This window comes from Pseudonaja textilis, chromosome 3, assembly GCF_049901715.1.
Source record: "Pseudonaja textilis isolate UNSWEBS1 chromosome 3, rPseTex1.2, whole genome shotgun sequence".
NCBI classification, from domain to species: domain Eukaryota; kingdom Metazoa; phylum Chordata; class Lepidosauria; order Squamata; family Elapidae; genus Pseudonaja; species Pseudonaja textilis.
The window spans coordinates 186194727-186316622 of record NC_141992.1 but is presented as its reverse complement, the minus strand read 5'-3'; the positions used below and the strand labels follow the sequence as shown (position 1 = coordinate 186316622).

Sequence of the window (121896 nt, the reverse complement as noted above, 5' to 3'; positions counted from 1 at the left end):
AGGTTTGATAGATAAGCATCCTGGAATTTTCCGGCAAGGCTTTTGGGTTGGTTTGCATCTACCTCAGCTATTAACTTGTAACTTTCACATTATTATTATTATTATTATTATTATTATTATTATTATTATTATTATTATTATATTTGCTTTGCATCTCATTTTGGATGAGTGGACTGGTAAGTTAATTGCCCAGAAGGTTGATAGATGTTAAGGCTGATACCCCCTTGGTGGACTGTAATTAAAGACTCCTTATTGCTGTATTTTAACAGGAAGTATCTTTCCTTTGATCTAACCTCTAGGAACTGGCAAACTGGATGTGGTTTTAGTCATTTTCTGGTATTTTGGTTATTTATTGAAAAGGCTGCATGCAATATAAATTTCAAAGAACCTTAATATTTTACTTCATTTTTCTTGTATGTACCCTGCCTTCTGTTTATTAATTCAAGAAGGCATTTTTCTCTGACTTTTGGAACAGTTATCTAGGTCATTTTTAAGTGGTTAGTTATATTTATATGGTTGCCCATGTAACATGCCAATGAAGCTTGTTTAGATAGCATGGCACCTTATATCACTGCTTCTCTACGATCTCAGATAGGTGGACTTCAACTATGCTGAATGGGGAATTCTGGGAGTTGAAGTCCATACATAATAAAATTGCCAAGGTAGAGAAATACTGTCTTGCATATGTAATGCATCATTCTTCTGCCCAGAAAGATTGAGATAATGAACTGCAATCCAATGAAAACCCCAAAGGAGCATTAATTCAAGCAAGGAGTTAAATATATATAATTGTATGTTGCTAAGTGAGAAATTTGCGAAGTGATTTTTGCCCCATTTTACAACTTTTCTAGCCATGTTTGTTAAGTGAATCAGGGTAACTCTTAAATTAGTAACATGGTTGTTCAATGAATCTGGCTTCCCATTGACTTTGCATGTAAGCAGGTCGCAAAAGGACTCCAGGACACTGAAACCATCATAAATGCGAGTCAGTTGTCAAGTATCCTAATGTAAATGACATGTCCATGGGGATGCTGCAACTGCCATAAGTGTGAAAAATGGTCACAAGTCACTTTTTTTCAGTGCCCTTGTAACTTTGAACAATTAGAATTAGAATAGAGCTGGAAGGGACCTTGGAGGTCTTCTAGTCCAGCCCCCAGCTCAAGCAGGAGAACCTATACAATCTCAGTTCAAGTGACTGTCCGGTCTCTCCTTAAAAACCTCCAGTGATGGAGCGCCCACGATTTCTGAACGCAAGCTGAACGGTCACTAAAGGAACTATTGTAAATCGAAGACCGCCTGTATTTATAGAGAACGAGGGAGCGAAAAGTGCCCGGTCCCTTTAAGAGTGAAACTTCCGGCGACGCTACTTTTCCTTCCCCCGCCTTTATTTTTGTTCCGTTGCTTAGCAAAAGGAAGGCGGAAACCGGAAGTAGCCGTTTGGCCGAATTCGGTGTGGCCACGTCGGAAGAAGGCGGGCTCCACCCACCGGCCAGGTCTCAGCCCCTTCTCGACGCTCGGCTCTTTGGCTGAGAAAAGAAGCACCGGCGGGAAAGAGGAGCGCGAGGCCCGGCGTCCAGGCCTCACCCGTGGCGAAGGGGAGATGTCGGACCTCGGGGACTGGTTCCGGACCATCCCGCTTATTACCCGCTACTGGTTTGCAGCTGCCATCGCGGTGCCCCTCTTCGGCAAGCTAGGCCTGATCAGCCCCGTTTACCTCTTCCTGTGGCCGGACGCCTTCATCAACCGCTTCCAGGTGGGCGAGCTGGACTACGGCTCCCGGCATGCACGGCGCGCTTCGTGCCGATAGCCCTTAGAAGCAAATGCTGCGCTGGGTGTGTTGGGAATTGTAGTCGGTGGTGGAAAGTTACGGAGAATGCCAGTCCAGACTTGTGTACTTTTTAAAGCTATGGTGGAAGTGCCCTTATTGGTTTGGGTGGGAGGCACCGTAACTTGACATTTATAAAGCAAACACTTTTTTTCTTCTTCTTCTTGGAAATTGAATGGTGCTTACCTAAGCAAGGGATGCTTACTTGTGTGATAAAGAAATATCTTTCAGAAAAATGATTAATTGACTGATCAGGGCCATCAAGTCATTCTGATGACTTCTGATGACCACACAGATCTTGTCCATGATGATCTGTCCCTAACCTAACCAGGTCTTCTGATGGTGTAGTAACTAAGTCGATCCACTGTGCTGCTGGTCACCCTCTTCTTCCCTACTACTACTTTCCCCAGGATTCTCCAGAGAGCTAGGCCTTTGTTTAATATATCCAAGCCTAAGATTCTGGTTAGAGTTAATTTCAGCCAATATGGCTGAATAGGGCAGGGGTCTCCAACCTTGGCAACTTTAAGCCTGGAAACCTTCAACTCCCAGAATTCCCTAGCTGAAGTCCGCCAGGCTTAAAGTTGCCAAGCTTGGGGATCCCTGATCTAGGCTACACCAGTGGGATTCAGTTTCCGGTTTATTTATTGTGAAAAAAATATGTATATATGCCTGTATGGATGTATGAATGGGGGGTTTCCATTGTGGCTTCCCATCCAAATACTGACCAACCCCAATGTGCTTTGCTATGTATGGATGCCATTCTGGTCAGAAGGCTTAGTCATGTGAAACTAGGGGTCATTCCAAGCCTTAGCTGTTTACTTGCATGCTGTTGGCTGAACGTGGTATACAAACTTTTAATCATAACTTATTTATGGTACCATCACGTCACTGAGCTTTGCATAAGAGTTGAAAACTGATCAAAAGTGAAGTGCTTTGTAAATTAGCTCAGAAACTGAAAGTGGGGAAATTTGCATACTGCCTGGTCTCAGCAGGAAGAGGCAGATAGCAGAGGACTGAGAAAAATTGTAACTAGCGCTGGGCAAATACTAAACTACACAAGCTCATACAATTGTTATTTTGTATTGGCTGCTGAGAGCCATTTTCTTGAGAGGTTCAGTTTTCTTTTTCATCATCCCTGATTCGCTTGGTAAGAAGTGTGAAAAAGTATGTGTCATGTCACTCGTGGAACAAAATAAGGCCTTTTTTTTGAGAGTGGACGTGTGGGAGGTATTTCCTTTTTCAGTAATCATGGAAACAGTTGAGCTGCTTTAATTTATGGCCATTGCTAGCAAAACACAAATAACCAGAAATAGGAGGAATACAGAATAAATAAATAGCATGAGAGATCACCTGGATTGTTTGCTTTAGTCACAGACTTCATTTTTGCCCTTTTGTCTTGTTGCAGGGCTATATTTTTAGTGCCAAGAACATAAACGATCATTAACATACAGAGGGGTCTCTGGAATTTTGATAGGTACCAATATAGTGAAAAAAAATGGAGTAATTTAAGTTGGAAATGGTTGGTTAGTCTTTTTTTTTTTTTGAAGAAGCTAGAGTTATTTAAATCACTATTGTGGAAAATTTGATTCTTTTGTTCAATATTTGCTTTAGCTGAACAAAATGAGTTTCTAAGGAAGATTTTTAATGTGCTTAGCTATAAGGAATTGCTTTCCCCTCATTGTTCCTTACAATTAGACATGGATCGCAGGGTTTAGGAAAAGAGATAATAAACATATTAGGTTATAAGAATTCTCTAAACTTGGTTTTTCATTTACATACATTTCATTAGCTGAATAATTTACAGCCCACTGCTTCAATCTTGAACTACGTATGTTCTCTGCAGGAAAATATGAAGGAATGTTCCATTTTATGAAGAAAGGGAAAATATGATAGGGATTAAAGTTGTGTGATAAATCAGTTTTTTTATCTGATTTTCTATCTTTTCCCATTGCCACCTGGGTTGGTATGCTAAGAAAAGCAGAGGCTGGAGCAGAGAAGGCAGATTTCAGCATTTTGGTATGCCAATTCCTTTGCATTTGGGTGCAACCTGAGAGGATTGCAAAGTGGAATATAGTGATAAGATGGGTTGTTTGATGCAAGACTATATTTCTCAAAATTGGAGGAGAAATGGGCTTCTTTGTAGATGTTTTATTTTGAGAGACATGCAGTAACTTAGACACCCAGATTGCGGGTTTATTTCCTTCCCTGTTCTTTGCTTTGAGAATACCAACACGTGGAATTGAGGTAGATATATCATTCTTTTACCACAGAGATGCAGCAATTATCTAGATAGGAAACTAAATGCTTTATGACATGCTCTTACTTGATAGGATGCCTTCTAAACATATTTGACTGTAGCTCAACCTCTGCTGGTGCAGCCATTGTCCATATTGGCTTTGGATAAGGAACATTATCCTCCAGTGCATCCAAGGGTTGTGCTGTTAGGGGATTCCTAGTCCAAATGAAACATGGCTTGCCTCTTGCAGGAAGGCTATTCATGTAGTGGCTGCCATTTGCTTGGTTAGCTGGGCTATTTTTAACAGGTGACAGACAGGGAAGTCCCTATAACAGGTGGAGGATTGCTAAAGTTCACATGTGACAGGCAGTTAATGGCAATCATAGTAAACAGCATGCAGAAAGCAATCATCCAGTTATAAAATCTATGGACTCTGAGTGAAGCCTCAGGTGGTGCTTGTGCTCCTGTGTTATCTTACAGTACAGTGTATATCGATCTGCTTTCTTCCCTAAATCCACAGCCAATCATCCAGAACCAATACAAGGGTGCCCAAATCACTTGTAATAGTGTTAGCCTGTTGAATGTTTGGGATGTCCTCTGTGCTGTCAACCATCCATTGTCTTTTCCAAGAGTGTCCTTTTCTGTCTTCCATCATTTTATGACCAGACAGCATGTCCAAATCTTATTAAATCACTTTAAAGATATTTTTTTTCTTAAAGCCTCCCCGCCCCCCAATTGTGACCCTTATTGAAGCTTGATGGTATTTTCTTGTAGAGCTTCCACTCTCTCCATCTTTGTGTGTTCCATGAGGGATGAGTTTATTGTTGGTGGAGAAAACACTTATTAACAGAAAAAGAAAAGTGTCTGAAATTGTTTTTACAACTATACCAGAAGATAGAAGAGAGTTTATGAATCAAAAGTTTTTTTAGACCTTTCCCAGTCAAGCAAGGATGTCCAAGCTTGGCAACTTTAAGACTTGTGGACTTCAACTCCCAGGATTCCTCAGCAGGATTCTCCAGAATCCTGAGAATTGGAGTCCACAAGTCTTAAAGTTGCCAAGATCTCTGCTGGAAAGCATTGAATTTTGGCTCAATAGTTTCTGGTCAGCACTGTTGAATCCTGGCATCTATGACCCATCAGACTGACACTGATGTGGGCTCAATATTCTCACGGGATGATGGGGTGGGAGCTTTCCACCTCCAATAATCCATCAGATAATTAGAGATCTAACCTTGCTAGTATGTAGTACAATACTATCTTACCAATCCTGATGCTACCCGATACAAATAACTTTGGTATTGTTTAAACAAGTTCTCAAATAATACTAGTTTACATATCTGCTGTTTTTGTCTGAACAGATCTGGAGGCCAATAACTGCCACATTTTATTTCCCTGTTGGCCCAGGGACAGGCTTTCTATACCTGGTGAATCTCTATTTTTTGTATCAGTATTCATCACGTCTGGAAGAAGGTAAATATACAACCACACCGTTCAAATGTTCATTTATTTTTTTTTACCTTTGAGGAAAGGTAGAAAAAAACGGTCAGCTTAAATATTTTAAGTCGGGCGTATTCAATTCACAACCTGTATGGATCTATAGAAATGTATATAAATGTCTAATACTGTCTTTGGACAGTTGAGTGTATTAGGAAAAAATGCATATATAAGAACGAAGTAGATTAAATATAGAAAGTTTTGCAAGGCGAGGCAGAAAGCTAGCAGCTGTAATCTGTGACCTTGGCTTCGGAATCACTTGAATATTTAGATTTCCCTCTACAAGGCTAGGAAGACCTCAGGGAAACTAGCCAAAAGATTAAAACATCTGTCATGTAAGTAGCCAGAGGCAAATTTCCCCCCTTATCAGTGAAAATGGAACTCTTCCCTCCAGCACTCAGTAAGGCTGTGAATAAATTCTTTTTAAAAAATCTCTGCTGTATTGTAGACATTGATGTATATTTCAAATTAGTTCACTTGCTGGCATTCTTATGCTAGTGTGTTCATTCATTTTAATAAGTCTTGGTAAAGAAAATTTTGCGGATTTGTTCTTGGAGAAACAAGTATTCTAGTCTCAGACAATTGCTAAAGATTTGGCAGAAGTGAAAGGGTTTGAAAGATTTAAAAATCTTGTTAATTGTGTTTTTAATTTGTCAAGTATCTTAATTGCTTATTTCCCATCATTGAGAATTAGTAAATTAAAAGTGCATGCAGGCCATTTTCCTTGGATATAATACAGTAATTTATGACATGCTTGATTATTACTAAGTGTAAGTACCTTTTAAATACAAGGAACACAAAATTGCTTTCTGTTCTCCTTATAATAAATCAAATCTACCAAGCCAAACAGCTAACAGTTAAGAGTTGCCTTTTAAATACTCTGGGACTGTTCTTATGTAGTTTATTTAGAAAAAAGTTCTAGCATAACCAGTTATTACCAATTGCAGTAATTGTGTAAGAATTGCAGCCTTAAATGATGGAACTTTGCAAACAAAGAATTGTATAATACATTTCTCAAACTCGATTATGCTGCAGGAGCTGTAGAGTTTATAATGTTGACTATATTGTGAACCTTGTATAGTACAGTTAGCTCTTGACCTACAACAGTTCATTTAGTGACTGAAGTTACAACAGCACTGAAAAAAGTGACTTACGACTTGATTTTTCACACTTAACAACCATTGAAGCAACTCCATGATCACGTGATCAAAATGTAGACATTTGGCAACTGGTATCTCGAGTTGTGTGTGATCACCTTTTGCGACCGTCTCTGACAAGTAAAAGTCAAAGAAGCCAGATTCTCTTACTATGCCAACTCTGAAGCAAACCTGGCTGAAGCCATCTTGTGTTTATAGTTTATTTTTATTTATTTATTTGATTTGTCAATCGCTTACAAGAGAATAGGTATAACTATATACATAGTTATGAATACATGAAATGGGTACATATAAGAAAAATAAAAAGAAACAATAGGACAGGGACGGTAGGCACGTTGTTGCGCTTATGCACGCCCCCTACAGATCACTTAAGAAAGGGATGAGGTCAATAGTACACAGTCTGAGGTTAAAGTTTTGGGGGTTTGGGGAAGAAACCACAGAGTCAGGTAGAGGATTCCAGACATTGACCACTCTGTTGCTGAAGTCGTATTTCCTGCAATCAAGTTTGGTACGATTAACCTTGAGTTTGTATCTGTTGTGTGCTCGTCTTGTTATGGTTGAAGCTGAAGTATTCATTGACAGTTAAGTCATTGCAATGTATGATTTTATATACCATACTTAGATCAGACTGAAGATGTCGTAATTCAAGGTTTTCTAGGTCTACAATTTCGAGTCTGGTGGCATAAGGTATTCTACAATGGGTAGAGGAGTGGAGAACTCTTGTGAAATATTTCTGGATTTTCTCAATTCTGCTAATATCAGATACGTAATGTGGGTTTCAGACTGAGGAGCTGTATTCGAGTATTAGTCTAGCAAATGTTTTGTATGCTCTAGTTAGTAGTGTGATGTTACCAGAGAAAAAGCTACGTAGGTTAACAACTATTAATGCCTTTTTGGCTATGTAGTTACAGTGGGCTCTAGCACTTAGATCATTAGAGATGAATATTCCAAGATCCTTTACAGAGCTTGGATCATCAACAAGGTCTTGACTATTCAGCTTGTATTTTATTTTCTGATTTTTTTTCCAATATGTAAGACAGAGCATTTATTTGTTGAGATTTGAAGTTGCCATTTGCTTGACCGTTCTGATACATAGTCAAAATCTTTTTGAAAGGTAGCAGTATTGTCTGTGGTATTGAACAGCTTTACATCATCAGCGAAGACAAGGCAGTTGCTCTTAATATGATCACAAAGGTCATTGATGTAGCGTATGAAGAGAGTTGGTCCTAGAACACTGCCTTGGGGGACACCACTATTGACAGGTACAGAATTTGATAGGACACTCCCAATTTTGACCATTTGTTGTCTGTTTGACAGGAATGCTTCTACCCAGTTATCCAGAGATACCATAAGATTTTAGTTTTAGGAGTAGTTTGTCATGTACCACTGAATCAAAGGCTTTACAGAAGTCTATGTAGATTGTGTCTATTGCTTTGCCCTGATCGAGTTGTGTAGTCCATATGTGTTTGCAGTGCAAGAGTTGCAGATTACAGGATAGGTTTTTTTCTGAAACCAAATTGTTTATTAGAGAGTGGGTTGTTTGTTTCTAAGTGGAGGATGATGGATTGGTTAATAATTGATTCCATGACTTTACAGGTGACGCAGCATAAGGAGATTGGTCTGTAATTTTCAACTAGGCTGGGGTCTTCCTTTTTGAAGATGGGGATGACTGTGGCTTGTGACCATAGTTTTGGCAAGGAGCTGGTCCTGAAAGATTTTTCAAAGATTATGCTTAGAGGTTCTGCTATGGCAGTGGATAGCTTTTTTAAGAAGTAGGCACATATTCTGTCTGGTCCAATAGATAGAGATGGTTTTAGATTGCGCTGTGCTTTTTCAGCATTGTCTTCTGTAAAATCGATATGAATTAGATCATTGTAGTTTTCTGTGGTTCGGCTAGGAAATACTGGGCATGATCCATTGCTGTTTACAAATACTGAGCCAAAGAATGTGTTAAAGATGTTGGCTTTAATGGTGTCATCGTTGCAGTCTTTACCATTAGGTCCTATCAGGGGTGGGATGGACCTTGAGTCTTTTAGTTTCTAATTTACAAAATTGTAAAAATTGCGGGTGGAATTGGTGCGTAGAAGGTTGACATAGTCTTGTTTAATATGATAATTGGTGCATTCAGTTGACATGAAGCCTGGGAGAGGGAAGGGAAGGGGGAAGAAGATACTCCAGCCAACAGTCAAAACAAAAAGTTTTCCTGTGGGAACCAAGGTCATTATAACAAGTGGCTGGTGAAGGAAGAGAGGAGCCTGCCAGCCATAGTCATTGGACTATGTGACTGCTGGCACCATGAAGGTGGGGGAAGTTTTACTCTTTTAATTAGGTGAATGCAGGAACTTTCAGAATTGGTTTTCACCGGCTGTGCCGATATGATGTATCCAATAAACACCTTCTTTGTGGAATCTACAGTGGAGCCTTGAGTCACGGCCATAATCCATTCAAAAATTTCGGCCACAACCCAATTTGGTTGTGACCGAAAGTATGATTGTGCAGACAAAAAAAATTGCACCGAAGGGGAAATCAGCGCTGAAAGGGAATCTTTCTGCACTGATTTTGTTCGTTACCTGATTTTTGAATTGTGAGCCAATTCAAAAATCAGGTGGATTTTTTCTTCTCCACCCGATTTGGTCACGAACAGAAGCGTTCAAGACCCGAGGTTCCACTGTACCTGCCTCAGAGTTCTGCTTTCAGTGGGTGATACAGCAACCATGTTACTAACTTAACAACTAACACTTAACAACTGTGGCAAGAAAGGACATAAAACTGGGTAAAATAATTAACAACTTTCTCGCTTAGCAATGGAAATTTTGGGCCATAAGTCAAGGACTACCTGTAGTATGTTAATTTTGGGCAGTATTTGTGGGACAACAAAAAAATGAGTTTGATGCCAGAATTTTGTATAATATTTGTTTGGAAAAACCCCCCTTCAAAGCTAGAATTCATGCTGTGTACAGAGACTCTCCATATATACAGGTAGTAATTTAGATTTTCCTACAAAAACTGGATAACGCTTTCCCATAAAATACCCTCACTGAACAGAGCAGCCTCTTGTTAGCTTCTCAGAACAAAAGTTGAAGTTGCATCCCGCGATTTAATCACAGCCTTCTGGAGGCTCCCACAGCCTCTTGGGGAAAAGGGAGGGAAAAACAAGTGCCAGGGATTACGTTCACTGCAATGTCGTTCTTTGTTCACAGGTGCTTTCAATGGAAGGCCTGCCGACTACATGTTCATGCTGCTGTTTAACTGGATTTGCATAGTTGTATCCTTTCTCGAATCTGCTGCCAACGTTTGGACAGGTTTGGGTCTTGGAAAAGCATCCCCCTCACCAGGAATGCTTCCGTGGCCTTAGGGAAATCATTCTAGGCACCCCCATTTCTCTTCTGATAATTCTAAATTCACATGTTTGGTTTTTTCCCCTCAGGTGGAAAAAGGGGATCAATTCAGGAACAGCCACTGTATAACTCAGGGGTCTTCAGACTTGACGGCTTTAAGACTTGTGGACTTCAACTCCCAGACTTCCTCCTCCAGTCATGTTAGCTCAGGAATTCTGGGAGTTGAAGTCCACAAGTTTTAAACTTGTGGACTTCACAAGTTTGAAGACCCTTGGTATAACTGAATGAGAGCGTAAGGTTTGCTCGAGACTCAATGGCTGCCTTCACACCCAAAATCTGGGTTATCAAAGCTTGATGAGTGTTGCAATGTGCCAAATGAACAAACCATATTATGGCCTAACGTCATAGCCTAGTTCACACAATGTGCTGGGTTCCTATACTCTGAATCTCACAGTATCCGAGTCTGCTGTTAATGTATTGTTTGAGCCCAACTTGGTTGGGCCTGAGGGAGATTTTATAGACTTCATTAAAACCACGTGGAGCAGGTAGGCAGAGATCCAAATGTATTCATCCGTATCAAAGGGGCTTCAATATGATAACAAATATCAGCATTCATTATTCTACGTGTCTAAAATGGAATCATTATAAATTTAAGTATTAACGTTTACTTAATTTGGATTTCCTTAATTAAAATGAAAAGATTACTGGCTTAGCAATGAATATGCAAGTAAGTATATCCTTTTTTTGAATGTCTTGCAAATCAGGCTTATTAGGACTTTTGGTGCGCATCCTTCCAAATCAAAGTTACAGATGACATTAAGGAACAGCCATTGGAGAATATGGCCACTTTGAAACATAGCGGTAGCCTCTGGTTCTTGTCCTTGGCGCTTTCCTCTATATGACTCCAAAGATGGGTGGGATTCTACCGGTTCGGCCCAGTTCTATAGAACCGGTAGCTCTGAAGAGCAGCTGACAACTGAACCAGTTCTCTCCAAAGATGATCTTTTCTTCAGATGGGCCCATCCACCTGCCTGGGCTCTAGGCTGTCCTTTCTCTTGCCTTAGTAAGAAAACCAGTTTGGTTTTGGTGGTAAAGGCATCCGGCCAGAAGCCAGGGGATGGTGAGTTCTAGTCCTGCCTTAGGCATGAAGGATGGCTGAATGACTTTGAGCCAAATTACCAGGGAACTGTGAGCTCTAATCCCACTTTAGGCATGAAGGACAGCAGGGTGGCTTTCGGCCAAACATTCAGCCAACCCAACCTGCAAAGCACGCGCTCACCGAACTGGTTGTTATGCCAGTAGGATCCCACCCTTATCCAAAGAGACAGATGGAAGCTTTTCCCATGTTTTAATGAGTAATGTTTAAGTTTATGTTTAAACCCAGACATGCTCTAGTTTTACTATGAGTTACTGAAACAAGTCAGTCTCGAATCTTGATTTATACACGTGTTTACAGTAAATGAAAGTTAACATTAATCACAACTGAAGGTTCAAATACAGTGCTAAACTGCAGTTAGTTGATAAAAGAAAAGTTTTTGCAGGATCCAATCTGAGTTTATTCTTTCCAATTTTTGGACTCTTGCTGTAGCCCAAGGGTCTTCAGATTTGGCAAGTTTAAGACTTGTGGACTTCAACTCCCAGAATTCCTGAGCTAACATGACTGGAGGAGGAATTCTGGGAGTTGAAGTCCACAAGTCTTAAAGGTGTCAAGTTTGAAGGCCCCTGCTGTAGCCGATCCCCAGGGAACTTCTCTCTCTTTCTTCCCTGAGGGGCTCCAACATGAGCCTGAAAGCTTGGAAGAACTTTGGTCCTGGTGACTGACTCAGATTGGATCCTACAAAATTGTCCTGGGAGACCTATATTTACCTTCATTCAAGAAAAGTTTTTAAATGTACTCTGTTAGAAACTAGTACTGTTCCAAATCTGATTAGGTTTTAGTATTTACTTTTTGGGACTGATACCTCCTGCAGTGGCTGATTCCCACAGAGCTATCAACTTTATGTGGCTTTATGTGGTTATTGGTTTCATTAGATTTAACGGATCATGGATTATGGAGAAATCTACAAAATATATTCCCGCCCCCCTCCAAAAAATATTCTTGTTCCAAATTCATTCCCCTTCCCCCGCCTTCCCTCAGAAAAGAAGATCAAATGGGACAGAGACGTATCTAAATTGAACATGAATTTGTAAGATTTTTTACTTCAGTTTGAGAGTCGACAAAGCTGATTTTAAACCATGTTGGATCCTTTGTTCTCTTATAGTTGCTGATGATCCCCCTGATCATGTCTGTACTTTATGTTTGGGCCCAGCTGAACAGAGACATGATTGTGTCGTTTTGGTTTGGGACTCGGTTTAAGGTGAGTGGTCTGAAGAGATGTAGCTTCTGTCTTTTGGAAGCCTTGCCCAAATCAGTGGAATTTCAACATCCGATTGAATCACGGCATCCATTCCTTGATTCCTTCCAGATTTTTTGAGAGAAGTTTGGGATTTACATTATCTGACGTCTGTGTGATCGTTTCCTTCTTGACAGTGCTCCATATACAGTTCTTTAAGGGAAGGGAAATTACAGAAATAGCTGTAGGACAGCTCAACAAGTAGGAAAGAGATTTCATAAAACAGAAGGTTGTCTCAAGTGTAAAAATAGTGAATGAATTTTTGAACAAAATTATTAAGGGCGTCGTGGCTGCATTCTGCAGATAAGGAGACTACAGCGCATGTAATTTAAATGTTAAAAGGGTCATAATTGGCTAGAAAGAAGACGTAAAGGAGCCATATGAAAAGTAGGTAGGAAATATAGTAAAGTAAGAAATATTGTATATATATTTGTAAATACTGTTACAGGCTATCTTTAGAGATAAGTATATAATTGTATAGAAATAGTAATGGATATATTTATAGACTGTGTTAATATAAGTGAACACCGTAACAGGAACACTGTAAAGAGTAGAAGTGTGTTTTTATGGTGAAATATGACGAATAAAAATGTATTTAAATAGAAGAAATAAATGTTAAAAAGGTCTGCATTTTGCAACATCTAAGGAAAATTTTAAAGACCCAGAAGTTAACACCGGAGGCCACTTCACTGTATTTTTACTCCACTTAGTGTAGTGATGGGCTCTGCGTTTTGGGCTCTGCGTATCAATAATTCAGAAAATGCTTACTTTAAGCTCCTGAATTTCTTCCTTCCAGCCTGGTATTTTGTAGGCTCATCTATCCAGCTCCTATTCTCAATATCTGAGAAAATATGGTATAGTCTGGGATGAAATAACATTAAAGCATGTTTATTCAACATGGCAAGCATGGCTTGGTGTTAATCACAGGAAATGAAATGTAGCAAACTGATGCAAACACAATTTGGATAATAGGATAGTCTACAATCCTAGTCCAGCCAATATCCCAACCACCATTTTATTTTCAATGGCAGCTCAACAGGCATTTCCTTGTTAGACATATGGCCCAACCAGGTTCAGGATCGCAGCACATGAGATGAAAGGATAATTTTGCCCTTCAAGTTCGTTACGCTAAACATATGCTGTAGTTTTCCAACGTGTGCTGTTGTTTTCCTAGGCATGCTATCTGCCATGGGTTATCCTGGGATTCAACTATATCATTGGAGGCTCGTAAGTATCTCTGAATACTTTTTTCTGTGCCTGATTAATTGGGCAGCTAACAGCATTCAAAATAAAAATTCAGGAAACAAAAAAACCACAATACTGTAATAGTGACCAAGGAAGAATTTGCAACCTGATGGGCTCCAATCAACAATCTAGCCACTGTGTCAGGAAGAGACCCAAAGCTTCAAGGTTTTGTGAAAGCTGACAGGGTTAGGGCCAATCTAATTTTGGAGGGAAGTGTGTTCCAAAAAATCAGGCACTGTGACTGAAAATACATGTTTTCTGATCTGGGAAGAACGCACTTCTTAACCATTGGGGCCCAGAGCACGCTCCTCCTGTCAAACCAAATGGGATGCGGAGAGAGACTGAGGACTTCATAATTCTGTAAATCACTGTTTCTTAACCTTGGTCACTTTTAGATACGTGGACTGAACTCTCAGAATTTAAAATTTAAAGCCCATCAAATGGCTCATGTGATCTGCTGTCATCTGGGCAGGCAGTAGGAGTTGGGAATGATTTATTTATTTATTTATTTCCAGATTATTTTCCAGATTGTACTCTATTAATTTATTTGATTCTTTTTGTTAGTTTTTATTGTTTTTTTTAATTTTAAATATGGTTTTACATTCTGTAAGCTGCCGTGAGTCGCCATGGGCAAATAGGCAGCAATATATAAATTCAATAAATAAATAGATTTCCAAGTCAGCTGAGTGTGCCGAAGAATGGATCTTAAAGCTGGCAAAAAAATGTTAGTGAACACCAACATTATTGTGAGGAGGGAGTCTCAGGCTCCTGGATGTGATAGGAGGCCCTCTTCCTATCCTATGCTTGGGAGTCCTGGGCCTTACTCTCCAATGGTCTGCTTAATGACTGCAACTGGGAGAGCTGGGATTGTGGTCATTGAGCAAAGCAGTCACGTGGTGGCTCACTTCATCGCTTTGCTCAACAACAGAGATTCTGGACACTCAATTGTGGCTGTAGCAACAGGGCTACTTGTATTGCCTTAGTGCTGATTTAACTGATTAATAAAGAAGCACATACTATCTATTATTATATTACACACAGGTAGTTTGTAACGTTTCGATAATTGCACTTGAGCATATCTGCTTTCCTTTGTCAAACAAGTTATGCCTGTATTTTCCTTCGGCATTTAAATTCTTTTTCTAAGGTGGGGTCTGAAGCATGAAGTTTAAGAAGCTTTGCTGTAGGTGTTCTGAGAAGAACTAGGTACTGTAGTACAGGGGTCCCCAACGCCCCGGGCTGCAGCCCGTTTAAAACCGGGCTGCAGAAGCGACAGGCGAGTGCTCACATGCATTTTCACTTGCACATGCAGTGGGCGATCACGCGCATGACGCTCCATTTGTGCAAGTGGCAAGTACGCGTGCCCACCACTTGCACAAATGAAGCTGTGTGCGCTCGCCCGCCTGCTGTGCGCAGAGCCATCCCCTTTGCCCCCCCCTCGCTGGTCTGCCAAGGCCGAAAAGGTTGGAGACCATTGCTGTAGTAGCAATGTAATAACAGCATCTGAGGAGGTGGGGGCAAAAATTTCAGCCGTTTTTTGTTTGTTTGTTTGTTTGTTTAGGGGCAGCAAACTTTGTATCAAGGCTAATGCAGTCTGGCTGCCTCTTATTTTAATATATTTTTTAAAAAAATAATGCTGCCAGAATGGGCTGTTTGCTAGAGCTGTGCAAACCTGTGCTGATTTAATTTGAAGTAGGCTGAAAATTAGATTGGGGATGCAAGATTTGCGTTGATGAAAGGTCTTTAGGCCAGGGGTATCAAACTCTTTATTGCATTGAGGGCCACATCAGGGTTGTGTTTGATCTTGGGGGCCAGGGTGGGCGTGGCCAGCCTGACATCACTCGTGTTGGGGGCGCCTGTGGTGGCCCAAGCGCTCTGCCAGCGAAAATGGGCTCCAAAATTCACACTTGAAAGGTTGATGGACTCAGGCCTCCATTGACTTGTCTCTCTGCGTCCAGGTTGTGCACAGCACTGGCTACTTAATTTTGACAGCTCAATTCTGGAGGCCTTATGAAATTGAAAAAAACTGCTTAGGAGGTAGCGTGAAACTGATCAGTTGCTGTCCTGCTTAATTTCCACCTTGCCTAGTTGTGTCTTTATAAATTGAGTAACTCTAGTAAGAATCTCAGGGGACTAACAGGGGATGTAGTGGCTCAGTGGCTAAGATGCTGAGCTTGTCGATCAGAAAGGTCGGCAGTTTGGCAGTTCGAATCCCCAGCGCTGCGTAACCAGTGAGCTCCCATTACTTGTCCCAGCTCCAGCTTCTGCCAACCTAGCAGTTCGAAAGCCTGTAATAATGCAAGTAGAAAATTAGGGACCACTTTGGTAGGAAGGTAACAGCATTCCGTGCACCTTTGGCATTCAGTCATGCCGGCCACATGACCACAGAGACAGTGCCAGCTCTTCAGCTTTGTAATGGAGATTAGCACCGCCTCCTAGAACCAGTAACGACTAGTATGTATGTGTGAGGGGAACCTTTACCTTTTACTAAGAGTCTCGGGTTTCAATTCCCAACAATGAAGTTTCCCAAGGAAAGCCAGCTTAACTACCTTCTGAAATTATAGCCCAATATTAAAAATTCTTCTGGAATCTAATTTTCAATGATTTCAGTTATTACTGTTTTTCCAATGGCACTCAACTTTCTGTGTACGTAGCTAGAAGAAGGATTAATACAAGTGGCCATCAATACTTGGAATATATTGGGATTGTAACGGTCTTCCCTAATCATGAATTGTACTGTCTCAAGGCCTTCTGAAGTATGCAGTTCAGATAGATGCAGTCGATGATGGAGATTGTGACTTTTATCATTTCTAAGTTCTATTTTGATGGCATTCACTTTTTAAATTCAGTGTTTAGTCCATTAGCACTGTCTTCCCCACAGATTTGCCAAAATACATTTTTCAAAAATGTTTGCAGACAATATGCAACCCTTGGGGTAGCTTGTCTGGGTTATTTTCAGTCATAGCAGCTCTCAAGCTCTTCAGCAGTGCAAACCCATTAGAAATTGGCCCCATTGATTAAGATGCGTTCACATTATTAGTAGAAAATGCTTCAATTGCTCATTTTTAACGCTGTAAAATGCTGTTTCCTAATATCCTACAGCATCATCAATGAATTGATCGGCAACTTGGTTGGTCATCTGTATTTTTTCTTAATGTTTAAATACCCAATGGATTTGGGAGGAAGAAATTTTCTGTCAACACCTCAGTTTCTGTAAGTTGGTTTTATCTTCTTTTTTTAATCAGATTCGAATACTTTGGAATGTTGAAATGTTATTCTAATTAGAACTGAAAACAAAAGTACAATGGCAGTAATGAGACCCGTGCACATTTTTCCAGATGGATAGATAGGTAATTAGGTCAATTGCTGCATTTCATTCATATTTTGTCTCTGACATAGACAAATGGGAAACGTTGATTCAAGTTACCTCAAATTATTACAAGCTCCCAAATATGATTCGTTCACTTCCTCCTTTATTTTCCTGAAATGTTGCTGCATAATGATAATGGCAGCAAGTTCCAGAGTTGGCCTTTTTCTTTTTGACCTCTGCTTAAAAATGTTTTCTTTCTTGCTTTCTCTCTCTCTCTCTCTTTCTTTGCCTATCATGTCTGTCTGTCTGTCTATCTATTCTAATCTCTAATCTTAATCTAATCTGCCTTCCATATTATTGTCAGGTTAAATCTATTCACATGGTCATGTAAGTCTTGACTCCAGGAAGATTTTACCTTTAAAACTAATTGGTGTCTTTCCAATTTTAAATTGAAGGAGCACTGCAAGTAGAAGAATACTTGCAGAGGTCTGTCTTCCAATTCTCCTTCCAGAGGAGCTAAAATGACTGGTTTTTGTTTATTTATTTTTTATCCCACCATTATTATTTATAAATAACATACCTAATATTATTTCCTCCTCCTTTTTTCCCTACCACAATCCTGGGTTGGGTTGGGTTGGCTGAGTGATTTGGCCGAAAGCCACCCCACTGTCCTTCATGCCTAAGGTGGGACTAGAACTCACAGTCCCCCGGTAATTTGACTCAAAGTCACTCAGCCACCCTTCATGCTTAAGGCAGGACTAGAACTCACTGTCCCCTGGCTTCTGGCCTGATGCCTTTACCACCTAAACCAAACTGGCTTTCTTACGAAGACAAAAGAAAGGACCCTAAGGATGAGGCTTAGCTCAGATGTTGAGGTTTTCTGTCCACGAAGCTGTTGGACACCTGGCTCAGTATTCAGAGTGAATTACAGCTTCTATGTTCTCTGCCACAGATATTAAAGAAAGCAAAGAATACATCTGTAGCAAAATTATTGGTGTCCTTGTGACGAGTGGGAGCTGGTACATCTGATTCTGTGACATAGGGCTAGGCAACTAGGTGCTTTTTAAAAATTATTTTAGAGATAGATACGATGTCACACCTGTGTGCTTTTGTGGTAATTAGTAATCTCAGCCTTGACACACAAGAGTCATCTGACTCCTGGGTAAGAACACTCTCACAGGTTGAGCAGAAAAGCCAAATCCACTCATTTCCTGTCTGACTCAATAAGGGAAAAGAGAATTGGAGATGGTATTTAAAATAAAATTAAGTTTAATGAGGTAAGAATGCAAGGAAAATGTGTGACCTGTTTGGTAAGCTTCCTGGGAGTGAAAACCAGGTTGAGGCTATATTTTTTCAATAGGCTATAATTTTTTAGTTCAAAATAGAAAGCTGAGAGAGAATTCAAGACTTACATTAACGGGAAATTGCAGGGAAGACCAGGGAGAGTTAGATATAAATCCAAAAGTAAGATAACATCCCTGTCCAGTGACAGAGGCTGAAATTTAGCCACACCCCATTTTCCAGGTAGTCTGTGACTTATGACCACAATTAAGCCCAAAATATCTTTTGCTAAGCAAGACCATTAAGTGGGTTTTGCCCCATTTTACAAACCTTTCTTGCCATAATCGTTAAATGAATCACTGCAGTTGTTAAGCTAGTAACATGGTCATTAAATGAGCCTAGTCTCCCCATTGACTTTGTCAGAAGGTCGCAAAAGGTGACCACATAACCCTGGGACACTGCAACCATCATAAATATGAGTCCCTTGACAAAGCATTGGAATTTTGATCACGTGACTACAGGGGTGTTGCAACAGTTGGTCGTATGTGTGAAAAATGGTCATATGTCACTTTTTTAGTGTTGCTGTCACTTGGAATGGTCATTAAACAAATGGTTGTAAGTGAAGGACAATGTGATGACCCGGGGTGTGACACAAAAGCAACACAGATAATCAGTAGGAGTCCCTTTATTAGCTCCAAGTTTGCCCTCAATGTCCTGGTTACCTTCTGGCTGGAGAAAAACTCTCCCAGGAACAGCCTTTGGCTGCAGAGAATCAAGTCCAAAACGTGGTCAACAAAAACTTTATAAGTCCAATCAAGGCAAAATGAGGTAATTAATCTGGCAGGGCAAGAGAAGGAATTCCAGACGTGAAGGATGTTTGAGAAGACACTAGGAGCACAGATAATCAAAGTCAACACAAGATAAACTCCATTTGCTCCCAGCAGCAGCTGCACTCAGCATGCATTTCTTTTAAACTCTCATTCCCGAGTGTGGCTAATGAAGAGAATTTCCTTCCCCATAAGCCACGCAACCCGCGTTGCTCCCTTCTCCGTTCTCTCCCTGCGTGCCCTAGGATGAAGAAGTGATGGGCCTGGGTCTTCCTCTGAACTCTTCTCCCTTGTTCTACCTCTCCCCTGCTCTGCCCAGCCGGACTTTGCCCTTCCCCAGTTTCATCCACAGCCGATGGAGCCACACTCCCATTCCCTGTCAGTTGTTCGTCTTCCTCCTTGGATTCAGACTCCGACAGGGGCATGACAGACTACCTGTATACTTCATTTACAAAATACTGCCCCTGCTTTCTGGTGCTTTAACCAGGCTGAAAAAGCAGTTTTAATGACCTTCACTTGATCCTCCTATTAAGCTGGGAAGCTTCTTAATTTTCAGTAAGACACAGAGAGCAGCTTTTCTTTGGCTATTTCTCAGAATTTTTGGTTAAGAGTCTAAACTGGTTAAAAAAGAAAGCCAAAGCATTCCAGCTGCTTTGTACAGGTAAGTCTTCAATTTATGACAACTCAGCCCCAAATTTAGGTTGCTGAGAAATGTGTTAAATGAGTTTTTCCCCATTTTAATGACTTTTCTTGCCACGTTTGTTAAGTGAATTGCGGTTGTTAATAACATGGTCATTAAGTGAATCTGGTTTCCCTGTTAACTTTGCTTGTCAGAAAGTCACAAAAGGGGATCATGTGACCCTGGGATGCTGCAACTGTCATAAATATGAGCCAGTTATCAAGCATCTGAATATTATAAATCACATGTCCCTGGGGATGCTGCAACGGTCATCGGTGTGAAAAATGGTCATACAGTAGTCTCGGGTCGTGACCATAATCCGTTCAGGATTTCGGCCGCAACCCAATTTGGTCGTGACCAAAAGTATGACCCTCTGCACATGCGCGGACAAAAATAATGGTGCCGAAGGGGAAATCTGTGTGGAAAGAGAATCTTTCTGCGCCGATTTTGTTCACCACCCGATTTTTGAATCGTGACCTGATTCAAAAATCGGGTGGATTTTTTGTTCATGAACAGGAGCGTTTGCGACCCGAGGTTGCACTGTATGTCGCTTTTTTCAGTGCCATTGTAACTTGGAATGGTCACTAAGCGAAGTGTTGCAAGTCGAGGACTACCTGTATTGAAACTGCAGCCTAAGCCTTTGTTGCTTCCTCAATTTCAATCTCTGCTGAAGTCTCGTTTTGCTGCTTACCATCCTGCTCGCAATCTTTTGGGACTGTTACCTTCTGGCAGAAGATACAGAACAATTAAAACTCAGACCACACGTTTTCTGAATAGTTTTTGTCCCAGAGTTATAATTGCACTTAACAATGAACTGAAGGACCACCATCAGTGAGCTGTTGGGCAGTATTACTTGGTCTGTGTTGTGGTTAGCCGGCAGCAGGTGCGGATGGCTGAGGAGAGCGAGGATTCAGATGAGGGGCCAGGACTATTGGGGAGTGGCCTTCAGAGATTGTGGGGGCTGGCAGCAATGATGAGGTTCCTGAGGAGCCTGTGCCAAGCGCATGTAGGATTGCTAGGAAAGCAGGAAAGAGCAACTGCAACAGCACGGGCGACTCAGAAGTAAGGCTGCCAGGTAATGGCCCCTCCTTCAAGAAGATAAAAGCCAGCTGTAAAGCGAACGTTCTTTGCAGGAAGCAAAGACGTTTTGAAACTCAGCCTCATGGACATTACAGTATCTTAAGTTAGTATTTTAAGACTGTTGTGTTGTGAAATATTTCTTATCTGTGATTCTTGGTAATCTCGCAGTTTTGGTGAGGCTCATGCTTATCAAAGTTAATTAGCTTGCTGCAGCCTTTTAACCGGGGATTTGTAAGAATCATTAAAAGGTTTCTGTTCCCTTTGGTTCGTGTTTGTTTTATTGGAAAAGGGTTTGGGTCAGTCTGTTGTGTGGATGCTTGTGTGTTTTTAGGAGGCGGGGAATTTTGGCGGGTGGGGAGGTGTTTGGGGATTGTCGTGTGTGCATGTTGGGTCTGGTCTCTGTTATGTGAATTTCATTATATGTATACTGTATATATACGTACAATGACAATAAAGAATTCAATTCAATAAAGCCGAATTGGGGGCTAGGATGACCGTCTGAATTGCTTTTTCTCTTTACCCACAGGTACAAATGGCTGCCCAACAGAAGGGGAGGGGTATCTGGATTCGGGGTTCCTCCTGCCAGTATGCGAAGACCCGCAGATAATCGCCAGGGAGACACACGACACAACTGGGGCCAGGGCTTCCGGCTGGGTGATCAATGAAACAAACCAACAAAAACTTTTCTGCTTTTTTTTTCCCCTTTTTTTCTGTGAGGAACATCTTCGACAACACATGGGAATGTTTCTTGCTGTGGAGGGTATCCTGAGGAGCAGGTTTGCTCTAGTGTTGTTGGTTCTTCTGACCCATTACGAATTCTTGTTTGTTCCTGGTGGAAGACAACACGACTGAAGAGACAATTTAAGATTTTATTCCAGGCCATTAACTTCTTTAATTCACTGCTGCCATTAAAAGAAAAAAGAATGATACATTTTTTTAAAGGGTGTACTTTCTATAACCCCTCTCTCACGGGAGTTCATGTTCCTCAGTTGATCTTGTAGGCCTCATTTCATGTAAGACTCCTACAAAAAAACTCCCTGAATCCAATTTGTGGTAAAAAAAACCAAAAAACAGTCATTGAAGTCTTTTCTTGCTCCAGTTTGAGTTAAATTAAATGTTCCAAGTGTACAGTAATGCTAAGAAAAACACTTCAGGTATCTACAGTTGCATTTCTCTTTTATTTAGTTGGAAGCCACTTTTATTTTTAAAATTCCCCTTTTGAGTGACAAGTACTTATTTAGCTAAATCAGATTCGAATGGTAATGAATTCTACCTGGAGCCATTAAACAAAGGAAGAAAGGTTTGGCTAAATAATGCTAGCTTTTAAATTTGCAAGCTTACTGTAGCCTCTGTATTCCCAGCATAGCAAATGTGGCGCATTTTAAATGTCCAGTTCTGTCTGCACTGACTTTGGAATAAGTACTGTTGATCCTGATTTTGATGATGGGGTTTAATCCTATGCATATTTAATTGGAAATGAGAAAAAAAATAACCTCTGTTGCCTTGAATGTATAATGGTGGCTTTCGCATGTGTATCCTGGATTGAAGGACTAGGCAATGCTTCTCTTGCACACGAGTGTAAGAAGACAGAATGCAGAAAAAACTGCTGAATGGCTAATGTAGAAATACCTCTTTGTACAACCATAAAAGCAACAGGAATCAGATAGCTGAGCTTAATAAAACAAATACTAACTTCCTCCAGCATTTTTCATTTTTGAATGAAACACAAGCACATAAATAGTATGGGGGAATCGCTGATGGAAGATGGTGATTAGTTTTCATTTTAAGAGCCCGATGTCATAATTTGGAGCTGCTAACAGGTGATGTTGGAAAACATTGCCAGGTGTGCTGTGAAAAGGGGGAGTCAACCTTCCCTTTGTCTTTCAAATCTGTGTTTCCCAACTGTGGTGATTACCAATTGGGTGGACTTCCAACTCCCAACTATTACCAGTTGGGTGGACTTCAACTCCCAGAATTCTCCTCTCCTCAATGGCCATGCTGACTGTGGAATTCTGGGAGTTGAAGTCCACACAGCTGGTAATTGTAATAGTTGGGAAAGACTGCTTAAAATGATTGGCCTTCTCTAGAGTTTGTCTGAATTAACTAGACAAGACCCACTATGAAAATCCAAGAAGCATCACAGCAATCCTAGTCTTGTCCACTTCCCCTAATTACATTAGCCCAGGGGTGGGAAATGATGGCCCCTTTGCGACTTGTGGGCTTTAACTCCCAGAATTCCTCAGCCAGGATGGCTCAGTAATTCTGGGAGTTGAAGTCTACAAGTCATACAGGGCCCATCATTTCCCACCTCTGCATTAGCCGAACTGCCTACTATTCTAAAATAGGGATACAAATGAACAATACAAATATGGATACACACAGAGATACACATTCAGCTCTGCTAGGAAATGATGCTTCTCCAAAATGGGAAGTGCTGTACTCATAATTATGCTTTGTTTTTCCCTTCACAATTTCTTCATGCCGGGCCGATGCTCCTTCGAGTCAGTGACTGGTTTGATAAACTGGGAGTGATTTCACTGTTGTCCGCAACTAGTTTGTAATCCCTTTATGGACTCCAAGGAAAGTCAATGATGTTTCCAATAGTGCAGTAGTATATATGTAGACAAAGAATTCAGTTAGCATCAATTTCTTGATTCTTTTATCAATCTGCCCTTGGTTTTTATTTATATATGATAAACTGACAAAAGACCCAGATTATGTTACTTGTAAAATAGGAACCTACTTTTTAAAATGTAGTTGGATACTCTTGTGTTTCTATGAGTTACCCCAGAGGAAAAAAATGACAAAAGAAGACAGAATGGTGTGCAAACTTCAGCCTTAGGTTGCTCAGATTCTTCTGCCAAAAAAACCAAGCAACCATTTTAAATTAACTTTTGGGGCGTTGTTATGCAAATTAGAAAGCAGCTGTATAGCTCAATGCTTTTTTTCCTTGCAGATGTGTGCTGTGCTTTAGATGTTAAGTGAAGAAACATATTGCAAACATTATTTTGGCCAAAGCTAGCCTGTTTGTAAAGCAAGAAGTCAGCTATTAAGATCTAGATTAGAATATACAGTAGGTTAAAATCCAGGACAAAACCATTGCTGAATTTTGAGAAAAAATATCGGTGGACTTGCAGATGGCTAACATTTCTTATGCAGGCTGCATTTTTTTCAGTCTTCAGAATGCACACTTAAAAGGCCAGATTGCTTCCTTATATACACAATTAATAGGATTGTACATGTCATATTTTTAGATTAAATTAAAAAATAATAAAAGGAGGAATCAAGATTAGGAGAGTTATCCCAGTCATGCTGCTTTTTTATTGATATGAATTCCTTGACTTGGGAGAAAGAAGGGAAAAAAATCTCCAAATGCAATTCTCCCATTGTTGGAAACTATTCCGGTATATTCCAGTAGTTCTTCAGAAAGGTATTACTGGGGGATCCTTCACTTGGACCTTTCTGTTGGATTTGTATGAAGACATGCTTCTAAATTTCCTCTGTGGAGCATGGCACTCAAATAAATAATGAAAAAAATGTTTCTGTTACCTTCCCAGCATTTTTCACTGTGAAAGAGGTGTTCTGGTCAACAGAACGGTAACTTAAGCTCTTCAATTGTGGGAACTGATAATGACAATTCACCTCCCATGTTTGCAGAAACATAATTGCTAATGTGTTCCACACCTTTACTAGCATAAAATAGGAAGAAAACGGAGATTAGGTTTGCTTGCTTATCTCTGAGTAACTTCAGATAATCAGGAAGGACACCTAGATAACCAGGTTACACTGTATGTGGGAATGCCTTGATAGTGACTTGTGGTTTAGGTACACCTTGTAGTAGTTCAGATAGGCGAGGACAGGTGAGGGAAGACATTTCTATCCTCAAAATTGGGTTTGGTTCTTTGCATCTCCACATCAGCAGATCTCTGCACATGGAAATCCTATTTATTAAAGAGACAGCCTCTATCTCCATTTTTTCTTGATATGCTGATTTTTCAGAAGCAATGATTTCATTCAAAAATTGGTCTGCAAGAGTAACACCAGACTGCTTTCCTAAATGTAATTCACTCTCATAACTCTTCAGCCTTGCTTTGTTCCCCTGAAGCACTTTATACCCAATTTTAAGTTGATAATGTCAAGGGCAGATTCTGTTGTGAAACAGGTACCTCTATTCTTTTGTATAGACAACTTCTCTTTTTGTAACTAAATTCTTTTTTTTTTTTGTTCTTTTCATTGGTAAAGTTTTAAATTAAAGCTGTAAAACTGTAACCAGTTGTTTATTTTGGTTCTGTTATCTCTTTTATATTACCGTGTTGTAACTTCAAGAGAATTTTGAACCCACCAAAGGGTGGTGAAAAAAGGCATTTTCCCTGGCTTGGAAAAAAATCAGCACTCTACTTTTCCACTAAACCATATAGTGATTCCCTAGAGCCCATCATATTTTGGTTGTCTTCAGGTGAGAAACCTGTGCCTCTCCAGAAGTAGCTGAAGTACAGGTAGTCCTTGACTTGTGACAATTGAATCCAAAATTTATGTTGTTAAGTGAGAACTTAAGAAATTTTTTTCCCCATTTTGCAACATTTCTTGCCACAGCTGTTAAAGCATTGATAAGTTAAGTAACCTGGTTGTTAAGTGAATCTGGCTTCCCCACTGATTATCAGAAAAGGATCACATAACCAAGGGATGCTGCAACAGTCATATGTATGAGTCAGTTGCCAAGTAGCTGAATTTTAATCACATGACCATGGGGATACTGCAAAGGTGGTAACTGTGAAAACAGTCAAAGGTCACTTTTTTCAGTGCCATTGTAACTTTGAAGGGATAATAAATGAACTTGAGGACTACCTGTATAACCAATTTATTTTCCAGTCTTCTGGAAAGAGTTTGAAAAATTCTGCCCCATCTTCGACAAAAACCTCAGGTATTTCATGACAGATTTATATCTCTGCAATTTCCCCGCACTCCCAACCATTTCTCGTAAGCCTTTCCTTCCAGGCCCTTTAGTCTCATAGATGTTCTCCTTAGGATATGCATCAGTTTGCATGGAATGGGATGACTTGCTGCTGCCAACTCACTGTGGGATAATTCCACAATTCAATTTAAATATTTAGAATAATTAATTTAAAAAAATTATGATTTTCATTTCATCTTGTCCCTCTCTCTGCATCCTTTCCTTAATGTTTCTATTCCACAGTATCTTCGGTATGTTTAACTTTTATCCCATGGCGAGTTGGCTGTGGTGAGTTGTCTTGTGGCAAGTTAGCCGTGGCAAGTTGTCCTAGAACCTAGTTGGCCAAGGGTTTTTCTAACACGTAGTGCTCAGAAGATATATTCTAGATGTCTAATTCAGACTAAAAAGGAACAATGACTTAAACCATAGCACCTGTCTCTTCCTCTGATAAATTTATCTTACATTATCAGGATTGTTTTGTTTCTACCCAAATTCTCAGGTGGTTAATGCTGGATAATTGAGTTGTCCAGGTTATACAGAAGACTTCGCATCCCTTCTAGATGAGTTGGATTGACTCTGAAATACAAGTTACTGCTTAAAAAAAATAGAGGCAAGAGGAAAAACTTATCAAAAACATTGTTTTACTGAATCACGACAAACAAACAATTGTTAGAAAAATGTCTCTTTAATTAAAATCTCTAGCATTGTTAAGTAGGGTGTATTGGAGGGAAATGGAACATTCTCTCCAAACCATGCAAAAGTCATCTAAACTTTTTATCAAAGATAGGCAGTAATTCAATATTTCTCCCTCTCTTCTCAGCAGTCACCGAAGAATAAAAGTGCTAGAATCTAGCTCAAAACTCACAAACAAACAAAAAAAATCATAAACACGTTAAGGTATAAAGTTAAGCCCTCTGTTGCAAAGTTTCTTTTGTGTTTCAGATTGTACTACCGGTAGTAGAAAAGCACTTGGATCAAGCAATAGCATTTGACATCTCTAGTGTGCTGGGTCCAACTGTTTGGCAAACGGTGAATTACTGGGTGCATTAACAGATGTTTTTTTCTCCTAATTTGATGAAGATTACCTTCCATGCAAAGAGAAGAATGCCCACCAGCCAATGTGTAAAATGTGTGGAAAAAGCAAACATGTAAAACACGAACAAAATGAATGCAAACAAATGTTTTGAGAAGAGCAAAAGTACAAAACGAGATGATTACAACATCCACTGAAACAACTGTCGTAAATCCATCAAGTCACCCCGATTCCCGATAACTGTAGGAGCCAGTCCCTGCAGTTTTCTTGGCAACATTGTTGGAAGTAGCTTTGCAGTATCTTTCTTCCTAGAGAGAGAGTTTGACCCAAAGTCACCCAGTTGGCTTTGTGCCTAGGGCAGAACTAGAACTCCCCATCCCGTGGCTTCAAATCCAATTAATCACTGCACCAAGCTTATAATAGTATATTTTTAGGGGTAGAAATTAATGCAGTAGGCCAAAACGTTTCCAAATTACCACAAGGAGAGATACAGGGATTACCAATTTGTAGGAAAGGGATTAGATGGAGTATTGTTTTCAGACAGCAATGATCGATTAACAAAAACGATAGCAAAAAATATAACACTGCAGTGTAAGTATACAAAACGTCCTCAAGAAACCGGGAAAACAACACACTACAGGGGAAACTTATATACAAGGACCTCATTTTTTTTTATTTTTTAGAAAAAATCCACCAAGTGGGACTTTGGCACATAAAACTTCTCCAAATAAGCCAGAAAGGATCTCTTCTTCCACCTTGACCCGTGGTTTCTGGAGTCCAAATGTGACTATCCTACTTTCGAAGACCTTATGTGATCCCAGGATTAGTAACCATGTGCTCTCACAAGAGTGAAAAGATAAGGACTAGAATGCTGAATGAAATGCCTATAAATGAGAAAAAGCAAATGCTTATCCAGAAGTTACAGCAAGTTGGTTTTTTCCAGCCTAATATTAATATGCAAGGTGAGCAGTCTACAGACATGTTCTATTATTCCAGGTGCTTTATGAAATGGAACAGACCTACTGTAGGCAGTTCACTAAGGAGACCTAGAACGGCCTCTGCTATTGGGATGCAAATTGGCCAAATTCCATCTATGCAAACAATTAACAACACTTCTTATTGCACTCTCACTGCCATATAATGGGACGTGCGGAAAAAAAGAACAAGAAATCGCAAGTCAAAAGATTTGAAGATGTGAAGAAGAAATTCCGAAAGCTTTATCTGGTACAGAATACAGCAGCGCTGGCAGTTATACGTGTTTGTTGAAGAACACGTTATACCTCCACTCAGTCAGTTGCATTGGATATCAGTCTGTTTCCACAGGGTCAATTCAAGGTGATAAGTTTTGATCTTAAAGCCCTACATGGCATGGGACTGACTGGGTTACTTGAGGGACTTCCTCTCCCCAATTATATCTGCCCAAGTCTCGCCAAACCCAGCAAAGAAGGGATGCTGCAGGTCCCGTCAACTAGGGCAGGTGTCTCCAAACTTGGCAAATTTGGACTTGTGGACTTCAACTCCCAGAATTCCTCAGCTTCGCTGGCTGAAGAATTCTGGGAGTCGAAGTCCACAAGTCTTAAAGTTGCCAAGGTTGGAGACTCCTGAACTAGGGAGCTACACTTGGCGGCTCCTAGGCAGTGGGTTAGGGTTTTTCAGGTGTGATGCCCACATTATGGAGACTACTCCCTGAAATGAGACCGGCGTCCATTTTGTCTCTCTGGGAGTCCATCAAGGCCCTGTTGTGCCATTAGGCATGGGGACCTCAGGGAAATGCTGAAATATTGAGATTTCTTCACTGTTATTAGCACCTGCTTGCCACCCAATGGGATTTTTTTCCCTTTTAGTTTTTTGTTTTTTTTATTATCTTAAAGCTTTTAATAATGATATTCACAATTATTTTGTATTATTTGTTTTAGTTTTGCCATATGCTGCCCACCAGTTTGTAATAAATGTGATGAAAAATGAATATATATATATATAAATACATACATACAAACGAGGTAGGAAAAAAGAAATGTGATGAAATGTAGTTCACACCATTCAGTAAACCACTCAAAATCTTTTATTCTTGCAAATCATCCTTGCTTCCATCACACCCAGATTAGGTTTCCTACGTTGTCTTGGGACTAATTAAACTCCCCATCTCCTTCATTCTGAGGAGAATCAGTTTCATCCAATCATGATGATGTCCTCCAACCCTGACTTTCAATTCCATCCAATCATGACTTTCTCTTCCTTCATAAGGTGATTTTGCATTTCAAACCTCATTCGTTCTTTCAACGGACTTCTGTTCAATGGACTTCTGGTGGCCCGTCACTTATTTTTTTGTGTTGAATCCACTTTCCTTCAGAACTCTTTCAGAATCTGAAAGTTCAGTCAGAATGATAAGTTGAGCGTTGCTAACTAAGCTCCACCTCTTATGACATGATGTGTGCAATGTCATAACACACGTACAAAAACAAGTGTGGACAAGCAAGAGGGTGTGTGAAGGAGCACAATTTTCCTTGAAACTCAGCTCCAATTCTTTCAGTATTATTGTCCCTTGGAGCCTAAACTGGAATTATTAGCAACGATGAAATCCTACTTGGATATGATATGGATACAGATTAATAGTTGGAAGGGACCTTGCAGGTCAACTAGTCCAACCCTCCGCTCCAGCAAACCTTGCATCATTTCTGACAGATGGCAATCCAGTCTCTTCTTGAAAGCTTCCAGTGATGAAGCTCCCACAAGTTCTGAAGGCAAGCTGTTCTACAGATTGATTGCCCCCACTGTCAGAAAATTTCTCCTTATGTACCCACAACTATTTACATGAAACCAATTCATTGTTTCAGGGGCAGGTTCACCTATATCTTCAGAAGTCATCTGCTCCACCCCTCTTCCTGGGGCTAAGAGAGAGGGGTGGCCTACAGTCATTCAGTTGCCTTCAAGTCCAACACGGGCCTAGAACTCCACTGTAAGTCTTCAGGTTTGGGTGCCTTTAATGACTACACCACAACTGGCTCTTGGCCATCCATCTAGATTAGATTAGAGATTACAACCTCTGGTTTTATTGGCAGTCAATAACATTTTATGACTTTTCTCCAATTATTGTTGCCCATTTAGTAAGATCTAGGAGGCTTCATATTCTCCAGTTCCTATCTCTTGTATAGCCACTCTTTTGGTAAATGGCTCAGGATGGCATACAGTTAACCCAGCTATAAAAATATACAAGCAATAATGAAAAGGAATAAAGCATGAAACAAATTATGCTGGAGGCATTCAGCAAGTGAAATGCTCACTCCAGATGGGTTTACCAATCTTCCTGACTCAGAGCCTGGGGGAAAAAAAAAACAGGGCCTCAAGGCTTTGCAAAAGACAGGCAGGATTGGTAGTGTCTGAATCATGAGAAAATACTCTTCCTTAAGGCAGATGCAGCAGCAGACAAAGCATGCATCCTGGGCCTCATAAGATGTCATGATTTAAACCACAGCTTTCCAAATTTGGCAACTTGTGGACTTCAGCTTCCAGAATTCCCCAGCCAACTCTCAGATTTCTGAGTGTTGAAGTCCACAAGTCTTAAAGTTGCCAAATTTGGAGAGCCCTGGCTTAGAGATTAGATCTGGAACATACCACTCCTGCCAGATCTTCCTGAAGGGGCCACAATAATCGAAGACAGGACATTCAGCAAGTAACAAGGCTTTGGTCCACATAGGACTTTAAAAGTGATAACTTTTAGTGTAATTTTGAATTACATCCAGAAGCCATCTACCTTGTACTTATCAAATACTGGCATTATATATGGATGTACTGAGGTTCATCCATAACTATTCGCACTATAGCATTCTGACCAGCTGTAGCTTCTGAGTGATCTTCAATGGCAGCTCCATAGAGCTTGCATTGCATTAATCCAGAAATAAAATATTTTCTGAAAGGTGGATGCACCCACTCTCATGGCCACTCACAATTTTAATTTTCTAACGGGTGGCTCTGGAGCATATGTGAAGCTCACGGGGATTTTTGAAAGTGAAAATAATGCTGGAGGCAACATACTTTTTAGTCTGCAGACAGCTTTCATTTTATCAGCAGACAGTAGTATTAGATATAACTAATGCACTTTGAAAGGTCTGTTTGACATTAAGGTACCCTTCTTCAAGTCTTTTTAAAAAGTGAAATGTATCATCGTTCTGATATATGTTACAGGATAATCATGCACCCCTCTGACCCATTAATCTGAGTGAGCTCAGTAAGTTGTTTATTCTATACTGGAATGGGTTTAAAACATATGTTCAGACAATTGTAAGAATACTGATTTTTCCCCCACTAGAGGGCACATTTTTGGATCTTCAATTGGAAGGTTAAAATATGAATGAAAGAGCAGAGTTATGCAAACAGGAAGAAAAGGAACAGCAAGTGGGTGGAATACAAAAAAAAACCAACCTTCTTGGATTTCTAACACTGTTTTTGTGTTTAATCAATTAATATAAATTGATCTTAAACATTAATGGCTCCCGTTGCCCTTTCTCCTGAATATAATTAGTCCTCAACTTATGGCTGGCGTTGTGCCTGCAATCTCGGCTGTAAGTTGTAATGGTCACTTTATCATCTTTTTTGCAGTGGTCATTAAGTGAAAAAGGCAATTGTAAGGCAAGTGTCACGGTTCTTCAGCGAACTCATTGTTTACTCTGGAATGGTTTGAAATCGCGAATGGAATAACATTAAAGGAGGCTATGGTTGAAGGATCTCCCCCCCGCCGCATATTATTATTTTGAGGACCTTCAATAGGTTGAGAGTTAAAGGGCCTAAATGTAAATCCATTATGCTCAAGTGGAGGCTCTTAGTGGATAACAACATGCTATGTGAATGTGGAGACACACAGAGCCCAGCCCATCTGCTGGTACATTATCTATTACCAGAAACATGTATAGATAATGATTTATTTTGGGCCAATAAAGCCAAGAAGGTGGCTTCATTCCGGTGGTTTAAAGTTTAATCTGGATACGGAAGGAGGAAAAAAATCAGGACAGCTTTTGAGAGCAACTGGAAGTAAATGGGAGTTTCTGACAAAAATAGCCTAAATCATGGTCACATGACCAGGAAGTCTTGCAAATGGCCGTAAACGCAGGCCAGTTGTGTAGTGTCCCAAATGCAGTCACGTTTTAGTTTATTGGGCTGTAAATGGCATGGGAAGGGGTGGTGGAGAGATACATACTTTCAGCCTTGCCAGTTAGATGAGACAGGAAACATGGCCAGATGAGCTAATTCTATTTTACTGTAAAGTTACACTAGCAGAATCTTGTAGATCTAAAAGTATATAACTGGTCCTTGTCCCTTTTACAGCCCAAGAAATCAGGAAGAGTCCGGTCTGAGGCTGCAAACTCACCCATATTCCTGCCGTGAGGTAAATCTGCCTCTTGCTTTAGCTGCATTTCTTTCCCCGGTCTCCCAAAGACCTCCTCACATGCCATTACGCATTCTTTCCTCCTATTTTCCTCACTACAACCCTGTGAGTTAGGCTGGACTGAGCAAGAGTGACCAACCCAAAGTTCTTCAGTGAGCTTCCCGGCTGAGGGTTATAGGGTCTTGGTCTCCCCAATTCTACCCCAATATCCCAATCACTACTTCACTCCATCGTTTTGAAGTTTAGACTTGATCTTGTCTTCATGTTGCTTGGAAGTGACTTCTCGGGACAATTAGTGTTGACATCAGATTATATTTTGATAATCCAAAACAGTGTTTCATGTGTTGCAAATGGGCTTTGTTTTTAACTGCCATTTCGGGATAGTTGTTGAGGTGATGGACTAAAAGCCAGGAAATTATGATTGAGGATTGAAGTTCAACCAGGAAATTTTTGCTGGTCACAATCTTTCATCATTCACTTTCAATCAACCTTGCAGGATTGACGCTATAGAAGCAGAAAGGCAAAATATAAAAGGGATCAATAACAAAATCTAAGAAAATCTCTCCTGGATCAGGTTTCTGTTGTCCAGCTTTCAAGTAGCCAGTCAGATGCATTTAGGAAACTCATAAGCATGTCAGAAGGGTAAGAGCTCAGTTCCACTGATGCTCCCTTCCTGTGGGGCTATGTAGGGTACATTTTGTAAGGAATAATTTTGGAAGCAATCTACAGCTACCAAGACTACTAACACTGATTGTCCATGCATTAATTCAGTCCATATTTAATATGTGACCCATCATCATATTTGATAGCACCAAACTCCACATGTTCAAGCCATACGTTACATAATCAGTTGTATCTTTTTATCTGTTCTAAACTCAATGTAGTTAATGAATATTATATGGGAGAAGAAGGAAACCAGTTTGGTCTTAGTGATTAAGGAACCAGGCTGGAAAGCAGGCGTATGGGAGTTCTAGTCTTGCCTTAACCATGAAAGCCACCTGGGGCACCTTGAGCCAAACACTTTCACTCAGCCCTACTCACTTCACAGGGTTGCTGTTGTTGGGAAAATAGGAGGAGAAAGGTGTGTTGGATATGTTTGCCACCTCGACTTATTTGTACAAATAATAAAGACAGGATGCAAACAAAACCTCCAAACGTGGCATGATATGACATCGTGTATAATCGTAACAATAATAATACTAACAATTACGCACAGAACATACTTTTACATGTCTGGAGCAAAAAGCAGAATACATATAACCAATTTTGTGTGACAGTCATGTACCTTACAGGTTCTACTGAGATAGCTAGCTAGTCTTTTGTGGACAAACAACACTGTTGTGGCACTTGAATACTAAGCCTGGTTGTTGCAGAAACAAAATGAAAAAGTTAAAGTGCTTTTTTTTAAAAAAAAAGACTGAAATCGTATAACCTCTGCAAATATGTTTCAGGGAACATCTCTTAACTTAAAATGTAAAGGAAATACATTTCTTAATGCAAGAGAGGTCTGTCTTTGAAGATGTAATCCAGTCTTGAATTGCTAATTCCATACTTTGGGAAAACTACTCAGAGTTACAACATAAGATGCAATCCATGGCTCTGTACCAGGTAAGGTTTTCAATGTCAACTGCAGCAAATTAAATTATGCTCACAGGAAACTGACAACCAATGCAGATCTTTCAGTACAGCCATTGTATATCATCCCTATGCCATGCGTTGGTTAACAACCTAACCACCATATTTTTTTTTTCATCAGTTGCTTTCCAAGGACAATCCCAAGTAAAGCTTACTGCAATAGTTCAGACAGGATGTAAAATCTGGAGGGTTCAGGAAGGGTCATAGCTGGCTCACTAGTTGTTGTGCAAATATGCTTCTTGCCACAGCTGTCATCGGCATGTCCAGTGAACTTTCTGAGGGAGTGCAACTCATCCGAAGTCCATGTCCATCTTTCTCCTAACAGTATTTTGTCTGGATTTAGTATCGGCGTGTTCAGCTCCTCCAAGGAGATTATCAAATTTAAGCAACATTTAAGGGTGCAAACTGCTAATGGTAAGGAGCAACAGAGCTTCATGAACACATTGGTGACACTCCATCCCAGAGCTGCTGGTGATTATACCCAGTGATTTCGTGTAGATGTTAAATAGTTTAGGGACAAGACAGAACACAATGAGATAATGCAGGTCAATAACTTAGGGGCTGACATTAATTTCTCAACAGCATCTATTGGGTACATCTAAGCATATAAATTAGTCTCAGAAGATATGAAAGTTGGGATTGAACATATTAGAACCAACCATGTTGCACTGCCTCCATTTAGTTTCTGACTTAGGTCATCCACCTGGGTGACCAAAGGAAGCCTCAAAATCGTATCTGGGGTGAAATGGAAATGAGTACAGATAATCACTTTCTCCCAGATGCATCTGGAGCAATGAGGTCTTCACTTTTCAATCTCATTACTCACCACTGGAAGATTAGAGACTATCTTGTAATTATAAAGATCTTCTGTGTCCAGGAACAACTGTTTTACCATAAAGACTGTATTAATATCTCTTTCAAAGAAGTATAATCTCCACTACACAATGGAAAAAAAATTTTTTATTTTTATTTTTTTATGCTTATAACTCATTTCTTCTCTGAAAGCTCAGGAAGATTGACAGGAGAGTCCCTCCTCAATTTATCCCCACAAAACCCTTGTGACATAAGCTCTGTTGAGAGATGACAACTAGCCCAAAGCCACCTCCTGAACTTCAAGGACATGTAGGACTTTGAACTTAGGATTCACCTCCCCACACATACACACACACCAGTGACACATACACACATTCATATCTACACTCTTCTTCCTTGTAACGATAACCACAACAACAGATGGAGAAAGTGGGATCCAGGAATGAACAATAGGAGACGAAGGAAGAAGGATGAAGGTCGAGGTTGTTGAGAAAGTGTCAGAGAACACAAAACTGATCACAGGCAGAAAATAGAAACGTGCAAGACCATACAAAACCAAAAAGGAGCACGGACATAGAGAAGAGGAAGCAGAGCATGACAGAGAACTCACCTGTTGATAGGTAATAAAATGTAGGGTGAACTACAGAAAGAGTGGTATACAGATACAGAAAGAAGAAGGTGGGTGTTTGGGACTTGGCTCCAAACTCTTTTAAGAACGACAGAGGTAACCTGGACTTTTAACCTTTTATATATATATATATATATACAAATATATGTATATATATATATCAAATTAACACAGACACCCTGATAACTTTGTCAGAATTCAGCAGTGCCATGGGACTGATCTAGAGTCCACGCTAGGTACGACACAAGAACAATACCCAAGAAGAAACCAATTTTTGAGCAGCCTTGTGACAAACTGGATTATTTTGCAGGATTACCCATGCAACCATCTTTCTTCCCCTCCCTACCTAAAGGGCATCGGAGGACTTCGATATCTCGATGGGCTACTTTATCTTATAGCCCCTCTTTCCATCATCATGAAATACATAAACAATAATAGATTTACCTACCCCACAGTGGCAGGGTCACTTATTTTTGAACCAAGAAAGCAAAATCAATCTTAGAAGGATTACCAACTCTTATCATCTCTCCCATTTTTTTGTTTTTCAGCTAATACATTACTACATAACTGTATTTATACCACAAGCTTCAATTTCAGAATCAAGGGTCTTTTTTGAGGTGCTGAAAATTGTGTCGCACCAAGGAAGATCAAAACAAAACAAAACCTTCCCCAGGCTGTATCCGTACCAATTATTAACACTGCTTGTTCAAGGGCTAAAAACACTGCAAAACAGAAAGAGGCTTGTTTTATATAAGAGGCAGAAAGGTGACTGCAGATTTTGCTTTATAACTCTGTTTCCACAAGGGCTACAGGCCTTTTTTTTTTTAAATGAAAACTGGGGATTTTGGCAATTATTGCTTATCTTGGAAGGCAAGTTCATAACAAATTCCCCAACTATTTTTTGACCTAATGTCAGGAGAGGTTCTATGGTTCCAAATTCATTTCCTTCTACCACAGGGATCTCCAAACTTGGCAACTTTTCAGATCTCTGGACTTCAACTCCCAGAATTCCTCAGCCAGACATAGGGAACTCTGGGGGAAGTGGGTTCAAGTCCACAGATCTTAAAATTACCAAGTTTGGAGAGTCCTGTTTCTAGACCATCGTTGTGTACATCCTTAAAAAAAGCACTCTGCTCAAAATACGCTGGCACTGAGAAAAACATAAATCAAGAGGAAGGATGAGGCAGGGCTAAAAGTTAGACTGACAAAAGCATCCGTGTTATTACCTGTCTAGGTGTGAGTGTTATCACCAGATATACTTTCAGAGTCAAAATCTGTTTTGCTTTTAGGTCCCGTTTCGTTCCAGCTCTCTATGCAGTCTGAAGGAGCATCGTCACCTAGAGTCAGCCGCACCAAATTTACATTGCTAGCAATTGGTTTTTCTTCACCATCCTGACTAATTTGGCTAATTGGAACGTCAGGCTGTTCTGGATTTTCTACGCTTAGTTTCCCAACTTTCTGGACCTCCTTGTTGGATAGCTGAACATCCTCATGGTTGTTCTTTGGCCCAGGTGGCTTTGGACCCTTAGTTTCTGCACATTCATCTATGACACTCCGCTGTTGATAATGGTCTAGCCATTTTAAGGTCCCCATTCTTAGTGAGCTTCTGTTCTCCTTGAACCAACGGACTATTTCTGTTCTGGTGAGTCCCGTCTGAGCTGCCAATTCATCATACTCCTGTGGAGAAGGCCACTGAGTTCTAACAAACGTATTTTTCAGTAAGCGGACCTGCTCTTGGCTGCTTGGAGCAGAGGCCGTGGAGCACTGAAGCAAAGACGTTGGAGGTTGGGAGATGGGGACCTGCTCTGTTTGATTTGTTGCACCATTGGAAGCAACTGGGTCCTTATTCTTTAGGCTTGATCCCATTGAGTCTAAGACGGCTTGTTCCATGTTATCCCTAAGTTTTCTTCGCTCGGCAAACCAGCATTCAACCTCTCTTCTGGTCATCCTGGCATCGGTCCTAAGTCTTTCCAACTCAATATGTGTAGGAAAAGAGTTTTTAAGGAAACTTTCCTCAAGGATCGCAATTTGTTTTTGAGTTTTTCCTTTGAACTGCTGGAAAATGAAATCCGGATAAGGGTGATAGGGGGGATCCTGTCGCGCGCTACCTAGAGCAAGATGGTCCTTGGCTACAGATTCACTCGTGATATGGCTGATTCCCCGTTGATTCCGGTAACGATAGTCACTGAACCACTTCTTGATTTCACTCCTTGAGAGCCCAGTGACTTCAATTAGTCTGTAAACTTCCGCATCGTCAGGGAACTGGGTGACAATGAAGCTTGCCTTCAGAGCCGCAATCTGTTCCTTGGTTTTTTTGCGGTCGCTGGTTGACGTTGGCAGTACAGTAGAGGGTGGCGTTGTTGTTGCTACGCTTACTGGAGCAGCAGACATGTTCTGCTTGGCCAAGGCTTCTGTTGGGTTGACATGCTGACGTTTGGCTTCTGGGACAGCCAGCTGGTTCTGCACACCCCGTTTCTGACCGTGGTTCGCAGCCACAGCAAGGGTAATTGGGGGAACGTTTGATCCATTCGAGACTTGGGTCAAAACTAGGCCAGTCTGACTGAGTATCTGACAAGGCACAGCTGTCTGAATCAGTGGCTGGGGCATCTTGGCTGTGGCAACATGGGCTGGAAGAACAGTAATGGTCTGGTGTGTTGGCTGGATGGTGCCATTGAACATCTTCTTCCTTGCCTCTTCCACCTCTTCGGGAGACCAGCTGATGCCGTGCTTCAAACGTTGAGTGGCAAACCAAATTCGAATCTGCTCTTCAGGGTGTTTGGAGGCAGCCGTCAGCCATGACAATTCTGCTTGTGTAGGATATGGAAACTTGTTGAAGGAGCCGATCATCGTAGAGTTAGTGTCTAGTGCAGAATTGTATTTGGTACTATTCAGGGGAACGGGGACTTTGGGAACTAAGTTGATATTTGGCGGGAGCTGTACGGAGGGCATCACGTGGGCCAGAATGTCTTGAAGGACTTCTGCTCCATTAATACAAGTAATTGGCTCAGTGATATCTGGAAAAAGTTGAGGAATCCCATCAAGATGGCTGTCAACAGCTTTCTTGGCCTCACCTTTAGGCTTTCCTAGGTTAATGATCTGAGCTACTTTGTTTGTATCGCCTACCCCTTCATAGTCAGGGGTTTCAACCACACTGCCTGTCACCTCAATGGATTGTTCTAAGACCGTCTGATTGTTGAGCTTGATTAACTTAAGCTTGAAATTGTTTTCTCCCGGATGGAGCTTTGCGTTGTGCTCAGATAAGGAATCATACTTTTTGGTTGTAAAATTACATTCGGAGCATACGTAGAGAGGGTTGAGAATCACATTGGGGTGTTGCGTGTCTATATGCTCTGTGAATTCATTCAGGTTCTGGGTGGAGAATGGGCAGTACTTACATTCGTAACCACCGACGGGTTTCCTCGTTGGGTTGGCTGGAGAAGATTTCCCCTCGATCACTTCACAGTCATTCTCAAAGACATCCTTGCTGGCCACCAAATTATTTTCTAAGTCCTGCTCGGGAGCACCAGGTGCTTTTCCTACACTGTAGTCCATGGGGTTACTGGGCTCCGGTGCTTCAGATGCTCGTACCATACATGGAGTTGACGACTTCCTTTTGCTTGCCATGACTGCTGTAGAAGCGCCCCTGGAAGCAACAGTCCCAAAGGTGTCCTCTTAAATGCTTTTAGCACTTCCAGGAATAATCCCAGGGTGGACTCTAAAGGAGTCTAGTGCCATCCGTAGCTTTTGGCCATGACCCACCACACAAAGACGTCTGCATTACACCTGCATTATAAAACAAGATACACATTGTTAAAATGTGCACATCTTCCTTCTCTCTGAAGGAAAAAAGGCCAATTATAACTCTTACTTTTGACTCTACCTTTGGAAAGGCCAAACCGTTACACGTTATGGGTGGCCCTCAACCTACGGCCACAACTGAGCCAAACATTTCTGTTGCTAAGGGAATCTGGGCTTTCTCATTGTCTTTGCTTGTCAGAGAAAGGATCTCGTGACCCCGGGACACTGCAAACATCATAAATACATGCCAGTTGCCAAAGGTCTGAATTTTGATGGCATGCTACAATGGTTGTAAATGTGAAAAATGTCACAAGTCACCATTTTCAGGGCCATCGTAACTTCAAATAATTACTAAATGAACTGTTGTAAGTCGGGGAACACCTGCATCCAGTTAATAATAGTGTCAAGAAAGCTAATAAGCGTCTGCCCCATTAGTAATTAGATGGTGATTATTTGAGAAGGCCAGGTGTTGTGGTCTGTCGGCTGCCGGCCCCTCCAGCAGCCGAATCAGAGGAGGCAGCAAAGTGGGAGTCGGAGCCGGCATCAAGGCAGTTGGAGAGCTCCCACGGGGAAGAAGAAATGAAGAGACAGAGGCGGAGCCTGGGCCGTTCATCAGCTCCCAGATGGAGAGGAAACAGACCCCAGGTCCAGAGGTGGCTGAGGAGGAACAGCTGGGTCCTTTGCCTGACGTGCGGATGCACAGAAGGCAGAGGAGAGGAGAGCAGTGGGACGCTATGGGCTGGTCATGGGGACGGAAGAGCCACCGCTGCAAGCTAAGCCCCACCTTAACTCTGAGGATAAAATGCAGGGAGGGCGGGGAGACAAATAAGTGTGGCAGATAATTATTCGTGTCCGTGTCGGTCAGCCTCCTTACTTCTGAATCCTGTCTGGAACTTTACTGGAATTCTTTCCTGGTACCTGCAGCACTGAGAGTTGGCATGCCTTCTGAGCAGGTGTTGTGTGTGTGTGATGCTGGAAACGAGCAGGCCCACCTTCCAGGACTTTCTTTATGAGAGTGGGGGAGAGAGAGAGAGACTCCTGGTGTGTTGGGCCATTTCAGAGGGAAAGGGAGTGAGCTTTGCTTTCAACAGGCACTTAAGAGACTCAGCCGTGTGTGTGTGTGTGTGTATGTGTGTGTGTGTGTGTGTGTGAGAGAGAGAGAGAGAGAGAGAGACAGAGAGAGACAGAGAGAGACAGACAGACAGACAGACAGACAGACAGACAGACTCTGGGCTGGGGCTGCTGATGCTCCTAACAAAAGGGACATTTAGTTACAAACAGTGGTTGTCATGTTTGGGAGCCGGGTCAGAACACCAGGGTGATGTAGGATAGAGTCAAAAAATATGCTGGGAAAAAAAGCAGAAGTAAAACCATTTTTATTAGGCTGCCAAGAAAATGCATGGAAGGTATCCCATGTATTTCATCTGGTCTCATGAATGACCCAACAACAGGGTGGATTTGATTTAAATCACTAGTAAAAGGGCTTGATTTAAATCAAGTCGATTTAAACCATAATTTTTAAAAAGCAACTGTCATTTCTGACACACTGTTGACTAACCCAACAGTCCCATTCAGATGTGGTATTCAGCAGGTTCTGACCAGTTCTGGAGAACCAGTAGCGGAAATTTTGAGTAGTTCGGAGAACCGGCAAATGCCACCTCTGACTGGCCTCGCCCCCATCTCTTCTCTGCCTCCCGAGTCCCAGCTGATCGGATGGGTCTTCTTTGGTTGCCCTGCACAGGAGAACGGAGCTGGAAAGCAGGTTAATGGGGTGGGGAGGGAATGGAGATTTTACAGTATCCTTCCCTGCCACGCCCACCAAGCCACGCCATGCCCACCAACCCGCACAATGCCCACAGAATCGGTAGTAAAAAAAAAATGAATCCCACCACTGGCCCATTCACTTTAATAGGATGGCTGGTGATGTGGCATGACACAACAAGGTGAGGGATTTGGCAGGCAGCAGGTGAATGGATGCCCACTAACAGGTGCTGCCATGATGGATCTGAAACGACAGGTGCTCTTTAATATTATTATATTTATAAGCTGCTTAGAAGGTTTCACTTTCATTTTACTGCTTGCCCTTCCGCCTCAGAGCCTGGTGGTACAGATGCATTTCTCTTCAAACAATCATAGAGTTTGTAATGTACATAGATTTGCGGGATAAATGGGATAAAGGAATTTTCCTGAACTTTGTTTTATGATTTATCTCATGGTTCCTGTGAAATTGTGTGAATGCATCAATGCAGCACATGTTATCTCAGCTTGCAGAGCTTGGCTTCACTGAATGAGTTTACTAAAAATGTAAATATTGCAGAATATACAGCTTCAAACTACCTAACTAAGCTCAACTTCATGCTGAATAAACTAAATTTTTAATGTATCTTAAATAGAAAACTATCTTTAGATAGATTTTTACTCCAAAAGTATTTTATTAAAATAAATTTGATAAAAATCAAAAATATCCGATTTAAATTTTTAAGAAAATCTGATTTTTGTAAAAAAAATTAAAAAAAAAAACACATCAATTTTTATTCATCTTGCCCAACAATGACTTGGCTTATTAAAAAGAAATCTATAAGAACTGAGTCTCATTGAAATTCATACCCTGGAATATTTTTCATTTATAACAAGCATCCTAAAGGTTTTTAACCCAACCCAAATGCATGGAATATATCTGCCAGATGAGCTCCAATTCCCCAATCACTCTGTCTCCAGCTGCTTTTATTTATTTCCAATGAAAAGGAGCGTGTTCAAGATTTGTTCTACCTCCCCACAATATGGCTGGTGACCATTTAACTATTAATAAATCAATAAAGAAACAGGACTGTCAAGAGGATGTTTTAACATGTTTCCCTTAATGTGCTCTCAATGAGACAGAACTGCTGCATAAGACAGAAAACTCTGCAGGAGGGAACACCCGGATTACCAAGATACTACTGGTAGTATGTTTTGTGGGGGATGGGTGTGGGGGTGTGGAGAATGCACTGGAAAATTTAACAGTCCCAAAAGTTTTGCATAATTGCGATTTTGGCTTCATAAACAAGGCATGTTAAATCACCAAGATAATATCCAACCCCTGGATAGGACTGAAGACAGATAGTCCCTCGACTTGCAACAGTTCATTTAGTGACCTACAATGGCACTGGAAAAAGTGTCTATATATAAAATACACACATGGTTGGAAAAAACGATTAAACAACATATAGATTTGAAGCCTGAAATATTTCTACTAGGAATAGTACCAGAAGGTTATAGTACAGAAAAGACTTACTTAATTATACATGTTTTAACAGCAGCTAGAATTGTGTTTGTCCAAAATTGGAAGAGTGATAAGATACCAATAAGAGGGAAAAGTAACTGAGAAAATATTTGAATGTGCAGAAATGAATAGATTAACATTGGAAATTAAAGAAAAAGAAGAATCTGAACATTATATGTTATGGGATTTGTTTTATCAATGGATAGAAAATAGAACAAATTAAAAGGGGTTAGACGTATTTATAGAGCAATAAAAGAAACTAATATAGTAGACATATTGGATCCCATCTATACTATGTATATGGGAATGTGATTATTGTTGTATTGTTAAGTTGATAAGAATATTAATAATTGTTAAGTAATTGAAATATGTACATAACCAACGGCACGATTGAAATGGATTTATTGTATATAAAAATTAAAAAATTTTTTTTAAAAAAAGCGTCTACATGACCATTTTTCACACTTATGACCGTTTCAGCATCCCCATGGTCATGTGATTTACATTCAGATGCTTGACAACTGGTTCATGTTTATGATGGTTGAAATTGTCCCGGGGTTACATGATCCCCTTTTGCAACCTTCAGACAAGCAGAGTCATCTGGGAAAGCCAAGATTCGCTTAACAACCGTGTTACTAATTTAACTACCACAGTGATCCACTTAGCAAGTGTGGCAAGAAAGGTTGTAAAATGAGGCAAAACTCACTTAACCCATTTCTCACTTAACAACATAAATTCTGGGGCTCAATTGTGGCCGTAAATCGGGGACTACTTGTATTTAAATTGATTGTGGATACTGAACGTGTAGACCAGGGGTGTTAAAACTCAATGGTGCTTAGATTTGGCCCGCGAGGCTGCCTGGAAACAGTGAAGGACCAGCCAGCGGTGCCTCTGCCAGTGAAAATGGAGCTTGGAGAGGGTTCTAGGAGGCCACCGCAGCCCAAAACGGAGCTTGCGCAGGCCTCGCATGGCCCTCCCAAGTTCCGTTGTCACTGGCAGAGTGTTAGAGGAGGCTGTTGCAACCGAAAAAGGAGCTTAGGAGCTCTTTTTCACTGGCAGAGTTCTCAGGCCACCACAGGCGTCCTCGACACGAGTGACATTGAGCTGGCCACGCCCCACCCCGGTCACCTGAGGTCAAACACAACCCTGATGTGGCCCTCAATGAAATTGAGTTTGACACTCCTGGTGTAGTCTGTTGTGTATCACGGCAGCCATTTTTCAAATGCCTATATTTTCTATTGATGGGGGAAACAATTCGGAATTATTAAACTCAGAAATTCTAAATGGCTCATAAAGCAGCTTCTTGTAGTGGTTTTCAAGGATTGTCAAATACAGGCAGTCCTTGATGTCAACTCATAAAATATGTCTATGGTCTTTTTAGAATTGCCAACAGAAAGGAAGTGGGGGGAGCAGTGTGGCAGCTTGCATTCCATAAATGTTTTCAAAGATGGTTTCTAGGTGACTGAAGATTCTGCCACGAAAAAGTCTAACTGGACAGCATGATTGATGACTCCTGGCTATGGATGTATCCCATTGGAGAACATGAATTATGATAAACCCAGGGGGTGGGGGAAAACCAGAGTCAAGGGTGACAATGAATGATGTGTCTCAGAGTCAGCTACACTCAGGCAACGCCGGACATGTTAACTCCCAATAAACCTTCTTTTAAGTTTTGAAAATTCGGCTACAGACTCATGATTTAAATGGGTGTGTGTGTGTGTGTGTGTGTGTGTGTCATTTGGGTAGTTTCTGTTGACATTATGATTGAAAAAGAATAAACACAGTTGATTGATAATAAATGGTTCCAGCCAACCACTAACCATGAGTGAAAGAAAAGTTTCTTTGTTATCATTCATATTCTCTGAAAAATAGCCAAGAAATCATAAATTCTGCCAGGCTCCTTCTCCTCGTGTGTTTTTATTTCAAAATTCATCTTAGGGAGATGATATGGGATGCTGAGATTTGCACACATCTTGGGGCTTCAACCCTGGGGAGACTCATTCAGTCATTCCTGGTTCTAAGAGATCTGAAACATCTTTTCTTAAAGGCAGAGGTGGTATTCAGCAGGTTAACCGGGAGTAAAAAAAAATTGAATCCCACCACTGCTTAAAGGGCATGGACTTTTGATGCCTCCAGATATGCCAGGTCTTGCATGCCACAAAGTGGGTAGGATCTGGGCAAAGAAAGAAGAAGTGGACTAAAAGTTATCTTTTAAATGTTATTAAATTTGAATGCAATTGAATTAATAACATTTCTCCCTTCTCACACCTTAAAAACGACCACAGAAAAGAAGTTTAAAGCATTAAAGGAAGCCTCGGTGGCACAGTGGTTAGAGTGCAGTACTGCAAGCTACTCCTACTGCAATTTGGCAGATCAAATCCCACCAGGCTGATTTAGCCGTCCATCTTTCCAAGGTGGGTAAAATGAGGACCTAAATTATTGGGGGCAATATGCTGACTCTGTAAACTGCTTTGAGAGGGCTGTAAAGCACTATAAAGTGGTATATAAGTCTAAGTGCTATTGCTATTGCTATACCAGGGGGCAGACCGGTCTTGTTGTTGTTGGAAGTTATCTGATGCTTCTGTTTTCTTTGTGCCTGGGCCATCTTCTCACAAAACTTTTCTCTGATAGCAAAGACTATATTACATATTCTACTGATCAAAGCAGAAGAACATCTTTCTTCAACCTGAACCTGATATCTTTGTCAAGGCATCGAAGTCTATCAATGGTGGCTTGAAAGCCCCATCATGCTTCTTGATCAAAACTCTCTGTTCCTCTTAGCAAAACTTAAGATTTTGCTAAGAGGGAAGCCCCCTGCTTCTTCGTTTCACGTGAGGTCAAACAATAAAGGAGACTGGCATATCCGAAGGCATTAAAAAATCCATGCGCTTTAAAGAAAGACATTTCAGATCTCTTAGAAGCAGGAATGACCAAATGAGTGTCCCTGATCTTGAAGCCCCGAGATCTGTGCAACTCTTAGCATCCCTGAACACCTCCCAAATATGAATTTTGAATGAAGAATGCATGAGAAGAAAGGGGGGATAGATAACTCCCAGGATCACTTGCCTAGTTATTGAGGAAAGATATATAACTTTGCAGGCAATTAAATCTTTGGACTATGCCATGTCTTGTCATATTCAGGTTTTCTTGGAAAGAGACCGTGGATATCCCTTTTCTAAATGATGTTTTAGGGTTTGTTGTTCTGGAATTGCTGAAAAGTAGGATAATGGTCCAGCAATCCACTTGCTTCTTGATCAAATCTCTGAGTTTTTGCTAAGAGGAAAGCCCCTCCTTCTTCATTTTACATTAACTCACACAATAAGGGAGACTAGCTTATTAACAGTAGGTGCACTACTTCCCTGGCTCCTTGCTCGAACAAGTTCTAAAATAAAAATGTAAAAAACAAAACAAAAGTAAAAAACCTCTGTGTGACTTTGAGAAATGGAACTTGGGTGTTAGAGCAGAGACAGAAATCATCTGATCTGAAATAAACCATCAATTAAACTGCTACCAGCAACAGTGATTTGGCATATTTCCCAAGCTGCACTTAATTAAATTTTTGATCCAGAAGATCCATGGATAGAATTAGTGATATGTCTCATTATCATTCAAAACTTAGCCTTCCACTGAGTGGAGCTAAGAATGAGCTGGAAGCCATATATAGGATTAGAAGGTTGGACTAAGGTAGAAGAATCCTGAGCTCACATTCACATTCATCCATGAAACTATCTCTTAAGAGTAAAGTGGAATCCATTAGTCAATAAACATCATGGTTCTTTAACTCAGAAATTATAGGATGAGAATTTTCTTAGGCATGGCTTTTAAACATATATAATTAGCTCTATACCTGTGCCTTGCTACGAAACTATGTGGTCAGGCTTATTTTGGGGGGGAGGAAAATAAGGGGAAAAAAATTCTGCCTACCAGCATCCATCAGTATTCGTCTTGCTAGCGTCCTGTCAGTGTGTGAGAGTTGAGGGCTGTTTGGAAACTTTAAGAGTATTTGCTGTGTGAGCAAGGAGACAGCAAGGAGCCTGGGCATGGCTTAGTTCAACTGTTCTGTACTAAAGCTACTTGGTGTTATGAAACTAAAACTGAAACTCCTGTCCTCTGTTTGTTTTGCATTTGGAACAGATTTCTTTTCAGATGGGGACGGGGAGTAGATCTCCTTAGCATCAGAGCATGTTAATAATAATACAAGAAATACTACTGATCTGATGGTCATTTCGAAAAATCCTTTCTTGGTGAGCACCTAGAAGCCAAAAAGAACATATGTGCCAAATGTCAAGTTTGTAGGCTTTACGGTTCTGGAGATTTTGTGATGATGCGTGAGTGGCATTTCACTTTTATATAGAGAGATTAAAAGAAATACGGGACCTCCATCTCCAGGAACCAATCAATCAAGGCCAATCAAGTTGCTTCTTGAGGTGAAGACAAAGGTCTCTTTCCTGGTTCCATGTTTGGAAGCTGAGTCTTATTTCACTGCTGGTATCAAGAACGTTTAGTAAGTTTAGGGCATCCAAAGTACTCTGCCAAACCAACACATCTTTACCACTTGCTGGTCCTCAGCTTTTGCTACATGGTTTCGTGCCTCTGCCATACAGAAGGGTCTATCTCTAAGTGCCATATGTTGGAGATTTCCTAAGATTATGCCTCCACAAGTAGGAGACACAGGAGAATGACTTTTTGCTGGCTTCGACTGGATACAGAATGCTGAGTTATCTTCAGCAGGAATTTTCTTGTGTTCTGAAGACATGACAGAAGCAGTGCTTCTCAATCTTGGCAACTTTTGTGTGGACCTCATCTCCCAGAATTTTCCAGCCAGCATGGGGAACCCAAAGCCACCTGGGAGTTGAAGTCCACACATATTAATGTGGCCAAGGTTGAGAAGCACTGCTATAGAGGAATAGCTTCCAGCACTGAGATAGTCATTATTAACCGGTCCAAGTTCTGTCTATTTTGTCCCTTCTATCTGTCGTTTAAGTTAGATACAGATAATCAGAGTTGGAAGGGACCTTGGAGGTCATCTAATCCAACCCCCCCCTCAACCAAGCGGGAGACCCTACACCATTTCTGACAAATGGCGGTCCAATCTCTTCTTGAAGGTCTCAACTGATGGCGCTCCCACAACTTCCGAGGGCAACTTCTGTTCCATGGGTTGATTGTTCTCACTGTCAGAAAGTTTCTCCTTGTTTCCAGGTTAAATCTCTCCTTGTTCAGTTTCCATCCATTATTCCTTGTCTGGCCTATAGGAGCTTTAGAAAATAGCTTGACCCCTTCCTCTCTGTGGGATTGCCTCAAATATTGGGAGACCGCTATCATGTTTCCCCTGGTCCTTCTCTTTACTAGACTAGCCAAGCCCAGTTCTTGCAACCGTTCGTTGTATGTTTTAGCCTCCAGTCCCTTAATTATCCTGGTTGCTCTTCTCTGTACTGTTTCTAGAATCTCAACATCTTTTTTATAATGTGGTGACCAAAACTGGATGCAGTACTCTAGGTGTGGTCTTACTAAGGCTTTATAGAGTGGTATTAGTACCTCCCTTGATCTTGATTGTATCCCTCTGCTAATACAATTGCATTAGCTTTTTTGGTTGCTGCTGTACACTGCTGGCTCATATTTAGCTGGTTTTCCACTAAGATTCCAAGATCCCTGTCACATTTACTGCTATTGAGCCTGTTTTCACCCAGTCTTTATGTGTCCTTTTGGTTTTTTTTGCCTAAGTGTAGGACTTTACTTTTCTCTATATTGAATTTCATTTTATTAGATATGGCCCAGTGTTCTAGTCTGTCAAGATCCATCTGGATCTTGAGCCTATCTTCTTGGGTGTTAGCTATTCCTGCCAGCTTAGTATCATCTGCAAATTTGGTAAGTTCCCCTTCTATTCCCTCATCTAAGTCGTTAATGAAGATATTGAAGAGTACTGGCCGTAAGACCGAACCTCGTGACACCCCACTGCTTACTTCCCTCCATGTAGACTTAGACCCAGTAAGGACTACTCATTGAGTACGGTTTGCCAGCCAGTTGCGAATCCATCTAGTGGTGGTGCTATCTATTCCACTTTTTTCTAGCTTACTAAGAAGTAGGTTGCAGCCTACTTTATCAAATGCCTTGCTGAAATCTAAATATATTATGTCCACAGTATTTTGCTGGTCTACTAATTAAGTCACTGTGTTGAAGAATTCTTCCTAAGTAGAATCATGTGAGATCTTGGAAATAAGACGAATGACTCCCTTTTTCCCTGATTAAAATATAGCTTGCAGTTTCTTTCTTTCTTTTTTAAAATCCTAAACAGCTCTGAGTCACTACCAGCACAGCAAAATCACAACTATTTATAGTCGAGCATTCTTTCACAAACGTTTTCCTGTCTGAAAGTGAGCACATCTCTATCCAAGTGTAAAGGTGAATGAAGTTGGGTCATTCAAATGTTTACTTTGATCCAGTCAATGGGGAATAAAGGAAGGTTTCAGTGGTGGAAAAAGTAAGAAAATTTAGGCAAGAAAAACCAAATGCAAGTGATAGTATAGGTAGTACCTGGCTCAACAGTGGTAACTGTGAGAAGGATCTAGGAATCCTAGTGGACAATCACTTAAATATGAGCCAGCAGTGTCCTGCAGCTGCCAAAAACCCCAGCACAGTTCTAGACTGCATTAACAGAAGGATAGTATCAGGATCATGTGAAGTGTTAATACCATTTTATAATGCCTTGGTAAGGCCACGCTTGGAATACTGCATCCAATTTTGGTCTCCACAATGTAAAAAAAAGATGTTGAGACTCTAGAAACAGCGTAGAGAAGAGCGACCAGGATGATTAGGGGACTGGAGGCTAAAACATTATGAAGAACGGTTGCTGGAACTGGGGATGTCGAGTCTGATGAAAAGAAGGACTAGTGGTGATGTGATAGTGGTATTCTGATACCTCAGAGGCTGCCACAAAAAAGAGGGAGTCAAGCTATTCTGGAAAGCACCTGAAGGCAGGACAAGTAGAAATGGATGGGAACTAATCAAGGAGAGAAGCAATGTAGAATTAATGAGAAAAGTGTTGGGAGAGGACAAAAACAATAAATTTAAACAATAACTATTGATTTAAATGATTTGCCAAAAAAATACTGTGTTGCCTTAAAATTGGCCATTTATAAAATTAACTGGTTTGTTATTTGCATATACCAATCATTGTCTTTCACAATTACAAACTAGGAGGGGGCATTGGAAAGAGAAGAGGGGGGAGAGAGAGAGGGGGAGGGAGGGAGAGGGAGAGAGATTGAGAGAGGGAGGGAGAAAAGCTTTGTCTAGGTGCTGAGGAGTTAAATATGTACCCTTAAAAAAAACACTGTTGTTTTTCATAGCTTAGAGCAGTGTTCTTCAACCTTGGCAACTCTTAAAATGTGTGGACTTCAACTCCCAGAAATCCCCAGCCAGCATGTAAACTACACTCAGGAAAATCTTTTACAGCCTCTGGAAGCGTTTTAACACATTTTTAAGTTGAGAAATACTGCTTTAAAGTATGCATTTCTTATTTTGTTGAAAAAGACCTGCTTCACCAGCATAAACAACTTTGCTACCTGATTTCACCTCTATGGCTATGCTTCTCTCTCTCTCCGGTTGAATGCAAACGAAGTTCTCTCACATCTAAGCCAACATGTAAAGGTGAGGATGAAGAGAGAAGCATAACCACAATGGGTGAAATGCATAACATAAGGTGTTCCTCAACCTTATCAGCTTCAGGAGATATCAACTTCCAGAACTTCCTGGCCAGGATGCTGGGAGATGATGTCCACACATCTTAAAGTTGCAAAGGTTGAGAAACGTTGGCTTAGAATATCAACGTTCTCACCTCAAACAGGTGATTGCTCCTTGCTCTCTGGAAAATTAAGAAGTGATACATTTTGAGTCCTTCTAACTTTGATACAAGAGGCTATTGTGTCATGTTGTGTATTTGTGGGATGATCTACAAGGCTTACATATTCTCTACTGAGCATAGCGATAACCTAATTGCATATTGTGCTCTAGAGCAGTGGTCCCCAACCTTTTTTGTACCAGGGACCAGTTTCACGATTATTCATTCTTTGCGGCCCGGTACAAAATGATCCATGGACCGGTACCGGTATCAGCACGCACGACCAAGGCAAGGTGAGTGACCGGCCAGCCAGCCGTTCCCCGCTTCTCCCCGCCACCTTCAACTCCTCCTTTGTACCTTCTTGCGGTCGATGGGCTTTTCGGGCTCTTTCTTAATCTCCTCCTGAGTAACGCGAGACTCCACCGTCATCGGGACGGCTCTTTGTTTGAAGCCGCTCCCCCCCCCACTTCGACGAAACTAAGGCGCGAGGATTCCTTCAGCACCCAAATGCCGCTTTCCAACCAACGACCGACAAGCTCACCCGGAAGCACTTTCTCAAGCGCCGTCAAAACAAGATGGCGGCGCCTAAGCAAAGTAGGCCCTACTTTCATTCTTTGTGGCCCGGTAAAAAAATGATCCACGGACCGGTACCGGTCCGGGGCCCGGTGGTTGGGGACCCTTGCTCTAGAGGCAAAAAATAAATAAATCTCAAATTCAGTTCACTGGGAATCTTTGGCTGAATTTTCTCCAATGGAAAAACAAATGGAAATAAGGACAAGAATACAGGTAGCCCTCAACTTATAAGAGTTTGTTTAGTGACCGTCTGAAGTTAGAATGGAACTGGAAGAAGTGACTTATGACCGTTTTTCATACTTACAACTGTGGCAGCATTCCCATGGTCACACGATCAAAATTCAGAGGCTTGGCAACTGACTCATATTTATGACAGTTCCAGGGTCCCGGAGTTACCTTTTGCCACTTTCTGACTAGCAAAAAAGTCAATGGGGAAGCCAGATTCACTTAATAACCATGTGATTGACTTAACAACTGCAGTGATTCACTTAAGATCGGTGGCAAGAAAAGTCGTAAAATGGGACTTAACAAATGTCTCACTTAAGCAATAGAAAGGCTGGGCTCAATCGTGGTTGTAAGTCAAGGACTACCTGCACTGCTTTTGAAGCCTTGGAAATCTTCAGTCCAAATGCAGAATATTGTGTTGTAGGACCAACAACTTCACTTACTGCCTTTCATACAATATGGGTACTCATTTTTCCAACCGGCTATTTTTTTTCTTGGTATGAAAAAAAAAATCAAGCTATTCTATTCTGGCAACTGAGCTGCACGATTCACAATTCAATAAACAGATAACAGATAACCAGATTTGGAAGGGACCATGTAGGTCATCTAGTCCAACCCCCTGCCCAAGCAGGAGACCCTGCACCATTTCTGACAGATGGGAGCCCAATCTCTTCTTGAAAGTCTCAAGTGATGGCGCTCCCACAACTTCTGAGGGCAACTTCTGTTCCATTGGTTGATAGTTCTCACTGTCAGAAAGTTTCTCCTTATTTCCAGGTTAAATCTCTCCAGTTTCCATCCCTTGTTCCTTGTCTGGCCTTCAGGTGCTTTAGAAAACAGCTTGACCCCTTCCTCTCTGTGGCAGCCCCTCAAATATTGGAACACTGCTATCATGTCTCCCCTGGTCCTTCTCTTCCCTAGACTAGCCAAGCCCAGTTCCTGTAACCGTTCTTCCTATGTTTTAGTCTCCTAATCATCCTGGTTGCTCTTCTCTGTACTTTTACTAGAGTCTCAACATCTTTTTTTATAAACACTTTGACTGCACCAATGAATGATGTTTCAAGTGGTTGAGCGTCAAGCAGAAATCCAGATGTTTCTCCTTTGGCTAACCCTGCATCTGCCCACTGAATCCTGCCTTCACTTTTTGTTCATGCCATAGTTGTTAAACTCTGTTTTGGACACAAAGTGAACCTCCTTTCCCTGCCCCCTCTCCCCCCAATCTCTGGCAAGCCTTCTGCACAACCCTTGTAACAGTCGATCTCAGCTGTTTGTCCACAAGTTTGGCTGCCAATGGAAACCAAGAAATCTGACCATCTCTCTCAAGCTGTTTCTGAACTTCTCCATCCATGGGGAAGAGCCAAGCACTGGGAAATCTATTACTGTAAAAGCAGAGAAAAAGGGACTAGGAAATAGCACCGGCTATTGAGTCAGACCTGGTAGATATGATTCATCTGGACTGGAAGCCGAATGCAACGACACACAGCCCAAAGTGTCTCCAGCTTGCCAATAGCCACATAGTCTATTCCTCTGCCGATAATAACCAGAAATCAAAATCTGCATAGCTAGAAGAAAATACACACACAAAAAAAAACTTGTTTCTTGTTTGGACAGTATCAAAGCTGAGGCTAAACAACCCTGCTGCCCTTTTAGTCTTTTCCATAGGGCAGTGGTGGGATTCAAATGTTTTTACTACTGGTTCTGTGGGCGTGGCTTGGTAGGTATGGCGTGGCAGGGGAAGGATACTGTAAAATCTCCATTTCCCCCATCCCACCCCACTAACCTGCTTTCCAGCTCCGTTCTCCTGTGCAGGGCACCAAAGAAGACCCTGATGATCAGCTGGGACTCAGGAGGCAGAGAGTAGATGGAGGCGGAGCCAGTCAGAGGTGGTATTTGCCAGTTCTCCAAACTATTCAAAATTTCCACAACCGGTTCCCCAGAATTGGTCAGAACCTGCTGAATACTACCTCTGCCATAGTGCTCATAAATTTTTGCAAAGAAAAACGTAAAAGGAACAGAAATGGGTACATTTGTGGGATAAACCCAGTCATGTGTGTGTGTGTGTGTGTGTGTATGTATGTATGGTATTCAGCTTTGTTCGGGTATTTTCCCATGTCATTATAGTTGTGCTTTTAAAGTTGTAGCAACGTTTCAGCAGAATCTCATCTGCCATCATCAGGCTTCTGTATTGTGTTCGTCTATAACTATAACAAACAACTATAATGACGTGGGAAAATACCCGAACAAAACTGAATACCATACATATAAATCCCCGCGAAAACTTAAGAAATATATATATATATATATATATATATATATATATATATATCAGGATAGAAGGCAGAATCTGATAAACAACAATTTAGATAATCGAACTAATAGAAATAGATAACAACTACTTCTGATTATATTCTGTGAACATGATGAATGCCACCATTCTTTATTAACAACATTCTATAGGGTTGAAAGTATTTTATAGCCACAAACTGGGACATAAATAACTGCATTCATACGTAACAACTTAGCGAGTTGTCTTTAGAACAAGGTTTGATGAACACATGTAATGCTAAGTTATAATGGGTGAATTCCCATTTAAGCCAAACTGAAAAATTATTTAATGTACAAATTAAAATACAGCCTTTCTTAGTAAAGCGAAGAACAAGAACAATAAAGAATTTTGGGATGATCAAATTAACTAAGAAAAAAAGAGAAATCTGCTACATTTGGATTCAAGGGGAAGAGAATGGATGTGAAATAAAAATTCAGCAAAGGGGTTCCTGAAACTCCGATACACGAATTTCTGATTTTGAATGCACCTTCCATTACTTTTAACACCTACCAAGAATGTTATGGGGAGAAACTATTGCATAGCAAAGCCACGCTGAATTAATAAACAAATGTATTCATACAATGTACATGACTTATGACCATTTTTGCGGTGGTTTTTAATTGAACACAGTGGTCATTAAGTGAACCCACTGTACACAATGCATTTTTTGGCGGAATTCTGAACTAAATACTGGTTTCCATTAAAAAAAACTTGTAAATCATGGCCATGTGATCACAGGGCTTAGCAAATGACCGTAAAGGTGGGCCAGCTGTTGAGTGCCCAAAATACGATCACGTGACCATGGACAGTGGGGTGGCCATTGGAACTTGGAAACTGGATTGTAAGTAGCTCTGGGGAGGTCCGTTGTAACTCTGAATGATCACTAAGCAACCTGCCATAAGTCAAGGACAACCAGGTTCACAGCTGGTTGTTGATGGCATGCTTTTCTAGCAGAAATCCAAACAGGCAGATTTGCAACTTCACTCAAGCCAGCATTCAGAGTTAGTTTTGGAAAGGCTCAGTGGTTTTTGTCAACCTACCAAAAGCCATAATGGAATGCATGAAGGACAACTCTCGTTTCTTTTACTTTTCTGAAAGCAACAGCTTTCTAACTCAGCATGACTTTAGGGATGAAATAATCGAAGCTAGTTAGCATCTGTTTTGATAAGATGGTGCAGCCCTGAACTGGACTCGACAAAAACTAAGCTGAATTGAAACATGAAGCCAAATCTTCCATTGGGGCCACTATGAAGAGAAAGCAAATTATGGCCCATTTATTTATGCATCCAACATCTACTCTGTCCAAGCCTCGTTCCTCAGCTGAGCCTACCAATCAAGTGACTTTCTCCAAAACGACATCGTGGAATGCCTGCTTAAACGTCTACTTGTATATTTATGAAGATGCGCAGGAAAAAATGTCTGGCAGGTCCAGAAATACATGTGGGAATATCTCATGTGCATAAAAATTATCCTATCACAAATCAAATGCCCAATGGAACACTTCAAAATCCCTCGCCTTGGGCACAATGGAATTTGTTCTGATAGTCCACAGTGCCAAATATAACTTATTGATGATGTGCTCTTCAATAAGAAAGAGTCCAGAAATCACTATATCTTTCTCTTTTAAAATAGTAAAAGAATTGTGGTGGCACAGTGATTAGAATGCAGTACTGCAGGCTTAACTCACTGCTCACTCCTGGAGTTTGATCCTGACCAATTCTAGATTGATTCAGCCTTCCATCCTTCCAAGGTCAGTAAAAGGAGGACCCAGATTGTTGTGGGCAAGAGGCTGATTCTGTAAACTGCTTAGAGAGAGCTGTAAAAGCCCTGTTGAAGCGGTACATAAGTCCAAGTGCAATTGCTAAAAAAATCTTCCCTATTTCTTCTTTTTCCATACGTCCCCTTAGAATAGAATAGAATAGAATAGAATAGAATAGAATAGAATAGAATAGAATAGAATAGAATAGAACAGAATTCTTTATTGGCCAAGTGTGATTGGACACCCAAGGAATTTGTCTTGGTGCAAATGCCCTCAGTGTACATAAAAGAAAAATTACATTCATCAAGAGTCAAGAATCATCAGGTACAACACTTCATAATAGTCATAGGGTACGATAAGCAATCAAATCATACTAGGAAACAGTCCATATAAATCGTAAGGATACAAGCGACAAAGTTACAGTCACACAATCACAAGTGGGAGGGGATGGGTGATAAGGAGTGAAAAGAAGTGTACAGGTAGTCCTCAACTTACGACCACAATTGAGCCCAAAATTTATGTTGTTAAGTGAGACATTTGTTAAGGGAGTTTTGCCCCATTTTACGACCTTAATTGCCTCAGTTGTTAAGTGAATCACTGCAGTTGGTAAGTTAGTAATCCGGTTGTTTTGTGAAGGTCGCAAAAGGTGATCACATGACCTCGGGACACAGCAATGGTAGTAAGTATGAACCAGTTGCCAAGCATCTGAATTTTGATCACAATCCTTAAGGGGGTCATCTCTAATCCTGGCCAAAACACCACAGAATTCATTGGTGAGAATGAAACACGAACATATGAATACGAAAGTATATAACAGGCCTTGTCATGCATGACCGTCATCACTGGTTCACGGATAGCTCTTCCAGACCTCTCCAGAACCGATGCGTTCTTGACATCAAAAAAACCCAAACTCTCCTCTCTTTTTTCCCCTTCCTTTTTCGCAATCATGCCTGATTCTTGGAGAATGCCTGGATAAATCCGTGCAGTCTTCTTGGCAAGGCTGTTTAAGAATGGTTTGTCACTGTCTCCTTCCTAGGGCTGAGAGAGAGAGACAGTGACTGATCTAAGGTCACCCAGCTGGCTTTGGGCCTCAAGTGGGACTAGAACTCACAGTCTCCTGGTTTCTAGCTTGACGCCTTAACCCGGAGGTCTCCAAACTTGGCAACTTTAAGACTTGGCAACTTTAAGCATAGCTGGCTGGAGAATTCTGGGAGTTGAAGTCCACAAGTCTTAAAGTTTGCCAAGTTTGGGGACCCCTGCCTTAACCCTTATACCAGGGATCTGCAACCTGCGGCTCTGGAGCCCCATGCGGCTCCTTTGGCCCTGTGCTGCAGCTCCATGTCAGCTGATCCTATACTGACTGGCCCCTCCCCTCCCCATCACTACTCGCCTGGCCTGAGAAAGTAAGGGTAATGCCAAGGGATGGAGACTCGCTCCATATTCCAGAGCAGGAAGTGACTGGGTGGGAGTTAGTGACTTCGAGTTGGCCACACTCACCCAGTCGCACTGGTTGTTAAATTATTGGATCCCAGGGTTTTCTTTTCTGTGGGAAACGGATCCAAATGGTTCCTTGAGTGTTTAAGGCTGCAGACCCCTACCTTATAGTGAACTGCCTCTCAAACTCTCCTTTCGTGCTTTTGAACCCAGAAGATCCAGAAATGTTTCTGTGATCTACTCTTGGAAATATTACTCGGGATCCAAGAGACCTTGACTGCAACCAGAAGAAGTTTTGATAGTATCCAATGTAAAAGTAAGCACAGCTTGCTTATTCTACTGACGGACCCTTGTTTTAAAGCTGAGAAAAATATTATAGCCTCACAAAACATGGAAATGTTTTATTTTCCCAGCTTCTCATTTCCACTGTACTTAAATGGATTCCTGCGTTTTCAGATATTATTGCCTCCAAGCGCCTCTTGTTTATGAAATGCAGCATTGATCTGATGTCCCTATCTGGTGGCTGAGGTCCCAATTATCTTTTCAGAACACTCCTCTAAGTACAATGTCAAAAAATGTCATTCATCCTACAAGGAAGAGAAAAATATGAGGGGAGAATGAGAGTCAGGGATGTCAAACTTGCGTCGTCAAAGTGTTGTCACATGATGTATTGCAACTTCCCCCCCTTTGTTAATGGGGCGTGGCCAATGTGTGACACATCCGTCCCATGGGCCGTGAGTTTGGCAGCCCTGATCTAAGTGGTGCACAGATCCCAAAATCTATCAATAGAAGAGAATATAACTCAGGGTTGAAATGTAGATGCTTGGGGGTCTTTGAGGTTGGTTGTTTTTTTTGCAGACATTTCATTACCTGATTAGGTAGCATCATCAGTGCTGCAAGGGAGTGGGATTTGCTCTCTGTTTAGGTGTAAATGGCTTGCCTTGCGAATGGGAATGTTTTTCATGGTTCCTCAATTAAATTGTTGTTTACTGTTTGATCATTTGATAGTTCCTTGATTGGAGTATTGTTTGTTGCTTGATGTCACCCAGTCGGGTAATGAAACGACTACAAGAAAACAACCAAATCCCAGAGAGCACCAAGGACCCCACAATCCCAAAACCTTTGAGTTAGTCATATCTGGAACTTTAAGAACATAGACACTCTTTCCTAGTAAAAGTGCAGAGAAGAGCAGCCAAGATGATTGAAGGGCTGGAGGCTAAACCATGTGATGAACAGTTATGGGAACTAGGTATGTCTAGTCCAGTGTTGGCTAACCTTTTCGGCACCGAGTAACCAAAGCACACATACGTGCACCACCAAAATGCTACAAGTACGCACCCCCCCCATGCACCCCCTGCACATGCAGCCACCCTTGCGCATGTGCCCCACGCATGTGCCCTGCCCCCACTGTGGATGCTCCCCACGTCCCCTGTGCATGCACTCTGACCCCCATGCATGCATAGCAGAGACCCAAAAACCAGCTGGCCACTGGGAGGCGTGCACACATGCGTGGCGGAGCTGAGCTGGGGCGACGGCCCGCTTTCCCAGAGGGAGGGCTCTGTGTTCCACTTCTGGCACGCGTCCCATAGGTTCGCCATCACGGGTCTAACCTAACAAACAGGATTAGGGAAGACATACTAGCTGTCTTCCACTACTTGAGGGGCTGTCACAGAGAAGATGGGGTACACTTCTTTTCCAAAGGACTAAAGGGCAGGACAAGAAGGAATGGGTGGAAGTTCATTATATTACATGATGACCTGGGACGTGGCACAAAGGCAACACAGTCAAATAAGCAAGAAGAGTCCCTTTATTATCTCCAACTTTGCCCCCAATGTCCAGGTTACCTTCGGCTGGAGAAAAGCTCCCTCAGAAACAGCTTTTAGCTATAGAAAATTCAATCCAAAATAAGGTACATATAGACTGTAACAAAAAAGCCAAATAAACCAAGCTGCAGTAATTAACTTGACAGGGCAGGAGAAAGACTTTCAGACTTGAAAGCACAGCAACACTCACACAGTTGGGAAGACGCCAGGAACACAGATAAGCCACGACGATACCAGATAAATTCACGATTTGCTCCCAACAACTTGCTGTGGGCAGCATCCTCTTTTATACACTGTGTTCCCAGCTGCAGCTAATGAGGGGAATCAGGGCCCTTTCCTCCCCCGTAAGCCATGCAACTCACGTTGCTCCCTTCTCCGTTCCTCCCTGCATGCCCTAGGAGAAGAGGGGGCGGGCCTGGGTCTTCCTCTGAATTCCCTCTCCCTTGCTCTACCTCTCCCCTGCTCTACCCAGCTGGACTGTGCCCTTCCCCAGTTTCCTCCACAGCCAATGGAGCCACACTCCCATTCCCTGTCAGCTGTTCGGCCTCCCCCTCCGAATCAGATTCCGACAGGGGCATGACATATATACAGATCCAAGCTGGAAATAAGGAAGAATTTCCTGACAGTGGAACAATCAGCGGAATCACTTGCTTCTAGAGGTTGTGCATGCTCCGTCACTGGAGGTCTTCAAGAAAAGATCGGAGAGCCATTTGTTGGGAATGGAATAAGGTCTCCTGCCTTGGGCATGAGGTTAGACTAGAAGGCCTCCAAGGTTCCTTCCAGCCTTATGACTTTATGAGTTAAGAACTCCTCACACGACTGTCAGAGAAGAGTTGCCACTTTATAAAACAGGTGCGGCCATTCACAAAATACCCTTTGAACTGAAAGAGCTTGATAAAAAAGTTCTGAGTTTCATTCCCTTCCCACCTACAAACTATTTTGGGCTTCTTTTCTGGAAAAGGGGAGCGGACGTTTAAACAAAGCTTCAGCCAAATGCTTACATTATTTTGTAAGTCTGCTTTGATGACCCACAAATAGAAAAGATAGATAGATATAGATATAGATATATAGATATATAGATACATATACATATATCTATATCTATATCTATCTATATATATATGTAGTTCCAAACATTTCTTGGTGGAAACTTGCCTTTTGGTTTGCAGTATCTCAGTTTCCTGTTTCCTACTCTTAAATTAAACGATTCCTTTTTTTAAAGTCAGAGAAGGAAGGAATCTGTCAGTGCATTGCTGCTTATGAAAATCAGAGTGGATGCTTTAAAAATAGCCTGCTGTGTATCAACCACACATCATTAAATAACTAAGCCAAGTGGTTATGTCCCCAATTTTTCCCCTTTGAAAGAAAGAAAGAGAGAGAGAGAGAGAAAGAGAAAGAAAGAAAGAAAGAAAGAAAGAAAGAAAGAAAGAAAGAAAGAAAGAAAGAAAAAAAGAAATTCTGCAACCTTCCTTTCAAGATATTTTGCAAGATATGCCATTTATTTCTTGTGTGCCTTTCTGCTTCGTTTCTAGAGGGAAACAAGTTGGCTCAGAAGCATTGTGTCATTGGCTAGGTTTATACAGAAAGAAAAGTACAGGTAGTCAGTCCTTGAGTTACAATCACAACTCAGCCCAATATTTATGTTGCTAAGCGAAACATTTGTTAAGCGAATTTTGCCTTGTTATATGATTTTTTTCTTGCCACCGTTGTTAAGTGAATCATTGCAGTTGTTACATTAGCAATGTAGTTGTTAAATTAATCTGGCTTCCCTCTTTGATTTTATTTATTTATTGATTGATTGATTGAATTTATATTGCCACCTATTTGCCCATGGCGACTCGAGGCGGCTTACAGAATGTAAAACCATGTTTAAATTTTTTTTAAAAAGAACAATAAAAACTAACAAAAAGAATCAAATAAATTAATAAAGTACGATAGAATACATTGTAGAAAAAATAAAAATAAAAAATCAACTCCCAATCCCCACCCCAACAACAGCTGATCACATGAGCCATTTGATGGGCTCCGTCCCACTCTGGGTTCCCCAGGCCTGCTGGCAGAACCAGGTCTTCAGTGCCTTCCAGAGGAGTATTAGAGAGGGGGCCATTCTAATGTCTAATTTTGCTCGTCAGAAGGTCACAAAAGTGGAATTGCATGACCCCGGGACACTGCAACCATCATAAATGTGAACCAGTAGCTAAACATCTGAATTTTGATCAGGTGGCCATGGGGATGTTGCAGTGGTCGTAAGTGTGAACAATGCTCATTTGCAATGCTGTTGTAATTTTGAACGGTTACTAAATGAACTGTTGTAAATCGAGGATTATCTGTAAGAGGAAATACTATAATTCAGAGAGAGGAAAAAAAACACCCATGTTTTGGCAGGCAAATTTGAGACTCAAACTTGTTTGCAGAAAAAAAAATCCTGCCAAGAAACTTCTATAAAATTACTGTCGGTCCAAACATACCATATTGAATTAATTGATTACTTTGATAATGTGCTATCAATTTTTTTAACCAATGTACTTTAAATGGGATAACTTACTGATCCATGATTCCCATGAACACATCACCATATAAATTTTCTCCAACAATACAGGTAGCCCTTGACTTGCAACAGCTCATTTCATCCATTTAAAACAGGGGTCTTCAAACTTGACAGCTTTAAGACTTGTGGACTTCAACCGCCAGAATTCCTCCTCCAGCCATGTTAGCTCAGGAATTCTGGGAGTTGAAGTCCACAAGTCTCAAACTTGCCAAGTTTGAAGACTCTTGCTTTCAAATATTGCTCTGAGTGTTTTAAACATTAAATGATACAGGAACAGGATTCTTACAGATTTCTACCCAAGATCAGCCAGTTTGAAAATTCAGTCTGCTCTGCTCACTGTTTCATAAATCTATTGGTTTAGGTTATTTATAGAATTAATATTATTACTGAACAGACTTTTTATGGAAGTCTGTCCTAGCTCATTTACTATGAAACTACACTAAAAATAATCAGGCATTTTAGGCATTTCTACTGAATCAAGAAACACTTTAAAGCAGGGGTCACCAACCTTTTGGACCTCAGGGACCACCAAACTCATAATTTTAAATCCCGCAGACCAGAGACCCTGGGAAAATCTCCAAAAATGTCTGCACGAAAATTCCCCACCCTGTTTTCCTACCGATCGATCATTCTTTATTTGGGATCGCAGGATACCGTCTCCAGCTCCGTTCTCAGGTGGAGAGAGAGAGAGAGAGAGAGAGAGAGAGAGAGAGACTGACTTTTGGCTTCATGCAAGGAAAGCAGCAGAAGTCTTTCTTTCTCTCTTTGTGAGACTTGCTGTGCTGGTACAGCCTCTTGGAGCGGTATGCTTTGCAGGGCCCCAAAGACTCATTTCTGGTGGAATTTGGGGGGAGAGAAAGAAAGACTTTTGCAGTTTTCCTTTCATGCAGCCCAAATCAGAAGAAAGCAGAAAGAAGCAGCCCGGTGGCCAGGCGGGGCACATGGAGCGGGCGGGGCAAGTATCCCCCCCTCCCTTTCCCTCCTCCCCTCACTACCTCGTATTATTTGCAATGCAAATGACAGAATCCTTGTGTTCCCACGTGCCCGTGCGGGTGGCGCAGCCTTGTGTTCCCACGCAGCTTGGATTAATTGCTTTGGGAGTGACATTTCTCTGCGGACCACCAAAATTTTCTCGCAGACCACCAGTGGTCCCCAGTCCACTGGTTGGCAACCACTGTTTTAAAGTAAGACCTTGCTCTGACACAACAGTAGACTCTCTAGTAGAGAGAGGGGAAGCTATGGGGGTAGCCAGATTCACTCAACAACCGGGTTACTAACTGATCAACTGCATTGATTCACTTAACAACTGAGGCAAGGAAGGTTAAAAAATGGGGCAAAATTCACTTAACAAATCCCTCACTTAACAACAGAAATTTTGGGCTCAACTGTGCTCATAAGGCAGGAGGACTACCTGTATTATGAAGGGACATAAAAATAAATACAGTAAAGCCTTGATTTACAGGGTTGCAATTTTAGCAGGCTTTAGATATACTATAAAGCAGCGGTCCCCAAACTTTTTGGCACTAGGAACTGGTTTTGTGCAAAACAATTTTTCCATGGATGGGAGGTATGGAGGAGGAATATACAACCTAGACCCCGTGCATGCACAATTTCTCTTACCCGCCCCTGACCACTAGCAGTGCAGCCCAATTACTAACAGGCCACGGACCGGTACTGGTCCGCAGCCCAGGGGTTGGGGACTCCTGCTGTAAAGGACAAAATCTCCATCAAGATATTTCTCCAAAATGTCAGATCTATTGTGTCCAAAATAGGCTAGTAATGAATTAAAATTTACATTAATTTATGTAACATCACCATCTCTGCATCAATACACATCATTTCCATAATATCTTATTTACAAAAATGACATAAATCGATGCAAATGATGTATTTTTAATTACCTCACTGATTACATGTCAATTACTGCATTTATATTTAATGGCAATTTGGGAATAATAGTCTCCCTAAATAGCCCATTAAATCAAAGCTTTATTTGAATGCTATTATAATTTGCATTAGTGACTGTAGTTCATGCTCCCAAATAAAGCTGTGGATTCTAGTCCGGAAATCAGCTTCTCTTTGTAATTACGTAGGGTGTGCAAAGCACCTTTCTTGAAACTGATCTCAACTACTTCTATCCACATATATCAAAATAGTTGCGCGGGAATAATGGAGACCCTTGAGGTCATCTTCTAAAGCAGCTATAGAAATCTGAAAAAAATGGCTGCTCTCTTATTACATAAGGAATAAAATGAATCTAAAGCATCAACCATGTTTGCAGTTGACTGAAGAACCACATCTGAGGCTATATAAAAAAAGAAGTAGCTGCTTTAATGATTAAAAAAATTGCTTTGTATATATTCTTTCGTACTGTTACTTTCATAGGAAGCCCTGTTGTAGTGTATTTAAATTACCTCTTCTAAATGAAAGGAATTATGAAAACATGATATTAATCACACATCAAATTTTATTTCTTTTCCTACAAATTCTGCCGTACCTTGGGCAGTCTTGTCATTAATGCTAGACTGTCGTGGGATTCAAATTTTTTTACTACTGGTTCTGTAACCAGTAGTGGGCATGGCAGGTGAAGGATACTTTAAAATCTCCAGAGATGGTATTTGCTGGTTGTCCGAACTATTCGAAATTTCTACTACCGTTTCTCCAGAACTAGTCAGAACCTGCTGAATACCACCTCTGGTGCTAGGACAATTGGACAAGTTTATTGTCTCTCAGCTCAATCCACCTCCAGGATTCTTGTTGTGAAGAAAATAGGAGGAAGTGGATTGTTCGATAGTATGTTCACCACCTTGAGTTATTTGTAAAAATAGTAAAAGTGGGAGAACATTTATTTGTAATACCTAAAGCTCATGGTTCCAAAACAGTCGGGGTAATGCTTACCTCTGTAGCTTATTTAAGAATAAAGGCAATCACTATTGTAATTCAATCTGCAGATCAGCATAGACTGATATCACTGGAAATGCAGCAATTGGGCTATCACTATAGGCAGTCCTTGAATTATAGCATAAGTGAGCACGGAATTACAGTCGTAAATTGTGTTGGTTTTTAAGCATGTCACCATGTGACTGTGCTCGATTTTACAACCTATTTTTTGTGGCAGTTATTAAGCGAATCATTGAGGTGGTTTGGTGAATCTGTTTGCAATGGGCAGTTTTTGCTGAAAACCAGAAATTTTCGGGCAAAAAAAATGCTATAAATTGCAATCATGTGACCACAGGATGCTGCAAACAGCCATAAGTGTGTTGTGCACTGTGAAATTAGGAACAGCCACTATGTAAGACAAACAAGCAGAATACTAGCAGAGTTCATCCATGAACACCAACTAACTGTTAGAAAACTCCCTAATTTCATGACATTTGGACAGATTCAAGCATAGTTTCAACTGGGAAACAGTAAGCATCCTAGATCACGCCTCTTTGTCTGGAGGCCTGGAATTCATCTGCTATCAACAGGCACATAGAGATAAATAACATCTACACACCACTCAAAAGAGACAATCAAAAAGCCCAAAACGCCTTCTCCCTAGCAGTGAACACTCATATGAGCAGAGACTAACACCAAGATTAACACTAGACCAACAATAAGAAATAAACTATACCACAAATCAAAGAACTTCCAATGCAGACAAACTAACAGTAAGCAACAGTTGAACCAAGGAACCACTAAGACTACTTCCACTACTTTGTATATGTATAAATTAGAGCCAATGAAAGGAAGGCAAGAATATTCAGGATATTTACTCAATGTGAAATCTATACATAACTGCCTGTAGATCAGGAGTGTCCAACCTTGGCAACTTTAAGATTTGTGTCCTTCAATTCCCAGTATTCACCAGTCACCCATGAGTCTACAAGTCTTAAAGCTGCCAAGGTTGGACATCTACTCAAGAGTTAAATTGTTGGGTTCAAATATCTGTTGAGTTAGACTGGAAAACATGAACAATGTTTCATGAGCTGATCAAATCAGAGCTGTTAGTATGCAGTACTCCTGGTAAGTATTGTTCAATTAGAGGGCCACCACTGAAGTCTTCATCTCTCCATAAAGACGCATTGTTTTTAGACAGGCATAATCATTAAGTAAATTCTCGTGATTCAAGCAACTACTACGGTAGACCACAGGGCGTGGGTGTCCACAGCAAAGGGAAAAGGTGTGAAAGATCTGATGACCTCATCAATCAAACTTATCATTTGCGCAGTGGTGTCACCACATAAATGATATATATGAGCAACATGTATAACAGCAAACTTTTGATGTACCAAAAAGAACATTGTGTCTGATAGCAACAGAACATCCCCCCCACACAAAGTAAGCCCATTAAAATGTGACCTCATTTTATTCAATACCTCCAAGTGTTTTTGCGGTTTCGACTGAAATTCTGTGATGCCAGGATAAAATAATTATATAGAGAAAGATGTAGAAATGTTTGGAGCAAGATGGGACTCTAGAATCATGTGATCTCAATAATCCAATCCCATGCATTCACTTGTTTAAAACCCCCAGATCAGCTGTCATTTCCTCATTCCTGATGTTGCAATATGAAAGATCTTAAATTATCCAACTTCAGGCTGAGGTGAAATCTGTTCTAACTTGCTGAAATTCCCCATTAGCCCATATAACTCCAGCTTACTTTGATGGGAAGGAGAACTTTGGCATCCTCATAGTGTACATAAAATCATAGGACTGGAAGGAACCTTGGAGGTCGTCTAGTCTAACCCCCTGCCCACGATCTTATACCATCCCGGACAATACCATCTTCATCTTATACCATCTTATACCATCCCGGACAGTGGTGGGATTCAAATTTTTTTACTATCGATTCTGTGAGCGAGGCCTGGTGGGCGTGGCCTAGTGGGCATGGCAGGGAAAGGATACTGCAAAATCTCCATTCCTGCCCCACTCCTGGGGGAAGGTTACTGAAAAATCCCCATTCCCTCCCCACCCCACTAACCTGCTTTCCAGCTGTTCTCCTCTGCAGGGCAACAAAAGAAGATCCAGCCGATCAGCTGGGACTCGGGAGGCAGAGAATAGATGGGGGCGCGGCCAGTCAGATGTGGTATTTGCTGGTTCTCCAAACTACTCAAAATTTCCACTACCGGTTCTCCAGAACTGGTCAGAACCTGTTGAATACCACCTCTGATCCTGGACAAATGGATGTCTAATCTTTTCTTGGAAGCCTCCAGCGATGTAGCATCCACAACTCCAGGAGGCAACCTGTTCCACTGATTAATTATTCTTAGCCTCAGAAAATTTCTCCTTAATCCTTAGCATATTTTAAGACAAACTGCAGGGCTACAGCCATCGTCTATTTTTATTTTCAACGGATACTTTTGCAACCCATATGGGACTAAAACGCATTCTTAGAAATGAAAATGGCATTAGCTATCAGCGTTCCTGTTTGCAACGATCAAAACCTGAGCGATAAATAAAATATCCATGGGCTCTGAAATTCAGTGAGAAAGATCTCTGAGCTAGACTCTCTATCTCCACTCCCATGACCATAAAAGAAATGGAAGAAAATACGATTTCCAACCCCACCATCTGGAACACAACATTGGAAGCATTCTGTCTGGTATAAAAGATTAGAGATGTTGCATAAATGCTTGATTAAAATATGAAAGCTCTTAAATTATTCAGGCTCCCTGAAAAAAAAAACAACAACACCAGGAAGCCTTTTTGAAAACGGTCTTACATAGCTTTTCTCTCTGTTCGGTCCCCTACATAAAATAATTCTTCTTAATTATTGGTGGATTTATGACAAAGGGATCTCTACCAACTCTTCCAAATTCCCCTGATCTTCCTTTCTCTGGATCCAAGCTCCTGGATAAGCGGCAGAATGAAACCCATCCAACCCAACCTGTTCAAAAACAGCAAATAAAAGCCACAGCAAACTCAATTCAGAACAAAAAAAAATGAAGGAAATGATTTCAGCCATGAAAGCTGTTACAATTATTGCCAGAGTGAGGTCAACCACCTTCAACAACTCGAAAAAGAACCCGAAAAAGTAAAGGAAGGAAGGAAGGATTGGGGTTTCTGCTGTTTGGTTTTATTTTCTCTGTGAATTTGCATAGTATTTGCTTTCTGGCTCTGGAACAAGGACATTGTCACACAACTAACGAATTGCAGAGATTTGTCAGGGGAGCCGGCAGTTCAATGCTAAAAAACTTGGCTTCAGACTCTTCTTCCAACCCTTTGTAGTCGCTGTTTACCATTTATACGGAGCCTTGTCAAAGGAGGGGTTCCCATTAAATATTAAAAAGCGTATTTGTTAAAAAAAAACATTGCCATAGCAACGGAGCAAAGCTAAACTAGGCCAGGTGCTGTTGCTGACTCATGGCATGTTAAAACTGCCATTAAATACTATATGGCTCTTCTCTCCCTACAGCTTTACATTATTAGGATGAGTATTATGAATGTGGCAGGTGCTGAGTAAATAATAAGATAAGAAGTACAGCTCAGTGTTTATCTAGATCAAGGGTCTTCAAGCTTGGCAAGTTTAAGACCTGTGGACTTCAACTCCCAGAATTCCTGAGCTAACATGACTGGAGGAGGAATTCTGGGAGCTGAAGTCCACAGGTCTTAAAGCTGTCAAGTTTGAAGACCCCTGATCTAGATCCTAGAACATCCTTTCTCAATCTTAGTGATTTTTAAGTTGTGTGGGCTTCAAATCCCAGAATTCCCCAGCCAGGATGGTTGAATTCCTCAGAATTCTCTGTTGAAAAGTTCAGACCCAGTTAACAAGTTCTGATATTTATTTGCCCCATCTGCAGTCACATGACTGCATTTTGGGCGCTCGGCAACAGGCCTGATTTATGGCATTTGCAGCATCCTATGGTCAGGTCTCTGCAATTTATGACATTTTTGCCAGAAACCTGGGTTTACTTTGTAAACCCAGATTTCCAGCAAAAACTGCCCCATAGTTAATAATGGGTTTGCTTAATGGCCTCTGCAAGAAAGATTGTAAAACTGGCTTCAGTTCATGGCGACTCACTTTACAGGGGCTCAATTATAGTCATAACTTGAGGACTATCTATAGAACCATTCAGAGATTATTAGCATCATCTACCTCTCTCTTCTGAATTGTCTTTGCAGAAGAGATGCCCTTGCCCCATATAAAAACAATGCAGACTAAATTTGGAAGTCTGTTCATAAAATCTAAGAACGTTGGCCATAAGTATTATGATAGGTAACTCTCCTTTTGTGGTAGTTTTATATTTTGGGCAAACAACAAAGCTCTATTATTAAAATGCACCAGCCAGCTAGCCAGTTTAGGAGTTAATGCTCATAATAATCCATAATCAGTTATACATTTCTTGCTGCTTTGTTTGGGTGTTTAAACTTGTGTGACTATGACAACCACAAGAAACGCCTCTGCTGATGCAATGTACTGACATCTTGTTCAGTGAAAGAAAACCTGAATTAGAACACATTTTTTTTTTAAAAAAAGGAAACGTTCTTTCAGTTAAAGTTAAAACAATAATCAAAAGGGTGTGTTGGAAAAGCTAGCTGTCAGAATTGAGAGGGAATGAACAAAATTTCTTACATTCCAGAAATAAAACTGGGAACTTTATCAATGACTGTTAAAAGGACCAAATTCTACATGGTTTTTATTCATTAAGCTGTTTCACAATAGTCTGAATAGATTTCTGTTTAATTCAACCACTTTGGGAAACTTTATTTCCCAATGTTTCAATATGAGGCCTTGCACGCCTGGTTCAGTGTTTAAAGCACAAAGGAATGCAATGCAGAACATTTTTGCTTCAGAAAAAGATGCTCAAATGAACAACAAATATTGATAGAAGAGAATATTTGCAACTGTCTTGGTGCCTTATGAGCTCGGTGATTTTCTTGCAGACATTTCTTTACCAAACTAGGTAACATCATCAGTGCACTGTTAATGCTACTACTCTGGTCTGCAAAAAAACCCACCAACCATAGAGGGCACCAGGGACCCTACAAACAACAGTTTGCAAAACAGGAAGTCATGGTCAATGTGAGTTGGACTAATGCGGCATTCAATGTAGTGCAAAACCTACCTGTCGCATTTAATGCAAATCAAAAGTCAGTTAACACCAGGCTACTGCATGCATGGCTGAGGTTACAAGGTTGCAAGGTTGTGAAACTCCGGAATGGCAATTGTGTGATTGTGGGGACAATGCAGAGGCTTTAAGTTCAATAATTGGTAAAGAAGCTTCTTGGATGAGAAGTGAAATGTCTTCAAAGAAAAAAAAAATCCCTGAAAGTCCAGTTGCCCCCTGAAAAAATAAGCACCTTTGGGGCAACCATGACCTGGATGAGTGAGAATTTCTACAGACTTTTAGCTATGCAATTTAGAATGAACAACCTTTGAATGGTATGGGACCAACCCCGCCCCCATCTATTCTCTGCCTCCCAAGTCCCAGCTCATCGCTTTTGTTGCCCTGCACAGGAGAACCTGTGATGACTCCTAGTCTCTCAAAATAGCCCAAAACACACATTAAAGTCTGGTAAGGCCTTCAACTTAACTTCACTGTTTTATCAGGCACAGTTTAAAGCCACGAAAGTAAATAATGAGGCAAAATCAGGTCTCCAAAGCCATGCAGGTTATATCCTAGCTTGATGGTAATCTTGGAGATTCCATGAAGACGGGAGGATCGTAGGAGAGCAAATATCACCCCCACCTTCGAAAGGAGAAGAAAATTCAGACACGTCATTCTTTTGTGTATACAGGGCAAGTATTTGTCGGACTTGAATAAGTATATCATCATTAATAGGCACCAGTATGGGATTCCAGAAATAAATAATGCTAGACTAACTGCATCCCCCTTTTTTAAATAAGAATTATTATTTTAATAGATAAGGGAAATGTTATAGAGATAGTACATCTGGACATTTAAAAGTCTTTGCAAATTCTCCCACGATATTCTCTGTAATAAAAAAGCACAATAGGTGCTAGAACAGGAGTATCCAATCTGTTAAGACCTGTGGACTTCAATTCCCAGAGTTCCCCACCCAAAAAGTGACTTATGACTGTTTTTCAGTTACAACCTTTGTAGTACCCCCATGATCAAACTATAAAAATTCAGACGCTTAGCAACTGATTCATACTTATGACCATTGCAGTATGTTCTGACCCAAACCATTTTCCAATAAAACAAACAATAGCCAAAGGGAACAAAAATCTTTTAATGAGTCTTACGAATCCCTGGTTAAAAGGCTGCTGCAAACTAATTAACTTTGATAAGCACAAACCTCACCAAAACTGTGCAAGACTGCCATGAATCACAGATAAGAAATACTTCACAACACAAGAGTCTTCAAATACCAACTAAGATATTGAAATGTCCATGAGGCTGGAGTTTCAAAACGTTTTTGCTTCCTACAAAGAACGTCTGATTCACAGCTGGCTTTTATCTTCTTGAAGGAGGGGCCATTACCTTGCAGCCTTACTCCCGAGTTGCCCATGCTACTGCAGCTGCTCTTTCCTACGAGCAGCCCTGCGCACATGCGCACTTGGCACAGGCTCCTCGGGAACCTCCTCATTGCTGCTGCCAGCCCCCACAATCTCTGAAGGCAGCAGTCCACTCCCTAATGGTCCTGGCCCCTCATCTGAGTCCTCGCTCTCCTCAGCCGTCCGCATCTGCTGCCAAGTAATCACAACACAGTGTCCTGGGGTCACATGACCCCCTTTTGTGACCTTCTGACAAGCAAAGTCAAAGGGGAAGCTGGTTTCACTTAACAACCGTGTTACTAACTTACCAACTGCAGTGATTCACTTAACAACTGAGGCTAGAAAGCTTGTATAAAATGGGGCAAAACTCCCTCAACAAATTTCTCACTTAACAGCAGAAATTTGGGGCTCAATTGTGGTTGTACATTGAGGACTACCTGTAATGCAATTTCATTTAATAATATTATAATGAATTCCAATGTCTTTACTGATTGAGGGCCTCTATTAGCAAGGAAAGAGTTGCAGTGCCAAAGTGGTTGTGAATAATTGATACAGTATTTACAAAACAAATACTAAATCCAGCAACAACTAATGAAGGTTAAAAAGCAGAAACAGGTAGGACTTCATTGTGGCGATGTTTTTGAGGGTCTCTTTACCTATAACTTTTGTATGTACTAAAATAATGATGATGATGATGACCTGGCCATCGAAACTAAGCGATTATGGATGAAACATGTAACAGTGATACCCATTATCATCAGAGCACTTAGTACCGTGTCAAAGAATTTTGCAAAATACATCAAGAAGTTGCAGCCTCCTGCTGTAGCGCCAGCGGAGCTGCAAAAAGACTGCGCTATTCGGAACAACATACATTTTAAAAAGATACTTGGTTGATACCTAGGATGCTGGCAGCAACCCGTATCAACCATCAGTGCCAGTCAATGATATTTGTGACACATTTTAAAATGTTCAGTTGACTGAATTCCGTGTTTAACGAATAAACATATACGAAGTCCCCTGTGCATCATGCCCGGCCACATACATTGGACAGACCAATAGAAGAATAAGTACCCGCCTGGATGAACACAAAAATGCAGTCAAAAAGCTGGAATACACTTCCTCACTAGTCCAACACATGGAAGACACAGGTCATAGCATCAACTTCAATGGCACCAAAACCCTAGCCACTATAGAAAACCCCAGCCACAGAATCATCAGAGAAGCCATAGAGATTGAAAAAAGACCAGAAAGCATGAACAGAAGACATGATTCCACCAGACTGTCAATCATTTGGAAGCCTGCACTCACAAACAAAAAAATCTCCACACCACAAGCCAGGCAAACACCTGGACACAGACAGATCCCCCCTGATACCTCCAGCTCAAACACACCCCAACCAGGCACCCAGATGAAACCTAGCTTCCTAACTAATGATAGCCGTCCATTTACCCGGAGCCAAGCTGCACTAAAGGCCTCCAATAAAGTAACACAATGTTGCCAGCCAATCAAGATACAAAAAGAGCCAAAAAACAGACAGGAGATATTAGAAACGCCAATCAAGCAGAACACAGCGAACTCCACGACCAATAAACACAGACCAAGACTCCCAACCAATCAGGGTGAAGAAAAAAACCATTCTGGAACAGCAATAGGCTGCCCCAAATTTAAATCTGAAACCACTATAAAAGCCGGACTCACAGATGAACACTATACAGAAGCCTGACGATGGCAGATGAGATTCTGCCGAAACGTTGCTACAACTTTAAAAGCACAACTACAATGACGTGGGAAAATACCCGAACAAAGCTGAATGCCATACATGGGTGCTTTGACTTATCAGAGTCATGATTTATGATGAAAATTCCACGGTCCAAGTCAAGGACTACCTCTAATTCTAATTTGTCTTCTAAGGAAAAAAATATTTTGTGATTGGCCCTAATATCATGACAGCCATTTTAAGGAGGGTTTCTGGAACTCCTTCTCAAAATTCCAAATGTATCATTATCCTAGAATAGTGATCGTCGTCACGTGCCTGCAGCCATAATGCAATGCATGCACGATTCTGTGCCCCTATGCATGGGTGCGTGACCCCTCCATGCTCCCCTGTGCATGTGTGCATGCCCCCCGCACACCTCTGCGCATGTGCATGCGTCTCCCACGTGCGCCCCACCCCACGCGCATGCGCAGCAGATATCCAACAATCAGCTGGTTGGCGGGAGGCACGCGCGTATGCGCAGTGAACCTGATCTGGGGCGAGGGCTCATGTGCCATCAGAGATGGCTCTGCATGCTACTTCTGGCACATGTGCCATAGGTTCGCTATCTAGAACAACCTGTGGACTCATGGCTGGCTCAGGAATTCTGGGAGTTGAAGTCCACAGGTCGTACAGTAGCCATAGTTGGCCAACCCTGGCCTAGAAAGATGCCTCCCTCTGGTCTGAGTAGCAACCATTCACCGGGATATTAAGCAGTACTATTTTTCAAACTTAATTCCAGGCATTCAACTAGAAATGGATTTTTTTTGGCATGCAGAGCACACCTCTGTTGAACTTTTATTATTTTGATAACAAAGCTTTGAACTGCCAAAATGAGGATTCTGCAGCTAATTTAACGAGGTGTCACAATTCTTGTAGTACCACAATGTTGCTGAATGAGAGATTAAGGTGTCTGAAGAGCATAGCTTGTTCTCAGTGTGATCTGCTGGTGGTTAAGGCCTTGTTTCCCCTCCTGGTTTTTTTCTCTGCTTCAAAGAGAGCAGAAAATCTATATATATTAAAACAGGTGAATGTGTGTGTTCCACCATAACTCTGGAACGCCTTGAGCAATTTCAACCAAACTTGGTACACATGACTTACTCTCTGGAGACAGATACTATGGGAGTAAGACAACCCTAACACCCCTAGGGGAGGGGGGGTTGCGCCTTAAAATGGCTTCTACTGTACAGGACAGTGGACTTGCCATGGTAACAGCTTCACGGGACTCCAGTACTCCACAAGGGGGCTCCCTCTCTGAACTCCAAGGAAACGTCAGGTGATTGGCCATGTGCAATCAAAAAAATGAAACACTAGCATAGACAAGAAAACCCCGAGAGGAATAGACGACTTATGATGCTGCATTGGAGACACTACAACAGTGTAAGTCCCGACTACATGATTTTCCTGTCTAATACATGATTGGGATAAATACCCGGGCAAACGCCAGGTTATCACCTAGTTTAAAATAAAATGCAAATCACCCACAAACTGGTTTGTTCAGCAAGGTGCCTCATTTTAGCGGGAAGAGGGTCTTGTTTTAATAATTGGCCAGAAAGGGACTGAATGCAGCCCCCTCACTCAGCAAACAGCAGCCCCTGAAGATAAAAACAGTAAACGTTTGAGAATGCAGACTGCTGACCTTAAAACAAGAAATCAATTCACTTTCTCAGCTCACTTAACTGCCCTGGGGTTTCTTTTCACACTCTGGAATCACGGCAGTGCACCGTGTGTGTATACACACACACACACACACATATATCATCCTTGCTCTGTTTGAAAGGGAATGTTGGCGGATTTTCACACAATGATCTCTCCTCGAAGCAGACCAGCAGCCTATAAGCTGTGGTTAATGGGCTTACACATTTGCTAAAAAGCAAACCATTAATAAAAGCAGGAGGGAAAAAGTTACCGAGAGTCTGCCATGAACTGGGCTGCTGCAGAGACCCATTTGTTAAGAATCTGCTTTTAAATAATCTCAGAAAGGGATTAATGATGAGAGAGCTACCAGTTCCAGATGCCTACAAAGCTTAGAGATAGGCTGTCAAAAGCCATACATACTGTTTATCAATTCAAAGAGTTCAAACCTCTGCATAACATTCAAAGAAATTGGGATGGCACAGTTTTGTTCAGGGGTGGGCTTCGAAGATTTCAACAACCAGTTCTCTGCCCGGTTGCTGGATGGGCGTGGCCCAGCCGGCCTCCTGCACCACAGCGGGGGGGTGGAGGAGTTTTCGCCCTCCCTGGGATCCAGAGGTTTTCCTTGAGCCTTTGGAGGGCAAAAATGGCCTTCTCCGGGCTGCGGAGGCCAGAAACAGGCCCATTTCTGGCTTCCGAAGGCTCTGGGATACCAGTTTTTTTTGCACTCCCCAGGCTCCACGCGGGCTCTGTACTCACCTGGCATCCAAAACGGGCCACGTGGGGACTCCTGGGAGAGGCGGGGTGGACTTTACGGGTTCGCCGAACTGGGTAGAACCTTAGCTAGAGGATCGCCCAAACCTGTGCGAACCCATAGCCAGCCCACCCCTGGTTTTGTTGCTTGAGAAGACTTGCAGTCTTTCAGTCGTTTGTTTAGTGACCATTCAAAGTTACAATGGCACTGAAAAAAACCGACTTTATGACGGGTTCCCTTACAACCCTTACAGGATCCTCATAGTCACATGATAAAAAATTTGGGTGCTTGGCAACCAGGATGTATGACAACTCTAAAAGACCAGAGAAGTATTTTTGTCAGAACCCTGACCATGTATTTACGAGGGCGTAGCATCCCTGGGGTCATGCGATCACCATTTGCAAGCTTCCCAGTGGTTTCTGACAGGCAAACTCAAGGGGTGGGGGGTGAGAGATTTGCTTTAGAACGGTATGATTCACTTTATAACTGCAGTCATTTGGTTAACCACCTTGGCAAAAAAGATCATAAAACTGGGCATGACTTGCTTAACAACTGACTTGCTTAGCAATGGAAAATCTGGTCCCTCATTGTGGTCGTAAGTTGAGGACTACATTTATGGGAGGTTTTTTTTCACCCATCGGTAGGGCACCAGATGGCTAAAAGCTGTCTTGCTATCCAATGGACAGGAGGGAGTTACACTCTGCACCATTGATAAATGGTGCTTTATCAATGTAAGAAAAGATGTTGAGACTCTACAACAGGGCTGTCAAACTCGAGGCTCGCGGCCCGGATGCATCGTGTGCTGGCCCCACCCCACCCAGTTTAGTGAAAAAAAGTCCCGGTATGTCATGTGATGATGCTGTGATGACACAAGTTTGACAACCCTGCTCTACAGGGAATGCAGAGAAGAGCAACAAAGATAATTAAGGTACCGGAGGCCAAAATATATGAAGAACAGTTGCTGGAACTGGGTATGTCTAGTCTGATGAAAAGAAGGAGAGGTGACATGACAGCAGTGTTCCAGTATCTCAGGGGCTGCCACAAAGAAGAGGGAGTCAAACTATTCTCCAAAGCACCTGAGGGCAGGACAAGAAGCAACGGGTGGAAACTAATCGAGGAGAGAAGCAACCTAGAACTAAGGAGAAACTACCTGACAGTTAGAACAATTAATCGGTGGAACAACTTGCCTCCAGAAGTTGCAAATGCTCCAACACTGGAAGTTTCTAAGAAGAGACTGGACAACCATTTCTCTGAAATGGCAAAAGATTTCTTGCCTGAACAAGGAATTGGACTAGAAGACCTCCGAAGTCCCTTCCAATTCTGTTATTCTGTTATGTTCAGGTACAACCTTGGTTTCACTTCCATGCACTGTGCCTAATTACATTAAATTAAGGTCTTAAGAGTATTTCTCATCCCTGTTAAGCTCTCTGTTGCCTACTTAAAGTCATTCTTTTCCGAACACCCTTCTGAAGAGTGTCTTTGCTACAACTTGGAAACGAATGGTGTGAAAGGAATCCCAGCAACTACTTCCCAGCCAACATTTTCAAAGTACGCTAACAGTGGAGATCTCTTTATTGCCTTTCCAACTGCTTTCCTACGTACCAGCGGCTTGGCAGTTATTTGCACTGGTAATGGAGAAGTTTGCAACTGTTGGTTTGCACAACAGGCTCCTAATGCTGTACTTTCAGGATGTTTTCTTCTTCTCTAGAGAAGGCTGAGGCTTTTTACACCAGAGAAAACCTGAGAAGCTGGAAACTGGCCCCTACTATACACTTCCGCTGCATGTCCCCTAAAGCCATGAGGTCTTCTTCACGGAGCCCCCAAGATCACAGATCTTCAAATAACGGCAGTGCAATTTCCCACGTTAAAAAAGAAAGCAGTTAGTTACTACTTTGTATAAGCCTTTAACAGGTTTTAACTTGAGAAACAAGGTGTGAAATAGCCCAAGCTAGCAGTCTTTTTTCAGCCTGGAACACTCACTTGGACATGAGCCTTTGCAGGAAGCAACTTTGTTCGGTCTGATTGGTTTAACCTCTGAAGCTCTCTGTTGACTTTGTGCTCCGTTTGGCCTTGTACAGCTAATTTGGCAATTTAGTCATTGGCAGCACTTCAAGGGAGATAAAGGTGGGTGCTTATCAACCTTATCCCGAAAAGACTGTGGCAGACTTCTTTCTGTTGGACTATTCACAAACTATACATTATGGGCTGTGAATGAATATAATTCACACCCATTGAAATAAAAAGAGGGGTTTGGGGACTAAGCACGTGACTGTTACTGTCTCAGGAAGCCTTGGTCAGAACAGTGTATCAGTCAACATGTTCTCATGACAAGTCTTCTCATCTCTCTGGCTTCCCCTGCCTCATCTGCCACAACTAGGCAGGTGGGTAATAATCCTGAGGAACACAATTTGCAGGAAGTATGGGAATACGGAGGTGAGGAAAACATTCGTTCCTGTGTAACCATGTGCAACCTGCTTGTTTGATCTATTTTTTCCAGGCTCGCTAACAAAAATTGCTGAGATGCCACCTTTTGAAACCTCGCTTTTTTGTTTTTTTTACAAATGATCTGTTCAACTGCCCTAAATAGGGAAGAGGAAACTTTTTAGAAACCTGAAACTAATTTTCAGCTAGCTTATGTGGGTCAGCCTTTCTACCGAGTCAAGGGGCAAAGAACTCTGTTTTTAAGTGGGATCAGAGCCCGTAGGCACATCCGTTACTGCTTAGTTATATTCATGAGACCTGATTTAACCACGTGTCCCCTGCTGTGTTTCCAATTTGGAACATCTCGTTTCGTAGCTGCAGTTTGCATTGAGTTTCAGGCAGATGGCAGGCCCTCTCTGCTCAAAGTAAGGCTGGGCTAATTTGGAACTATTTGCTGCCTCTGAATTACTTTTGGTAATGAAATATGGAGGCAAAATAGTTGATTTAATATCTTATTATGGTAGTTAATGGTATTTTTATGTCACACACAAACTGGATTAATGTCTTGAAATGCATGTTATTTAGGAGAAAAGGCAAATGGTGAGAACATCCTTGACATTTGATCTTTCAAAAGTTTTTGAGGATATCTCCCGATCATCTGATCTTAAGAATTCTCCTACAGTTCACAATCAATTTTACTGCTTGATTTATGTGTGTGAGCTAGCCCTAGTATAAGATACACTTAGGATTTATGTGATTATAAATTTGCTCATTTTTTTTGCCCACTCAGCCTTGTATGGTGCATCCTCTACATCTCCTCCCTCTGTGTGTGTGGGGGGGTGTGGGGGTGTAAGAGAGTGGGGGGAAGGCCCTATAGAAATGGCTCTTCCTTCTAATTTAAAAGATGCATTAATACACACAATATATATATGATAGAGAGATAGACTGATAAAGATAGAGATAGATAGAGAGATAGAGAGAGAGAGAGAGAGAGAGAGAAAGTATTTGGACATTTTTATGCAATTACTACCTTCTCAGGTCATTTCACTTATTTTCCAAAAAGATGGGGAAGAACGGCACTTTGGACATGAGGATTCTGACTAGGCAACTGTCAGAGCAAAAGAGCCCTCCCCTATTCCTCTCCCCCCAGTGCTAATTAAATCACCAAGATCCTTGAAAACAAACAAAAAGTGTGAACCTTCATGCCCTATATATCACTGCTTATTGGCTGTGTTAATATTCTAAGGTATCACAGACCTAGTTAAACATCAATAGGCATCTTAAAAGCATGAAAGTTCTGCTGGCCCTCTCTGATAAGCATACAAGAACCTCTTAGACAGGTGAATGACTGTAGTCTTTCTCAAACATTTCTATGATGGCATATCTAACTGTCTGTTTATTCCATCCACCCACCAGTAGTGGGTTCCTACCTTGGTTGCTACCGGTTTGATGGGTGATTGCATGCATGCCCCTAATGCGCATGCGCCCCTAACGCACCAATCAACTAAGGATGAAGAAACAAAAAGCTCCCGCCCGCCCATGCGCTTGTCGCTTCTTTTATCCTCTCAGCTGATCATCAGAAGAACTGGTTTGGCAGAACCAGTAGTGTTTTTTACTACCAGTTCGGCCAAACCAGTAGCTATTTTTTACAACCGGTTTGGCTGAACCGGGCCAAACCGTTAGCATACCACCAATGCTTCCCACCCATCCATCTAATTGATATGGCTTCTCATCTTGCAAAACAAGAGATTGTAACTTTAGCTACCCAGGTTAAAATTAAACAAGAAGTTAAAACAATCAATCCATGCCTAAAATCACCATAATGATTAACAATGAAAACACAGAAAAACTGAACTGAGTTAAAAAACAGATGAAGGGATATTAGCAATTGTGGAGCCATCTCACTAGCTCACATTTACATCCCTGGATTGCACATGTGTACGTTACACAGCCTGTCCTTCAGGAAGCCCATTCTTTTTCATTAAACAAGACCCGAAACCATGTTTGATCGTGTGAAGGGCCATTTTGTCCCCTTCTCCTTCCTCACCAACAATCCTTTGATGGAACCAACCAAAGCAGAAATCCGAGACCTCTCTAGACCTCTCTTTAGCTATGCAGCAATCGATAGGGAAGGGTTTCCCTCTCTATAAGACAGTCATGGATGTGACCTTGAGAGGAAAATAAATCAGACATTATTACAGCTAAACAAAAAGGATGGAAGCATTACTTAGATCCTGGAAAGGAAAATAGCACCAAGAAGAGACTGACTCCTTCCTCACTTGCTTTCTTGGATTGCAAGATTCTGTGGCTGATCTGATCTAAATTGAGTTCTGGTCTTCCTAAGGAGTTTGATTCCTGATCTGGCCTATCTTGTAGGGTTGACACTCTCAAAATACAAAGCCAGAACAGAGATGCTCAACTTTTTGCAAGCTGAAGACACACACTATATTAAGGGTGACACGCTTGGGATTGAACCCATCAAAGCGAAAGGTGCCAAGACTGTTTAATTATAATTACGGTGATTATCATGATTCCCACTTAATTATGTTTTTCTGCTAATGACATCCAAAACCATCTGGCAGTAATCTTTGGGGTGGTCTAGGGACCAACCTCAAATTTGTAAAGGGAGAGAAGCCTCAAAGCTCCCATCTGAACATTCCTGAGGAAGAAAAGGGGACATTCAAAATGGATAAAAAAAAGTAATTATTCTTCATAAAGTTCCCAAATATCTGTGTTATTTGCTACTATGGTATAGGATGTACTGATGGCAGTACATCCTATACCAGTGGTGGCAAACCTTTTTCGGCTCCCTTGCTGATAATTGCGCATGCGCTCGTGTGCCAGCACCCAGAAGGCAATGCGTGCTGCCCCCCCCCACACCCCGTGCGCATGCAACTCTGCGCATGCGCACGTGATCACTCCGTGTGCCATCCATCTGTGCATGCGCCTGTGACCCCCAGCGTCTGCTGTACATCTCTGCATGAGCGTGTGTCTCCCATGCATGCGCGCCAGATACCTGACAATCAGCTGTTGGGCAGCGGTGGTTCGTGTGCATGCGCAGTGGGGCTCTTCCGGGCGAGCTCTCACATGCTGGGGGAATGTCTCTGCGTGCCACTTCCAGCATGCATGGCATAGGTTTGCCAACACGGTTGTATACCATAGTATACCAAACTGAATGGTTTTACGAATGGAGTTGAGATGTTCACAATGGGTAACAAAATCGAGTAAATTACTACTAAATCTGGATTGAAGAACTGTGGACAATCACTAGGTGACAGCAAGAAGATACTGAAAATATTAGCTCTTTTGCTTCCATCTACGATGATCCAGACTTTGCAGTCCAGTTCTTACAGTCCTAATCAATAGCTACCGTATTAGTTAGGATGGCAATATCTCGGGTGACAAAAGTGTATTCATCTCAATTTTAATTGCTTGGTTAGAAACAGCTATAACGTGAGTGTATGGTAACGGGTGCTTGGGCCTTTCTGTAGCTTCTGAGTAGCATCTGGTTAGCCAGTATAAGACCCTAATTCTGAAAGATCAGAGAATCAAATAATTAGAGGAGTCGTTCAGACCAACCCTATTCCATGAAGGAATCCAAACCTCCTATAACTGAAGAATTCTGGGATGAAAAAAGAACATGCATTGGTCTTTTTCGTGGGCATCTCTTCGAGTATCTGAAGAGTGTGGCATTTCCCATTTCCCTTGCTCTTCTCCAACATCAACTTTCTCATTTTTCTCAGTCTCTGATCTAATAAGTTTCCTGTCTCTAATCTCTAAACTTCTTTCAGTTTAAAGTACCAGAACACAATACTTGACATATTGTCTGCCCAACACAGACGAAAATAGAACTATCATTTCACATAGACCCAAAAGATCTGTTTTTATATCCACAGGCTATACCAATGCTAGGCCTGAATAGCTGTTTATGTCACTATACATTTTTTAAACATCACTCAACATCTTTTTCATTTGCTGATGTAGATCCTGTTCTTTAAGCTGCTTATGGTTTATCTGGTTCTCTTAAAAGACCCTTGAAACTGCACCGAAGCTGATTTTTACAAAAGCAGGTACAAGATTTCAAGTAAATAATTAAAAATGAGCAAACTTATCTACACTGTGTTCTTGCTCCATCTTTTTAGCCGCAGGCGGTAACACAGAGAAGGAACAGGGTAAAAATATATTACATATCACTTTTACTGTAATTATATAAGGATAGTTATACACTTATTTCTAATTGCTTCCTTCCTTATTCATTGTGAATAACAAAACATCCTGAAGTACTTACGTCAAAGATTCTTTAAAATTAAAAAAAAAAAGCTTGAAAAGCAGCTAAAATTTTTATTAAGTTATATCCCACCGTAATGAGATTAAAATGGGAAAATGTTTGAAAAGGTTAAAAAGAAAAGGGGTGTACAAAAGGGTGTTGAGTAGCTATTTATTTTCAACAAATAGAAAATTCAGGAGCTGACAATCAATTCCTAACAGTGCTAAAGTCACTCCTGAATCTAGAACCATCTGAGATTATGAAAAACACATGTCTGGAAGGTACTAAGATGGAGAGATCACAATGGGTTGGGGATTATGGGGTTGGGGAATACTACTTGAGCACCCTGAATTGGAAAAGGTTGGAACCTGAATTACAGAATGAACGAAAGGGGTTTGGGGATCAATTAGTCCAACCCTTGGTTAGTATAGAAAACGGTGACATCCAGATTCACTCTTTTGAAAACTCCCAATCCTAGACATGTGGGATATTGTCCATGGCTCAGCTGGCATAATCTGCAGCATGACTTGCTTTTAATTGCAATCTACTGGTCTTCCTCTAGCTATCGTTTTCCACAAATAGATCCATCTCTCTTTTGCCCCTTGTGTTGACTGCAATCACATACTGTTGGTCATCTGTTTTTTAAACCTGCCCAGCCCCTTTATCTATTCTTCATAAAGCATGGTTTCCGGATCTCTTTTCATCCAAACTCTTCCTCTGAACCCATTCACACATCTCCACACTTCCTAGGTGCAGAACTGGACACAACACTCCAAGGGTGACCAAATCAACAGAGTCACGTTGACAGTATTACTTCTCATGAGTCAGGTGTAACCCTTCTCTTCATTGTAGCCTAAGAACTCACTGGCCTTCTGGCTCCTAGTTTCCTTATGTTCATCTAAATCGGGGGTCTTCAAACTTGACAGCTTTAAGACTTATGAACTTCAACTCCCACAATTCCTCCTCCAGTCATGTTAAGCTCGGGAATTCTGGGAGTTGAAGTCCACAAGTCTTAAACTTGCCAAGTTTGAAAACCCTTGATCTAAATCCTTCTCACAACCAAACCCCAAGCCACTCTTCCCAGTCCGTATTTGTATGTTTAATTACGTCCTCTAAGATAGTAGCTATTTCCCTTAGCTTGTTGAGGTCATCTTCAAGCGCCATAAACATTCCTTCTGCTCTATCCTCTGGGTCAGTGTTTCTCAACCTTTGCAACTTTAAAATGTGTGAACTTCGAGTCCCAGAATTCCCCAGCCAGCTTATTCTGGAGAATTCTGAGAGTTGAAGTCCACACATTTTAAAGTTGCAAAGGTTGAGAAACTCTCTAGGTTCTTTATGAAGAGGCTGAATAAAACTAGAATCACTTGATATAGAATCACTGAATAAAACTAGAATCACTTGATAAGGCAACATATAGATTTAATAAAATAAAATAAAATAAAATAAAGTAGTAAAATAAAACCAAACAAGATGCCAATATTGGAGAGATGGGAGATGCTACGGTACAAGATATTTCTCTTCAGGACAATGTACAACCAGTTCAGTGAAATACAGATTACTACTATATAAAGCATTGTAAAAATTACATGGCTGGACTACATCTTACCACATATATATGACTAGCTCGATATATGACCCGTGCTTCGCTGCGAAACTATGTGGCTGGGCTTAGGTTTTAGGGAGGAAAATAAGGGAAAAAATTCTGCCTCTGCCTACCAGCATCCATCAGTATTCATAAGGCTAGTGTTCTGTCAGTGTGTGAGAGTTGAGGGCTGTTTGGAAACTGAAAGAGTATTTGCTGTGGGAGCAAGGAAGAGACAGCAAGGAGGCTAGGCATGGCTTAGTTCAACTGCTCTGTACTAAAGCTACTTGGTGTTATGAAACTAAAACTGAAACTCCTCTCCTCTGCTTGTGTTTTGCATTTGGAACAGTTCAGGTGGGGAGGGGGAGTAGAACTCCTTAGCATCAGACCGTGTTAATAATAATATACGAAATATTAATGGTCTGATGGTCCTTTCGAAAAATCCTTTCTTAGTGAGCACCTAGAAGCCAAGAGGAACATACATGCCAAATTTCAAGCTTGTAGGCTTTCCGGTTCTGGAGATTTTGTGATGATGCATGAGTGGTATTTCACTTTTACATATATAGATTTAAAGTTAGATCCACAAATTGCATCAGTCTGTTTGCTAACTCATGACCATTGACTAAACCAAGATTGGTTGCCTGCACATGCTAAATGATAAACCATGGCTTCCAAATCTCATTCGTTGCATTTATATAACGTTATGACTTACGCGGGTTACATAAACCCAATCAGAGCAAAAAAATCCATGTTTTTTTTTATTATTACATCACTGCTGTCACAAGCTGTTTGCAGGCATGCCAGTTCCAGCTAAGCAGAGGCACAGATTCCATTGTTCCCTCTACCTGTGTATGTGTACCAAACTTGCTAGTGGACGTTGTTTCTCAGTGAGCTGGATACTAAATGCTCTTTCCTCAATCTAGACCGGTGAAGCATGTCTAGCTAGCAATGTCTGGAAGGTACGTTTTGTGTGAGAGGAGAAACATGAGCTAATGTGAGCCCTTTAAGATGCTATTTAAGATGCTATTTATTTATATATTTAAGACCAGATATTATGCAGCCACCGATTTGCGCACCAAGCTTCAAGAAACCACTCAACTGTGCCTTTGCACCTGAGATTCTGTACCAGCAGAAGAGCTAGGGAACCAAGCCCTTGGACATCTTAAAGGGGGAGAGAGAGGGGGAAAAAAAGGACTTGGTGCCTTTAAAAAAAAAAGATGTGCAACACCCAGCTGTACAGCTTTCCCACACCAAGCAAACAAAAGGAGATCCGGAAGTCGTGGAGGGCACACACAAAAAACAAACCCCACATGACTTTGAAGTCAAAACGATCAGGTGGGAAGGTTTCAGCAAATAGCAATTTCACTTCCTTGGAAATCGGTCTCTCTCCAACTCAGAGGTGGGATGGTGTGTGGAGGGGCTGGGGGAGAGAAGAAATCTTGGCTATTTACATTCTCTCCAGAGGGAAGGACAAATGCACACAGGATCCTGGGGAGAGAAAACTTATTAATGGAGGAGGGGTGGTGGGATTAAAAATCAGACACATCCGTAACCTGGAAGTCTTTTCCAAAGGGGATGGCATGTGCCGAACGCATTGAATAAGATTTTTTTTCCCCCCCTTCTTTTTCTTCCCGATTATGGAGAGACCTTTGGAACAGGAACAAAACAGAAATGAAACCAACCCCACACCGTTAGGAATAACTTTGCGTTTTTGTTTTGCCTTTTTTTTTTTTGGAACAGGGCCGGTTTGGAACCGCAATCAGGTATTTTGGCAAGAGAATTTGAGCAGGAGGTGTGTTAACGGAGGGGAGGGGGGGATGAGCTGCGAGATTAAAATAGTCATCATCATCCTCATCCTCATCATCTCTGGGGTGGGGAAGAGACAGAACAATAATTAGGAAGCCCAAAGGGGGAGAACGGATGGAGTTTTTTGGCTTTTCAACGTTGCTCATTTTAAAAGCAGGTCTACAAGGGTAAAAAAATAATAATGCAACGTCTCCTGCCATTGCTAAACACTCTCTGCAGCCGGGGAGGGGATGGGGTTTTTTTGGGGGGGGGCGGGGCGGTTGGGGCGGTTGAGAATTGCAAGCTAGCATATTCCGAGGCGCGCTGCCTTAAAGCTAAATTACCCGGGGGGTGGGGAGTCCGAGGGGAGGGAAGAATGAAACCCAACTGCAAATCTGTGCCCATTTCTCGCCTGGAAATTGTAGTATGTGCCCCCCCACCGGCTGCTTTCTGCTGTGCCTTGCTAATTCCCAGGACCGCCACCCCTCCTTCGAAGAGGGCAAAACGCCACTTGCTTTTTTTGCATTCAGTTGCCGGTTGCAGGGGGTGGCGGCGGAAGGAGGAGGGGGGGGGGTTGCCTTTTTTTTCCACCACCCCACTTTCCCCTCCCCAAGCCACGATTTTTTCAAGACCGTCTTTCTCGGGCTCTACGTAACGCCCTCTCCAAAGCGGACGCCATATTTTGTGTTGCTGATGTCGACATAGTGAAACGTAGACATATATATATAATTATATATATAATTTTAAAAAAGAGAGAGAAAGCTTGGCTTTTTCTTTCGTTTCTTTCTCTCAGCCTCTTCCCCCTCCCTTCCAAAACTTGCGGTGGGCACGGTCGAGAGAAGGGCAAGAGAAAGCGTTCGTCTCCCCCTCGTCCGTGCCTTTTCTTTTTGTCCCAATTTGAATTGTATTCTCTATTGCTTTCGCCCCTCCTCTTTCCAACCGAAGTCTTGAAAAAACCCTAACCCCCCAAAAAAAGGGAGGTTTTTTTTTCCCTTAGCGGGGAGAGGGGCGGAAAAAGTTAGGTCTAAGTGGATCGCTTGGTGGACTAGCAGCTCGGGAGCCAGAGCCGCCCCCCGCCCCCCAAGTCCATGTGGCCAAAAGGAACATATCCAGTCTGGCTTCGCAAGGCAATGCAAGGCTTCCTTTATTTATTTATTTTCCCCCTGCTGCTGCTGCTGCTGCGCTTTAAAAAAAAATTTTTTTTTTTTAAATTTATGGTGTGTGTTTTTAAAAGAAGGGCGGGCGAGAGGAGGGTAAAGGGAGGGCGAAGTTTTTTTTTTTTTTTCTCTTTCCTCCTTACCTGAGATCAAAGCTTTTTTTGGAACGCTGAGGCGCAGAACTTTCACCCCCGAATGGAACTCTCGGTGCGCGTTCTAGAACGCCGAGGAGACGGTCCGGGACTTTCACTTCCAACAAATCGCCCCCTTTCTAGGCAAGGGGGAAAAATGGGGGGGGGGGGAAAGGAAGGGGGAAAAAAAGGCATACGGTAGGATTTTAAAATAAATAAATAAAAAATAAAATAAAATAAAAAAAACCCCTCTCCGATCGGTGGTGGCGATCTACACCAAAACCCACATGATCTCTTACGTCAGCTTGCGTATTTGCATACGATACAATCCACACAGCTCCTCTATCGGGGTCCCTGGGTTTGCTTGGAAAGTTTTTTGACGCGAAAATTGCACCGCGAACTCGGGGAGGAGAAGGGGGGGAAAAGGGGGTGGGGGTGGCGGTCAGCGCCTTTCTTAAAAGGAGCGTCCTCTTCTCCCGGCGGATTTTAAGGACTCTTCCCTTTATCTTATCCGCTTTTTATTCCCTCCTAAATGTGAAGATTGGTGTCACTGCAGTTAATTTTAACCGAAAGTAATAAGGAGGATTAAACTTTTGCCACGGAGATAACACGGAATGCATCTTCACACTTAAAAGACATCGGTGCTATCTCTTATCTCGGATGCCGTCCGTCTCATTCATTGCTAGCTGTCTGAAGTTAAGTCCTTAGTTTAAGTCGAGATTCGAGTTAAGAAGTCCTGCTAAAGTAAGGTTTGTTCCCGGACACGCCCCCAACACCCTGGGTTTTAAGGCTGGACGCAGCTTTTACTTCTTTCACCTCTCCCTAAACCCGGTAGGACTTACTCCCAGGTAAGTTAGTTAGCAGGGACCGTGGAATCCCGAAGCCAGATGCTGAGCACACAATTTCCCCCAAAAGAGCAATTCAGAATGAAGGTCGGTGCAAAAAAAGAAGGCAGGTTCATATTTTGGTTAACTCTAGCTCGCTTCTGGAGGCAGCGCACCGATGCATTTCCTCTCTCTCTCTCTCTCTCTCCCCCGCCACCTCTTGAGTAAGGCTTGAATCCTGCAACAGGGAGCCTGGCCGCTTCTTAAAAACAATCTCTGCCCTCATTTCCAAAAGCAGCTAGAGGTGTGGGTGTTTGGCACGCACACCTGCGCGTTCACACGCCCCCTCACCTGGAAGATGAATCTTTAATTGAAAATACCGTTAATTTCACGGACGAAAGTAGCTAACTCTGTGTGTGTGTGTGAAGTTGGCCTTGCAAATCAGCCCAACCTCCCAAGGGGCCGAAAAACGGAGTAGTGCAGCTGTAGCGCCCGGCTAGCTTCACGGAGATCGATCGTGCATTATAATTTTAAGGTTTTTTTGCAGATTTTCAGAAGTGCCCTTTCGGGGCGTCTCTCTTGGGTCTTGATTTTTTACAACCCAACAACTTGCTTTAACCTGCCGCCGGCCAGGATACTTGTTGCTCCGGTTAAATTTTGAGAGTGGGTGGGGTGGGCTTTAAAAGTATTGCGCTGTCTCCTGATTAGATGGGAATTGGACCCCTTTCAAATCTTTCCATCACTACCACCGCCTGCTTTGAGATGCCGTGAATGCAACTCAGGTGATTGTTTTCTTTCTCCAAATTTCGTAATTGGGAACCTATCCTTAAAGTAAGTCTCTAGGGAACGGTTGGGAATCCGGCGGCAATATAAACGTAATAAAAGTATTAATTAGTGTTATGATCCTGAAAACCCTTGCCAAGAAAACAGGGATTTGACCAGGCAGTCTGCAAGAATCGGAGACGATTGAACGGGGGGGGGAATAACTATTAGGGATATCATACATTGATTTTAAGTCCCAACTAGGAAAATTGGGGACTGAATAAAGGGCTTGTTTTGCTTGCTACAAGTGGCTAATGTGGTTCACACTGAGCCATGGCCTAATAATGTCTTATGAATAAACCAACATTGTCTGGGTTCTCACTGCTCATTGTGATGAAAGTTAATTTCTGAAGCATAATATCCCATGTTCTCACCCACACGCTTACATTCCTGTTTGTCTGGGTCCGGCTGTCTTTAAAATTCAAACTTGGGTCAGGCTGTAAAAACAGGGAGGGTGAAAACTGAAACAGGACGTCGCGTCTCCCTTTAAGACCTGTATCCCCTTAGATTCACCGCAGTGCATCCATTAAAAGTTTGCATTGATAATTCATTTTAAGAATGGACCAAGTGGCGATCCAGATTTAGAAATTCCGGAATACATAATTCTTGCTTCGCTTTCCTTGCTTCGGGGAAAGGAGGGAGAAGCAGGCGGCGACGAGTTCACTTACCGTTTGGATAGCTTGAATGCTGCGCGTTCTCGGCTTTCCTGCGCGGAAAAGCGGGCTTGTGGCTGAGATGTTAGAATAATATACCTCGCAGCCTCGCGGAAGGGAGCTCAGGATCCTATCTGCCTGTTTACTCTCCGGAAAGAACCGCGGAGAAGACTCCTTCCACCCAGCGCCGATCCTTTGAGGATGGGGTTTCCTTTTATCCTTTCCCTCTTGCGCAGCCTCTTGCGCTGGGAAGGTTTTGACTTTTAACTCCTCTACAAAATGGATGAATGGATGGAGAGGTCTAATTTGAGTCGTCCTGTTTGGTCTCTGCTTTGTTGAGGGATCAGGCAATTTGAGGTCAAGGACGGCTTGGTTTTTAAATATCTCCCTTTGCCTTCCACTCCTCCCCTCAGGTGGTACCATCTAACCAACTTTTGGAAAACGGCTAAGTAAGGTCAGATCTAACCAACTTTGGAAAACGGCTAAGTAAGGTCAGTTCTGATTTATACGTGGGTGGAAAGTTACCCGAGAATCCCAGATCTTTTGGCTAGAGCAGGAAGTTTTTTTAAAAAAAGAAAGATGGGAAGGAAGGGTTAACAAACCAGATCTGCATCTCATTTTCACAGGCAGACACCAAGTGATCCTCCTCCGCCTTTTGTTCTTTAAATTTCTCTCCTCTATCAAAGCGTGATTTTCAGTGACTCTCAAGCCATTTGCTCAACCTTCTTATTGTTGTTTTGTAATTTGCTCATTCATTCCCTGGGTGACCAAACCACCTCAGCGTACAGGGTTCCTCACTTTTTCATGCAGAACAGAACACGATAGCCAGAGTTGGTGGGGACCTTGGAGGTCTTATAGTCCAACCCCCTGCTCAAACAGGAAACCTTTTACTGTTGCAGGCAAATGGTTGTCCAAATCTCTTTTTAAAAACCTCCAGTGATGGAGCACCCACAACTTCAGAAGGTAAGCCATTCCACTGCTTCATTGTTCTCACTGTGGGAAAATTTCTCCTTGGTTCGAGGTTGCTTTCTCTCTTTGATTAATTTCCATCCATTGCTTCTTGTCCTGCCTTCAGGTGCTTTGGAGACTAGGTTGACACCTCCCCCCCTTCTTCTTTATGGCAGCCCTCAATTATTGGAACATCTCTATCATGTCACCCCTAGTCCTTCTTTTGAAAAATAGAATAGAATAGAATTCTTTTATTGGCCAAGTGTGATTGGACACACAAGGAATTTGTCTTGGTGCAAATGCTCTCAGTGGACATAAAAGAAAAGATACATTCGTCAAGAATCAGAAGGTACAATACTTAATGGTAGTCATAGGGTATAATAAGCAATCATATCTTACTAGGGAATAATATAAATCATAAGGATACAAGCAACAAATTTACAGTCATACAGTCTCAAGTGGGAGGGGATGGGCGATAAGGAGTGATGAGAAGATTAATAGTAGTGCAGACTTAGTAAATAGTTGGATAGTGTTGAGGGAATGATTTGTTTAGCGGAGTGATGGCGTTCGGGGAAAAACTGTCCTTGTGTCTAGTTGTTCTGGTGTGCAGGGCTCTATAGCCTCGTTTTGAGGTAAGGAATTGAAACAGTTTATGTCCCGGATGTGAGGGGTCTGTAAATATTTTCACAGCCCTCTTTTTGACTCGTGCAGTATACAGGTCCTCGATGGAAGGCAGGTTGGTAGAAATTGTGTTTTTTTCACGAGACATATTCAATTCCTCTCCATATTTATTAAGAATCGATTTGTTCTGGGTCCTGTTTCTCCTTCTGCCCAAACAGTTCTTAAATAAGCCTTCCCACTTCATTCAGCTTTTACATTTCTCCCAATACGTCCAGATCTCACTTCCATAAGGCAAAAGGGCCATAGCCATATTTTTATACACAACTGTTTTCACTTTGTTTCGTTCATACTCAGTTTTGACCACATGCTACCGACTGTCATTCTGTATGATTTGCACATCTTAAAATGCCTTCTTCCATCTTCCTATCTTTATTAAAAATTTATCTAGGTTTTGTCATACATATATAACTTGCTACTGTTCACTCAAATTTCCCCAACAAATTCAACTACCTTTGTTATTTTCATACCTTAGTTTTCACATCCATATGTCTTATGGTATTACACTCTTGGTAACACTTTCTGCAAACCATCTGATTCTCCGTCAACAGCGCTGTATTGTCTACATACACAACTACATTCCCAACTTCTAACATCCTCCAACATCTAATACCCAATATCTTTAATATCCCCTTACATGTTTATTACATGTACATTAAACAACTAAGTGGACATCACACATCTTTTGCCTCAATGCCTATCCATTCACTTAGCATTCTATCTATTTTCACACTTAATTCTATCATGTAGTAATCATGTATTGTCGGCTTTTAGTGAATACTGCAACAAATCCTCAACTTATACTTTTTAATTTTTCGGCCTCCATGTCTACTACTTCATCATTCAGATTCTTTAATTCAACATATGTTGAAGTTCCTTTGTCACAGCCACAAAAGAATAAAAAGTAAAGCAGAGCATGGCAAAACAATCTGCCCACCATAAAAACATCTCTGCATTTCCCAGTTGGTTTATGTTGTCACTTCTTGAATCTTTTCCATCAAAACCTGCCAAATACCTTCCTGGGGACACTTAACAAACTAATCCCCCCCTGTAGTTTTGCATTCATTGTTGATATCATTCCTTTTGATTTTAAGGGAACAGTAACCACCATTGTCAAGCATATGAACTTTTCATAGACATGTTAAAAGAATTTGGGCAGCCACTCTATAAACACACATGGAACATTCTCCAGTTACATCTACATTTGCAGATTTAATATTTTAAAAAAAAAATTCTCAAAGCATTTAGGACCTTCCTTCCTTCTCTTTCTTTCCCCTCCCTTCTTTTTCTTCTTTCTTTCTTTCTTTCTTTCTTTCTTTCTTTCTTTCTTTCTTTCTTTCTTTCTTTCTTTCTTCTTCCTTCCTTCCTTCCTTCCTTCCTTCCTCCTTCCTCCTTCCTTCTCCCTTCCTTCCTCCCTCCCTCCCTCCCTCCCTCCCTCCCTTCCCCTATCATTTTCTTACAAATCTCTAACATACTCCTTCCAGCATTCTCATAGTTCATTTCATCCCATCTATCTTTATTTTTAATTTCACTTGTTGCTGGCTTTTTGTTGTCATCAACTTCCCAGGCAATTTTTTTTTTCTTTTTATTTTCATCAGAATTGCTGTGCATTTTCTTTACCTTGTTCAACCTTGACCATTCCTTGCTCTCTTTGGCAACGTTCTTTGCAAAAACCCCTTTTCCTTTCTCCAGCAGGGTTTTTCAGGCCATAGCTTGGATCTCCTGAGGGAGAAGGCAGTAGCAGTAACAGAGTCGGAAGGGGCTTGGAGGTCATCTAATCCAACCCCTGCTCATGCAGGAGACCTATACTATTTCTGACAAATGGCTGTCCAGTCTCTTCTTTAAAAGCCTCCAGTGATGGAATACCCACAAAATCCAGAGGCAATTTGTTCCACTGATTAATTGTTCTCACTGTTAGGAATTTTGATCTTAGTTCTAGGTTGCTTTTCTCCTTCATTAGTTTCTGTTATGATATGTACAGAATAACCCTTGAGTAACAAGGATATGCACATGGAAACGTTTATGAGAGTAGTTATGAATAATTATTCAACCATACACAGATACATTAAATTGAGTTAAAGTTTAAGAAATAGCACAGTCCAATAAACGGCCCAGGTTATATACGTTTTACAATCCAAAGAATATCCAATTACAAAGTCTTCTTACCGGTTGCCTTTGTCATTTACAGTAAACAAAAATATCAAAGTATAAGCACAGCATAAATACAACAGAGAACCTTCGATAGCAACAGAATGTCAGAGAGACAGAATGTCAGAGAGAACAAGCTATGATCTCTAGCTCACTCTTAGGGCAGTTCGCAACACAACCAATCAATATGGTACAAATCAACACAGTGACTTTGTCTTAAAGCTACAAACATATATTATTGGTTTATATATTGCCATCATGTCACCCCCTGCTCCTTCTTTTCACTAGACTAGACATACCCAGTTCTTGTAACTGCTCTTCGTAGGTTTTAGCCTCCAGCCCGCTAATCATCTTTGTTGTTCTTGATGCATCCCAGGACAATAGTTTTTGAATCAACATACCCCAGACGGGCTAACTTATAGAATGTGTCCAAAATCCAAGACCAATCGGGACTGAAATTTGGTAAGTTTGTGATCGCTTCTGTATTGTCATGCTGCCACAATCAGCTGTGACCATGTGATTATCATTTCCAATGTGCTTTGCTGGCTTCCTACAAGGAAACTCAATGGGGAAGCCAGCGGGAAATCGCAGTCACCCCCCCATTCCCACTGATTTTTTTGCCCAGATGCGCTCATTCTTTTTCTCTGTTTAGGTACAGAAGTATCTCTGAAACATGACTCAATGGGTCACGGGTTGTATAGCATATTCTAAAAATGGAAAAATCTGCTGTGTAAACAGAATCTGAAACTAGCTGCCCTGTTCTAGCCTAAAAAAAAAAAGGTAAACAATAGTTTCTCAAGTTTGGCAATTTTGAGAAGTGTGGATTTCATCTCCCAGAATTCCTCAGTCACCAAGGCTAGCTGGGGAATTCTGGGAATTGAAGTCCATGCATCTTAAACAGTGGTGGGATTCAATTTTTTTTTACTACCAGTTCTGTGGGCGTGGCTTGGTGGGTGTGGTAGGGGAAGGCTATTGTAAAGTCTCCAGTCAGAGGTGGTATTTTCTGGTTCTCCGAACTACTCAAAATTTCCGCTACTGGTTCTCCAGAACTGGTCAGAACCTGCTGAATACCACCTCTGGCTTGCATCCCCACACACACATGCACATGTGTCTGCCCCTCCCACAAAACCATCTCCTCTTTCTCCCCTCCTCCCCCACTCCGGGCCATCAACTCAGAAAGATTGGGGAACTCTGGCTTAGATAATTTAGATAGTTAAAGATGATAGGTAGGTAGATAGTAGATAGACAGTAGATAAGGTAGGTAGATAGTGGGTAGATAGATGGTAGGTAGGTAGCTAGGTAGACAGACAGACAGACAGACAGACAGATAGATAGATAGATAGATAGATAATAGAGTTGCCAAACTTGAGAAAAACACTGGCTTAGAATAGAATAGAATAGAATAGAATAGAATAGAATAGAATAGAATAGAATAGAATAGAATAGAATAGAATTCTTTATTGGCCAAGTGTGATTGGACACACAAGGAATTTGTCTTAGTGTAAATGCTCTCAGTATACATAAAAGAAAAGATACATTCGTTAGGAGTCGAGAATCATAAGGTACAACACTTAATGATAGTCATAGGGTACAATAAGCAATCAATCATATTAGGAAACAGTCAATATAAATTGTAAGTATACAAGTTACAGTCATACAGTCACAAGTGGGAGGGGATGGGTGATAAGGAACGATGAGAAGATTAACAGTGATAGTAGTGCAGACTTTGTAATAGTTGAACAGGGTTGAGGGAATTATTTGTTTAGCAGAGTGATGGCTTTCGGGGAAAAAATGATCTTGGAAAAGATAACAAGGGTCAAATGAAGGAGCTGGATATCAGATGGAACACACCAGCACAATGCATTTCCCCCTTTTCCCTAGAAAGCAACATGTCTACGCTCTTAAAATAATTAGGAGTCAAACTGAATGCAATGGAGTATCTCCTTAACACAAATAAATATTAGTATTAGTCATGTGACACAGATCCAAATAAATATTACTTCCAAGTCTATGTAGTTAGACTTCCATGGCAAAATGCCTACATCTTTCATTGGTGATGAATGAACTTGGCAACAATTATTCTTACCTCTAAACCTCAGTTTCTCAATAACGCTTTAATTGTTCTTCAACTGTGCGGAGAGCCGGGCGTTTACTATTTCAAATTGCTACCATGATTTGATGCCCTTTTGGCTTCCACATATAACAGTTCTTTTCAGCGGAGGCCGTTTTACGCTTGCTTATATTTACCGAGCTTTAAAATTATCGTTTTTTTTTTCTTCCCGTTTTGTGTTTGATTTTCTAATACCAGGCTACAGGCTGTGAAAAACACAGCAATGGTTTAAATGGGTAAAAGTAATTAAAGGGTGCCTCTTTGAATAATTAATAGCTTAGCTGCACTATGCCTGTAAATCATAAAAGACTTGGAATTGAGACACAAGTTTTTAAATAGTACACTTTCAAACTGCTCAAATTGGTTTGTGAACTCTATTAAGGTCACTCTTCTTTCCCATTTTCTGTCGTTCCCAAACAACATATTTTTTCAGATTTCCTCCCCCTTAGACTGAATTAGGGATGTTTCAATCCTAATTAATGAAATAAAATCCTGACTCAATCAGTAGGTGCTTTCTAATGCTAAGCAACTGGAATTATTGGCCTGTATAGTTCAATGGACATTGAATGGCATGGTGGCCTAGCGGTGAAGATGTTCGCCTCTCATTCAGAAGGTTGAGAGTTCAATCCTATAGGTAGCAGTAGATGTTTCTCTCTTAGGGTGCAAAGAAAACAAAAATCTGCTGTGAACTTAAAATGGCATCAGGAAGGGCAATCCAGCAAATGCTCAGCTCCATACAGTCGCCCAGACTCTACCCCGAATTAAGGGATTACAGGGCCGTGAAAAGGGAGTTTTTATAATTTAATGGATGTATAATAGAATAGAATATTCATTGGAGCCATAGTTTGCATCTACAATCAATTTCACTGATAGTCAACTCACTAGAGATCAGCTCTTAACTGTTGATCCTTGGATTTAATCTGCTGGCACAAGAAATGGATAAGAAGATGTCAAAATTTGACTTCCAGGAAGGAATAATAGCTTCACACATTAAACTATAAACTTGCAATGTTCTCATTGCAGGCACTTTTGCAGCATTTGTCAGATTGTGTTTTTAAAAAGATGTTCTCACCCAACTTCTGTTATTTTTAATTGATGGATAGCTTTAGCTGATCAATTTCCTTCCTTTAGGAACTTAATTTAGATCAGTGTTTTTCAAACTTGGCAACTTTAAAGACGTGTAGGCTTCAGTTCCCAGAATTTCCTAACCAGCATACTAGGAGTTGAAGTTCACACATTTTAAAGTTGCCAAGCTTAAAAAAAATACTGGTTTAGTTGTAGCAGTTCGAGATCAATGCAAGTTTTTTGGATTATGGGTGTCTTCTCTAAAATCTTGACTCGGATTACAGCAACACATCCTTATTCCAAGGCTGTTCTTATGGATTCATCTCATATTGATATGTTTATATACTAAAATTCTCGTATCTGTTCAATTGTTTGTATTCTTCAATTGGGTGAAATGATGCGTCACAGGACAATAGTTTTTGAGTCAGCATACCCCAGATGGGCTAACTTACAGAATGTGTCCAAAATCCAAGACCCATCACTCCTGTGGGATTGAAATTTGGCATGTTTGTGATCGCTTCAGAACTGCCATGCTGCCAAGGTCAGCTGTGGCCATGTGATTATCATTTCCAAAGTGCTTTGCCAGCTTCCTACAAGGAAACTCAGTGGGGAAGCCAGCAGGAAATTGGCAGTCATCCCCATTCTCACTGCTTTTTTGCCCAGATGTGCTCATTCTTTTTCTCTGTTTAGGCACAGAAGTATCTCTGAAACATGACTCAGTGGGTCACGGGTTGTATAGCATATTTTAAAAATGGAGAAATCTGCTGTGTAAACAGAATCAGAAACTAGCTACCTTGTTCTAGCCTAAAAAAAAAAAAAAGTAAATAATTGGTGTTCAGTAGAAAAATAAAACTAAAAATAGATCCCTTGACTGACAAAAAACAACAACAACTTTACAGGAACATGAGACTGAACATCCTTTAGTATTACAGCAAGGTAATATTAATTACAGCCTCAACACTGTGTCCAAAACCATATTGAATTTGGTCATTGAATTAAGCTATTCTCTGGGTTGCATATATGGAATGTAAACTAATCAAAAGACCCCAGTTCATCGAACAGACTAACTTGTCAGGTTTCCAAGTAATACACCCATAGCAAACAGAACTCCAAGGCAGGATGATTCATCAAAGAACAGTTTTATTTAGTATATCATATTGGCAACAGGCTAGTGAAAACCGACTCTTGAGTGTTCCTGTGGTTTTCACCTAATTAAAAGTAAAAGTTTTTCCCCTTCCCCAATCAGTCAATCACATGGTCTAATCAAGATTCTGTCTGGTTGCCTGGTAACTTCACTCCTCATCTCTCTGGCCACCTGTGGAAATGTCCTTGGTTCCCAGGAGAAAGTAGTTCGTTTTGCTACAAATCCCAGCTATCTCTATTCCTCCCTCCGTATCCCTCAGCTCCAGTGTGGCAACACTGAAGCCTCAAAATGGCCTCGGTCAGGTCAGCTTCAGGGTTGACATAACATATAATTGCCCCCGTGGCTCAGTGGCTAAGATGCTGAGCTTGTTGATCAGAAAGGTCGGCAGTTCAGCAGTTCAAGTCCCTAGTGCCGCATAATGGAGTGAGCTCCCATTACTTGTCCCAGCTTCTGCCAACCTAGCAGTTCAAAAGCATGTAAAAATGCAAGTAGAAAAATAGGAGCCACTTTGGTTGGGAAGGCAACAGCGTTCTGCGTGCCTTTGGTGCTTAGTCATGCTGGCCACGTGACCATGGAGACGTCTTCAGACAGTGCTGGCTTTTTGGCTTCGTAGTGGAGATGAGCACTGCCCCCTAGAGTTGGAAATGACTAGCACGTATATGCGAGGGGAACCTTTCCCATTCTCTTTTATAATTGCCCCAGCCATGTTTAAAAGCATACAAGTTTAGCATATGAGGATGGTGAAGACAATTTATTAAACTTACATGCTACCCATCTCCCAATAGTGCAGTGTAGTGTGTGGTGGAGGGTGGGGTGAGGTAGGGTAGGATAGGATTCTTTATTGGCCAAGGGGGAATGGACACCCTAGGAATAAGATACCAATAGAAGAAGATAATAGGAAATATGAGGATAATAGTTAAAATAAAATTGAAATAAACATTACAATAAAATCCATAAAGAAGATGGCAAGTATGCCCAACCAGGTGGAATGAAGCAAGGGGTCTCATTCTTCCTCATATTTCCTTCACAGCTCTTCTGAATAATAGCAAATTGAGGTTTATCTGGATCTCAAGGAAATCAGCTGCAAGTTATGAAACCGAGTTTCTCTTAGAGGCCAGGTGTACCCAACCATGGCAAATAGGATTGATGACCGATGGTTGCAGGGAGGGGTGCAGTGTTCTACTAAAAAAAAGGCTACGTGGTAGTTGGCTGTCCTTGTTGGTTATACAAATGAAGGGAATTGTTAGTTCCTTTACTGGCTTGGATGATGATTGAATCCTGTCCTCGGCTGGCTTTCTCACTTCCCAGCCTGCTGTGATATCTGAATGTCATCTAGGAAGCATTTCCATAACAACAGAGGAGGATCAACACAAAATGATAATTTTGCTGCAGAACCAGACAGTCAAAATAAGGAAGGAAGAAAATAGAGTTCTGGTTTTTTTTCTTAGCCTCTCTGTCATCCCGATTCTTCTGTGCTGCAGATTTTGTTTTTAAAAGGCAATATAAATATCAGCACTGGTTAAAATAGGTGCTTGGTAAACGTTTAAAATAACAAGTGAAAATAATGTCCTGGCCTCACCAGGGTCTTATAGTATATATCTGTATATCTCCTTCTAGAAGGAAGGAGGGAAGGGTGGGAGGAAGGAAGATTTCTGATGTTCATTGCCAGCTTTCCACTCGAGGAAACTCAATGGGGAAGCCATCAGGAAGTCAACAGTCTGATTTTTTTTGCCTTCTTATGGTCATTCTGTTGCTGTTTAGGTAAGGAACTATCTCTGAAATGACAACCCAATGGGGCACACTTTGTCTGCTCTACAACAAAATAATCATGCAGAAATAGCTAAGGGGGAAGAACATTTTTTTAAAAGAAGGTTTAAAGCTATAAACATTCACTTAACTGCCTTAGCTGTGTTTTTCTCATGGTAAGTTATGCAGTGAAATCTGGTACTTCTTTTAATTGTTCCTCAGTCACTGCACTTCAGTCAAGGCTTTAGCCAAAACAGAATACTCACTAAATGGATCAACAGACCACTTCTCTGGAAATCCCTATTGTTGGAAGAAATATCCAGGTCTAGGTCCAAGCTGGGAAAAAGGCACTGGATATAAAATGGAGGCTGTAGGCTGATTGGAAAGAAAGGTTGTCTTTACTGATGAAGCAGAACCACCAACCACATGTGATTCTGGGCTGCTAACAAAATGGAGTTGAGAATGGATGGGTTTTTATACCTTCTTTGGGTTTTGTATTTGAGCTTCCTGTTCCTGTGCAAGAACCTGTCCTTTAATAGTCTATTGGCTGTTGTCAGATTGCTATGGGGTCACGTAGATGTCATGGCTGGCTCTATAGGCAAAAGGGGAAAAACAAATCCTAGGTGCTTGTCTGAGCTAATTTTGTCAACCTTTTGTTTGTTGCTTATCTAAGTTTGTCTTGACCCAGTCTTTCTGAATGGATTACCAAAACTGCATTTCTAAAAGCTGGCCTCCTCAGTTTCTGCTTGGGGCAGGGAACCTGGTGCTGGCTTCTGCCTCCTTTAAGATTTTTTCCCATTTCTCCTTTAGGAGAAATATTTTATCCTGTCTTCTTTAATATTTCCCAAAATATTTCATTCTTCTGGGGAGGGGGTGGGCTTCCCACACTGTCTTGTGTTGCAACTCATAATGAAAATAAAGGATAAACAAAGAAGCTAAGAAATGGATGTTTGAGCAACCTGAGTTCCCAAGAGTCTGAAGAATTGGATCCTGTTAATCTTAGTTTATTGTCACTTAGCTGTTCTTAAACATGATTCAAAATACTTAATGCAGGCTAAGTTGATGGCAGAGCATTTTTCTGTACTGTACCATGTCTTGTAGTACAGGTGGTCCTCAACTTACAATGGAACCACCACAAAAGAAATCCACTCCCAGTGCTCCCCCATTACCATTTTAATGTATTCGGTTCTATGAGTTGCTGGAGCTCCACCCAATATAGACCCATCCACCTGTTCAAATTTAATAGGAACACCTAATTTTATAACTCTCAAATTTAATTTATCAACCACTGCTTGAGTTATTAAACATCTTGTGCACCCCAAATCTATCAACGCCCCCACCTTGATTCCCTGATCAGTCCGTTTATTCCATAAATACACAGGTAAAATAAAAGGATGAATGGGCTTACTTACCATTGGGTCATCTGGCATCTCATTGTCCATTTCAGCTTCTCCCAACATAGTAGATTGCATAACAGATCTTTCGTCTTCCACTGGAATATCTGGCAAATTAACTATTACTCCCCTCACGTTGTCCTGGTCATGCCAATCTCATCTACTAGGTTTAGTCTTATTCAATTCTGAACCAGATCAGGATTCTTTCATTGTCATAGGTGGAATTGGACAGTCCATAGCCCGAAGCCCTGGTCTATCACAGCAAAAAGATTTAAATGTTCTCCTAGTATTTTGTGTCGATATTGTTCTAGGTTGCAGTTTTGTGCTTGAGCTTATAAGCTTTCATGGTTGTATAAATCCTTCCAGCCTCGGTCTCAACCAATGTAAACCATCATCTAATTCTATCGCCACACGATACCAATCGGTCAATGTAGCATACGAACCTCTATATAGGCAAGCCTGATGTAGTGTAGGGTCCAGTCCTCCTTTAAATATATGAATTAATAAACTCTCTGGCAATGAAGGGAGTTTACTAGCCACTCGTCAGAAATCATTTACATATTCTCATGCTGTTCTCCCTTTTTGTTTCACAACTAACAAATCCTCTTCTGCTTTCTTGTCTGCCGATGTATCTTCAAACCGATTTCTTAATGTGTCCCAAAATCGTCCACTATCCCCCAATTCCTCCTCCCTATGACAATATTTTGATTTATTCTGATTCTAAGCAAGAACACATTAAATTAGTCAGACAGGTGCTTAAAAAATTATTGGATGCCCAACTTTATCTAAAATTATCAAAATGTGAATTTCACACTAAACAATTAGATTATTTAGGGTATCATATTTTGGAACAAGGAGTGGAAATGGACCCCCCAAAAGTAGAAGCGGTGTTAAAATGGCAAGCTCCAAAAACCAGGAAACAACTGCAGAGTTTCTTGGGGTATGCAAATTTTTATAGACAATTTATTCCGTGTTTTGCTGATGTCGCTATGCCACTAGCGGATCTATTACGAACTAAATCTATTGGTGTTGAAAATCCAAAACCAAGCTATGTTGAAATGGACTGAACAATGTCAAACAGCATTTAATAACCTAAAAAATCTGTTTGCACAAGAGCCAGTATTGAAACACACAGACGCAACTTTACCATTTATCATTCAAGCAGATGCCAGCGATGTAGCTGTAGGAGCTGTTTTGTTGCAAAGGAAAAGGAAGGTAATTTACAACCATGTGCGTATACATCTAGGAAATTTAGTTCAGCTGAACAAAATTGAGCAATTTGGGAAAAGGAAGCTTTCTCTGTTTGCTGGTCATTGCTTACCTGGAGACATTTATTAGAAGGAAGTTCACAATCATTTGAGGTATGGACTGATCATAAAAACTTGGAAGCACTCCAAAATCCATGTCGGTGGTCGCCAAAGCAAGTTCGCTGGGCGATATTTTTAAAAAGATTTAGCTTCAAGTTGAAATATGTCCCATCAGGGAAAAACTTTATGGTGGATGCTTTGTCATGTCTTCCTCAGTATAATAGTGTGCACGAGAATATAATCCAATCACTGATACAGGCTACTAATAGTACAGAATCTTTACGATCCACAATACTTACAACAGACTTACCTACAATGTTAGCGGAAGATGAATGGTTTATAAATAATAAAAATTAAATAGAAATGAAAAATGGGATTGCATGGTGAGGAATTAAAATATATGTATCAAACATGTTAAGATCAATAGTATTAAAAAATGTCATGATGTTAAAAAGGCAGGACATTATGGGTTCCTAAAAACATTAGGAACATTTAGCAAAACGACAATTTTGGTGGCCAGATATGAGATTACATATAGAGAATTATGTGAAATCCTGTCCTGTCTGTGTAATAAATAAAACTAAAATTGGAATGCCAGCAGGGTTACTACAAACAGTGTCTGAACCAATGAAACCCTGGCAAGACATTGGAATGGACTTTATAGTTGACTTTATAGTTGATGGATACACAGTGATATGGACTATTATTGATCTGTTCTCCAAACAGGCAGATTTTGTCCCATGTAAAGGAATACCATTAGCTAAAAAATTAGCCGAATTGTTTATACAACATATATATCGAATACATGGGGTAACTCAAAGAATAATATCTGATAGAGGAGTACAGTTCACCTCAAAATTCTGGTGGGAGTTTATACATCTGATTGGTTCAACACAAGGACTAAGCACAGTGTATCACCCAGCTACCAATGGAATGGCTGAAAGAGCTAATGCTGCCATCAAAAAGTACCTTTGTTATATTAATTATCAACAAAGTAATTGGGTAGATCTGATACCGTATGCTGAAATAGCGTATAATAATACGGTACATAGAAGTACTGGTCATTCCCCCTTCCAAATAGTAAGTGGTATGGAATTTGTACCCATACCTAAATGGCCTCATAATGAACAAGAACAAAATTTAGAAACTACAACTACCTGGGCAGATAAAGTACATAAGCAACGGGACTCAGTTCTAATCGCCTTGAAAAAAGCGCAAGAAGGATATAAAATCCAAGCTGATAAAAAAAGATCCGCACAAACACAATATGACGTTGGAGACTGGGTATATCTATCAACTAAATACCTGCACCTAGGTCTAGCTAGTAAAAAACTAGGCCCGAAATACATTGGACCATTTCAAATTATACGAGTAATAAATTCTGTTACAGTTGGTCTTCAACTTCCTTCTTGGTTCAAAAGAGTTCACCCCGTATTTCATATCAGTCTTCTAAAACCTGCAAATATGACACAACAAGAGCCTAGATTGCATACCCCAGGACCGGTCTGTGATGACCATTATGAAATCGATGAAATACTTGATTCACATCGTAGACGTGGAGTGTTGCAATATTTAGTTTTTTTAATTGAGTTGTGGGAAGACCAACAAATTCAGTTTTGGGGGGAAATTTTAGATCCCTATTAGTATTTTCATATTGCAGAGGAAGTTAAAGTGAAATTTGCTTTTTGGCGTAGCTTAGCGGAGTCTGGGGTCCCAGTGATGGGTTTTTTTGACCTAACTTAGCTCATCTGAGGTAAAAGCCACAATGATGTCATACGCATCATAATAAAATGGTGTGATAAAATCACACAATCATTTGTAAGATGTCTTTCCCTTTCCCAACATCCAATAATTATGGAGGGTTTGATCATGATTAAAATGAGCCCGATCTTGGGGCCATAGACTTCACTTATCTTTGGCCCAAAGCATGCAGCTGTCACACACAAACAAGTTATATAATCTGATCTTATCTAAATTCATCCAAAACTCTTTTGTAACAAACCACTTTATTCTGTGGTAGCTTAACAGGTTCTCTAGAGGTCTGATAGCTTTCTGAAAGTTGTTTTATTCCTGAGTAAATAGCATCCTGTAACAATATGTTCAGAACCTTGAGGGATGCTCACAGACTAGCCTACGAATGTATCCTCTTTTGTCAGTTAAAAGAATATTCTTCTCATCATTTCAGACAGAAGCTATGAATAAAAGACTGGAAACATCTCTGCCATAGTGGAGATTTTAGGCACCCAAAAAAGGATATGTCTATATATCTATACCTATGGATCTTTGGTTGTTCGGGTTTTCTCCCGCGTAAGATTCGAAGTATCTAGGCAACGTTTCGATGAAGTCTCATTCATCATCTTCAGGCTTCTGTCTCCGGCTCTGTGCTTCTCAGAGTAATGGAGATTGCAGCTGCTTCCTCCTTTTAACTGCCAGTGGGGTGGGACTTGATTGGGTGGGGGCTTGGCTGTGTTCTGATTGGGTGGGGGTGTGTTCTCATTGGTAGGGGTTTGGCTGGGTTCTGATTGGCTGGGGGTTAGCCGTGTTCTGATTGGTTGGAGGCGTGTTCTGTTCAGGTGGGTGCTTGGTTGTGCTCAGGTTAGTCTTAGTTGCTGGGGGATTTGAGCTGGTGAGCTGTGATCTTGCTGTTTGGCTTCGAGTTCGTGGTCGTGCTGCATCTTCATAGTGGGTGTCGGTTTGCTTCATGTATGGCTCGGGGGGGGTTGAAGTGGGTAGTGATGCAGCTGCAGTGCAGCTTCTGGTCCATGGTCGTGTCTCATCTTCTGAGTGGGTGTGAGTCTGTTTTCTACATGGAAGTGTGGTGGTGGCATCTTGTGTGGCTCTCATGGGTGTGGGTCTGGTGTCCTTCTTCATGTTAGGTACTCGTCTGTTCATGAGGGCGGGTTTCCAAATGGCTGGAAGGCGGGAGGTGTCATCTCGTTTGTTCATGCTGTGTGGGCGTTTTTCTATCTCTATGGCTTCTCTGATTATTCTGCTTTTGAAGTGTTCGGTTTTGGCGATGGTTCTGGTATTTTTAAAATCAATTTCATGTCCTGTGGCTTTGAGGTGTTGGACCAGGGAAGAGGTCGTTTCTTCTTTTTTGATTGAGTTCTTATGTTCTTCAATGCGTGCACTTATTCTTCTGTTAGTTTGTCCAATGTATGTGGTAGGGCAGGCAGTGCAGGGGATTTCGTATACTCCTTGGTTTTCTAATTTGATTTTGTCTTTGGGGTTTCTTAGGATGGTGGATATTTTTCTGTTTGTGCAGAATGCTGTTTTGATGTTGTGTTTTTGGAGGATCTTGCTAATTTTGTCTGTAGTGCCTTTTATATATGGGAGGAGGGCTTTGCCGTTTTCTTGTTCTCTGTCTTGGATTTTGGTTGGGGTTTCTTTTTGGATTAGGTGGGTAATCTTCTTTCTTTGGAATCCATTGGCTGTAAGTACGTTGGTGAGAGTGTGTAGTTCGGTTTTTTGGTGTTGTTCATCGGCTAAGCATTTTGTTCTGGAGATGAGTGTCTTGGCTACGGAATTGATCTGTGCTGGGTGGTGGTGTGAGAGTGCATGTAGATAGCGGTTTGTATGTGTTTTCTTCTGGTAGATGGTGTGTCCTAGGGAGCCATTGGATCTTTTGTATACCAAGACATCTAGGAAAGGAAGTTGATTGTTGGCTTCTGTTTCCATGGTGAATTGTATTTTGGGGTGTAGGCTGTTGAGGTGTGTGAGGAAGTTGTTCAGTTTTTCTTTCCCATGTGGCCAGATTATGAAGGTGTCATCTACGTATCTGAGCCAGAGTTTGGGTTTGTGGTCATATTTTTCTAGAGCTTGTGTTTCAAAGTGTTCCATGTAGAGGTTTGCGATGACAGGTGAGAGGGGTGATCCCATGGGTGCTCCTTCTATTTGTTTGTATTTTTGTTCATTGTAGGTGAAGTATGTATTGGATAGGCAGTGGTTGGTCAGATCTAGGATGTGCTTTGGGGGGTTGTATTTGTTTCGGATGGCTGTCAAGGCTTCTTTTATTGGCACTTGGGTGAAGAGGGATATGACATCAAAGCTTACTAGTAGGTCGTTAGGTTGTAAGTTTTGTTTCTTTATGATCTCGATGAACTGGAATGAGTTTCTTACGTGTGAGTTGATGGATTCTGCATAGGGTTGTAGTTGTTTGGCAAGAAATTTGGCCAGGTTTTGTAGAGGTGAGCCTATGGAGCTGACTATTGGTCTGAGTGGGGTTCCTTCTTTGTGTATCTTGAGGAGACCATAAAGCTTGGGACATCTGGATGATTTCTCTCTGGGTATGATTCGTTGCTGGATTTCTTCACTGATGGGGGAGGCTTTTATTTTGGATTTGGTAGTTTTTTCTAGGTAGGTGGTGGGGTCTGTCTTTAGGGGTTTGTATGCGGGGTCTTGGAGTAGGTTGGTTAACTTGGTTTGGTAGTCAGATGTGTTCATAACCACTGTCGCATTGCCCTTGTCTGCTGGTAGGATTATTATGCTGGTGTCTTCTTTCAGGTTAAGTAGTGCAGTTTGTTCTTCTTTGGATAAGTTGCTTTTGGGTGGTTTGCTAGTGCAGAGGATGTTGGTGATTTCGAGTCTGATTTTGTTAGCATCATCAGGGTTGGTTCTGGTCAGGCTGGTTTCAACTCCACATATGATGGTTTCTGTGGGGATGTGTTTGGGAGTGACAGCAAAGTTGAATCCTTTTGAAAGGACCTTGCACTAGCAAACCACCCAAAAGCTGGGCTGGTTGGCTGTGCTACTGCCTTTTGATCAGTTGATGGAGTTGATGTTGGTGTAATGGGCTGTGTGATGGCCTTGTGAGTTTTGTTGTGGAGATATCCTGGATCTTGTGCTGTGATCTCCTGGGTCATTTGTTTCGTAGTGATCTTTTTTCCATTAGCCTCTTGTGTTTTAACAGCTTGGGTAATGGGTTGTGTGATGGGCTTGTGAGTTCTTTTGTTGTGGTATCCTGTGTCCTGCACTGTAATCTCCTGGGTCGTTTTGTGTTTTGATCTCTTTTCCATTAGCCTCCTGTGTTGTAACGGCTTGGGTAATGGGTTGTGTGATGACCTTGTGAGATTTATTACTGTGGTATCCTTGGTCTTGTGCTGTGATTTCCTGGGTCATTTGCTGTGTTGCCACTTCTTGAGTTCTTGTGGTGTAATTTCCTGAGTTTTCTGATGTGATATCCTGAGCGGGTGGCTGTGATCCCCCAACTCCAAAACCAAACAAGCTGACACACGCCAAGAACACAGACCCAGACCCCAAACCCGAAGCCAGACCAAAACCCAGAATGCTACATCACACCCACCCGCTCTCAGAAATTTGAGAGTTCAAAAGATTGACACTATAGGGAACAAAACTGTCTGAATCTGGATGTTCTGCTTTGGGTACTATGAAGCCTCCCAGAAGGTAACAAAAAAAAAAAAAACAGGTCGTGAAGAGGATGTGTAGCATCCCAGACAATCCTGAGGACCCTGGATGAAGCAACGCTTATGTGCCATGTCCTGGATGGAAGGGGGTGAACTGCCAATAATCTTTTCTGCTGTCCTCACCACTTTCTGCACCGCCTTCCTATCTGAAGCAGTAATGCTTCCAAATCAGACTGTAATGCCATCAGACAGGATGTTCTTGATCGTCCCTCTATAGGAAGTGGAAAGGACAGGGAGAGGAAGATATACGTGATGCAGAAAATGCAGGCGTTGCTATGCCCACTTCACAGGTGTCTCACTGTTGAGCAACCAAGCTTGCAACCTTACATGAAGTGCCCAGGGGAGCATGGCAGCCCTGGGACTTGTTAGTCCTCTGAAAACTCTCCTTTTGCTTTTTAACTGAGCTTAATCACTGCCTCCTAATTTTTTATTTTTTTTCAAAAAACATTATACACACACACACTTATGCGCACACACACACACACACACACACACACACTATTATGTGCTGCCCACAGACCTTCTTTAAGGGAGATGGGTGGTATAGAAATGTGATTAATAGACAGACAGACAGACAGACATTTAACAGCCTGGAAGAGAAACTGGGTTTCAAGGCAAAAGTAAGCCATTGAGCTTTTTGTAATTTTAAAAAAATCTATTTCAATGAATGTTCAGAAAAAAATATTGGAGGAATTTGATTTCCGTTGAAGCTTCCCAGATCCATTTGGTTCTTGTATCCGCACAATGGTTGGATGTGCATAACGGATACTGTACACACAGATAGTTAAAGACTTAATTAGTTGCACTGGAGAAAGTTTTAGGTTGGAACCAGGAAGTCTGAGGGTCTAAAGCTGCATTTTGGTAACTTGGAAGATGGGTGGACTTCAACTCCCAGAATCCCCCAGTTAGCATGAATTCTGGGAGTTGAAGTCCACCTATCTTCAAACTGCCAAGTTTGAGTAACGCTGGTCTTTAACCACAGACATTTGTCAGAGGCTGAGGCTAGTTACTTCCTTTTGGTCCAACGTTTGTTCTTCTTTTAGTCCATCGTGTCTGATTCTCAGAGAGTCCCTCCAGCTCTGTTGGCAAGGTTTTTCAGAAGTGGGTCTCCGTCGCCTCCACTCTACGGTTGAGAGAGAGTGACTGGCTCAAGGTTACCCAGCTGGCTTTGTGCCTAATGCGAAACTAGAACTCACGCTCCTGGTTTCTAGCCGGATGCCTTAACCACTACACCAGACTGGTTTTCAAATACCTGGGTAAGCTGCTCCTTTTCAGTCCAACTTAAATCGCAGCTATTCTCCTCTGGATTTTGTTTCAAAGCAGTAAGTGTATAATACCTTGCATGGCATTCCTCTGAATTGCCGGAGTGGGCTTAACTGATTTGCAGAGCATAGTGGCCAGATTAAATAATTTATTTGGCTGATCTGCTATTTGTAACATACCATGAAATTTGGAATTAAAAACAGCTAGAAGGATTTTCAGAAAACACATGAGAAGTTAAATGTTGTTCGCAGGAATCCCACTTCGTGTTCTCATCTAAAAAGTCTACCACTTGAAAGCGAGACTCTTCCTGTAGGCTTGTTACATAGATGAAAGGAGTAGAGCCTTACTTTCTAAAGAAATGTGCCTCCGAGCGTGGGCTGAGGAGCATTTCCTCCAGGGCTTAACATCCACCTCCAAAGCTTACTTGGTATCTGGAAAAAAAGGGAGGGGAAATATTGAGAAGGAGTTAAGGAATCTCAACAGCACGTATTGGCATGCAGAAGTTTGCAGGTTGTATCTGGAAGTCACTTTTGAAACTTGGTGATTATTTTTAAAGTTTCAAACACCCTTTTCCATCCTGGCATTTTTAGATAAGTTGAGACCACAAATCCTATCGATCCCAGCCAGCTTGATCAGAGAAGGCAGGCTGAAACGTCTGGAGCTGTGGTGGCGCAGTGGTTAGAGTGCAATACCGCAGGCTACTTCTGCTGACTGCCAGCTGCCTGCAATTTGGCAGGTCGAGTCTCACCAGGCTCAAGGTTGACTCAGCCTTCCATCCTTCCAAGGTGGGTAAAATGAGGACCCAGATTGTTGGGAGCAATAGGTGGACTCCGTAAACTGCTTAGAGAGGGCTGTAAAAACACAGTGAAGTACCATATAAGTTTAAGTGCTATTGTAGTAACCAAGAAGCCACACCATAAAAGGCATATTGGAGGAGCAATTAAGGACTCTTGAAATTGCAGCTGGTTCTCAACTTATGACCATAACTGGGAACTGAATTTCCATTGCTAAACAAGGTGTTTGTTAAATGAGTAGAACCCAATTTTATCATCTTTTTAAAAACAGAATAACAGAGTTGGAAAGGTCCTTAGAGGTCTTTTAGTTCAACCCTCTGCCCAGGCAAGAAACCCTATACCAGGGGTCACCAACCTTGGCTACTTTAAGCCTGGAGGACTTCAACTCCCAGAATACCCAGCCAGCAAAGCTGGCTGGGAATCTGGGAGTTGAAGTCCTCCAGGCTTAAAGTAGCCAAGGTTGGTGACCCCTGCCCTATACTATTTTAGACAAAGGGCTGCCTAATCTCTTCATTAAAACCTCAAGTGTTGGAACACCCACAACTTCTGAAGGCAAGTTGTCCCACTGATTAACAGGACTTTTTCCCCTTAGTTCTAGGTTGCTTCTCTCCTTGATTAGTCTCCATCCATTGCTTCTTGTCCTGCCTTTCAGGTTCTTTGGAAAATAGGTTGACCCCCCCTCTTCTTTGGGGTAGCAGCCCCTGAGATATTGGAACACATATTGGTCACAGTTATTAAACAAATCTGGCTTCCACATTGACTTAGCTCACCAGAGACCAGCTGGGAAAGTTGCAGATGGTGAGTTGATGATCATAGGATGCTGTGCAACCATTATAAATGCCTGCCAGTTGCCAAGAGCTGAATTTTGTTCGTGTAGGACCATAGGGAAGATGCCTCAGTCTTTCCTGTGAGGACCTCACGTAAGTCACTTTTTCCAGGGACATTGTGACTTTGCATGGTTGCTAAATGAATGATTGTCAATCGAGAACAACTTATACAAGAGCATTTTCTCAACCTGGCTTGCAAATTGCTAATCTGCAACAGGGAAGTTTTTAAATAGCTTTAAGTAGACTTGATGGGATTGTAGGAATTGCAAAGCATACACTGTAACTGCCTACTGCTCTTTTCTCTTCCACCACTAGATGGCAGTATATTCATTTAAAAATGAAATCCCCTCCTTTTTTTTCTTTCTTTTTGGTTTTGAAGCTGCAGAAAGCATCTTTAAGTGTTGTTAGTTTGGTTATTTTCCTGCTTGTGATTTACAACATCTTGCATTGCACAACATTGTTGAGATGATGTAAAACTTCATTACAGTTTTATCAGCCCAATCTATTAGTGCCCTTGTTATAGCTATCAGCTGCCTGAGAACAGATAGCCGTTATTCTAAGAATACCTCTCCTTTGTGTCTTTTTGAGATTTATGGGTAATAATAAGAGCTGGAGTTGCTCTTTGTCCATAAACTTCCTGGAAATGTATTGTCCCTGGATGGAGTAGAGCTCTTACTAAAGGAATAAGTTATGGCTTTGGTGTCCTCCTATACACCAGTGTTTTAAACTAGATGTTTTAAACAAGGAGACTGTCATGCCCCTGTCGGAATCTGACTTGGAAGGGGAAGCTGAACAGCTGACAGGGAGTGGGAGTGTGGCTCAATTGGCTGTGGAGGAAACTGGGGAAGGTCAAAGCCCAGCTGGGCATAGCAGGGGAGAGGTACAGCAAGGGAGAGGGAATTCGGAGGAAGACCCAGGCCCACCCCTTCTTTATCCTAGGGCACGCAGGGCGGAACAGAGAAGGGAGCAATGTGGGTTGCATGGCTTACAGGGGAGGAAAGGGCCCTGATTCCCTTCATTAGCTGCAGCTGGGAACACAGTGTATTAAAAAAGGAAGCTGCGCACAGCAAGTTGTTGGGAGCAAATGTGAATTTATCTTGTATCACCGTGGCTTATCTGTGTTCCTGGCATCTTCCAAACTGTGTGAATTTTGCCATGCTCTCAAGTCTGAAATTCCTTCTCCTGCCCTGTCAAGCTAATTACTTCAGCTTGGTTTGTTTGGATTTTTAGTTACAGTTTGTATGTACCTTGTTTTGGACTGAATTTTCTCCACTTAAAGGCTGCTCCTGGGAGAGTTTTTCTCCAGCCAAAGATAACCTGGACATTGGGGGCAAAGTTGGAGATAATAAAGGGACTCTTATTACTTATTTGACTGTGTTGCCTTTGTGCCACACCCTGGGTCATCACAGAGACTTCCCAGAATTCCCCAGTCAGCAGAGCATTTCTTCCTTCTCACCTGTAGTGTAGATTACTGCGATGCATTTTACATGGAGCTGGCCTTGAAGACTGCTTTCAAGCTACAAATGGGTGCAAATTACAGCAGCTTCCTTGTGATGGGTGCCATTTAATATCCATACCCGCTTTATACTGTGGCACAATGGTTAGAGTGAAGTATTGCAAGCAAACTCTGCCTACTGCCAGCAGTTCAATTCTGACCAACTCAAGGTTGACTCAACCTTCCATCCTTCTGAGGTCTCCTCCCCTTTTCTCTCACCTCATCTCCATTAAACTAGATATACCCAGTTCCAGCAACCGTTCTTCATGTTTTCACCTCCAGTCCCCTAATCGTCTTTGTTGCTCTTTTCTTCACTCTTTCCAGAGTCTCAACATCTTTTTTACATCGTGGCGACCAAAACTGGATGCAGTATTCCAAGTGTGACCTTACCAAGGCATTATAAAGTGGCATTAGCACTTCACATAATCTTGATTCTTATCAATTTATTCTTAAATTACCTGTCTCATCAGCATGCAGTAAAGGGCTCAAACTGTATTTGATTTTATTTCTGAAGCACATAACAACTGCAGTAAATCTCAAACTGTAGAAATCACACTGGTGCTGTCCTGATATCGCAACGTTACTGAACAAGTGACATGAGCAGTGCGATTTGCAGCAAACAAATAGAGAATTTGAAACAGTGGGGTATTTGATGAACCCATGAGAAGGTTCAACATAGAGTGAATTTCATGAACCATCAAGATTTATACAATCGAATAGATGTAACATGCACACAGCTTCCACAAAAAATGGCAACTACATATTACATTTCACCCCCGGCACAATTGGATGCATTTCCAAATCTCTCAAAAGATCATTTATTTATATGTGGCCTCATTCCATATGAATGTATGACAGTGTACAGCAAAAACCCAAACTGATCAAATCAGCAAAAAAAAAATCAGAATACTACAGAAATAGTAATCCTCAAAACTGTCAAGACCTGTCACAGCCAATTACTATATAGTCAGAAGTAGTACAAATATTAGACATCCTGATGTCAAATCACAGAGGATAAGTTTCCCTGAAAGGTGATTATGGACAAATAAATCAATACCACATTTAACTCTGGATTAAAACAACATTTCAAAAACATCCAACCTAGATATTTTGCTGTGATACTATGTATGCGTTCATTGTTTGCCGATGATAAACATTATTGTTTGCCCCGGGACAAGAACCACCAGTAAGAAAATAATATAATTGGTGGAGTGTAGAGTGTACATGAATAAGACAGGATTGAATGTGGAGGCTGTGTTGACAAGTCCTTCAGGAAAGATACCGTCTTTTGGAAAGGGTTCTGATAAGAACTTCCTCTGTGAGAATTGATCTGAGATATGCTGAAGTGGATGGATCAAGTGTCTGTCCTGCCTGTTCCCAGAACTTCCTACCTATCAGTTGGATAAGAAAAAAAAAAGGATCTCTAAATCTGGATAAGTGTTTTCCAGAAAACAAAGAGAAGCTTATACTAGGAGAAAAATGGCCAACTATGGAATTCCAAGGCTCAGGAATGCTGATACACAAACACAGGGAATCTGCGTCCAAGAGTCTAGAAGGAGAATAATAATCTCCTTAATCTGCAAGAAATAGCAAACCCGATTTCTCTCCTTAAAACTTCTCAAGCACTCAGAAATGTAGTGGGGAAAAGCTCCAGATTTTTATGGGGACAGTAAAAGGAGCACAGGACACTCTACCATTTCCTTCCCACCATCCCAAGTAAAAATGCAGGCATTTTGACTACTCTTGTCTTCTTATTTGGGGCGTAAGAGAAGAAACAGAGGATCTAGCTCCATGGTCGCCAACCAGTGGGCCAGTGACCACTGGTGGCCCATGAGAAAATTCGGGTGGTCCACAGAGAAATGTCACCCCTAAAGCACTCCCAAAGAAATTAATCCAGGCTGCGCAGGAACACAAGGCTGCGCCTCCCACATGGCCCGTGGGAACACAAGGCTTGAGTCGTTTGCACTGCGAACAACGTGAGGTAGTGAGGGGAGGGGGGGAAGGGTAGAGGGGGAGAACTTGTCCCACTCGCCTCACGTGCCTCACCTGGCCACCGGGCTGCTTCTTTCTGCCTCTTTCTTCTGCTTTTGGCTGCGTGCAAGGAAAGCAGCAAAAGTCTTTCCTTCTCTCCCCCAAACTCCGCCAGAAATGAGTCTTTGGGACCGTGCAAGGCTTCCTGCTCCAAGAGGCTGTATGATTCCACCAGTGGATCTTTTCAGCGAGCAAAGATTATGCAAAATCATGACCTACATTGTAAGGTAGGCTCTGCACTCTTGTTTTTGCATCCCAGTGTAATTCATCTAAATACATGAATTGCAGGTTGTGTGCCATGATGTCATGTTTTCTGTTTCGTTATTGAGCATTATTGCCCTTTTATGGAACCTTCTCTATCTTAACTTTTGTTCATGTCTCTCTCTCTCTCTCTCCCTCCCTCTCCCTCTCTCTCTCTCTTTCTCCTAGCCAGTCTTGGCCAGCCTCTGACCAAGAGTTGACATCTCTGAAAGACCAAAATGAACCATTCTTGCCCCATGGAACCTCCATCTAACATAACCATTCAGATACCCACTGCTTCCACTGTCAAGACAAGCCTTACTGCTTTCTATACCCCATGATGCATTGATCAGGTTACCTAATTGGGTAATGAAACATCTGCAAGAAACATCTGAGCTGAGGGAACACCAAAGGCCCCACACCAGTGGTGGTATTCTAGTGGTTTGGCTCAGTTTGGGCAAACCGGTAGTAAAAAATGCTACCGTTCAGCCAAACCGGTATTTCTTTCTTTCTTTTTTTCCCTCCTGATGATCAGCTGTTCCGACATCAGCTGTGCCGGGATCCCCCTCACTGTCTTACTGCTTTACCCAGGAGGCTTCCATACGGCCCTGGAGGCAAAAAAAAATGGAGCACAGGGAGGGTGCTACAAAAAAAAGCCATGCCCACCCAGTCACATGGCCACACCCACCTAGCCACTCCCACTTAGCCACATCCACAGAACCGGTAGTAAAAATATTTGCGTCCCACCCCTGCCCCACACCCCTAATCTCTCCTCACTCTCGAGATTCCAAAATACCTTTTAAGAATAAGAATTCCCAGGGGAATAAGCTCGCTGTGCAGTTGTGACCATGGTGACATAAAGCTTTCAGAAAATTGGCTACGTACTTTATATTATACTGTCTGGAAACTATAGTTTTTCAGAATCTGGAATGCAGTAGACAGCATTCCCACAGTTTTTGCATAGCCTGTTGTCTGCCAAAGGAAGAATTGCTTTGTGAATTGATCTGAATTAATTTCTCATGTATCTTTCACTATGTAAATTCCTCTGGGGGTACAAATGCTTAGCCTGTTTTATAACCCAATGCAGAAGAAGCCAGCTTCAGATAAAGGCTTAGATTTGGCTCTATGGCTGTCCCATTTCCCCCGAGTCTGCATTTGTTGTAAGGTTTCAGAGGCCTTGAGAAAAAGGAGGTTTGACCCTCAAGAAAATATCTCAAATGAATGAGGAAACTTTTTTCGAGAGAGAACTGGATGGTTGCAAGCATTCTGTGACAGTTTTGTACAAAAATCAAATCTGCCTCATGGCAGGATCATAAATAGAACAGGGTTACAATTTGTTCAGCGGGCAGAAAATATTTATGTATTGCTCCTGACAGATGCGCTCCGGGGACACATTCTGTCTCTCAAGAAATATTAGAATAGATCCCCCAAAAAACCTTAGTTAGAACAACATTTGGCATGATGGGAATCAGGGGTGGGATTCTACAGTTCGCACCTATCTGCTAGAACCGGTCGTTAACATTCTAAGCAGTTTGAAGAACTGGTTGTTAGAAGAAACTACTGGCCTAATCCTGTAAGGAAGGCAGGAAGGAAACATTCTGGTGTTGCTTACAGAAACTGCCTCTCCGTTAACCCCTATTACCTTCTTGTCAGGACTAGACTTCCTGTTTCAAGAACTTCTCTGGAGTTTTTTTTCCTCTTCTTTGCTGGTATTTTGCTTGTTGGAGTGACCATTCAAAGTTACAGTGGCACTGAAAAAAGTGACTTATGACCATTTTTCACACTTATGACTGTTGCAGCATCCCCACAGTCATGAGAGGCCAGGAGAGGAGATGCGTGCCTTGATGTGAGTGATGTTGAGTTGGCCACGCCCAGCCAATAACATGACCACCAAGCCATGTCCACCCAGTCACATGACTACCAAGCCACACCCACCACCTAAGCCACGCCCACAGAACCGGTTGTTAAAAATTTGAATCCCACCCCGATGGGAATAGTCCTCCTTAAGGCCAGGACCAAGAAATCGTGGTCACAACTACAATTTTCAAAGTGCAACCGGTAAAGAAATCACCAAAATTGTCAGCATTGCTATGGCATTGCACCTGTGTCCTCTCTTTTGCAATGTATTGAGAACAGAACTGTTTTTTGTGAACCTGCATGCTTATTTCTTAGCTGTTCCATTATTTGGAAATAGTTTTCATACTGTATAGTTTTGTATTCATGTGCTGTTTACCTTATCACTGGGCTGTGCAGATTTGAGAATTTAACCCTAGTTGGGAGGATCTGTTAATATTCTGCAGTTATGTGCTTGAGAAATAAAATCAATCAATCAATCAATCAAACAAACAAACATCCATATGCCCCTATGCAACATGAAATCCAGTATGGATTGGTGAACATAGAACATAGAATAATAAGGTTGGAAGGTCTTAGAGGTCTTCTGGTCCAATCCCCCCGCTCAAGCAGGAAACCTTATATTGATTCAGACAACTGGTTGTCCAATCTCTTCTTAAAAACCACCAGTGATGGAGCCACCCAGAACTTCTGGAGGCAGTTTGTTCCCCTGGTTAATTCTCACTGTCAGGAAATTTCTCCTTAGTTCTAGGTTGGACCATTATGGGATGGTGAGATGTCAACAATGCACGTTTCATCAAAAAGCATCCCTTTTCCCCCCACCTGAATAATCATAGAAAATTTCTGTCCCCCGAGGAATATGAAGAACCAAATGTGAATTTGCCTGGATTCCTCTTGGGATGCAAAGGGTGAATCAGATGTTGAAATTAAAATACTGATCCGTAAAATACTGATCCGATTGATCCTCAATCGTTATCCTAATTCAGTCCTTGAATTATGACCACAATTGGGACCAGAACTTCCACTGCTAAGTGACATGGTTGTTAAGTGAGTTGCATCTGACAAGGCAGCAGTGTTCCAGTATTTGAGCCGTGGTGATGCAGTGGTTAGAATGCAGTACTGGAGGATAATTCTGCTGACTGCCGACTGTCAGCAGTTTGATTCCCATGGGTTCAAGGTTGACTCAGCCTTCCATCTTTTAGAAATCGGTAAAGTGAGAGGATCCAGATTGTTGGGGGCAAGATGCTGACTGTGTAAACCGTGTAGAGAGACCTGTAAAACGCTATGAAGCAGTATATAAGTCTAAGTGCTATTGCTAAGTATTATCAATAGTTGAGGGGCTGCCACAAAGAAGAGGGGCCAACTTATTTTCCAAACCACCAGAAGGCAAGACAAGACACCATGGATGTAAACTAATCAAGGAGAGGAGCACCCTGGAATTAAGGAGAAACTTCCGAACAGCGAGGACAATTAACCAGTGGAGCAGCTTGCCTTCAGAAGTTACGGGTGCATCATCACCGGAGGTTTTCGAGAAAAGACTGGACAGGTCTTTGTCTGGACTTGTCTGAAAAGTATGCTTTTTGTGACACATGCACTGTTGACTTTTCACCAGCACATAATGGTCCAATCTAGAATTAAGGAGAAACTTCTTGACTGTGAAAATGAATGGAATAGAATAGAACAGAATAAGGAATAGAATAGAATAGAATAGAATAGAATAGAATAGAATAGAATAGAATAGGACAGGACAGGACAGGACAGGACAGGACAGGACAGAATAAGGAATAGAACAGGACAGAATAGAGTATAATTCTTTATTGGCCAAGTATGATTGGACACACAAGGAATTTGTCTCCAGTGCATGTCTCCTGCTTAAATGGGGCTGGATTAGAACAAGGTTCCCCCAACTGCTGGGCTGTGGACCGGTTCTGATTCACGGTGTGCTAGAGACCAGGCTGCATAAAATCTGTGCATGTATGATATGAAGGCAGCGCATGAAACCACAACGCCTCTTGTTTGCAGGAAGACCTCTCTCTACAGAACTGATCTCTGGTGCCCAAAAGGTTGGGGGACACTGGACTAGAAGACCCCCAAGCTCTCTTCTTCTTCTGGTGTGGTTCTCTAAGGAATTCAAAATTCGGATGGGCAAATCTGCATCATCTACAGTAGAAGTCAGGTTGTTATGACTACACTCCCTGAAATGGTAATCTGGGTGCAAATTGAGCCAAGAAGTTGAATGATGTTCAGTCTCAAACTGATAAACCATTGAGTTCTCTCTTTTGGGATCTTGGATGAATGAAGTTTAACTAGCTTTAAAAAAAAGAAAGAAAGTTAATGGGAAACACATCCACGGAGCACTCATTCTCACTACAAACGTCAGGCTAAAAGCCAAGCAAAATACTACATGGGGTTTTCTCAGCTTTCTCAGTGTGTTTTTACATTTCTCCCTCCCACCCTCCCTCAAATGCTAGTCTGGAGGCATAATTCTGCTGCTCAGCAGGAGGGGGAAGGGTTTAAATGAAATATTATATTTGGTTCTCCTTTAAATAACAGCCAAGTTAAGTGCAGGGGGATATGGCGGTGGTTTTCCCAATTGTGTTTTAAGGAACTCTTAGATTTCTCAATGGGAAGATCTGTCAAATAAGCAAAGGTTCCCTAAAAGATAAATTACCTGTTATGTTCTTCCTTGCAGCATGATGTTGCCTTATGTATCGTGATGCAAGAGGGTTTTGTCTAGTGCAGAATTTAAATTCATTTCAAGGTTTCGTAGGCCTTAGATTTCTCCCTAGGGCCGTGATGGCAAACCTATGGCACACGTACCATAAGTGGCATGCAGAGCCATTTGTGCCAGCACATGAGCTGCAGGCAAACTTACCTCATTTCGCATGTGCACGCCTCACAGCTGATTTTCAGCCAGTTTGAGGCCTTCATCGGCCTCCCAGAGGCTTGAGGAAGGCTTCTGCAGGCTTTTCAGGTTGAAAACTAGGCCTGTTTTGTCACTTCCTGTTTTTCCAGAACTACCGGAAGTGATGAAACGGGCCTAGTTTTCAGCCTAAAAAGCCTGCAGAAGCCTTCCTCAAGCCTCTGGGAGGTGGAAAAGGGCCTCAAACTGGCCAAAAATCAGCTATGAGGTGCAGTGCAGGTAAGGGGGCAGTGTGGAAAGGATTGCATGCACATGTGTAGGGGCTGGGGGGGCGGGCACATTGCCTTTTGGGTGCTGGCACGCGAGCACAAGCGTGCAAGCATGCACACACAATTTTTGGCACAAGAGCCCAAAAAGGTTAGCCACCACTGCCCTAGGATATACATGTGATTAGGGGTGGGCTACAAACATTTTACTTCCCGGTTGCTGGGTGGGTGTGGCCATGGTGGACATGACCTAGTCAGCCTCCTGAACCATGGTGTGGGGGGGTGTTTTTGCCCTCTCTGGGCTCTGGAGGCTTTCTTTGAGCCTCTGGGAGTGAAAAAGCCTCCCTGGGCTCTGAAGGCTCTCTGGAAGCTGGAAACAGGCCCATTTCTGGCCTTCCTGAACTTCCAGGAGGCCGTTTTTGGCCCTCTCCGAACCTCTGTGTGTGCCCTGCACTTACCTGCATCCAGAAGTGGGCTACGTGGAGACTCCTGGAAGGGGAGGGGCGGGGTAGGCAGGGCCAGCCAGGAGTGGGATTTGGGGGTTCTCTGAACTGCACAGAATCTTAGCTAGGGGCTCTCCCGAACCCCTGTGAACCCCCTGCAGCCCACCCCCACATGCAATGCCCTAGCAAGCCCAGCCGCTCCTCTTGAATCTTCATTTGATATAAAATTATCATTTTCTCCATTTTTAAATCCCTACGATCAGGTGATAGGCTACTCACTAGTGCCATGCAATAATTCAGATGTGAAATGCAAAACCTGATCTGCAGCACAGATAAGTGATCCCATAATACCCGTTGGAAACACCATAATTTAAGGATCTGTTTTCCTAGTCTTGCAAGACAGCTTTCCACAGTTGAGGTGCCATTCTAGGAAAAGATGCATCCCTGACAGGTGTTTGTTTATGCAACTCTGCTTTCAATCAAATTTCATCTTTGAACATGGACAGCCATACTACATACCCATCCTTGATTACTCAAAAAATAAGCCATCCATTTCTTCTTTCTTTCCTTCTTTCTTTTCTTTTCTTTTCTTTTCTTTTCTTTTCTTTTCTCTTCTTTTCTCTTCTCTTCTCTTTCTTTCTTTTTCTTTCTTTCTCTTTCTTTTTCCTTCCTTCCTTCCTACCTTCTCTCTTTCTCTCTTTTTTCTTTTCTTCTTTCTTTCTTTCACTTTCCTTCCTTCCTCTTTCTTCCTTCTCCCCCTCCCCCTCCTCCACCCTCCTCCTATTCCATCATCATTATCATTAAATTGTTCTTGTCGTCTGAGTCTGATATTGTAGGATGAGAGAGAGTGACTGGCCCAAAGTCACCCAGCTGGCTTTCATGCAGGACTATAACTCACAGTCTCCTGTTTTTTACCCTGGCTCCTTAACCACTAGACCAAACTATTAGCCAGAAAACAGTGCGGCAGACAAAGAGGCTGCTCCTCCCTCCTGATTCTCATCCTGCCTCTGTTGTTCTCAGTCACTGTAATTCTGGGTTCTTTGTAAGCACCTTGAAGCATCCCTCAGATGATATTTGAATACTGTAAGCTGAAAATCACTACCTTAATCAATACATGTGTAAGATTTTATCGCCTGTAGTTGGAGAGGAGCTAAAGATAACATTATGGGATGAAGCAGGCAAACGAGATTGTTGAGATATGCTTTACTTACTTATGTTCTAGTGAAGACCCAGCTTTGAATTGTGAAAATATTAGGGACATCTCTTTGCCAAAACTCATGTCCCAAAATGCTTTGAAATGTGAAAATATTAGGGACATCTCTTTGCCAAAACCCATGTTCCAAAAATGCTTTAAATTAGAGCATGTTATTTGCAAAATCAGAACCTGGGAAAAAGTGCAAGTAAAAAAACCTCTTAATTTGGAGAAATGTCCCCCAAATATACATTTTAATGCCAACTAAACAAAACAATTTTTTGCAGGTGCTTGGAATCACATTTGTCATATTCTTCAAAATAGAAACAATAAAACAGCAGATATACCACCTGAAAATGATACTGGTGTGAGCAGGTGCTATGAATATAATTTACTTGGGAGTTTAGTAAGGAATTTCATAAAGTAGAATGCAACCTACTAATTGATAAGATAGAAAAATGTGGGATAGACGGCATCACCACCAGATGGATTTGTAACTAACTGGCTGACCTACTGCACTTAATGTGTAGTCCTTAATGGAACTGCATCTACATACAGGGAAGCATGCACTGAGGTACCCCAAGGCTCTGTCTTAGGCCCAGTACTCTTCAATAACTTCATCAATGATTTGTGCAAGGGAATAGAAGAGGAACTCATCAAATCTGGAGATGACACCAACCAGTAGGAATAGACAGCACTCCAGAAGGTAGGCTTAAGATACAGAAGGATCTTGGCAGTCTTGAACACTGGGCCCTATCTAACAAAATGAAATTCAATGATGAGAAAAGAAAGATTCTACATTTAGGCAAAAAAACCCCAAACAAACCAAGGTATAGAATAGGTGGTACCTGGCTCAATAATAGTAACTGTGAGAGGGATCTTGGAGTCCTTGTGGATAATCACTTAAATATGAGTAAGCAGTGTGTTGTGGCTGCCAAAACAAAAAACAAAAAACCAAACCCCAACACAGTCCTAGGCTGCATTAACAGAAGGATAGAATCAAGGTCATGTGAAGTATACCACTTCATAATGCCTTTGTAAAGCTATACTTGGAATATTGCATCCAATTTTAGTTGCCATGATATAAAAAAGATGTTGAGTCTCTAGAAAGAGCACAGAAAAGAGCAACAAAAATGATTATGAGACTAGAGGCTAAAACATATGAAGAACGGTTGCAAGCACTGGGTGTGTCTACTTCAATGAACAGAAGGACTAAGGGTGACATGATAACAGTGTTCCAATATTTGAGGGGCTACCACAAGGAAGAAGGGGCCAATTTATTCTCCAAACCACCTGAGGGCAGGAAACTAGTCAAGGAGAGAAGCAACTTAGAACTTAGAAATTTCCTGACAGAACAATTAATCAGTGGAATGGTTTGCCTCCAGAAGCTGTAGATGCTCCAGCACTGGAGACTTTTAAGAAGAACTTGGTCAGCAACATGATTGCAGCATCCCAGGTTTGTATTTTTATTTGGCTTTTTTTGTGCCTTTGGGTCAGTGTTGACCCATAATCCAGGCTAAAACATATGAAGAACGATTGCAGGAAGTTTTATTTTATTTATGTATTTATTTAATTTTGTCAATTGCTTACAAGATAATAGGTATAAGTAAAAACATCGTTATGAATACATGGATACATATAAGATAAATAAAAAAATAAAAGAAACAATAGGACAGGGACGGTAGGCACGTTGGTGTGCTTATGCACACCCCCTACAGACCTCTTAGAAAAGGGGTGAGGTCAATAGTAGACAGTCTAAGGTTAAAGTTTTTGGGGTTTGGGGAAGAAACCACAGAGTCAGGTAGAGTATACCAGACATTGACCACTCTGTTGCTGAAGTTGTATTTCTTGCAATCAAGTTTGGTGCGATTAACCTTGAGTTTGTATCTATTGTTTGCTCTTGTGTTATAGTTGAAGCTGAAGTATTCATTGACTGGTAGAACATTGCAATGTATGATTTTATATACTATACTTAGATCGGACTGAAGGTGGCGTAGTTCTAGGTTTTCTAGGTCTAGAATTTCGAGTCTGGTGGCATAAGGTATTCTACAACGAGTAGAGGAGTGGAAAACTCTTCTTGTGAAATATTTCTGGACTTTCTCAACTGTGTTAATATCAGATACGTAATGTGGGTTCCAGACTGATGAGCTGTATTCAAGTATTGGTCTAGCAAATGTTTTGTATGCTCTAGTTATTAGTGTGATATTACCAGAGAAAAATCTACGTAAGATGAGGTTAACAACTCTTAATGCCTTTTTGGCTATGTAGTTACAGTGGGCTCTAGCACTTAGGTCATTAGAGATGAGTACTCCAAGATCCTTGACAGAGTTTGGATCATCAACAAGGTCTTGACTATTCAGCCTGTATTTTATTTTCTGATATATATTTTTTGCCAATATGTAAGACAGAGCATTTATTTGTTGAGATTTGAAGTTGCCATTTGTTTGACCATTCTGATACATAGTCAATATCTTTTTGGAGGGTAGTAGTATTGTCTGTGTTGAATAGCTTTACATGATCAGCAAAGAGAATGCAGTTGCTCTTAATATGATCAC

At 41.5% G+C, this 121896-nt stretch overlaps 2 protein-coding genes and 1 long non-coding RNA gene across 4 annotated transcripts; 2 read left to right on the top strand and 1 right to left on the bottom strand.

Moving 5' to 3' along the window:
- The first annotated feature begins 1506 nt into the window (after positions 1-1506).
- DERL1 (derlin 1) lies at positions 1507-22558 on the top strand. Its single transcript, XM_087931685.1, has 8 exons — positions 1507-1753; positions 5420-5531; positions 9913-9977; positions 10751-10777; positions 12312-12407; positions 13618-13670; positions 16788-16898; positions 21389-22558. The coding sequence occupies exons 1-8, from the start codon at positions 1601-1603 to the stop codon at positions 21525-21527; spliced, it is 756 nt and encodes a 251-aa protein (XP_087787811.1). The 5' UTR covers positions 1507-1600; the 3' UTR covers positions 21528-22558.
- A 3921-nt stretch (positions 22559-26479) lies between these two features.
- ZHX2 (zinc fingers and homeoboxes 2) lies at positions 26480-86107 on the bottom strand. The gene is made up of 3 exons (XM_026703616.2): positions 85824-86107; positions 36529-39085; positions 26480-27730 (listed from the first exon to the last, which is right to left on the bottom strand). The coding sequence occupies exon 2, from the start codon at positions 38924-38926 to the stop codon at positions 36533-36535; it is 2394 nt and encodes a 797-aa protein (XP_026559401.1). The 5' UTR covers positions 38927-39085; positions 85824-86107; the 3' UTR covers positions 26480-27730; positions 36529-36532.
- Positions 84190-97371, top strand: LOC148126452 (uncharacterized). Of its 2 annotated transcripts, none has more exons than XR_015743293.1 (3): positions 84190-84501; positions 89010-89073; positions 92261-92346. It is a non-coding gene; the product is annotated as an uncharacterized LOC148126452 (long non-coding RNA). The 2 variants fall into 2 exon arrangements; XR_015743294.1 differs by lacking the exon at positions 92261-92346 and adding an exon at positions 97234-97371 and having other exon boundaries at positions 84301-84501.
- Positions 97372-121896: the final 24525 nt, after the last annotated feature.

Coding starts and splice junctions, on each gene's coding strand:
- DERL1 (XM_087931685.1), top strand. CDS start 1,601: ATGTCGGACCTCGGGGACTGGTTCCGGACCATCCCGCTTATTACCCGC. Junction 9,978..10,750: donor TTAACTGGATTTGCATAGTT/GTATCCTTTCTC, acceptor TAAAATGAAAAG/ATTACTGGCTTAGCAATGAA. Junction 16,899..21,388: donor CTGTCAACACCTCAGTTTCT/GTAAGTTGGTTT, acceptor CTTTACCCACAG/GTACAAATGGCTGCCCAACA.
- ZHX2 (XM_026703616.2), bottom strand. CDS start 38,926: ATGGCAAGCAAAAGGAAGTCGTCAACTCCATGTATGGTACGAGCATCT.